Source organism: Ochlerotatus camptorhynchus, unplaced genomic scaffold, assembly GCF_037179485.1.
Source record: "Ochlerotatus camptorhynchus isolate MF236.1 unplaced genomic scaffold, CSIRO-AGI_Acam_v1.1 ptg000824l, whole genome shotgun sequence".
In the NCBI taxonomy this organism is placed as follows: Eukaryota; Metazoa; Arthropoda; class Insecta; order Diptera; family Culicidae; genus Ochlerotatus; species Ochlerotatus camptorhynchus.
Window position 1 is genome coordinate 669 of NW_027041285.1, and position 144,179 is coordinate 144,847.

Here is a 144,179-nt window from a genome sequence, read left to right on the forward strand (position 1 = left end):
TGTTCCGTACTGTTTTGGCCGGATTTGGCATCTTGCCATTACGGTAAAAAGGCTATGGAGTGGTACGCCGCCAACAACGTGCAGGTGGTTCCCAAGGACAAGAACCCTCCCAACACGCCAGAGCTCCGCCCAATTGAGAAATACTGGGCTATTGTCAAGCGGAACCTAAAGAAGACCAAAAAAACTGCTAAGGGCGAGCAGCAGTTCAAGGCAAACTGGCTTTCTGCGGCGAAGAAGGTGGACAAGGTGGCTGTACAAAATCTGATGGCAGGGGTCAAGCGTAAGGCCCGGCAATTCGGATTTGGAAAAGCGGAAGCCTAACTGAATATTTTTCCTGAATTTTATACTAATTGAACTTGAAAAAGAAATTTAATTTGATTTTTTAAATAAACGATTTCACCGATTTAAAGGGTGATACGGTCAAAATTTGGTCAAGGGAAAACGCGTGTGAATCGGTGAAATCGTTTATTTAAAAAATCAAATTAAATTTCTTTTTCAAGTCCAATTAGTATAAAATTCAGGAAAAATATTCAGTTAGGCTTCCGCTTTTCCAAATCCGAATTGCCGGGCCTTACGCTTGACCCCTGCCATCAGATTTTGTACAGCCACCTTGTCCACCTTCTTCGCCGCAGAAAGCCAGTTTGCCTTGAACTGCTGCTCGCCCTTAGCAGTTTTTTTGGTCTTCTTTAGGTTCCGCTTGACAATAGCCCAGTATTTCTCAATTGGGTGGAGCTCTGGCGTGTTGGGAGGGTTCTTGTCCTTGGGAACCACCTGCACGTTGTTGGCGGCGTACCACTCCATGGCCTTTTTACCGTAATGGCAAGATGCCAAATCCGGCCAAAACAGTACGGAACAGCCGTGTTTCTTCAGGAAAGGCAGCAGACGTTTATTCAAACACTCTTTCACGTAAATTTCTTGGTTGACAGTCCCGGAAGCTATGAAAATGCTGCTTTTCAAGCCACAGGTACAGATGGCTTGCCAAACCAGATATTTCTTTGCGAACTTTGACAGTTTCATGTGCTTGAAAACATCTGCTACCTTTCCCCTTCCTTTTGCCGTATAAAACTCCTTTCCCGGAAGCTGCTTGTAGTCGGCTTTGACGTAGGTTTCGTCGTCCATTACCACGCAGTCAAACTTCGTCAGCATCGTCGTGTACAGCCTCCGGGATCGCGCTTTGGCCGTCGTATTTTGTTTATCATCGCGATTTGAAGTCACTACCTTCTTGTAAGTCGATAGTCCGGCTCGTTTTTTGGCTCGATGCACGGTTGTAGACGATACACCCAGCTTATTTGCGGCATCTCGGAGAGAGAGGTTAGGGTTTCGCTTGAAACTACCGGCAACTCTCTTTGTCGTCTCAGCGGCTTCTGGTTTTCGATTTCCCCCCGATCCAGACTTCCTGGCTGTCGACAAACGTTCCCCAAACACTTTAATTACATTTGTAACGGTTGATTTGGCAACTTTTAGCGATTTTGCCAACTTTGCGTGCGAGTAGCTCGGATTTTCGCGATGCGCGAGCAAAATTTTGATACGCTGCTCTTCTTGCTTGGACGGCATTTTGACAATTGAAGAGTGAATTCCAAAATCAAAATAGGAGCAACATTCCACACACACACACCTTCAAAATGAGGGGTGTTCAGGATTTTTAAATGCAAAATTGAAAGAAATACGTCAAGTTGATATTGACCAAATTTTGATCGTATCACCCTTTACACGCGTTTTCCCTTGACCAAATTTTGACCGTATCACCCTTTAGGCTGTCTTGCAATGAGCACTCATACATAGGATTTCCAGTGAAAACTAGATGTATGAGTGCTCATTGCAAGACAGCGTATATCACGTGATATACGCTGTAATGTGAACGGGGTATTATTCTCAATAATTGAAAAAAATGAGGCATGTTATTTTTTGAACTCGTATAAAATCAGTTTGAATTTATTCATTTGTTTTTTACTATAATTGGGGATATCTACCGTATGCGTGATAATGTTTGCACCATCGAACAAATAAGGTCCCCGTTCCACTTGTGCATGCCTTGGTTTTCTTTGCATGCACGTAATCTATAGCTCATACCGTAGTAGGCCGTGTATAAAGGAAAATGATTTACTTAGTTTGACAGTTGCACCATGACGAAGTGGCAGCGTATTCGTGACAAAAAGACTGACTTTACGGCACGGAAGACCGTAAAGGAAGATTGCGGGGCAAAGTCGAGGGCAGTTCTCTTCCGGTAAAAGACGTGGCCGACGAGCACAAGAACGTGTATCTGACCAAGCATCCTGCTAGCGTTATGGTGTTTGGATTGGTGGCTTCCGATGGCAAAAAAATGGACCCGGTGTTCATTCCAGAAGGCGACAAGGTCAACACGGAGATCTACATCGGGATTTTAAGTAAGTATGTTCTTCCGTGGATCAAAGAACAGTACGGTCCAAAGCCAAATGTTGTATTTCAACAAGATTAGACTCCGTGCCACACCTCGAACCGCACTCAGAAGTGGTTGCAGGAACATCTTCCGTTCTGGGCGAAGCATATGTGTCATGAAGGTCAAGGTCTGTTCTAAACGCCACCCGAGTACAGCAAGCCTCAGACAAACATTGACCCGTACCTGGAGAGAAATGGATCCAGACTATGTACATTATTAGAACCTGCCGTGCATTCCGGAAGCGTGTGGAGGCGGTAATTGCAGCAAGTGGAAACTCGATAGATGATTAACATAGTTTAATACTCTGAGAAACTAAAAAAAAATGCACCATTGAGCAATGTCACAATAAAAAAACTCTCAAAAATTTCGTTTTCTAGTTTTCTTATTTATTCAAAGGGGGGATCCCTTTGAATAAATAAAAAAAACTCGAAAACGAAATTTCTGAGAATTTTTTAAATTTTGACATTGTTCAATGGTGCACACATTATCACGCATACGGTATATTATTAGAACAGATACATACAACAATTGTTCATTTAAACATTCGGCTTAAAGAGCGTTAAAAGTCTTTCTTATGTGACTTCCATGAGAACTTTAAAATATCTAAACTAGCAACACTGCCAGCTAGAAGGTGTAGCTTATTGTGCGCGAAAAACAAGCCTGGAAGTGGTTTACATTCATCCGCGATAATCCCGAAACTAGTTCCAACGCCTTCCGGAGTGACCGCTGTTCAGATAAGTCGAAGTAAATGTTCTGACGGCAACCTTGGTACTGTACACATCATCCGCCATTGTAAACCGACGTTAAGATATCTGGTGCTTACTCTCTCTGTCACGCACATACACAATGTCGACCAAGCGCACTCCACCTGTCAGTATCAAAGCAAACAACGTTACAAAGCGTCCGAGAACAACCGATGAAGATGCAAATGCTAATGGAGATCCGATAACACTGGACACCGCAGTAAGAATGCTGATGAAACAGTTCACCGAGACAAAGACGTTGATTGTTGAAATGCGCAACGAGATAAACATCAAGATCGATGCTGTACACTGGGGATCCCGTATCTCAAAAGTGAGGATCTCCTAGCGCATTTTAATGCTGTGTGTAAGCAGCTTGGAATGGACGAGCGAAAGCGGCCTTCGGTCGACATCAGGCGTCTCAAAACCGGAGCGTTGAACGATGGTGACAATAGTTTGGCGTTGGTGCAGTTTGCACTGACTCTGGAAACATTAATTTTTATTTTTTTTCTTTATTATAGAGATTTTTAGCCATATGGCTAGTTCATCTCTTGACTCCGGAAACATGATCTTCAGCTGAGTCATCTTGGAATCGAGCGAAAATACGGACTGAACAGCTCGACATTCGAGCAAAGAATGATCTATATTTTCAACGCTCTCATTGAGTCTTCTACCTTTCCTGCGTGGTGGAAGCAAGCGAAAGTACTGCCATTCCAAATCTCAAGCCTATCAGCATCTTGTGTGCGATGTCGAAGGTTTTTGAAAAACTTTTGAAGCAACAAATGTTGGTGTGCATTTCTGAGAACCATCTATTATCGGATTGTCAAGCTGGGTTTCGCAGAGGACATAGCATCAAAACTGCGACGTTACGTGTTAACGATGATTTGGCGACCACAATCGACAAGAAAGGATCCGCCATATTGCTCCTGTTGGATTTTTCCAAGGCGTTCGATACAATCCCGCATCGGAAACGAAGTTCAATTCTCGACGATTCTTACTTATTTGGAAGAACTCAAACTGTCTTTTGTGGCAATCAATGTTCTGAGATTGGCGAGGTAACATCTGGCGTACCACAAGAGTCGGTGATCGGCCTTTTGTTGTTTTGCTGCTACATTAACGATCTCCCAACGGTGCTAAGATTGTACTCAATTCAAATCTATGCTGACCAGGACCTCACAAAGTCACTTTCAATCGAAAATCGCCAAGTGACGATGAAGCTGTCAACCATCACTTTCAATTGAAAGTCATTCTGTCTTCTCTTCGAGCAGGTACCCGTCAACATCAACATAACCACTTTCGATCAATTTGCATGCTGTTTGTTTTGGCTTGACTCGTGTTCAGTGTTTTTTTTTGAATCGGGGTGACGTCTAGAGATCGAAAATTGATATGCGACGCCATTTTGAAATCCAAGATGGTGGCGTCCAGTTTAAGAAAAAGTGGGAAATGCTGTCAAATACCTATCAATAAAGGTATTTTTGGAATCGGTATGATGTCTAAAAGATGAAAATCGATATCCGACGCCATTTTGAAATCGCAGATGGCGGCTTCCGATTTACGAAAAAGTGGAAATACACATCAATATTGGTATTTTTGTAATCGGTATGAAGGCTACAGATCGAAAATTGATATGCGACGTCATTTTGAAATCCAACATGGCGGCTTCCGATTTCAGAACAAGTGGGAAATATTGTCAAATACCCATCAATTTAGGTATTTTTGGAATCGGGGTGGCCTCTAGAGGCCGGAAATTGATATCCGACGCCATTTTGACATTCAATATGGCGGTTTCCTATTTCAGAAAAAAATGGGAAATGCTGTTGCCGTCCCATCAATATGGGTGACGTCTGGAGATTGGAAATCAATATTAGACGCCATTTTGAAATCCATGATGGTGGCTTCAGGTTTGAGAAAAAGTTGTAAATTCTATCAAATACCCATACAAACGGTTTTTTTTTAGAATCAGGGTAACGTGTAGAAGCCAGAAATCTATATCCGACGCCATTTTGTAATCCAAGATGGTGGCATCCGATTTGCGGAAAAGTGTCAAATACCCAGAAAATATGGTTATTTTCAGAATGGGGATGAGACGTAGATGCCGAAAATTGATGTCACGCCGTCTTTAAATCCAATATGGCGGCTTTGGTTCAGAAAAACTGTGAAATACTGTCAAATACCGATCAATGTGGGTTTTATGGATTCGGGCTGGCATCTAGAAGCCAGAAATCGATGTCCGACACCATCTTGAAATTCAAGATGGTGGCTTCCGATTTCAGAAGAGGTGTCAAAAAGCCTACAAATGGCATCGGATATCGATTTTTGGCATCTACACGTTGTCTACAGTCCGAAAATTCCCATATAGTAGGGTATTTTAAACTTTCTGAACCCTGATGGCCGCCATTTTGGATTTCAAAATGGCATCGAATATCGAAAGGCTCGGAATACTTCTGAAAAGTTCAAAGGCTACTTCAGTCAACTTCTATAAAGTTCAAAGAAGTTCCAAGGCAAGTTTCGAGGGTGCTTCATAGATGAATCGATAACAGTTTAGGCAAGTTTTAAGGCATGTTCAAACCATCCCTGTAGTTCCCTCAGTACTTCAATTAAGTTGCTTCGATACTTCAGATATTCCCTTGGCAGTTTTTTGGGAACCTCCCGGTGGAATGGTCGAACGTATGTTTTCTATTGCTGCTTTTGAAGTTTCTGTTGCAATTTTTCAAATAACAGTTGCTTTTTTTTGGGTTTTTTTCCTGTGATAAAAATGTATTCTATTGCAACTTATTATTTTTCAATTGCTTCTTTCAACTAGCGTATTGCTCACATTTAATATTTTATTGCTCCTGAGCAAGCAGGTTTATTGGTAATCACGCATTAAACTATCGGAGTTGTCCTTTATTTTAGTGAGCGTTTGAAGTTTTTTAGATAAGGCTTCCTTAGAGATTTAGCTCATAGGAGTTTGGAATACAAATTGGACAAAATACAATTTTTAAGATCTTCTTTAAAATTAAAAAAGCAGCATGGAACTCGTTTCCATCTTGAGTAAACCATAAAGATCGAGAGTAAGAGTAATTAAAAATGAAAGCACTGAGTTCAAAAAGCAATATTATAATATAAACAGCACGGCAACCAAAACATGCCACATCATGACGCGTGACCTTACGTGAAATTGGAACGTTGCAGCTGTTTGTTGGAATGCTTGCTTCATAACATCAATTTAAAACGGCAGCAGCATGCATCTTTATGCTTTTCCCTTTCCATAATACATGTAGATCAAGACCCTCCGGAGGAAATGTAGACAGCAGATATTGGAAGAGACAACCCATCAGTCCGAGCAGCAGCATCCAAGCCTTCGGAACGACAGCTGTTCGGTTCAATGCAGGCGTGCAATTTTCCTATCTATGTACTTATATTGATACAAATTGTATGCAATTATTGGAAGGGCTGTCGGAAGAATGTTGAAACAAAGTAGCGATGATTTTTTAGTGAAATCTGTCGCTTTTGAAATATGGAACTTGTTACCTTCGGAAAATGACAAATTTTCATAAAAAATGAGACGATGCTTGATGATCCGAGAGGAGAATGCATGGCATAACCTTTCAAATCGTAGCAATGTTGTCTGCCTTGATAGGATAAGAAAATTCCCCAATTCAAAGGCAATCCCAACCGAAATTGCTTGAACTTTGAGTGAAACTTAAAGTGTTGCCAGACTGGAATAAAGCGAAATTCTATCGCCTGAAAAGAAAATCACAACCACGGCTGTCAAGCAACAACAGAATCATAAACGAAAGCAATCGGCGCCGGCTGTGGTGGTGGTGGTGCTTGAACCAGTCGCACATCTGTCTCTAAAGCATACAATTTCACTACCCCATCCAGGCTGCAATCACACCGCAACTCTCAGCTCAGCCCAGCTGCTGCTCTTGTTCTCGGCCTACCCTACTTTTATAGTTGTATGGGCTGGTTTGCTTTTTCGCCTTACTGGCTTTTTTCCCCCTGTAAGTACGAGGGCTGAACCCCTGATTTCCATTTGCCGTACAACCGTTTGTAAGTCTCGCGCGCACACATCCTTTTAATGAAAAAAAAAGGTTGAAATGTGTGCTAGTCATAAATCGTGGCACCTCCCTTCTTTTGGTTTTGATTTTGCTATTGTTGTGCGTTCAGATTCGAGTTGATTCGGAAGCGTAATATATGTGAGAGATTTTTCGAATGTATTAGAATCGGTAAATTTAAGTCTCCAGCAGGGACGCATTTACGGTTGAAAGTTGCCCTACTAACCAAATCATTTTCGTTTGCTCCACAGGTTCTCTGGATGTTGGATCTGATGCTGGCGGAATAAACTCAACAAATCTCTATTTTCAAAGGTAAGATAATCCAACGAACCTGGCTCCAGCTCTGCAGGCAACTTCTTTTCAACGAGACGGCAGTTGATTCTGACTTTTTACTGCACCACACAACAGTTGTACATTAAATATTGTTGTCGGTACTGATTCTATCTTTAGACATGATGGCACCGTTCGCCCTCGTATAGGAAGCAGACGACGATGGTGGTTGTTAGAATTCTTAAATCAACTCGCATATCCACTTTCACGCGCTCGGTGTATCCTTATGCGTTCTCCGTATCGTTTGTCGTTGGCATCAGAAGCTTATCGGATTATTTCATTCTTAGCGTAGTCTTTGCAGTATGTGCTCTTTCGTACTGCGTCTGTACCGTGGCTATGTGCAGATTGTAAATTTTCCGATAAACTTTTAGAAAGCAATCACACAATGCTTCTTTTAAGGTAAACCTGCAATGTCATAATCATGCCCCGCATTTTCACCGCTTTTCCGACCCCTGGATTCTGAAAACACGTGTTACGAAGCTAACAATGTGCTGAGAGCACTGCTATACTAGGGCATGAGGGTGGTTCAAACTTCCCATTTCACTCCACACACAGAGTGCAATCGAATCCCAAAACAGGTCCTAGTCATCCTTCTTCAATTAAAGCCAATTTGATTCACACAGCGGACAGCTTGGACCACCCTATCGGACGCGGTATTTTCGGTCGTTTTTACTACGTTGAACAACATTGCGAATACTGCCAAACAGTTGTTGTTGTTATTGTTATGGGGGCTATGTTTCAGCCGGTACGAGACGTAAATTTGTTTGATGTAGGGAGTTTCGGGTGTAAGTTACACTCGTGTGCGTTGTGTACCCAATGCAACAATTTCCATGCTTGGATGTTTGTCACTGATTGTTTAGGAGATTTTTGAAGTTTGTTTTTCTGGCATAGCTATGTTTTGGCACTGTTGGCTGAGAAAGTTTTCCGAGTCGTAAAGTATGAGGTTTCACTCTTGTTTACATTTTGGGTTAACTCCAATGTTGTAAAGCAATGTAATTGGGAGGAAACAAGTTGCATTCCCAAAGGATAAAGTTTTGCCCCACTTATGAAAACTTGGATACGGATTTTATATTTTTCATCCTGCCTTTGATGAGCTTTTGCCTGCTCTGAACTTAGTGTACTGTGAAGCATTTTCATCGTTATTAATTGTGAACTTTATGTGACAATAATGAGACTATCTGAGCTCCATAATCATCCATCATTGCCATATCAGGGTTTAATTGCCCTTTGATAAAATGAATTTAATCGTATAGGAAGGAAGTCTCAGCTTTCTAACCACGCACAGTGAGGGAAAAAGGAACCCAACATCCAACGTAATCAAAGATTGCTGCATTGGAGCCCTGAAAAAGAGCTTTTCTTAAGTAAACAAAATGTGGAGATTCGAATTGTGATGGTTTCATATTGTGCAGACCTGGTGTACAATGCTAGGCATAAATACGATAGGCATAATGGATGGTTGGCATAATGCACGTTACCCGGTTCCAGGAGATTTGCAAAAGCAGAGCAAAATAATATCTAATGTTACCATCAATATAAGTTGTGTGCTATATCCTGTTAACAGCTTTTTGTGCAATTAGAGCATAATTTGCAATTGGGATGATGTTTTGAAAACTAAATTAAATTTTAAAAATAACACAAAAATAACAGATTGTGTTATTATAACAAAATGAGATGGTACAATTTTTTTCTTGATTTGTTTTCTGTACTGAGTATTTTCTACCTATCGACACATCAAATCATAGACCGGAGACCAACGGCTTTACTTCCCATCCGAAGGAAAGCATGATCAGAGATTAAATGCCTAAGAAAATTCCAACGGCTCCGACTGGGATTAAACCCAGGCCTTTTTGAGTGAGATGCAGTCACGCATACCACTGAGTTATTACTATGTTATTACTTTATGTCAACTCAACCAAATATGCCCACCCAAGCAACACCATTTGTTTCTCAGCGAGTAACAACAACCTTAGTGTGACTAATAGACGGTCTAAATTATGGACAACGCACCACATATAAAACTTCATTGTACCTTAAAAAGCGCAGAAGGTGGAGTCTCTTTGCAACTTATGTTTGTGGCATAAGGTGTTGCAAGTAAGGTGCATGTAACATGATATTTGAATGACACAAGTTGTAAATGAGGTTTTAACTGACTTAACTGCAATGTTTCACTGAAATATTTAAAACAATACTGTGATGTTTTCGAATACATGTAAATGACATTCAAGTTAACCACATAAATGTATTGGATATTTTTGTGAGGTGATGCGGAAAAAGCATTCTGATGATTTTATTTAGACTGCAAAATCAGAGATGACAATCGTGGAAAAAGTCATTTGAATAAAAGTATGAAATTAATTACTTTAAAATATTGATAACTAGTCCGTTTTTTCAAACGCATCTAGTTTTATGGTGAAATTACACATTTTGCTTCGATTAAATATATACGCCTTCAAAAACTTATAAATTGATCCCACAAATGTGCAGCTTAAAAATATGTCGAAATAAAAAATGATCTCTAAAATAAAATATTTATATTCAAACTATTGGAAAACATTACAGCTGTAATAAGTATTTCATGTATTTATGTTAATAGGGTGTGAAAAATTAATAAATTGAAAAATAAGTTTATTATGTTTATTTCTGGTGGATTACATATGGCTGCCAGTCTTACCAACAGCATTCTGATTGTGTACATTGCGGGTCAACATGTTCAGTACAACCATATTTATTTTTATGTGCGGTTGTGTTTGCAAATTTGATTAATTTTTGGTTTCATTCCAACCGAATTAAACTAGCATGATGATGAGTTCTTAAAACTCAAAATTATGTTTAAAAAAAAAAGTAATAATCAATGGGATGGTCAGTGGTCACTCTAAATAATGTACCCAGGCACTTTTCGGCTCTCTGGGCAGCGCTCTGTTGTGAGCCGATCACCGACAAGATATTCTGACAAGCTGGTAGATGCCACACTCCGTCACATCAGTGGGCAACTAAAACACACCTACCAGACTCCTATTTCGTGAAGTGTCCGACCCGTAGCCGCAAACCTAAATTCTAATCAGCATAGTTAATTTAAAATAAATACTTTACAAGTAACAATCAATCAAGGCCTAATAAGTGATCAGCTTTTTTTTTAACCAAATATGCGTTTTTAATGCAGTACCGATAGGCCCTATTAATTTAAATTTTTTACCTGACAGAAAGTTTATTGAACTAATTTGAAGAAGTATTTTATGCATATATATAAATCTAAACATATTTTTTTTAATTAAATAAATGGTTTAAATTTTTATCAATTTCAAAAATCAATCAATCAATAAGTAAATAAATAAGTGAAATAAAAACAAATTAAAATAGCCTGTAAACCAATTGGAATTAATTACTTTAACTTGCAAACCCCCACTGTCTATTACTGAAAAATGCTAAAACTTTCATAATTTCGTCATTTTTTAACAGAATATTTTTATCTATACATTGCAATAGAACCGCAAACTTCTCAAGTTTTGATGAGCATTGCAGAATTTAAAAAAAATCTTTTGACTCTGAAAATATTATGAACTGAAATAGTGTAAATTTTTGACATTAGGGGTTTAAAAATCAAACGAACTGGAACGGTTCGATTTTTTTTTCGGTGCGTTTTGATTTTTCTAATAGAAAGCCATCCACAAATTATGTAAGGGTTTTTGAATGATCATTAAATCCCCCTCCCGTCCTTTTCAGACTCTTAAAAATTTCTTGCCCCGAACGTCGTTCTCAGATTTTATAATTTTCAGAAGATCGTTAGATATCGATTTGGGTAAATTTGTACATGCATTTGCGCATTTAATGTATTTGGCGGAGTGTTGGCATTAAATCGCTTTAGATAAAATTATGTTTTGCACCTACTAAATTTTATGAATGAAAATGCCCCCCCCCCTCGTTCCGTTACTTAATTTGTGGATGCTCCCAAATGTTGTAAAAGATATAAATAATCCAAGAAAATCATTTTTTCCAAAGCTTTCATAGAAAATTATCATGTAGCAATATATGTTTTCAATCTCATCGAAGAAAGTTGGACTCCCAATAAAACTGAAAGGTTGATTTTCTGCGGCTTTTGAGTCCATCTTTGTGCAATGATGCCTGAAAAAAAAAAAAATGTATTTAGCCGTCAATATTCTCTAAAAAAAATGAGAAAACTTGAGCGGCTACGGATTCCGAAGACGGTCGTTGGAGATCAGTTGTGGGACTCGTATGACTCCCGGAAACAAGAAACAATAATTCCACTCAAAATAAATAGGGTTACCCAAGTTACAATTTTGGTTTTATGAGGGTTCTGTAGACCATGATTTAGACTTGTAGCATGCTTTAAAACCACTATAAAACTTGCAATGTTACTTGAGTTAACTACCCCATTTCCGGCCTATTAAGCACAACCCGCAATTAGTCTTTCTTAATCTAGCGCAGTTTAGCACCAAACGGAATGTTATTATTACTGATGGCTTTCAAATTTATTTACCTTTCCGTATGTACTTTAAGATTTGATAAAGAGAAACCAATCGTTGAGATATTGTCAATAGTCTAACACTGCTCCTTAACGCCAAACTCGGCCTACGGATTCTAAACTCAGCCTAACGCATTGAAACTCCATTGAAACACCAATGAATTCACTTCGGCCTATCGGATGAAGATAAAACATGATTCGGTCGGTGCGCCTCTTTTGTTTTTGGGAATAATGGGTGCAAACCTTCATATCACGCGTTCTCATTGACTTCGTTCGGTAGCTTATTAACTAAAGTATACACACTTAGAAATACCTAATTTTACACGTGACGGAATCTATCTTTCACATGAAGGATGAGACATAAACAAGCATGTCATGTAAAATTAAATGCTCCGAAACTGAAAAGTTCGTTACTCAACGAAAAGTACGTTTGATTGAGCTGAATGTTGCGTCTATTATGACTCAATTTTATGTCAAAATTGACGCTCGTATATGTCAGTCTCAGAGCACCTAAATTTACATGAATTTTTCTAAGTGTGTAGTACCAAATGCATAATTGACTTATTAACTCTGAAATCATGGATTTATTTGAAGTTTCCTGCTCGATAGGCCCAAAATGGGCGATTAGGCCGAAGTAGTTCTCTACCCTTTATCAGCTAGCTGCTGCGTATCATCAATTTCTCGTCAATACATAAATCCTTACTTTTTGACCCCTTGGTCGATCACAATATTACTATCCAATTATTAGTGAATGGGATCGATATTTCAACGCTTAGAGTTCATACTTCAAAACCTAAGGATTCAAACTCCCGTTTATTGGGTGAGAATTAAAGCGATTTCACTACGTCGATTACGCAAACCGTTAGACTTCTTTTCATAATCATCTAGTCATCTTTCACTGATCTTTTAAAAAAATTGCTTATAATTATAAAGCAAAGATTTCTATCGAAATTTTGACAAAATACAAATCAAAGCCTTCACCTGAGCAACATTACACCATAAGAAAATAGAGTCAACCAAAATGGAGAACTTAATATAGTCCTTTAATGTCCTGCACCGATAACACATCAAAACGCCCTCTCATAGCCATTAACAAGTGTAACATTCTGAATTGATTTAATTTTTTAATGTTTGGAATATTTGTGAACATTCTCCATTATAGCAACATAATTTCGGCCGGTAGTGTACGTTTCATCCAGATATAATCCAGCTCACTGCACTGTTGCAAACATGTCAAATAGTACGTTACAATAATGTAGCTATTTTTCAAGACATCATGAAAAGTTTACAACGAGTATTTTTTACGTTGCAGATGAGTGGATATTAAAATTAATGATTCATATTGAACTGCAACAACACCGCAACGATTTGTCAACATAACTGCACCATTACGTATTTTGGATGGTATGCATGTTGCAGTTATGTTGAAAATAAGTAGCAAATGCGTAGTTTTGAACAATCATAGAATTTGTTAAGTATGTGCGTGCTTTAAACGTCACTTGTCAGTAGCAATGTGACATCGAGTGGTAGCGACATCGGTGCAGCTCCTCCGCCAGCAGTCATCAGGTTTCGGCATTATAAGCCACTAGTTCTGGCATTCCACCCGCTATTTGGTGCCGTTTGCAGTTCGCCAGCAGTTCCGGCAAATACGAGCTCCGTCTCTAACGGATCCTCAACGGCCACATCGCCGTTCGGCGGTATTAACATATTTGCTACCCCCAGCTCATGCAACAACCAATCCATCGTCACCTCGGGCTTCTCACCGTTCTATTTAGCCCTTTGGAACACCCGGTTGGTTGAGAGACTACGGCCACGCCAGCCGCTGTTGGCATCGTCTTTAGTCACCATCGTCCCCCGCCATCGTGGTCTTTCATTTCATATTCAGATGTAAGCACATGCATTACGATTTCTCCGCTTTTGCCAATGTTGTCCAAAAATATTTTACAACATCAAAGTGACAAGACATATTTGAGCCATGGTAGATACTAGATGGTTACAACAAACCTTTACAGTGACAACTTGATTCAGTTGGTTGCAAAACGAAGTTTGAAAACTTATAGATTCATACGCTTAATTGGAACAAGATTGCAAATAGGTTCTTCAACACATCTTGGTTCGTCAACTTTTTAGTAACATTTCGAAACAGTTGCTCAATAGGTACAAAAAAACATATATTTCACACTCTGTTGCACCAAAGTTTCAAGACACATAATGTTTTATGGAACTTTCATTCAACAAACACAACACAAGTTAGATTTATTGCTCAAGTGTTTCATACAATATCACGTAGCATATAACTTCATACACATTTGTGTGTAACATGTTTGCTCCTCCCATTTGAGGCATGATTTGACAAGTCATCCAAGCAGTACATTGAAACAGTTGAGTTTCATTATTGTGACCTAAAGTAAATGAAGCAACAAAGTTGAAACTTTGTCGTATCAAGATGTATTTCCTGTACCATTAAAGGGATTTCTAGGCAACTTAAAAAAAAAAAACAAATAAAATAATTGAGATGTTTTCTGTGTTGCTTGGGATGACAATCCACCCAAGATACATTGCAAGCTTTATAGAGGTTTTATAGTATTCTAAAAATCTAAATCATAGTCTACATAACCCCCATAAAACCAAAATTGTTACATGGGCGTACCATAATTGAATAGGTTATCTGTTGTCCATCATCTGTTCACATTCAAAGGTATAATTCTAGCGTTCAGAATAACTCTGACCTAAGTGCGATGATCGATCTTCTCATTTGTTAATAACTCGGCTAGCTAATACAACCTTTCACTACACTGTATTTTGATAATTTTGGAAAATTGTATCACTGAACTTTGATTATGCGAGGAGAAAATGAAGAAAATTGATGATGAAGAATGAAATGAAGAAAATCGATCAACGCAGTTAGGCCCTTATGATGCTGAACGCTAGAATTGTTGTGTGATAAAATTAATTTTAACTCATACACGCAAACCAAAATCTATTACAATGAATGTTAGTTCCGTTTCCTATCATCTTCTGTTCATGAACATCGGAACGAATGTTAGAAGTTGATCATGCAGGCGATGTAATGGTTTAGACTAGTTTTTCTCTATTGACTTAAGGTGTCTCTAAAAAAAAACTATTTTTATGCTTAAAATTTCTCTGCAAAGATGTCTTGAGATAACTTTTTGAACTTTTGAAGGTGTAATTTTTGCTGCGCAGAACTTTTCAATACCTTTTGTCGATCAATAGTTATTGAATTTTCACGCTGAGTACCCTCCGTTTTTGTAAACTTCTCTTTCTTCTGAGTAGTTAGTTTTTTTTTTATTATTAAAACTACAAAGGACGTAGGACTACTAATAAATCTTATTTGTGCAGAAGCTTGTGTAGGAATAGGAATTTGAGCGGGGTTCTCTCCAGTGCTGATATTTGTCATTGTCATTGACAAACTTTCGCGCGACATTGTCAAAAATTGATCGTTACATGGTCCCTGACAGACTACACACTAAGATTTTGTTTCCGTGTTCGGTTAATTTTACCGAAATCAGAACAGCTGAACGTTCGGTAAAATTTTGGCCTCCATTTTAAAGGCTATTGAATTTGAAAATAATATCAAAACATGTTTGGAGTTTTAGTTTCAAAGTTGCTGAAAAGCAATTGCATTGAATTGCATACATTTTTCCGAAAAGTTCAGCTGTTCAGATTTCGGTAAAAATTACCGAAGCTGGCGATAATTTCTAAGTGTGTAAATCCTCAAAAAAAAAAAAAGCCTTCGTGTTAAAATTTATTGATTTCTCCTTGAATATTTTCCCTGAAAGCTAATAAAAATATCAAGTAGAATGGTATATAGCCGAATTTTTCATTGTATTACTGTAAGAGTATAAAATAAAAGAAACCGGATAAATAGAATCCGAAATACCGTCAAGTAGTCAGTCGCATGGGTGCTTATACTATATACTACATATATACCGGACATGAACAGAAGAGTATAAATTAAGTATTTCTCACTATTTCGCAAAAGTTATAGAACTTACTTAAAAAAAGCTACAAGGGACAGCCCTATGGGGTTGTTTGTAATGATACTTCGTGGACTACGTGGTCTTATAAAATAAATCTTATTTGTTAACTGCCCACCCATTTAGGGTATTTTATCATACACTTCATCTGTTGTGCCTTTTTACACTAAATTATGCTTTGTATAGAAACAGCCGGTAGAATATCAGTGTCCACTCAGCTAAAGCTCCTCCCCTTTTTAGTTTTTCTCGTTAAACTCCTTCTCTAAACAAGTTGGTAAATTTTAGCCCTTAGCAGAAAGACAATTCACACTATTTTCGCCGAATGTATGATCCTGTTTCACGTCATGGTTCTTCTCTATACCTGTTAAGATAAATTAGTACTGTTATTTATTTTCTCTACTGCTCTAAATCAAACGACTAGAAATAAGAAGGGATGTTGGTTACGCGCTCGAATATTTGAAAATTTCATAAATATTTAAACGAATAGCTGGAAAAATCTTTACGATTAATCGTTAATCAAATAATTGGACTTTTACGCATCACTAGAAAATCGTGTAATTTCATGTTTTTTGTGGTCATTAGAAAATGCCGAACAGCAGAATTGCAACCCAAGAACCAAAAGCGGTGCGATGCTAGTTTTCACTGCTATGACGACGACTTATAACTTAACGGGCTTATAAGCAAAGGGATGAAAGTCAATTCTCTTCATCGATTTCCTTTTGACGTAGGACTACGTCTGTCATTTCTATATCGGGGTACACTTTGTGAAAACCAAAATTAGAACATGTAACAAAATTATGAAAGATTTTGAACGTTAATAACTCAGCTTTCCCTGAACTAATTTCAATAATTTTATCACCAATCGATCAGAAATATTTCATCGCATATGTTAAATTTAAAACTTTATCATTTTTTTAGAAGACACTTTTGAAAATTCTATGAATGTGTAATTGTTTCTATGATAATTAAAATTATCACCTATTGCCTGCGAAAAGCGATTTCCCTAACACAGATTTCAAAGATGAATTCCATCCGGCTTACCAAACGGTGTTTATTCAATCACCGCGTGGTGAGTGGTGGTGTTCTTCAATGTACAACGAAAATCTGCCTGCAAGCACCGATCTGCAGTCCAAATGAGCATCCATAGAAGGAGGAAGAAGCCGCACCGCTATTGATCGGCATTCGTGAGTAACTGTGGGCCATCTATGTCATATTAAAGAGTATAAACAGAGATAATCCCGCTCAAATTTCTATTTTAACACAACACACAAGCTCCTGCTACAGTTAATAAATAAGATTTATTATATAAGACCACGTAGACCTACGTCACCATTGCGTACAACCCCATAGAGTTGTCCCTTGTAGTTTTTTGATGACCATCTTCACTAACCTATTTCGTACTATTTCTGCTATGCTCTTCTATCATCCAGAACAACAAACGTATCAATGAATGTGTTTGCCGTCGAGTTATTAACGAAACAGAAAGTCACTTGCACCCCTGCTTCCAAGTTTGGTTACGAGATTACAACTCTGGACAGCATTTTGTGTGGTCGTTGGGAGTGTGTGGTTCTGAATATGTCGATGAGTTTGCAAAATGTTACGCAATTGCATCCTTCCTATTCGCACACGCTCGAAGATAGGAGGCGAATGTCACTTCGACTCGTTTCGTCTACTAACGACTCTCTGATGACATCGTTGAGGAAGCAGCAATGCTACATCGACATGTTTCGCCTAGAAACGATTCTCTGGTGACTGTGTTGGGGAAGCAGCATATGCATGAACGTATTTGGTGGATTTGTTATTGCTTCGGTTTTGGACAAAGCTTGACATTTACCACTTTTTCAATAGTTTCTCGTTGAAAATCAACAGTTGAGAATACTGTTGGGAAATGCGTAGAAGTTTTTCTGATCGATTGGTGATAAAATTATTTAAATTAGTCCAGGGGCAGCTGAGTTATCAACGTTCAAAATCTTTCATAATTTCGTTACATGTTCCATTAAAGTGTACCCCCATATAGAAATCACAGACGTAGTCCTACGTCAAAAATATGATGCTCCACAGGGATTGACTGCTTGACGATATATCACTTTAAAAAAAATGCCGAGTTTATTATCAGTGTGGAGCTCAAAGTGTTAGTGCTTGATTGGCTTGGCCATAATTTCTGCTTCTCAAACTTTTAGGATGAGACAAAGGAAAAGACTACTACTGAGTGGGGTTAAGAATATTGCCCTTCTCTCACTTCTTCTTGACTGCTACAGTATGTGAGTAAGTGCACCAGAAGTTGCCCAGTAACGCTTGGTAGATTACCTTTTCGTGGTGCGTTACTGGCATTAAGATCTACCACCGAAGCCTGGTTCGAACTACTTCAAACTAGGGGAACAGAATTGTTTTGTAGTCGAAGGAACACATCTTAGTCCACATCTTGTTGATAGTGAAAAGACTCGTCTTTGTCCACCGAGGATGATCTTGAAACAAGGAAAAAAATAGTTATGTAGTTATTGTTCATCTACGTGATTTCTAATCTTTTATTCGCTGTTCTCTAGTTTGAAGTGGTTAAGAATAAGATTCTGATGCATGGTCATTATCGGTGTTATTGCTTGATTTTGTTGCTAAGGAATCCGTTTTTGACTGCAAAAGGGGCACGCCTTTGGAGGGTGTTCCAACACTTCAAAGGGTATAAAGAGCGGGACCTTACAATTAAAGTCGGATCCTGGTAATAAAGGCAAGAATGACAACTGTGTGTGTGCGTATTTCCTCTAAACCCCACTGGCCGGCAGTGTTATTATGGAAGAACTCTCTCTACAATTTCGCATTTACGGTCATTGTAGACCGCTTTAGTCCGGGAGTTAGAAAGTGATAGCTCTATTGCAGATCCAGCAATCCATTTCAGAATGTCTGGAGAGTCACGCCCATTCTGAGGTTACTTTCACTTACAATAAGCCCCGCATGTATGTATCACTGTTATCAAATGGATATTGGTATTACATATACACTTCCAGGTTCGAAAATATTCTTCCCAAACCTGGCACGTAGGGTGGGTGAGCCAATAAATATACGATGAACACCCAATTTTTATACGTCAATCTATACCTTTCAAACTCTATTTTGATAGAAAAATATTACATTGTAATAAAATTGCATAAAATTTTAGAAAGATCGTCCTCCATTAATAGGAACACTGTTCCAGTAGTTGTGGTAGTTGCTAACTTTGGTTCCTATAATAGTGGAATGCGTTGGTTTCTTATGGGTTCCACTATTATAGAAATACTACCGCAACTATAGGTGCAAAGGAGTGACAATCTTAAGGAAAATTAATTATTTTCCGTCACTTTTGGGCATATTTTAAGTTTGAAATATGCAAATATGCTTTATTTTAGGAGAGCTACCGATGAAAAATAATCTTATCCGGATCCTAGTCACTATTCCGGCACAACCTCCATACTGCAACTATAGGTACACCACTATTACTGGAACACCTACCCTATTTAGTTCATGTATTTTTTTTTCAAATTGTCTAATGTATTTGGACTGGTCTCACCATGTTAATTCGATCCTACAATCCATGGGTTCCGTAATTTTGATTTTATGTCAGCTTTGCATCACATTTCGTGATGCACCTTTGTCGTAATGTAATACTTCCTTCAACGAACACAATTTTCTTGCATTACTATGGTCATCTGGGAGGAGGTTCGCGTCTAGTGCTTTCCCCAGGAACAGTTCGCGGCCACCAACTATCTTCTATCCCTTGGGCGTATCCAGCGAGGAATCTTTCATATTGCTCACAATCTCCGACACCGGCGAGAGACCAGCAGCCAGACACATTTGCAAGCGGAAAACTTGCTGATTCACGGCAATGTCGGCCACCGAATCACCACCAAAACTCACGGATACATTATCAACACGATACCGAACAATGGAACTGAAGCTGCGTCTTATATTTTGGAGGTTAGATTCAAGGTCAACCCAAGGCAAGAATTACAACTGTATCAAAACTGATTACTTCTTCATTTCTCAATAGTGATGGAGTAATACGATATGCACTAAACAAAGGACACTGGGTATACCAATTTTGGTCATACCTCAGAAAAAACATTTGAATCACAATCTTCGTGTGTTTTGTGGGTGATTTGTATGTGTACCCCGATCAATATGATTTGAATCAACAGTCTTAACAGATCTTAAGACCTCAAAATTCCGTGGAATTCTGCCACCAAAATTAAGTTTCGCTTCCATGCTATATGTTTTCGGAAATTTCGTTTTGTGAATTTCACGGAATAGGGGAAATGGATGTAATGTCGGCCTAAATGCCTCTAATTTGAGCCCAAACATAAATTCAGCAATCGACTAAATTTTCAAAAGATAGATGATAGATGATAGTGGTTTACCACCCATTGTAGCACCGAAACTAAGTCCGACAGCAGTGGGCTCTCTTCTCTGTTTGTATTGATCAAGCTTAATAACCTCTGATTGTCCTCAACATGTCGCTGTATGAAGGGCCAAAAACGGATTGGGTGGATCGATAGGCAAAGTCACCTATACGCATCTACGGAACAATAAAGAATCTCCTTCCAGCAACTTGATCAACAAATTAGTGAAAAAGACAAGCCCCCAAACAGGAAGATGCCGCAATGAGTGGGGAGAAGAGCCCACCCTTTATCCACGAAATGTTATCAGTAAATGTGGGAATGCTCCCTACTCTCCCCGTCCAAATCGCTTCAACCGGGTGCCCTGTTGGACCGTCCCTTCCCTTTTATATATGTACTTCAATGTATATACAAGTTGATTGTTATGATTATTGTCAATAATACTTACATTTCGATGAAGATCGTGATACTTATCATTACAGAAACCAATCTTGAATCGTAGACCAGGTCCATCAACAATACACTCGTTCCGAGAAGGGGTTCATTGTCATCTTCTTCTTCTTCAGGTTCGCTCATCACCCGGAATGAAGGCTCGGTGTAGTTTGTAATATCAAACAGTGTTACATGCAAACGAAAAGGAGATACAATCAGGATTAGTTTTTTAAAGTAATAGTAATCTGAATACCCAACTAACCATATCTCAGTGACATTTTCTCACTCTGAACCTATATTAAAAGCTATTTTGTGATTATATGGCTACTTTGGTACTCACATGAAATGTTGTGCAAGTACCACATGTTCAACAACGCCCAACTATAGAAAGCTCAATGTTAATACCATTTCCTTTTTGAATCAGCGTACACCAACATGATAATCTTCTAAGAAACACCTAAGAATGTATAGAGATAAATACAGTTATAACTGATGGTACTATGAGCCAAAGGAATTAAGTGATGAACAAAAGGAAATCTTTGAAAAAGTAAGAATGATCCTAAAAAAGAGCATACGAAAGATACAAAGTATTATAATTTGAGATTCACTGTAAAACCTATCGGAAATAGTAGTGAAGAAAAACTATTTCATTTCCCAAAAAAGCAAGCATTTTGAATCGGAAAGCTGGTTGACACGTACTCACTTTCCTGCCCAAATTATTGATAAACTAGGTTCCAATTGAGGGGGTTCGAAGGAAAGGGGTGTAAGTGACTTTGATCGATTCTCTTCAAAGCCACAGATGTATAAACAGATTTTGCGCTATTGCTGCTTCATAGTTCGATAAAGGAGGTTCTCATCTAGCATCCAGAAGATAGGATGAAGAGAATCGATCAAAATCACTTAAACCCCTTTCCTTATAACCCCCTCAGTTGTTATGAACTGGAGTATCCGCTAATCAGCAACATCCGGAATGAATAGGACTCCATCACCACTTTTTATCCATTAGGAATTCCAGCTTCACCGTTAATTGTTTTGCTTCTGATGGGTGCTCACTAGCAAGTACACTTCTGGCAAAAGTACCACCATCAGTAAACAAAATTTCAATTGATGATGCGTCGTGAAAAAAAAATTGACGTTTGCAATCGTCTTAATTTTCAATAGCGACCAAAAATATCCATTAGTACCGTCCCAATGACGCGTTCATCTAGATAAAATTGATAAATAGCAGATTTTTAGCGATGGGCCCAATCTTTGATCCATAGGCCAACATTCCGTTCCGTTTCGTAACGACCATGATAAATCTCATATCGCATACCCTAAATGCCAGCAAAAGTTTCGTCTTGAGCAAACTTTTATAAAACATTTCAATATCGAAAATCGTCAGTCATTAAAGTAAATGACGTCCCATCAGTATAATTTAGGGACAACCCCTTCATCAGATGCGCCTTCTTTCAAATGAAAACTTCTCTGAAAACGCCAAATTTATGAAACATCATCTCCATGCACTCTTTATTTTTACCCTGAAATTATCCCATTTCACTGCGCAGTGTAATCAAACATTTGCACAACAAGGGCATCCCTACATTTTCGAAGATATTCACATTCCATACACCACATTCAACCGAACAGGGAATGGAATTTAGAGGTAGAATTTGATCTCAAGCGTGAGAGATATAGGAGTGGTGCTGATTTCAATTTCAATCTGGCATCCGTGAACTACGAACACGTACGACTGATAAACCAGCACCTCGGACACAACTTACATGCACACACTTACGCTGAACGACTCACAAGGTGAGAACCACTCTCGCTAAACAGTTGCATTCCAATTCGCAAACCATCACCTTTTTAAAGCACACGTCCTGCAGATATGCAAGAGAGATAGTGCGATACCATCTGGATGCGAACGACCGTCTGCCAGGGTCTGTAGAAGGATCTGCCAACTGTCAACCGCTTCACCAATGCAATGCATACGACCATGACCGTAACCATTCTCGCGCGACTATGGCACACGGTTTGCTGCTATCACCTCAGCCCTGAAGCAGCGAGTCCCGCTGCCAGGATGGACGGGTCTGATGTACGATTATGATGGCATCATTGCGGAGCTAGCGATGTTTTCATTGCCTTCCCCCTCCTGTATTTTTTTTCTGATGGGCGCAATACTGCGAGCGTCGCAAGCTGCTCGCGCCGCAACCGGGGAGAACCACGACGAGCAAGGGAAAGCAAATCAATGAATTTGAGTCCCTTCAGCATGGTTTGTTTTGGCCGGCTGCATTTGTGGGTAACTGCAGCGAGCGATGCGAAGAAGGATATGGCACCAGGGACGAAGTAGGGGTAGAAGGCAACAGAAGGACCCAGCGAGGGACGAGGACGAGGCACGAGGGTGATGAACATCTGCTCGTGGCGCTTTACTCGAACAGCTCACACCATGAGCAGAGGCTTAAAACTGCGTCCAACTGCAGGCGACCGGGTTGATTTGTGCGATACCGGTGGCAGTACATTTTGGGTAAATATCGGAGACGGTTCAACGGATCGGTTACTGCTGCGCTGATAACAGACGGATGTTTTGTGTGTAGTTGAACGAGACCGGGATTTATCGTTGATTGAGCTCGGTGAAGGTGTTCAGCCGCCAGGCAATTCAACCGTTGGCTCTGCCGCTTGTGTTTGTCTTGCTTCGAGTGGGTGGGTGGATTCGGCGGAATCGGAAAGGATTACAAACCGGTGAACAAGCGAATGAGCAGCCGCACACCTGGATTTACGTCGATATGGTTGGAGAATAGGATTAACAGCCTGATTATGATGTTGTTGGAAGTGATGTGCTGGTGGGAATAGTTTATTGTTATGTGGAATACATCGTCGCATGTGAAGAAGTGATAGTGAAATGTTGCAACAATCATAATATTATTCAAATGAAGATTACCAAGTGCCATTAGTAGCAGTAGTGCGTTTTAACCAAGTGGAATACGAACAACAGTGTTGTTAAAGGGATGAATTCAGTAAGTTTTCTGTTTTAAGGTATCGCATTAAACTTTAGTGTTGGGAATTTTCAAATGCTGCATATCAAAGTTTTCAATATGAGCAAAAATAAACTGAGAAAAAGTATCCTGTACCCTTGTCTGCCGTTTGCACGTTAGGATGAATAAATTAGCAAGGATAATCTCTGGAGCAATAGAAAATGCATGAACAAATCCAACATGTCCAATCTCAGGTAGAGGAGACTTATTCTCAGCAGCAATTTAAAATCCTACTGAGGTGTGACGCATGGAGTTGTTTTCTGTTGCTGTGTTTGCCTTCGGAAAATAAGAAAGTATACACAGGTACAAATTGTTTAAAGTGTGTAACGGCAGTCTCGTAATATTTGAAAAATCATAGCTCAACCATGTATTGACGGATTTTGAATTTATTGGTGCTATTTGATACTACAGTCTTTAAAGTTTTGTTCGGTATCAATAGATTTAAAATCTATTGATTCATTGCTGAGCAATTATTTTTCAAACATTGCCAATTTGCCGTTACACATTTTATCGAAGGCATCGTGTTCGGAGTTTTAAATAATAAATTACACGTTTAGCGTTCTGAAATTCAATTAATTAAAGCTGACATTTAAACGTTGATTTATGTGCGTTGAAAATTAAACTAATAACATTCGAACTTTTGACTTGCAAGTAAATACACATATGCATGTACAATTCAATGAAAATTAATATACAATCTTGTACCATTAATGTTGCAATGTAAGTTTTAACTACGGCCAGCAAATACAATGCAATTTTAAAAGGCTTTAACTGTGTATATTAGGTAGATTGTTTTTGACCCGTAGCATAGGTAGATCACGTTTTCGTGGTACGTTACGGGATGTAAGATCTACCACCGATTCCTAGTCATGACTGCTTCAGACTAGGGGAACAGGATTTTTCTGTAATCAAAGGAACACATCTTAGTCCTTGTAACGTTTTATGTCTTGTTGATAGTGATAAGTCCTCGGGTTGCCCGGACCAAAGATGATGATCTAGAAACAAGGCAAAAATGAGTTAGTTAGTCTTAAACTTTGTGATTCCTAATCTTCTAATCGTTGTTTTATAGTTTAAAGTGGCTAAGACTAGGGTTCTGATGCATGGCCATTATCGGTGTCATTGTTTAATTTTGTTGTTAAAGAATCTAATTTAGACTGGCTTTGGAGGGTGCCTCACTCTTCGAAGGGTATAAATAGCGGGACCTTTTAATTAGAATCGATTCTTGCGATGAAGGCAAGAATGACAACTGTATCAAAACCGAATACTTCATCACTTCTCAGTAGTGATGGAGTAATACCACACTACACACTACACACTTAGAAATAACTTATTTTACATGTGACTGGTCGCAGTAGTTTTATGTCCCGAACAGAGAAAAGAAGAAGAAGATTATTTTCCCTCGATTCTCTTTGCTTGGCAGATGATATATGATATCTTTTAAGCTTAAGCTGATTGAAGCGCATGCACTGTTTATTGGTGAATGGATTAGCATTTTTTGTCAGTTATAGGCTTTAAATAACACACAGAACGTTCTATCCTCTATCTGGTAAGTAATTGGGATGTATGTGGAAGGTTTTAGTGTCGATTTCTGTTCATGTATCTGCCTTTGAGGTAAATTTAAATAAACAAATAAAATATCAATTTTGTGATCCATTATGCAAATGGGAATACATTTGTTTAAAGAAATTCCAAGGCTAATTAAAAATTCCAAAATCATCCAGAAATGCCATAAGAAGACAATTAGAACAATTGGAATTGCTTTGAGCATTATTCCATGAGCTTTTTTTTATTAAAATCATGACTTGTTAAGTTGCGTCGATAAGTTTCTGAAAGTCACCATTGAGAAAATTATTTTTCTGGCCTAAGCCTTTAAATAAGAAATAGGCAGCTATATATTTAATGATTTAAAATCCATTACTGAATTTCAAAGTCATGACTAAGTAATTATCAAATTTATCTTCAGTTTGAATGGTATCAAATATGGAGTTAGTTTTAAGCATATCAGTAGTCATGTCGATTAATGATTTCTGCAAAAAAATCCATTTTAGGAGCAGTAATGTCAAAATCATCAAAATTTCCGAAAGAAGTATGTTGGCAAGAATTTTGATTTAGATTTCTACCAGCTTCAATAGCAGCATAGATAGCTCCATTTACTTGCTGAACATTGTTAGTAGTAGGCACACGGTGTGTTTTGTAGAACAACTTCAACATAAAAAAAATCGGCAAGTCTGATATTTGCATACATGTAAGAATAGGTTTTTACCTATTATTTGCAACCTCGATTGAAATAATCGGTCGGGGGGTCTAGAGCAACTTTTTTTTTCGAAGTTTGTCTTTAGCATTTAAACTATGGTTTTACAATGGTAGCATTTTAATATCCAAAACATTGGTTTGGACATTTTTTGGACATCTTTTGATTAAAAAAGGCACAGCAGAGCGGTGGAAAACATGTAAGGGTAGAAAAACCGAGATAAGTAGAGAAGTCGGAGGATAAGTAGATTTTTCAATTAAATATAATTAAAAGATTGTATTCAAGTAACAATTTTACGCTTATGTTTATTTGCGTTTAAAGGTGTATTTAAAAAACAAATATAGGTAGATGAATGATCTGTTGTTTTTTTTCCCTTGGTTTGTTTTCCGTCGATCTTGTTTTCCGTCTGAGCACCAATGCTACCGACGCCAGGGAGGCAGCTCCCACACCTGTACCCTACCTATCGACCCATCAACTCATGAACCGGGGACCAACGGCTTTACTTCCCCTCCGAAGGAGTCAACCAAAACGAAGCCAAACAGCTGATATCACCCAAGCTGACATTCGCATGGATCCCGTCACATTCTCCGTGAAAGAAGTGCACAAGAAAGCAAACGGGGAAGTTACGGTGAGATGTGAAACACACGAAAAAGCAGCACAGCTATTATCCTCTGCAAACCAGTCAATGTCGGACAGGTACTCGATTGAAGTTCTCAAGCATCTCAGACCAAGGATGAAAATCATTGGCTTTTCGGATACGGTTGATGAGCAGCAACTAATCGACAAGCTCAGAAAGCAGAATGATCTCGCAGATACGGTTTCGCTCGAGGTCATTCGACTGATGAAAAATGTGAACAGACCATCACATCCAATGAGTGCGCTGATCGAAACTGATTCTGGGATGTTTGACACTCTGATGAAATGGCAGAAAGTTAACGTTGGATGGGATCGCTGTAAGGTTGTAGAGGCAGTTGATGTTCTCCGGTGTTTCAAGTGTTCCGAATACGGACACAAAGCTTCTTCATGTCCAAATCCGTCCTGCTACTCAAGATGTGCGGAATGTCACCAAGCCAATGAATGCATCTCGGATTAACGGGTGGCAACTAAAATTTTGGAATTTTTTCGAGGCCTCTATGCTCAACAACAAACGAGCTTAGAGAGAAATAAGAGTGTGTATGTGTTAGCTCTCTAACTCTTCTTTCTGCTAGTATTTTCTGTTTTGTTTATGCTTGCTCAGTTTTGCTCAAAATGCCGTCGAAACAAGAAGTATTTCGCGAGCGCGTTGTACAGTTCTACGAACTGCACAGAAATCTCGGCAAAAAGTATACGGTACATCATTTTAAAAGCGAAAATGTTGCGGCTTCGACTGTTCACCATATCCTAAGATCCCCAACAACTGCTCGCAAGCAAGGTAATGGAAGACCAGCCAAAATTATGGACGCAAAAGGACCGAGAAAGGCATTTCTAAGCCATGGTTCAAGCTCTCTGGTTTGGCAATCCATCAATATGTGTACCAGAACGAATGTTTGAAGAAAATTTTGATCCCGTTTCTACAAAAACATCATGCTGATGGACAATACGTGTTTTGGCCGGATAAAGCGTCATCGCATTACGCCAAAAAAACACAATCGTTCCTGAATACCCATTCGATCCCATTTATGCCCAAAAACCACAACCCGACAAATCTGCCTCAGTGTCGCCCAATCGAAGATTTCTTCGGGGTTTTCAGCTCCTTGGTGTACAAAAATAACTGGAGAGCCACGAATTGTAAACAGTTGATTGGTAGAATCAAGAGATGCATTCGCAAAGTTGACATGAAGGCCGCTTTTTTCAACAATGGAAATGTACCTTTAATTTCAATAAATCAGATCTTCTTCAAGCATGTTTGTCTTTTTTTGACAGCTTGAGAAAGAAATTCCAAAATTTTAGTTGCCACCCGTTACGAAAAATGTGTTAACTGCGATAAACTTAATAAGCGTCAACGACTGCCAGCTGATGATGCGTTGGAAATCTCTCACGCGTCTTGGAGTTCAGACTGCCCCATCTACCAGAAAAGGTTGAAGAATGCGAAGCAGCGAATTGATTACTCCAGCTAGCAATCATCAGCGAATGGTGCATACATTACCCCACCTGAGCTTCCTGTTTCTCCAGGTGAGCTTACGAATGGTACACCAAACCGGGGGATGTAAGATTCCCTTACAATTATGTGGGATTCATCATCAGAGGATGTTAGTGGAGACCGCATGAACCGAGGATGCGATATACCTAGCTGCGGTCCGATGTAAGAAAATTGGAGACCGAAAAATGTGGAGTGTATTAGTGAGTGAAATTAAATATGCCGAAAAAAAAAATAGAAAAAAGGTTGCCGACTGGACTTGAACCACGGACGTTGCGACTTTCAGACCTGTGTTCTGTGGTGCTAGTAACAGATCCAAAAAGTATAATCGCTTTTTGTATGCTAGACATGTTCGTCGGCTTCAATCAGATCTCAAAGAAAACCCGAAAAGATTCTGGACGATTGTTAACAACAAAAGAAAGGAAAATGGCCTTCCAACGAACATGTTCCTGGGAGACGAATCCTCTGACTCTATTGACGGTATATGTAACCTGTTCGCTGAAAACTTTGCAAGCGTATTTGACGAACTTATGGTGGACGAAGATCAAATAAAAATTGCTCTTTCGGATGTTCCAGCGAATGCTCTCAACTTCCGCGTAGGTGATATCGCAGATACGGATGTGCTCACAGCTCTGAGGAAAATGAAGCCTTCGCTGTCAGCTGGACCAGATGGAATTCCTGCTACCGTTCTGAAAAAATGTGCTGAGAATGTCTGTGGGCCCTTGAGATTTATCTGCAATAAATCACTTTCAGACTCTGTATTTCCCGATAAATGGAAGGATTCGATAATGTTCCCGATGTTCAAAAAAAGGAGACAAAAGAGGTATCGCAAATTACCGTGGAGTAACATCATTGTGTGCTGGGTCGAAGCTGTTGGAGATACTGGTGTACAACATGCTAATTCGTGCTGCTAAGATGTACATATCCCCGGATCAACATGGTTTTTTTTTCCAGGGAGATCCACTGCCACTAACTTGATTCAGTTCACATCTAGCTGCCTTCTAAGTATGCACGATGGTCATCAAATGGATTCCATTTATACGGACTTAAAAGCCGCATTCGATCGTGTCAATCACCGAATCCTGCTCGCAAAACTCGAACGCTTAGGAGTTGAAACTCGGTTTGTCAAATGGATGGAATCTTACCTTGTGAACCGTCGTCTTTGTATGAAACTTGGCACTTTTGAGTCGCACACTTTCAGCAACAGCTCAGGAGTTCCACAACGAAGCAATCTTGGACTACTGTTATTTTCCCTGTTTTTCAACGATGTCTGCTCTCTCCTACCAGACGGGTGTAAAATCTTGTATGCAGATGATCTAAAATTGTACTTGATAATACGATCTCTATAGAAGACTGCCAGAAGCTTCAACAGTATATTGATCTCTTCGAAGGCTGTTGTGACAGGAATCATCTCGTTATAAGTGTGAAAAATTGTGCCGTATCTTTCACCCGCAAAAAATCTCCAATCTGCTGGCCATACACGATTCGTGGAGAAGCATTGGAAAGAGTCACAAGCATCAGGGATCTTGGAGTGGAGCTTGATTGCAAAATGACGTTTCGGGATCATTACTCCAACATCATCGCTAGGGCTAACAGAAATCTGGGATTCATCTTCTTCATTTCGAAAGAGTTTCGCGACCCGTACTGCTTACGATCACTGTACTACTCCCTTGTACGTTCCGGGCTAGAATTTGCTTCTGTCGTGTGGAGTCCTCACCACGAGGTCTGGATAAAAAGGATAGAAGCAGTTCAATCACGATTCGTAAGATACGCGCTCCGGTTCCTGCCTTGGAATAATCCAAACGATTTACCACCGTACGAGAGTCGCTGTCGCCTGCTAGGAATGACAACTCTGGAAAGCAGGCGAAGCCAACAGAAAGCAGTATTTGTTGCGAAGCTGCTGTTAGGAGAAATTCACGCTCCCTACATACTCTCTCGAATAAACCTTGGCATTACATCCAGACAACTCCGTCAACGGCAGATCTTGAGGCTTAACTTTCAGAGGACCGATTATGCTCAGAATGAACCTATTAGGGCAATGTGTGTTGAATTCAACCAAGTTTTTTATCTATTTGATTTCAATGTTAGTATTAATGTTTTCATTCAACGACTTCGATCAATGCTATAGTGTTAAGGGTGCCTAGTGTAAGTTAATTCATGTAGACCGTGGTTTGTCCGATGAATAATAATAATAATAATAATAATAATAATAATAATAATAATAATAATAATAATAATCACGCTTACCACTACACCACCGGCGCCGCTAGTAATTTGTTGTTCGCATATGCTATAGTTTTTACAAATGAGCACTGTTGTATAAAATCACGGAACGGAGCTAATGATCGTCGTAATGTTCTGACATCTCTGGAACTTTCATCTTCTGCCTTGTTAGTTCAAAATCAAAATGGACAGTTTCGCACGCCTATTCGCCATATAGCCCCAACCCTGAGCATGAGCATGAGCATGATTAACCGCCCACGGTTGCTACTCTGTTATTCTCAGGTCAGCTGTTATTACACATAGAATCAATAGACGATGCTTGGGGCTAGCATTCATCCTCAATGTGTAAAAACTGGTGATCTCAAACCAGGAAATGGAAGCCGATAACACCTCTGCACTTCCACGAGGAATCACTGGGATGTTCGATAAGAGGGTTGGGTTTGCAGGAGGGTTCGTTTTGGTAAACGATAAGCAGAATTGATGTCCTAACGATCATATAACACGAAGGAGCTTTTGATAGAACCCTGCTCAGTAAGCAAAAACGTTTGACACTAGGCAAACGAGCTCGATTTTAATCATCGAGTTGCTGTTATTTCTATATAGTCATATTAACAAATAAAATTATTGTCAAATTTCTAACGTGCGTCGTATATCATGTAAACATATGTTTATCCTTAACGTTCAGCCCGAATTATATCAGTAATGATTTTTTTACAATAGAGGCCTGATATAGATTAGTGCTAACCCGTAATCTTCTGCTCAGTAAGCAAAACGGTTACTCTAAAGCCACCGTGCCATTTACATCACAACAAGCTAATACCGACGATATCTTCGTGTGTCGTCCATCTGTGACCTTGGCGTTACCATCGATTCGAGGTTCAGATTCAACGAACACGTTACCACTGCCAAAGCTTTTTCTGTGCTGGGATTCATCCGTCGCCACGCTTCCGAGTTCACCGAGATCCACTGTTTAAAAACTCTATATTGCTCGTTGGTTCGTAGCATTGTGGAGTACGCTGCTCCGATTTGGTCCCCTTATTATGTAGCTCATGTTCTCACGATTGAACGGGTGCAGAAAAGGTTCTTACGGTTTGCACTGAGACAACTTCCTTGGAACGATCCGACCAATCTTCCTCCTTATTCTGACCGATGCAAGCTCATAGGATTGAAACCACTATCTGTCAGACGAGTAACGATGCAGCGGCTATTTATTTTCGATGTCATTGGAGAATCTATAGATTGCCCTGAACTTCTCGCACAGATCCCGCTCAACATTCCTCCTCGACGGCTTCGGAGCTCGGCTTCAATAGCAGTCCCATACCACAGAACAAACTACGGCTACAACAACCCTTTTGATTCGTGTCTTCGCTTGTTCAATGTTATCTGTGACGAATTTGATTTTAACTTGACTAAAAACGTTTTTAGAAATAGGATTAGTAGTAATTTCTAGTTTATAAGTAAAATAGTTCAGTCTGTACGACTAGTCGAAGACGGTGATAAATAAATATTAACCCGTGTAAAAATCAATTCAAATAAAATGATGCCCCCGAAAGCAGTTAACAATGTTTTTCAAACCGGATCAAGCAATTTTAATACAGTACTTGTTCGCGAACTGGACAAAAAACGCAGCCCAGTTAGCGTCAAACGTCAAAAAACACTGAGGGGAGCTTCAATGGATTGTTTGATCGACGTTAATAAAAATTCATGTGCATTGAATTGATACAATGCAAAGTTTGTTATTATTATTTTCACAGCATTTAATCTAGCTTGTTTAGAAAGGCTTAATTCTTTTGCTCATAACGCTTTTAAGTTTTGATTTTTAGTGTGAAATAAAATAAGTTCAAATTTATTTAAATAATCACTTAATATTCCATTCAAATTCCCTTCACCAATTATGGGGTGCACTTTACAAACAGAACAAACGCGCTGGGAAGCAAACGAAAATCATGATACAAACCTCAACTGGAACACTCATCAAATCAATACATGTATGTATCCCGACCACATACTGTCCAGAAGTGTATTCCAAAAGCTTCCATGCATATTTTCCTCCAACCAGATTCACAGCTGCACAGCAGCCTGGCAGAGCAAGCCTTTTTTTTCATATGGCTCCATTTACTCTCGGCACGCACACCTTTTCAAGTACACACCACACCACCGATCTGTTCGCCATATAGCTCCAACTCTGATCCTACGAAGTTGCAGAACTCTGGAACATGGAAGCGTAAGATATGGAACTTGGAGCTATTTGGTAGTCCTGCCTGATTCCAGCTCTCTGCAAATTCTTCAATTCTCTGAAGATATCCAAAAATTAAATTTTCTTGATGGCAAGCTTTGAACACCTCAGCAAAACGGTCAAGTACCAACAAATAGTCGCTTAATTAAGTGAATAATAATAAGAGAAGAGTTAAATTTCTGAAAATACTGCGTGGTCCATCAGATTTGCACAAAGTTCTCTTCTCCAGTAATTTGTAGCAGTTTCTACATGCAGAGCCATACTTGCTATGACGTTGACATGAACTTAGCTTCACCCACTGTTCAGCAGTTGTTGGATCAACAGCTTTAAATGTAAATGACGTTTATGATCCTAAGTACGATAAGGAGCACGGGTGGTGGACAAAGCAGAACAGTTCTTTGATTAGGAGCTCCCACTCTTCCACTTTACGTAGCTTGTGTTTATTAAGTCCAACGTCCCTGGAACCTGATATGCAGAGTAAGCTCAATGACCTAGCCGAACGCTCCTCAGCGGCGGGTCTCACCATCAACGTCAACAAGACCAAATCGTTGGATATCAACACGGGCAACCCTTCCAACTTTACGGTAACGGGGCAAGCAGTGGAGAAGGTCGAAAGTTTCCAATATCTTGGCAGCCAAATAGCGTCGGATGGCCGGACCAAGAGCGACATAGGTGCACGAATCAAGAAGGCTAGGGCTGCCTTTGCGAGTTTACGAAACGTATGGAGATCCAACCAGATAAGTCAACGCACCAAAATCCAAATTTTCAACTCGCACGCGAAATCTGTGTTGTTATACGCCAGCGAGACGTGGTGTGTATCAGCGGAGAACACTCAAAAGCTGCAGGTCTTCATCAACCGATGCCTGCGGTATATAATTCGAATGCCGAGCTCCATCGTCGATATCATCAGAAGCCGATAGCAACAGAAATTCGAGAGCGAAAGTGGAGGTGGGTCGGCCACACACTTCGACGGGGTGGAAACGAAATCTGCAAGCAAGCGCTGGATTGGAATCCGGCAAGACTTCGCAGCAGAGGCAGACCCAGGGGCTCATGGCGGCGGAGCCTCAATAAGGAAATTAAGCAAGTCGATAGGAATCTGACCTGGGCCCAGGTCAAGGCAAAAGCGAGCAGCCGCCCAGGATGGAAGTCTTTCACGTTGGCCCTTTGCACTGCTGGTGGTGCACAGGACCCTTAAGTAAGTAAGTCCCTGGAACCTTGTTCTCTTGAGAAAGCATGGACTTACTTGTGCAGCAATATGTACAAGCATAAGTTGAACTGTGACCCATGATACTAGCAAAAGATTGATGATTTTTAGGTAACCTGCGACAACCGCTTCCAATTTGTCCAACGCGAGAAGTGTCGACCAAATTTGTACAATATTGGTGTACTTTTCCGGAATGCTCGGTATTATTGCAAAAAGAAACAACTTCTTCACTCCTGTATCTTTAGGTCCGTTCCCCTTGTTTTGCTCCTTTTCAACGATAGATAACGTAATCTGAAATGAGCCTCCTACCCCATCTGCTCCTATCTTATAGAATACATCGGTATTAGATAGAAATCTTTCATGCTCAATATACTCGATTAAAGCCTTCACGTCGTTACAATATATGACTGGTTTCATCAAGACTCTTGGAGAAGACCCCTTACTGGTTTGCTCAAATTCGAACGGAAGATGTGTAACAGAAAAGAACTCCTTGACTTCGATGTCCATTCCTCGGAGGACACTGCTTAATTGCAATGTTTTCCTTGTGCTTAAATTGCATTTGGGTTGTATTAGGAACAAGTCATCAATAAATAGAATTTTATTACTATGACCCAACGGGAAGGACGTCCGCTAATGTTAGCAAGAGTTACGGAGCCATCTTCATCAGAACGGTTTTCCCTCAGATACGATGCAACAATTGAATCGCCGGTTCGTGGTTGTTCACCTTGCACAAGCTGCAGAAGGTTATTGTGTTGTTCAAGGAGGGCACATGAATGCCGTTTGCCTTTGGAAATTTCCGAAAAACATGCCGTACATAATTTTGAAGTGCGCATCTTTTTGGAGACCTCCTTCGCTGAAGGCCTCCCACGCTTCTTTGACTTATTTTGTAAGTCGCATAGATTTGGCAATGTTACACGAGCAGCTATACATACGTCACATTGGCAATTAATGGTTGGCGAGTCGATCAGTTGTGCTACCGCTGATCGCAAACAAAAATCTGTTCTCCTTGCTACTGCGGTCATCATCGTAATCGACGACAACGGGGTGGAACACATCGCTCGGGCACTCCTGGATTCAGGCAGCGAGTGCTGTTTCATCTCAGAACGCTTTTCGTAGAGCATCAAGGCACAACGGAAGAAGATCTATCTGATAATCACCGGAATTGGTCATGTCACCTTTCGTTCTCGCGTTGGCGAGTACTCCACCTACGTAAAGTAATTAAAGTGAATACGTATTAGTCATGGATACCAAAATTACTTAAGTGGAATTAAATGGAAGGCAACCTTTTTTGCTGTTTTATTTTAGTTCCGCTAACAACCCAATTAAAATACTTTATCAAATTGTTCATCACTGATTTTATGTAGGGGTTTTGATCTAATTTCCGTCCTACTAAGCACAACCCGCGCTTTACCTCTCTTTTCTGAACGAGTTTAAACAAAAAATGGAATATTTCTGTCAAAGATGACTTGCAAATTTATTCACCTTTCCATACGTACCGTTGGATTTGATAAAGAGTCACAAATTGTTGAGATATTGTCTAAAATCTAACACTGCTTCTTGATTCTAAATTCGTTCTACGAGTTTCAATTCCGTCCTAACGCATTGAAACGCCATTAGATTTTCTTCGTCCTACGGATAAACGTAGAAAAAGGGGATTCGCTAGGAGCGCTTCTTTTGTTTTGAGAACAATGAGCATAAATATTCATACTAGATGCGCTCTAACAGGATTTATGTTGTAGCTAATGAGCTAGCGCATCGTAACAAACCTATTATTGATTTGTGCACGTTGAAATCATTGATATTATTGATCTTTTCTGATCGATAGAACGGAAATGGGCGATTACGACGAAGTAGCGCTCTACCCTAGCGCAATACCCTAGAACATCATGCTCAAAGCAATCTTTAAGTTTCGAGTTTTGAAGAATTTAACATCTCCAAAATAAAAGCAAAAACATTTATTTTGAGTCATTGCTCGAATTCCAGATTATTTTCTGTTCACATGCTCGAATTACATTCAACCTTGTCTCACTGACTCGTCAAAATGCTTCCGTATATGGATGAAACAGACGATAATTCCTCGCCTTACGAAAAGCAAACAACTACTTCCCGGTACGTGCCTGACTGGTACCTAAATCATCTGAGCACCGTCTTTGCCACCGATATTGATGAATCGATCCAATTCACAACACTTCAAACGTAAACAAAAGACGGCAACAAGCTTCTGTTTTTCCTCTCGCGTGAATCATCATTCATGCGACATACCGACTTCTACTTAGTCATTCATACACGGTAGCCACCCGTCTAAACGACAAACAGCTGCTTCATTCAGCGTCCCGTATGTAAACATCAACAGGAACTTTTAACTGGAAACATGGAAAGCAACAGCATCTAATAGATGATGTTACTTACGTGCTGAGTAATAGACGATTGGTACACCCTCCTTACATATGTATATGGATGCAAGATAGTGGCCCAGCTTGGTGGCATTTCCGTAGTGTTTCAAGACAAAAGAAATTTGCAACAGAAACGGCGAACGCAAAACACGTGTCCACTCGCTTCCTTTCGCTTTTGCCTTCGCTTTGAACTTTGATGCTGTCGACGAATGCAATTGTATCTATCCGGAATGCTCCATCGTATCTATCGTTGTTGCTGTGTTCTTTGTCCGTGAATAGGAATTTTTCTTGCTTCGGTTGGTTCGTTGGTGACAAATAGCTCAACTGCCAACCAACTTAGCACTTTCTAGCTGAATTCTTATACAATTACTTGCAACACATTAGCGAACCTTCCCCCATAGAATAGTCCTTTCTAGCAATTTGTCACTCCCCAAAAAGGTTAATCGATGAATACATTTGCGAGTTATCCCCGAAAAGGTCAACCCCAACCAAACATAAATGGACTACCCTTCAGGAATGCCTCAGAGGGGAAACCCCCTAACCGGAAACTGACCGTAAAACGAAAAGTCACGTCAAACTATTTCCCTTTCCGGTCAGTAGGACTTCCTCCCACATCGACCTAGTCAACCCATTTCAAACAACAAAACCGATAAATTTAAAACTTTGACCGTCTCAAACGGGCGACACGTGGTGCCTGTTGAGAGCGGACAAAGCTCCGGGTGGACTTCATCATCGGGATGTTGTAAATATGACCGCTGCCAGTGCCATCAACCCAACCGACACGGACGGGATGGATGTCAAGCAAGGTAAACTTTCCAAACAAGAGCGCAGGAAGGCCTTTCCGGATCTGGACGCTCGCCACCAAGACGCCAGCTTCAACAACCGACCGACCGACCGACCGACCATCCAACCGGTGTGCAAATATTTGCCGCATCAAGTTCGCATATGACGGGAGGGAAACAATTTTTCCTGTTGCGTTTGTTTGCCGAGTCCAAGCAACAGTAAAGTCAAATAGCGGCAAAGGGATTCACTAGACTCGGAACGGCGAGTGGGTGGAGATGGTTATTTTTCACTACTGCCGTAGGTGGAGCGAGCTTAGGAAGCTGGAGTGGTGGATAATTTTTGACCGAGGTCGTTTGCAAAATTACAACCTGTAAGTAGAAAAATATGGGTGGTAAATATTTGTTGAGGTGAGATCGCCGTTTGTAGTTAGATCTCAAATGCTTTATCCTAATATGCAGTTAAAGGTTGAACACGAAAAAGTTCGGACACGGAAATGCGTTTCATTTTTCATAGTTCAATGTAACAGCTATACATTAGTAAGTATTATCCTCATTGTAAGACCATTGTTTCAATCTTCCTTCTTACTATAGGCAATTGTTCGAACTTTTCTTGGTACACGGCCCATAATATTTTGCACGAGCCCTATTCCCTCTTGTTTAACTGCCAAATTCCATTTCCGCCCGTAATCCTTCAGATTAATTGCAGCTCCATCCTTTTTCTTCAGTATGTGCATCACAATTGACACAATTGGCCTTAGCTCCGGAGTATTGACCGGATTCATCTCCTTGGGAACCACTGTGACGCCATTTTCGATGTACCACTGTTTGGTGGAATTTGAGCAGTGGCAGCTTGCCAAGTCCGGCCAAAATAAGCAATCCACCTCATGCTGCTCCAGAAATGGCAGTAGTATCTTCCGTAGGCACTCCTCCTGATAAATTGGCTGGTTCATGGTCCCAGAAGTAACGAAAGTTTCGCTTTTCAACCCGCAACTGCAGATCGCTAGCTAGGAATTTCGATTTCTTTTGACGTAGGACTACGTCTGTGATTTCCATATGGGGGTACACTTTGTGAAAACCGAAAATGGAACATGTAACGAAACTATGAAAGATTTTGAACGTTAATAACTCAGCTGCCCCTGGACCAATTTCAATAATTTTATCACCATTCGATCAGAAATATTTCTACGCATCAATAACAGAGCTTTCTCGACCGTTTATTTTCAATAACAAAAAAACTATTGAAAAAGTTGTAAATGTCAAGCATTGTCCAAAAGCGTCAAAATAACTAACAAATCCACCAATTACCTACATGCCTATGTTGCTTCCCCAACACAGTCATCAAAGAATCGTTTCTAGACGAAACATGTCGATGTAGTATTGCTGCTTCCCCGACACTGCCATCAGAGAGTCGATAGTAGACGAAACAAGTCGAAGTGGCATTCACCTCCGATCTTCGGGCGTGTGCAAATAGGGAGGATGCAATTGCGTAAAATTTTGCACACTGGAAGCAGGGGTGCAAGTGATTTTGATCGATCCTCTTCATCGACTTTCTGTTTCGTTAATAACTTGACGGTTAATCGATGAAGAGAATTGACTTTTACCCCTCTGTTTCTAAGCCCCTTAATTCAGTCATCGTCATAGCAATGAAAACTAGCATCGCACCACTTTTGGTTCTTGGGTTACACTTGCTAGTTGCAATTCTGCTGTTAGACATTTTTGAAGGACCGACAAAAAACATGAAATTACATTGAAGTAATGAAATTGGGTTGTTAGAGGAGTGCAAAGATTATCATCCATTTAGTTCCACTTAATTAATTGTGGTATCCATGATAGATACGTATTGCGACCACAATTTGCAGTCTTCATCAGTGTCATTCACAGTAAAGAACCTATCAAAATCTAACCCCCTTAAGTACTCATCCCCTAGGTAAAAATGTCAAGATCACAGGTATAAAAATGAAATTACACTATTTTCTAGGGATGTCTTAAAGTCCAATTATTCAATTAACGGATAATCGAAAAGATTTTTCCAGCTATTCGATTAAATATTTATCGAATTTTCAATTATTCGAGCGCGTAACCGACATACCTTCTTATTTATATTCGTTCGATTTAGCGCAGAGCACAGTAGGGAAAATAAATAAAAGTACTAATTTATCTGAACAGGCATAGAGAAGAACCATGACGTGAAACAGGATCATAAATTCACCGGAAAAAGTGGTAAACGTCCTTCTGCTAAAGGCTAAGATTTACCAACTTGTTGAGAGAAGAAGTTTAACGAGAAAAACTAAAAAGGGGAGGAGCTTTAGCTGGATGGCCACTTATATTCTGCGGCCGTTCAACCTCTGTCCAGCAGCAGACGGACCGAGACTCTTGCGAGTGCCGAATTATTGAACCGAAGAATATGAGATTGTCCGGCCGATTTGCTGATCCAGCTGTCCAAAAGAGTTAAATTTCTGAATATTTTCCAACTAAAATTCATATCAGGGCAATCATAGTCATACTAAAGAGTATAAACAGAGAGAACCCCGCTCAAATTCCTATTCCTACACAAAACCCAAGCTCCTACTGCAGTTAACAAATAACATATATTATTAGTATAAGACCACTTAGTCCTACGTCATCATTGCGTACAACCCCATAGGGCTGTCCCTTGTAGTTTTTGATTTAACATTCTTCAAGGGCACTCTTCCGGTTATTCCGGCTGGACCCGGATTTTTGTTTTGAGCGTGCAGGATCGAATCACGGCGTACTTACTCTCCGGCGAAGCAATGATGTAAACAAATTAACACAACCGTAGATTTGACGTAGGATTACGTGCTCGGTATCAATATTCGGCGACTATGTTAGGGAAACCACTTTTTGCAGGCAATCGGTGTTAATTTTGATCACTATTGCAACAGTTAGGCATTTCTAGATAAACATTCCAAAAGGTCCTATCTGCATGCATCGATTCTCTTCATCACTCAATTTCAAAAGCATTCCTTGCTGTGTTCAAAGTTCTAAGCGCAAGACAATAACTTCTGCTATCAAACTGTGTGGCAAAAAGAGCACGAAATATGTTTGCGTAGGCGTGGTTATCAAAAGAGAAAGTCGATGAAGACAGTCGATAAAATCAGATAGGACTTTTTGAAATGTTCATCGAGATTTGTGTAATTTCCAATGGCGGCCTATTGAAAACTGATTAAGTTTTCATTTTAGCATATTCGTAGAAAAATTCTCAATCGATTGGCTTGTTTAGAATTAAAGTCCATTAGCTATTGACAGAGTTGAAAGTGGTCAAATCCTAACCACTTTTCGTAACGCTGTCGATTTTGATTTTTTTTAAATTGCACCCCCAAATTTGTTGTCGAAAGACATAATCCTATCACTGACAAGCCTACATGCCACTGGAGCATTTCGTTTGCCCACAATTCGATTTATCAAATGTGTGATTTGATCTGTCCAACGGGCGATCATATCTGTCAAACGAGGTGAGACGCAAACCAAGGCAATATAAATTCTACGTGTGTTCGTGTCCTTGCTCATGATATGACGCGATCGGATGAGTAGATGGCGGTAGCGTTTAACGTATTTTAAATATGGCGTCTTGAGCAAAATTTTGCAAGTAGCTTCTATGAGCTGTCACGTCGGTTCGTCGGTGATCTTACGTCAAAATGCTAAAAAAAAAATGACACAATGTTAGCATTTTTAATGTGCCTGGATTTTTTCGTGTTCAACCTTTAATGGTAGCGAAGAAGCATACCTCAAATAAGGCCTGTACTCGAAAAAAAAAATGCACCAGACAAAAGTGTTCGCCAAAAATTTATTATAAGTCGGATTTTCTTGAAACTTTCAGGGAATGAACTAATGCATATGGATTATGCTTCGTCATTATTACTTTATTCAATTTCCTTTCCATCGCTGAAAGCCCGCACCTTTCCCTTAAGACCCCTAATTACATTTTGTTCAATGGTGGAGCCGACCTTTTTGGTCACTTTCATCCATTCTTTCTTCAACTCCAGCTCGTTCTTAAACACCTTGGACGATTTTCGAACTTTAGCCTTCATTATGGCCCAAAATCTTTCCACCGGTACAACAACAACGTTATTGTCTCTGTACTAATCCAACGTCGATCGCGCGTAATGGCATGATGCCAGGTCCGGCCAAAATAATGTCTAGCCTCTGTAGAGCAAGTATTTTTTGGCGAATTTGTCCACTTTCTTCTTCCTTATGTCTTCCGGAACATCAAACCGTGATTTGGCAACGTAGAACTCCAGCCCCGGTATCTGCTTTGCGTCTGCCTTGATGTAGGTTTCGTCGTCACATCGGTTTCATTAACCACTCTCGATACACCTTCCTTGCGCGGGATTTGGCCGCCGTGTTTTGTTGATCACGCCGGTTCGGTGCCTTCAGGACCTTGAATACACGAAACCCACCTCGTTTCATGGTTTGCTGAATGAACCAGGCGGAACACTTTGCCTTCAGAGCTGCGTCGCGAATCGAAAGGTTCGGACTACGCTTGAAATAATCCAACACCTTCCGGGCCTTCACAGGGTCAGCTGTCTTCGATTTTCTTCCACTTCCAGCCCGCCGCTCGGTCTTCTGGGACTCCTTTAACCAATTTACCACCGAGACACAGTTGTATGGGTGATTCCCAGTTGTCTTCCGATCCATCTCATGATCGCAGTCAGATTTTCCATGACGGCGCGCAAAATTCTCCGGCGATTTTCTTCTTATTTCGATGACATCTCAATAACCACTGAACCGATTGTTATGAAATTTTGCACATGTAAACAATCCACTCCAAACTAGTTATACCCAGATTTTCATCAATTTTTACCCACGGATAAAAAAGTTACACACGGATAAAAATGGTGCATTTTTTTTTCGAGTACAAGCCTTAGTCATTTCAGACCTGGAAGACGTCGCACAATGGGTCAAATCGAGCCAAAATACGGATCTGATTTTTACCACTGTGTTAGGTCCTTGAAAACTAGTATTCTTATGTAAAAAACAAATCGATCGGTGATAATTTCATCGTGCGAAGATGACAGGAAGTGGTCTAAGGTGCCCTATTTTTCCAACATTTACCATGGATCAGAGGAAATCGCCGTACAATCTAGGGGGTAAGGGGCAAAATAGGCTACTTCCCATCATCTGCCTTCGAAGAAATTATCACCAATCGGTTGGTTGTGATTTTTGACATTAGAATAACCAGTTTTTAAGGAACTCCAACAGTGCACAGTGAGCAAAACTGAGCCAAAATATTGAACTTCTTTTTACTGCTGTTTGAGGTCCAAAGTTTAAAAATCACAACCAGTGCTGAGATTTGTCATTGTCATTGACAGACTTTCACGTCTTGACAAAAAAAAATTCACATAGTCACTGACAGACTTGATCCTCAAGCAAACCTTCGTCAAAATCTCATTCATTTTTTCGTCAATGACAAAGATTCACCTTGTAGCAAAAAGTGTATTTTCATGCATTCTGTGTCACATTATTGTTATCTAAGCAGTTCAGGACGTAGATGCTTGTTCACTTTAACGGCTACATGTAATTGTGTTACTTAAGTCATTTAATTTTGTTGCAAAAATTTAGATAATAGAAAAATGTACGAATGTTCGTCGCTGACAGCATTGTCATTGACAATTGACATGGTTTGCCTTGACAATGACTGTTAGCTGTTAGAGAGTTAGAATTCCGGAGAACTTTGAGATTTTGGCGTAATTTCTTTAGTAAACAAACACGTGAATCGCTGATTTCTTGCTCAATCTTGCAAACAAACTATACCAAATGATGGAGGAATCATTCCTCTACCTGTTTGTGGTGTTTGTTTTTTAGATTGAGCTTTAATTCGCGAGAAATCAGTGATTGATCGGTTTGTTTACAAAAGCAATTACGCCCTAATCTTGAAGTTCTCCGGAATTGTCAATATCACCATGTAGTGTCGAGACTTTGCAGCACTGATCACAAAAAATTTAATGGTCATCTAGACACCTTTGTTTTTCTATCTTGCATTCTTATTTCCATCTCAAAAGATTTCCTTGATCGGATCGGGAATCGAACCCGCTGCCTCTATCTTGGTAGTGCTGTACCTTTACTGACTAGGCTATCTGCTCTGACGCACAGTGGGCAAAATTATGCCAAAAATCGGAACTTATTTTGTTGAAAAGGCCTCAACTCCATTTTGTAAACAAACCTTGTAAGGCCATTTTGTCGCGAACCGAGGACCGCCAACGCAAACCAACCAAATGAACAGGTAGGGGAAATGCTCCTCTACCCGATTGTGTTTTAGATTTGTGAATGTAGGTTTCGGTTCACGAGAAAATGGCCTAACTAAGGTTTGTTTACAAAATGGAGTTGAGGCGTTTTCAATTGTTGGTCTGGAATTTGCAGATTGAGTTAATTAGGTGTTAGGACAGTAGGCCGAATGCTGCTAGGTCTAATGCCAGTAGGCCGAATACCAGTAGGCTGAATGCCAGTAGACCGAATGACATTTAGCCACATGCCATTAATCCGAATGCTAGTAGGCCGAATGAATTATTGGGCCGAATGCCATAAAGCCGAATGAGTCACTAGACCAAAAACAAAAATAGTGATAGATTGATCTCTGACTGTTATTTGAAACTATCTAGGACTGTTAGAGTTCTTTCAGATCTCTAGTTCAGGCGGTTAAATCATATCCATATTATTTTTGGCCACTCATCATATTTATTTGAAAAATTTGTTTATATTTTGTTGAGTTGTAAATAATTGTAACCTGAAACTATTTACATAGGGGAAATGGATGTAATGTCGGCCTAAATGCCCCTAATGTGGGCCCATACATAAATCGACTAATTTTACTAAATATCCATTAGTACCGTCCCAATGACGCGTTCATCTAGATAAAATTGATAGGCTGACATTAGAGCCATTTCCCCTATATGTTTGTTATGTTATGGTATGTTATGTTGTATTAAGGTCTGAGGTCACGTGTCCACCATTTTTGTTAGTTCGTTGAAAAACTAGTGTTTAAACCCAATTATCTCGAAGATGGTAAAGATGATCAAAACATCCAACTGACAATCTTTTCTTACTGACCTTACCAATCAGGCTAAGGCATTGTTGTCCACTGATTGGGACCATACCTTTCCGATCAATAAATGTCACTATTGGCCATTTTTCTACTGTCTCTATTTGGCAACTATTTTAATTATTTTAGTCACTAAAGTCACTACTATTACATCACATACCCACTACCTTCTTCTTCTTATTCTTCTTCGCATTTCAAGCTTATTGCATATTGCATATTAGCTTATTGCGTGCTCTCAACTTAGTGTTCTAGATGCACTTCCACAGTTATTAATTGAGAACTTTTGATGCCTGTACCATTTTTGCATTGGTATAATTGTGGGGCAAGTCCAATCATACTTCTATGCCCAGGGAAGTCGAGAAATTTTCAAACCCGAAATATTCCTAGACCGAACCGGGAATCGAACCCAGTCACCTCCAGCATGGTCTTGCTTTGTAGCTGCGCCTTTACCGACTGAGCTAAGAGAGGCCCCATATACCCACGACCAGCCATGCCATATGAATCCATAAAACATGTGTTTGCCCCACCTAACTCCACCAGTGATCCTTTTTAACTAATCTACATACTACCATCTTGCATGGTCACGAACCTGCCAACATCAATAAGCTGGAACGCATCCACCCCCTCCCCCCCAGCAGCATCCAATCCAGCGTTGATTGTAATCCTGGCTCCGATTGAATGGTGATTAATTTTATTGATTTTGTATCATGTGTTGTTGTTTCACTTTACATATACCTACCCACATATTCCTTCCTTCGTTCCTTCAGACGACAAATCGATACGGATGTATGTCATTAGCAAGTGCGGTGGAAATTCGATACCCTTAACCAGATTTGCGCCTTCCTGCAACGGTTGGTGGTGGTCTTCTGGATTGCCTCGGCTTACCGGATTACCTTCTCCAGGCTCCCCTCCTCCCCCCCCCTCTGCTTGGTAGCCTGGTTTCAAGTGTTCCATGATTGATTATACCGCAGGGCACTTGTTTGCTGACCGTGAAATGGATGCCCATACGTCTGTTGATCGAATTTTTCTTCTCCTTTCAGATGTCACGTTCGAACTTTCAACGCTCCCAGAGTCGAGTTTGGTATGGCAACGGTAACAGTGTGCCAGATAATCCCTTCTACGGGGATGCCCTCGCCATGGGTAGTGGATATTATTTTCACTACAATCAACTGCAGGGGCGGCAGCCTTCGTCACTGAGGCCTTCGCAGCCGAGCAGTTTTCAGGATTTGGAGGAGGAAGAGGAACTGCTGGTGCAGACGACGCCCGAAAAGCAAATCAATGGCAATGTGAACACCAGTGCCGGTAGCACCAACAGTAGCGGATCTGCCAGGAGTGGCAGCACAGTTTGGAATGAGGCCAACCGTCAGGGCAGCCCGGCTAGTCACAAAAGTCAGGTGAGTTTTTGTTACGCATCCCACGCTTTAGCATCGATTCTTAAATGGTTATTATTCGACCACAGGACTCTGGATTTTCGGACACAGAACTCTCACCAAACATGCCATCGATAAATAGCAATACCAGCTCAAATAGTAAGAATTTCAATGAATCCTCACCGGACAAATTGACACCAAAGAGAACCATCAACGAGCAGCTCTTCCAGCGATCGCCTTCCATCTCCAGTGAAGTGTCCACCCCACCGACCGTAATTCGACGACCTGCGCCGGAGATAGCTCGCGATGAAATTACCGCACGACGAATATCGTACAGTGAACCCCACTCGCCAACGCTTTCTCCCGCAGATCCATGCGAGGACCTGGTGTCCAAAATAGATAGCCTCAACTTTGATAATACATCGCCCCTCGACGGTAGTCAACTGAGCGGGAAGTTCAATACCACCGAAGAAGATGGTTGCCCATCGTCGACGGGACCTTCATCGCTGTCGTCATCTTGCCACTGTCCCACTCGAAGCAGTGGAAGTTCCCTCAAGCGTGGTCGAGTAATAACCAAATGCAGTCGAGTCAAGCGAAACCTCAACCACCAGTTGCGAGACTCCGAAGAGGAGATGATCTCGCTGGATAGCAGTGAGCTAACGAGCATCCTTAACCAAACTCTAGCGCAGGACGTCAGTCTGTCGGCGTTGAAAACTCCAAAAAGCATCCTCAAATCACCCCCATCCTACAACAACGAAACCGTATTCCTTGGGTACGTTTCACCCGACCGCAACAACAATCTCCGCTCGAAATGCGGCGAAAATATTCCCACCCGGGACAAAGAACTCCCCTCCTACGCTGAACTCTACCCGAACGGGACCTCAACTCCCATCATGTACCCGCCAAAGTTCTACCGCTCACTCCCCCCAACTCCGACTCGAACGCAACGCAGTCCCACCAAGCTACGTCCCACCAAGCTGATCGACAACTTCTACGAAGAACCTGACCCAGACCCCAACCATCGTCTCTCCTCCAAAGCCGAACAGACCTTCACCGAGTACGACAACCCTCTGCTCAATGGGCACACCCCCGCCGTCCAATCGTGGCTCGACGGACTCAGGTTTTCCTACCAAAGTGAAGTCATGTCCATCCTGCAGACTAAATCGATCAGCGTGGAAGCCACTCGGAACATCAAGATGACTTCGGCAACCGCGGTGAAACTGATCCGCCATCTTCAGTCCAAGGTCATTTCCCTGCAGGGAGAATTCGAGAAGGTCGAAAAAGTGTTCGCCTCAATCAAACGCTACCAACAGCAACAGGAGGAAGAAGACGAAGACGACGAGAAGGAGATCTACCAAAAAGCGGCACCGTTGGTGCAGAGCCTGGCTGCCAACATTTATGAATTCATTCAGAAGCAGAAATCAAACGACTACTTCGGGAAGGATTCGACGGAGCGGGCGGATCTGAAAAAGTTCCAGGAGAACAGTCAATCGCTGGTCGATATGACGACGGATCTGAGGATTGCGGCAGCCAATGGGGAGGATTTCGACTACCGATCGGTGGAAGAGGAAGTCCAGATCATCAAGCGGTACTTCCTGATTACTATTCGGTTGATTTTCAAAAATTTGGTCAAGGTGATCGTCGACACGATCGAGGACTCCAAGTGTGATTTGATTCTGCGGTCGAATCTGAGCTACGTTTCGATGCTGTCCAATTTGGACTTCCAAGGGTTGGCTTCGCTGAACGATGCCTTCATCTCGAATGGGACGGTCCGGGCACTGTTGATCGTGTGCATTGAGTGCAAGTTTTCGTCGATCAGGGCGTTGACTTTGAGAGCTCTGGCAACGGTGTGTTCGACGACGGAAACGATAAGGCAGCTGGAGAAGGCGGACGGGGTGGAGATTCTGCGGGATATTCTGGCCGATCAGAAGTCCCACGAGCGGAGTGAGCCTGAATTCCGGGAGGCAGTGTCGGTTCTGACGCAGATTACGGCTCCCTGGCACGGGGAGGACCACCGGATAGACGGGCTGAGGCAGCATGTGCACGCGATCGTGGAAGCCGTCACAGGTGAGTACCGTTTAAATGTCTTAGATCGTCTTTTTTGGCCATTGCGTCCCTGCTGGAGTTTTACGCTTGCCTTTATCGTAAAGTTCTCGGAGCATTTGCAGAGCTTGTCAATTTGGTGTAAGTGCCATTAAGCCAAATGAGTCACTAGACTAAACATAAAATAAAAAGTGTTAGATTGATTTCTGAATGTTCTTTGAAACAATCTGGGGCTGATAGAATTTTTTCAGATCTCTAGTTCGGACAGTTAAATCATACCCATATTATACATAGTTGAACTTTAAATCATATCCAAGGTTCTGAGTTCTCATCATTCAAAGTATTAAAAAAAACTTTCAGATCTGATTTCAAGAAAAAAAAAGTGGATCGCGTACTTGATCCTAATTGTACAACCATTCCATAGCAAAACAATATTGGGGTGCTCAGAATTTCATAAAAATTGATACTTTTGTTATCGCAAAATATTAGACCCGCATTTTTTATTTAGTCATTAGGGTGACCATTTCACGCTGATCAATGTTAGGTTGGTTCAAAACATCGATCTTTTCAAAAATGAGTTTTTTATATTGGGATTTTGTATTGAAAAACATTGATTGTATATGTTTTTTTTATGGTTTTCATGGTTTGTAGACATAGGGCGCAATTTGTTTTTATATTTTTCCTTGAAAATTAAGGCTTTTTTTTCACAACAGATGCAAAAATCAGCGATGTGTTTTTTTGTTAGTTTTTGAGATATTTTGACGTAGGACTACGACTATGATTTCTATATGGGGGTACACTTTGTGAAAACCGAAAATGGAACATGTAACAAATTAAGAAAGATTTTCAACGTTAATAACTCAGCTGCCCCTGGTCCAATTTCAATAATTTTATCACCAATCGATCAGAAATATGGTTACGCATCGATAACAATGCTTTCGAATGTTGATTTTCAACAAGAAACTATTGAAAAACTGGCAAATATCCAGCATTTTCCAAAAGCGTCGAATTAACTAACAAATCCATCAATTACCCACATGCATATGCTGCTTCCCCAGTACAGTCGTCAGAGAGTAGTAAGTAGACGAAACAAGTCAAAGTGGCATTCGCCTCCGAGCCTCCAAAGAAGCAACAATCTAGCATCTAATTCGACGAAGACGGCAGGAAACATTAGTGAAGCCGAGTTATTTTCGAAAGAGAGTGTCAATGAAGAGAATCGATCAATGTAGATAGGACCTATTGAAAAGTGACGCGAGATTTGTTTTCCGTACTGAGCTTCAATGCTACCGACGCCAGGGAGGCAGCTCTCACACCTGGACCCTAACAATCGACCCATCAACTCAACCGGGGACCAACGGCTTTACTTCCCGAAGAAAGGCGTGATCAGAGATGTTATGCCTTAGAACATGCCGGTGGCACCGACTGAGATTGGTCCCAGACCTGCTGGGGTGAGAGGTAATCACGCTAACCACCGGCGCCGATATTTTTCAAGGTGATATCACGGCGAATGAGAACGACCCAAATTTGAGTTTAGTTATCTCAGAAATAAGAAATAAAGTGCAGGAACCTCAGTGATGAGTAAATTTGCCTCATGTTTTCCCAGGTTTTTCCATGATTTTCCAGGGAAAAATTCCCCAATTTCAGAGAGATTGGATTCACTCAGTCTATTGGTACTACTCCGAGACTGAATAAAATTTTCGTCTATTTCCTCATTTTCTGGCAGATTTTTTAGGTTTTCCACAGGAAACCATAAGACAAATTTACTCATCGCTGAGTTCCTGCACCTTTGGCGATTATGAGTGAACTAAACTCAAATTTGGGTCGTTATCATTCGCCGTGTACACAAAAGGAAGAGAGCCAGTGTCGCTTCTTTATAGCAAACTACTCATAATGGGAGGAGTCTTTGTAGCTTTTATACCACTTGGTTGCACATCATTCCGCTTTAACCTGAAAAGATATAAAAGAGCGCTGCTGTATGGCATTAGCTCATTTTTGCTTCGGACGGCGTGGTGAACAGCAATAGTAGCAGTAGGAAGGTGGTGGCTAGTCCACTCATTCACACATAACAAGCAACAATTGACTTGTCGTGGCAAAGGAGGAAAAGTTCTGATAAAGGAGGCGCCAAGCGTCATTGCAAAGTTCTTCGAGATAACCGCCATCGGTCGTCTGGCTCGCCGTGGTGGTGTCAAACGTATCTCCGGTCTGATCTACGAGGTGTGCTGAAGGTGTTCCTGGAAAATGAGGTCCGTGATGCTGTCACCTACACTAAACACGCCAAGCGTAAGTGGCCATGGATGTCCTCTTCAATAAAACGGGCCTTTTCAGGGCCATCAAGCTTACATCAGTAAAGAGTTGGAATAGAATTTATCTGTGCTTGCTTGTCCATATTCAGAACCACAAGCCCCCAACGACCACACAAAATGCTCTCCAGAGTTGTAATCTTGTAACCAAACTTGGAAGCAGGGGTGCAAGTGATTTTGATTGATTCTCTTAATCAACTTTCTATTTGAAAAAGATTACTACAAATTTGGTACGCTTACAATTCAAAACGGAAAGAGTTGAGACAATAGATAATTGATCAATTAAAAGAACTAAATGCTCTTCACATTTATTCCGTCCACTAGCGTTCCTACGTCAAGCTTCCGTTCGTGCCCCTAGGCACAGCCCCTTCTACTTTTTTTTAATTTATCAAGTTTTGGGTTTTCACTCAATACTTCCATGCGACTAGACTACCATGCGTCGTGACCATGTTACAGTCGCTATAAATCAATGAAGACGCATGGTAGTCTAGCCGCATAGGAGTATTGAGTGAAAACCCAAGTCTTGATAACTTCAAAAATCCAAAATTTTCAAGGAAAATATAAAAAAACCCGAATTTATCCACCTATGGTGTGATCAGACCCTTCTTACTTATTCAAGTTTATTTATTTTATTGTCATTATCAGTGACCAAGCCCCCCACCCCCGTGTCATCCAGTGACGCTACGCCACTGCCTGGGGGTACCCGAAATATATCCGGGTGTAGTCTATTTGGAGAGGCTACCAATCACCTTAGCATCGTATTTTAATGTGATTTAATGGGTTTTAATTCAATTCATATTCAAGCAACTTCCCCGGGGTACCCGGAACATGTCCAAGTGTGTCCAATGTGGTCTGGAACACTTAACACGACTTGCATTGATCTTATGTTTGAATTCTGTAGTAATTTGATGTGTCGCATGATGGTTTTGATACGTTTTCCGTTAAATCCAGCGTGAATGCCCACATTCACCGGATCGTATTCCGGCCATATCTCCGGAACCGGTTCACCGATTCCAAAACCGTTCAATAGCGTTTAATGGGACCCCAAGACCTATCATTTGGCGCCGAGTTTGTCCAAATCGCTTGAGCGGTTGCTGAGAAACGTGAGCGCATTCATTTCGTTACATACACACACACATACACACATACACACATACACACATACACACATACACACATACACACATACACACACACACACACACACACACACACACACACACACACACACACACACACACACACACACACACACACACACACACACACACACAAACATGTTCCGATCTCGTCGAGCTGAGTCGAATGGTATTTGACACTCGGCCCTCCGGGCCTCGGATCGATAGTCGGTTTTTCAAGTGATATCTATACCCTTCTTTGTAAGAAGGGTAAAAAACATGTTGCGCCCTCTGTTTACAAACCATGAAAACCATAAAAAAAAAATGGATTTTGAAATTACCTTTCATTTGATATTTTGATCTTTGAAATCGTCTCAGTGGTTCAAAGGTTAGAAATTTTTGGAAAAAGTTATTTTTGAAAAAAATTGGTTTTTCTGGACCACCCTAACATGGAAATGGTCACCATAATAACAACATTAAAAAATACGACTTTAATATTCTGTGATAAGGAACACAACTACAAATTCTTCTGAAATTCTGAGAACCACTATATCGTTTTGCTATGGAATGGCTGACATAGAAAACTATGAAAGTTTCTGATTTAACAATGAAAAAAAATCGAGACCATGCATATTAGACTGATGCAAAATTTGAAATTTTTGCTCCACAGTGCTCGACCGGTTCCAAATTGGGCCCTGGTTAGCCTCGCAAAACTTGAACTCATTTATAGCGAATTCGTTTATTATCGGGGTTGGAATCAGTTCCAACCCAGTGCGAAACCGAACTTTTTGTCAGTGCGAACCTCAACCTGAGCTAGGTTTTAAAAACAAACGAGCAAACTGACGTTTGTCAGAAAACAAGCAAACCCAATCCTGATACCCGATCCAGGTTGGAACTGAATAATGAACGAATTCGCTACTAGTGAGAAACTGACTTGGCACAAACTATTTGAGGTTTACATGGAAATTACTATGGGAAAACAAAACTTTTTGTTCTTTGTCTTCTAGCTATTTACATATTGTACTGTTAACAAATTCTATTGCTATTCTTATGGTAATTTTTAACAGCTACAACTTTGCAGAACATCGTTTTTCAGCCAAAAGTCAAATTAAATAGTTATTAATTGTTTAAGAGATTGATAATCTTATGGCAAGATTAAGCAACTGTTTTGTGGGCAACACTGTATTCTGCAATGTGACATAGTAGCCATGATTTTTGTCCTCTATTCTACGCGCCATAAACACCAATGTTGCCTGCTGAACAGTTGATTGAGCATAATCATAAGACATCAGGGACTTGAATCATTAATAATTTTTGTTCCTTACGTTTGATCGAAAAGTGGTTTTCAACAAGTTCAGCTATCATTTTCTAAAGTAGAGTGAACTGGTGAATTTTGAGATAGATATAAACTGAAATTATGGTTTCTCCATAGTAATTCCCATATAAACTTCAAATGGTTTGTGCCAAGTCAGTTTCTCACTAAATGAGTTCAAATTTTGGAAGGCTAATCAGGGCCCAATTTGGAACCGTTTGAGCACTGTGGAGCAAAAATTTCAAATTTTGCATCAGTCTAATGCATATACAATCAATTTCACCTGAGGAATTTTTAGCCTACGTTCTTTCATTGCTAATTTATTTTTCGTTTAAACATGCGCAGTTCTTTCGGAGTTAAATGTTTTTATCTAGCTGAAAGTGGAACGTAGATTTCTAGCTGAAAGTTATGGAAACTTCCAGGAAGTGCAGTTCCTTTAACATCAATAAAACTGCAGGATCTTTTAAGTCTGAGAACTTCAGAGATAAATATCCAGTGAACTTCAGGGAAATCAAAAGCACCTCAGAGAAGGGAGACCTTGAGGAATATTTTTGAAACTTTGAGGAAGTTCCAGCTAACTTAGAGAATCTAGGTCTTGAGATCATTAGGAATTTACAGAGATTCTAAGGGCACGGATGTTCCAGGAACATCAGGAAAGTTCAGGCTTTTTGGTAAGCTTAATGATCTGTAAGGGTAAGTTCTGATAAATTCAAGACAGTTTCATTAACTTCGGCAATATTTTGAAAGGAGTTCTGGAAATTTTAGGATAGTCCAGACAACTCCAAATTGCTAAAGATAATAACATTAATTTTACGCAAACTTCACAGTAGTCCAGAGAGCTACAGTGATGTTTAAATGATTTCAGAACAGTTTTATTTATTCCAGGACGGTACCATGAACTTCAGGGGCCTCAGATCTAGTCAGTGAAGACACGGTATTACCAAGCCGAAGGCGGTGGGTTCGATTCGCGGTCTGCTCAAGGACATCTTTCGGGTTGGACATTTTCTCGACTTCTTGCCACACAATATACGAATTCATGCATTCGCTGGCATAAAAAGCCCTCAATTAATTGCAGTGGAAGTGCCTCTAGAACACTAAGTTGAGAGCTGGAAAAACGCTCGCGACAGAAGCGTAAAATCTTTGAAGAAGAATAATAATAAGAAGAAGAATAGGAAGAAGAAGAATCAATATCTTCAGGAAATTGGAGAAAATTTCAAGAAAGCTCCAAGAAAATCAGGACAGATCGAAGAACATTAGGGCAGGAAGGAAAATGTGAGATCATTTTAGGGGAAATTCTGTGTGGCAGATTCGAGAAATAAAAAAAAAATTTGGGGACAACAGCTTAGATCAGAAAACATCAGAGACAGTTCCATTAATTTCAAGGAAAATGAAATAGATTTTTAAAAGTTCTGAAATCTCCGAAAGAAGGTTCAGAGAACTTCTAAGGATATCATAGATTTTTATGAAGTTTCATTAAATTCTGGAGAGTTCCTAGTTTTTCGAGGACGATCAGAGAACTTCGGAGCAGTCTCATAAACTTTAGGGAAATTGCAGAAACTTTCAAGGAGTTCTGAATAATTATGGAATATTCCTAAAATTTAAGGAATGTTCCGAAAACTTCTGGGACATTGCGGGACCTATAGGGAAGTGGTTTAAAAAACAATATATTTGCTGGATCATTAGAAAATTTAGGGAACTTCAGGGATGCACTGAAAACTTCGTTCCAGTGTTTGGAAATATGTCAACATGCCATTGAACTACCGTATGTCAGGTTCGTAACTGTTCATGAATAGATATTCACAAATGAGTGAAGTGTCAGACACCTTTGCCCAATAAGAGTATTCAGTTGTGTAGCACCAAATGATTGAACGAAACGAAGAACGATGGTTGAATACAAAAAAAAAGAAAACGATCACAACAGTTCTCCGAATGACGCGTTCAACGATTGTATACAACTTTGAACTGCACATATCTTATCTTTGTATCTAGGGTTAACTACCCCATTTCCGGCCTATTAAGCACAACCCGCACTTTGTCTTTCTTAATCTAGCGCAGTTTAGCACCAAACGAAGTGTTATTATTACTGATGGCTTCCAAATTTATTTACCTTTCCGTACGTACTGTAAGATTTGATAAAGAGAAACCGATCGTTGAGATATTGTCAAAAGTCTAACACTGCTTCTTGACGCCAAACTCGGCCTACGGATTCTAAACTCGGCCTAACGCATTGAAACACCAATGAATTCACTTCGGCCTATCGGATGAAGATAAAACATGATTCGGTCGGAGCGCTTCTTTTGTTTTTGGGAATAATGGGTGCAAACCTTCATCCACGCATTCTCATTGACTTCGTTCGGTAGCTTATTAACTAAAGTATAGTACCAAACGCATAATTGACTTGTTAACTCTGAAATCATGGATTTATTTGGAGTTTTCCGCTCGATAGGCCCAAAATGGGCGATTAGGCCGAAGTAGTTCTCTACCCTACCTCACAGATAAATACAAAGCAGTGTATGATACATAAGGAATCGCAAACGTCATCTTTCTACAGCACCAACTCTGGAAGTAGCAAAGCGCAGCTAGGTACATAAGAAACATTCCTTCGTCCTGCGGTACCTTACGAGCGAATAAGGGAAGAAATAATCGAAGCAATGGAACGCGGATAAGTTAGTTAGTTTAGATTTATTATGAACACGAATCAATGGAACTATAGTACACTTCATGGTTGGTTTAAAATGAATGGAACTAAATTTATATACAGTCAATAAAACTCTGATAAACTTTGATTTTAAAGTTATATGTAGAGATAACTTTCTGGTGTCTTCGGGGAAATTGTTAATTATTATTCTTCTTTTGGTACAACTTGTCCTCCAGTGGGACACAGAATGGTCCTCTGTACGATCCGGAACATCCGTAAAAGTGGTAAATTCATGAAATTGGAGTTAGAGCTGCGCAGTTTTTAGCGGATGCACTCATTGATGAGTTTTAAGAAAAAAAAATGGGGTTTTGGCCCAAATATGTACCCTGGAGGGCTAATGCTGGTCCATTGAAAGATCCGGAACATGCGTAAAAGTGGTCAATTCATTAAACTGGTTCTAGAGCTCCACGGTTTTTTGCTAACAGACTTGTTGATGTGTTTTTAGAAATAATTTCACACTGTGGCCTGAATATGGACCCTGGAGATCACAGACTGGTCCTCCGAAAGATCCGAAAAATCCGTAAAAGAGGTAAATTAATTAAACCAGTCCTATAGCTGAATGTTTTTTTATGCATTCATTTGTGGCCAAAATGTGCAACATATTGATCTTTTATGAGATTCCGAACATCTGTAAAAGTGGTCAATTCATGAAGCTGGTCCCCCAAGTAACAATTTTGGTTTTATGAAGGTTCTGTAGACCATGATTTAGACTTGTAGAATGCTATAAAACCTCTATAAAGCTTGCAATGTTACTTGGGCCTAGAGCTCCATATTTTTTTATGTGTTTTATGACTGAATTTGGCATTATGGCCAAATTATGCACCCTGGACGCCACAAACAGGTTGTCCGGATTATCTCTAAAAGTGGTCAATCACGCTTGCGACAACGTATGAAAATTCCGTAAAACTTTTCATATATTTTTTGGACAACTTTACAGTGAATAGTTATTTCCCAGAATGCCAAAGTCTTAAAATATGATACATGCACAAGATCTTACATACACTAGCGCCGTGTAGTGAGTAGGTTCCACACTTATTGTCCATCATTTTAAATGACTTGGTTAGCTTACCAACTATGCAGAAGACTGTATTTTCCTAGTAAGTCGGGATCTTGTGATACATCACATAGTAAATATCACATACACACTAATCGAGTCAGTACGGTTTTACCGAGTTTTTGAATTGCGGAACTGTTCGGTAAAAGTTTAAAAACCTGTGGAAAATTTATTAATGGGAAAATTTGTTCTGAACTTGCACATACTTAGTTCTGTTAACCCCATTTAATGATAGAAAATAAAATTGGTCGATTTCATTGATTCCTTACGGATAACGGTCATTTGAATTTTTACCGACTTTTTCAGCAATTCAAAAACCCAGTAAAAAAATACTGACTCCTGTAAAAAAATCTTAGTGTGTATGCAATAGCACCGCGTAACGGGAGCATTCGCAACTAACCTGTTCTTCATGTGAATGGGCTTGTCTACTGGAAAAAAAAAACATTGTTGAGGACTGTATTTTCCATGAAAGTGAGATATAAATAGTACATAGTAAATGTCATATATGCACTTACGCCGCCTAGTGAATGAACTCTGGACTTAAATGTGCACCATCCAAAAGACCTTAGTCATATGAAAATGTTTACCTAAGACAGTAACTTTCTATATCGCCGGGATCACGGGGTATTCCATTTTGGAACCAATTAAATCAAATCCCACATGCTACGTGTATTCCATTTACGCGATTCACTCGTGTAATCGGAATAACTCTAGAACAACGTACTGCGGACACGCCCACTGTTGTGGCGACGGTGTGGCATCATACAACATGTCAAAAAATCATGTGGATGTAATGTAGCGTAAGGCGAACCTCGACAAGCTTTTTTACCCATCATGTTGACGTTCGCCACATGCAATGTTTCAGCATGATGTTTTGACATGCCACATCGCCGGCACAGTAGCGGGACAGTGAGTGTCTGACATTAATCGAGGTGCCCACTGATGTGCATGTTTTGTGGCGTGAGACGAATGTTGTCATGATGTTTTGACATGCTAGCACATGCCACACCACCACAACAGTGGACGACGCCTTAACATTCCGATTAAGAAAATACAGTCAAGAACAAAGTTTTCAGGAATATAGTATTTTAATGGTTAAACTTCTTAGGGCCCATGCATTAATTATGTCACGCTAAATCGAGGAGAAATTTACCCCCCCCCCCCTATCGTGACGTTTTTTCTATACCTAATGCTTTGCTTGTCAAAAAATCTTAGACCCCCTCCTCCCCCCACCCCCAAAGCGCGACATAATATATGACCAACCCTTAAGAATGTATACGCAAAATGTAATAACCTGACAATACAAATCTCCCCCAATAGCCCACGTAATGCGATGTGAAAAGTTAATGTTCACTTTATGCAACAGCTTTTGACCATCCATATTTAGTGTCATTACATGTTGCTGAATATGAACCATTCGCCTGTGTTATACTGCGATACGCAGATGTATCATGAACAGAAACTAGAATATGAAGACAAAAATGTTTGCGCTAAAATCGTTGATTTGCGGAAAGTTTCTTCATATTTTTTGGCCAATTTTTTTATGTTAGTGAGATTAGGGTGGTCCATAAAATTGGTGAATTGAATATGTGAACTTTTTTATTATGTGAGATAGATCAGTGCAATGTTCTATAAAGTTGCAGAACAATCAATTTGCGGCACCTTTGCTGAAGCCACCAAACTTCCATCTCTTATGGTTCATGAGTTATGATTTTTTTAAACAAGAAAGTTAGGGTGGCCCCTGAAAATTGGTTTTCTATGAATATCTTTTCATACGTTCATTTCTCGGAAAACAAATGTTCAAGACACTTTTAGAACTTTCAATGGCAAATATTTTTGCTGAAGCAAACAAGTTGCTATCTTTTTTTTGTTGGAAAGTTAAAGGCGATTGTTTTCAAAAAAACTGGCATTTTTCTATTGCCAATATCTCTAAAAGGAGCAAACTGATTTTCGAGTTTTTAATTCCATTTGAAAGATCATTATTTTGTTCATTTACGGTGGAAAAACTGCGACAGCGATTTTTGTTTAAAACATTAAATTTAATTTAAAAAGAATTCATATTTTTATGCAAAAAACTGCCATAACTCTCCATACAAAGGAAATAGCATCCTAATTGCTTTGGCAAAACTGTGCGTCATCAAAAGTTCTAAAAGTGTTTAGAACAAAGTTTTTGCGAGAAAACAATGTGTGAATTTTTAAAATTAAATTAAATGTTTCCATCAAAAATCGCTTTCGCAGTTTTCCCACCGAAATCGATCAAAATAATGATCTTTCAAATGGAATTGAAAACTTTAAAGTCGGTTTGCTCTTTTTAGAGATATTGACAATTGAAAAATGCCAGTTTTTTGAAGAAAATCGCCTTTAACTTTCCAATAAAAAAGATACCAACTTGGTTGCTTCAGTAAAAATTTTTGCCATTGAAAGTTCTAAAAGTGTCTAGAACATTTGTTTTCCGAGAAATGAACGTATGAAAAGATATTCATAACTCATGAATAATAAGAGATGGAAGTTTGGTGGCTTGAGCAAAGGTGCCGCAAATTGATTGTTCTGCAACTTTATAGAACATTGCACTGGTCTATCTCACATAATAAAAAAATCACATTTTCAATTCACCAATTTTATGGACCACCCTAATTTCACCAACTTAAAAAAATTGGCCAAAAATATGAAGAAACTTTCCGCCAGACACCATATGCCTAAAATCAACGGTTTTAGCGCAAACATTTTTGTCTTCCTAAATACGGCTTTGGGACCATTGTGCAATCCATGCGGAATGGTACACACGAATACAAAGATTCTTTCGATGATTCCGTCAGTAGTAAATCGTTTGTGTGAACGTATTTGATCATCGATGAAGCAAGATTTATTTTTCTCTTATTCTTTATGTGCCATGATTCGTCGTCTCGCCGATACAAGGAAATCAGTTTAGTTTGGGGTCTAATGGTTACGAAAATACACGTGAATTATTCAGTGAACAGTAAAAACTTCAAAAACTGACTTCGTTCGATCGAAAAGCCGTTACAAATTGGGGGAAGATTTGAGGAAAGTTTCTAGAGATTCAATAAAGTTTAAAAAACTTTAAGAAAATTAAGGGAATTTCATGACAGTTTATTTAATTTCAGAAAAATTGTGGGAAGTTTTATGAAATACTTCAAAATTTCTGGAAGTCTAGAAAACTTTTAAGAAGTTCAGAGATCTTTGGGGCAGTTCGAATAACATCAGGAAAACACGTAATACATCAAGGATAGTCTAGACTTTTGGGGAAGTTCTAAGATATTGAAGAATTAGATCCGATAATTTAAGGGAAGTTCCATGAATTTCAGGAATATTTATCTGACTGTATACCTCCCCCCTCCCTCTCAAGCGAAAATTTTCACCACTCAAAAAATGAAGAAACATGCTGGACGACATCAAAATTCTACAAAAATGGCCAGGTCCAACTTTTTTTTATTCCGTCTCACTGTGCACCATCTCCTCTTATTAGAGGTGGGCAAAACAGCTCATCTGGCTGAGTGGATAAAACCCATCCAGCTCACTAAACGGAGTCGATTCTTTTGAACAGCTCATCAGCTCACATTGAAATTATAGAAATTATGACACAAATTCAAAATCGGAAAATTAATTTGTGGGTTTAGTGCTTAAAATTGCATAAAATCGTAAAAGTAGTCTAAACCAATATATCCCTACCTTACAACATGGCTTTACTTTTCAATGGAAAACGCTACTAACGCAACAAGTTTTTTTTTTTAATTCTTTATTAAAGAAATTTTTAGCCTTAGGCTAGTTCATCTCTAAGAAACGCAACAAGTGATCAAAATTGCGTAAACCAAAATGTGCGATAAATGTGCCAACAACATAGCAGTAAAACAAAAAAATGCATGCGAGAGAGCTACACCTATGTCACACGCGATGATATGATTGACAACGTGGCACACGATATTACGCCTTTTCTCAAGCTATGAAATCCAGTCTAAATTCAAATTTTATTTCTGATGTTAATTCTTCAGCAGAATTTCTTCCGAACGAGCAGATTTTCCCAACACCCACTCTATGTCATTTTAAGGTTGTTTCCTCAAAAGGGTTATGTAAATAAACAAACCTCTGTTGTATCGTTCTGTTTTTCGGGATCGTCTTTGTGATATATTTATTTATTTTTGTCAAAAAATAGGGGTACTCTACGCATCTCTCGATTGTTTTCATTTTCATCGATGCCGAAGTAGGATAACATGTTTTTTTGCGGTCAGTCGGTGTGTTTGTGAATGGATGCTGAGTTGGTACATTTTTCGCTACGGAGATCTATCGTATGGCATGATACTTACACGGCCACTGAGAATAACTCAGAAAGTGTGTAACTTCTACTAAGTTGTATGGGACATTTCTTAAAACTGCAGGTGAGTTCCTGCAGTATTTAGAAATTTTGCCATAGCTCTGAGTAGAAGTGACTCTCTTCTTCTACTTCTCTTTGAGTTATTCACAGTGGCCGTGTACGGTAGCTTATTGCCTTTCCAAGTAAGTTGTTGGAAATGTTACATCCTCAGCAAAAGATAAACGAATTTGTCTCCCATTGGGAAGTGATTTCCATTTTCAGGTGTCAAATCAAAGTGGTCCAGCGGAGCGTTTCTTTTCTGGATTAAATCGATTTTATTTTAAATTAGCTATTTTAGGGCTTTACTTTACTCGGGAAAACTGTACTTGCTGTTGACTAGCAGGTAAGGTTCCTGCATTGTAAGGCAAAAATGTCTTTAAGACTCCACCACCACACGGAATCAACGGTCAAACATCACCGTTCAGAGATAATCATATGATTTCTTCATTGGTGTATATAAGGGTAGGGCTGCCCCTCAGACCTATGGCTTCCCAACTTCCAAGAGAATGTAGGAAGTAAATACCGGAGCAATCTCTTTTTGCATTTCACTTAGCTGCGATTTTAAATGTTATGGCTCTTTATCGCGTTATTTCAAAATTCGTCGTTAAATCCAAAAAACGTTTCATTAAGAAAATCTTCGAAAATCCATGTTAAAAAAGACTTGAGTGTACAAAGATATTGAAGAAGACATCCGAAGGCTTTTTGAATTTTAAACGCTGTACAGACTGGAGAGTTATAACATGTTATAACGGTTGTCAAATAATTGCAACACAGAAACCACCATCAAGATAGCGCTATAACATGTTATAACTCTGTAGTCTGAACGTACTATTAAGCAGACGTGTGAAGATTTTTACTATAGATCATGACTTCATATTTCAAACTCTGTCTTGAACATGTTTTTTTCCTTGATTTTTTTCCGTCGATCTTGTTTTCCTTGCTGAGCACCAATGCTACCGACGCCAGGGAGGCAGCTCCCACACCTGGACCCTACCTATCGACCCATCAACTCATGAACCGGGGACCAACGGCTTTACTTCTCTTCCGAAGGAAGGCGTGATCAGACATGTTATGCCTCAGAACATCCCGGCGGCACCGACTGGGATTGAACCCAGGCCTGCTGGGGTGAGAGGTAATCACGACGCTGTTGTTGAACAAGTTGATTATTATTGTTTTGAAACAATACTTTGTAGACCTAAATATCTGCAGGACTTTATTGCAATCTTTAATTAGCTTTATTGAATATTTTTTAATTACCGTACCATTCTGAAAGAATACATAAGTGACGATATTTTAACCTTTTAACAGTTGAAGGTTTTTACAGGAAGAACTGATCAGTCTGAAACCTTTAAAAATATCCAAAGCAATTAATTAAAATCATCTATCTGCTAGAGATACTTCTTGGTCTAACTGCCATCGTAGGAGAATATCAGCGTATGTAATCTGAACTATTGAAAGGTTTAGAACTAAGCACTAGATCTATATGGTGTTTCAGAAAGTATAAGCACAGTTTATTATTGGAATAAAACAGCGTTATATTAATGAACTCAGATTTGTATTGCATATATATGTTCTCGATAGTATTCTCTTTCAAATAGATAATCCGCAGTTCCTTTAATCGTATGCCAAGGAGCGAACTTTTGATCTTCGGAGGATTCATCTCTTTTGGCACGTAATGCACATTGTTTGCTTTGTACCAGCTACCGTGTTTTCGAGTAGTCCATTGACACCAAATCGAACCAAAATAGTAGTTTGCCATCATGTTGACGGATCATGGACTGCCGATTCAAACACTCCCGATCGTAAATGTCAGTGTTCATCGTCTGCTTCGTCACAAATGGCTTTGATAACATGCAACACTCACATATCGCTTGGCAAACCATGGCCTTCTTACTGAATTTTTCGGTAAAAATTGACTCATTGGCATCGTCACGGCAGCATATTGGTCTCCGCGAAGCGTCTTGTAGTCAAATTTTACGTATGTTTCATCGTCCATGATAACACACACCAATTTTCCACACAGCAGGCTATCATATAGCTTCCGAGCCCATGGTTTGATGGATGCTGCTTGTTCTGCTTCTTGAACGTTTTCAGTCTGTTTCTTGCCTTGGCGCGTTTGACGTTACTCGTCGATGTTCTCAGTTTTTTGGTCAAATCTCGAACAGAGACATTTTTTTATTGACGAAAGCTTGGGTGATCTTCTAATCCAGTTTTCGGTCCACCGGTCCAGGTTTACGGCCAGATTTAGATGTGTCCTTCTTCACCAAACTTCCGAATAGCAGTTTGGATTGCTCCAATACTTACTTCCTCCATTTTCGCAAACTTCGTTACTGATAGGTTGGGGTAAAGTACATAATTGATACATTTGAAGTATAAGTATATGATACATAAGGAATCGCAAACGTCATCTTTCTACAGCACCAACTCTGGAAGTAGCAAAGCGCAGCTAGGTACATAAGAAACATTCCTTCGTCCTGCGGTACCTTACGAGCGAATAAGGGAAGAAATAATCGAAGCAATGGAACGCGGATAAGTTAGTTAGTTTAGATTTATTATGAACACGAATCAATGGAACTATAGTACACTTCATGGTTGGTTTAAAATGAATGGAACTAAATTTATATACAGTCAATAAAACTCTGATAAACTTTGATTTTAAAGTTATATGTAGAGATAACTTTCTGGTGTCTTCGGGGAAATTGTTAATTATTATTCTTCTTTTGGTACAACTTGTCCTCCAGTGGGACACAGAATGGTCCTCTGTACGATCCGGAACATCCGTAAAAGTGGTAAATTCATGAAATTGGAGTTAGAGCTGCGCAGTTTTTAGCGGATGCACTCATTGATGAGTTTTAAGAAAAAAAAATGGGGTTTTGGCCCAAATATGTACCCTGGAGGGCTAATGCTGGTCCATTGAAAGATCCGGAACATGCGTAAAAGTGGTCAATTCATTAAACTGGTTCTAGAGCTCCACGGTTTTTTGCTAACAGACTTGTTGATGTGTTTTTAGAAATAATTTCACACTGTGGCCTGAATATGGACCCTGGAGATCACAGACTGGTCCTCCGAAAGATCCGAAAAATCCGTAAAAGAGGTAAATTAATTAAACCAGTCCTATAGCTGAATGTTTTTTTATGCATTCATTTGTGGCCAAAATGTGCAACATATTGATCTTTTATGAGATTCCGAACATCTGTAAAAGTGGTCAATTCATGAAGCTGGTCCCCCAAGTAACAATTTTGGTTTTATGAAGGTTCTGTAGACCATGATTTAGACTTGTAGAATGCTATAAAACCTCTATAAAGCTTGCAATGTTACTTGGGCCTAGAGCTCCATATTTTTTTATGTGTTTTATGACTGAATTTGGCATTATGGCCAAATTATGCACCCTGGACGCCACAAACAGGTTGTCCGGATTATCTCTAAAAGTGGTCAATCACGCTTGCGACAACGTATGAAAATTCCGTAAAACTTTTCATATATTTTTTGGACAACTTTACAGTGAATAGTTATTTCCCAGAATGCCAAAGTCTTAAAATATGATACATGCACAAGATCTTACATACACTAGCGCCGTGTAGTGAGTAGGTTCCACACTTATTGTCCATCATTTTAAATGACTTGGTTAGCTTACCAACTATGCAGAAGACTGTATTTTCCTAGTAAGTCGGGATCTTGTGATACATCACATAGTAAATATCACATACACACTAATCGAGTCAGTACGGTTTTACCGAGTTTTTGAATTGCGGAACTGTTCGGTAAAAGTTTAAAAACCTGTGGAAAATTTATTAATGGGAAAATTTGTTCTGAACTTGCACATACTTAGTTCTGTTAACCCCATTTAATGATAGAAAATAAAATTGGTCGATTTCATTGATTCCTTACGGATAACGGTCATTTGAATTTTTACCGACTTTTTCAGCAATTCAAAAACCCAGTAAAAAAATACTGACTCCTGTAAAAAAATCTTAGTGTGTATGCAATAGCACCGCGTAACGGGAGCATTCGCAACTAACCTGTTCTTCATGTGAATGGGCTTGTCTACTGGAAAAAAAAAACATTGTTGAGGACTGTATTTTCCATGAAAGTGAGATATAAATAGTACATAGTAAATGTCATATATGCACTTACGCCGCCTAGTGAATGAACTCTGGACTTAAATGTGCACCATCCAAAAGACCTTAGTCATATGAAAATGTTTACCTAAGACAGTAACTTTCTATATCGCCGGGATCACGGGGTATTCCATTTTGGAACCAATTAAATCAAATCCCACATGCTACGTGTATTCCATTTACGCGATTCACTCGTGTAATCGGAATAACTCTAGAACAACGTACTGCGGACACGCCCACTGTTGTGGCGACGGTGTGGCATCATACAACATGTCAAAAAATCATGTGGATGTAATGTAGCGTAAGGCGAACCTCGACAAGCTTTTTTACCCATCATGTTGACGTTCGCCACATGCAATGTTTCAGCATGATGTTTTGACATGCCACATCGCCGGCACAGTAGCGGGACAGTGAGTGTCTGACATTAATCGAGGTGCCCACTGATGTGCATGTTTTGTGGCGTGAGACGAATGTTGTCATGATGTTTTGACATGCTAGCACATGCCACACCACCACAACAGTGGACGACGCCTTAACATTCCGATTAAGAAAATACAGTCAAGAACAAAGTTTTCAGGAATATAGTATTTTAATGGTTAAACTTCTTAGGGCCCATGCATTAATTATGTCACGCTAAATCGAGGAGAAATTTACCCCCCCCCCCCTATCGTGACGTTTTTTCTATACCTAATGCTTTGCTTGTCAAAAAATCTTAGACCCCCTCCTCCCCCCACCCCCAAAGCGCGACATAATATATGACCAACCCTTAAGAATGTATACGCAAAATGTAATAACCTGACAATACAAATCTCCCCCAATAGCCCACGTAATGCGATGTGAAAAGTTAATGTTCACTTTATGCAACAGCTTTTGACCATCCATATTTAGTGTCATTACATGTTGCTGAATATGAACCATTCGCCTGTGTTATACTGCGATACGCAGATGTATCATGAACAGAAACTAGAATATGAAGACAAAAATGTTTGCGCTAAAATCGTTGATTTGCGGAAAGTTTCTTCATATTTTTTGGCCAATTTTTTTATGTTAGTGAGATTAGGGTGGTCCATAAAATTGGTGAATTGAATATGTGAACTTTTTTATTATGTGAGATAGATCAGTGCAATGTTCTATAAAGTTGCAGAACAATCAATTTGCGGCACCTTTGCTGAAGCCACCAAACTTCCATCTCTTATGGTTCATGAGTTATGATTTTTTTAAACAAGAAAGTTAGGGTGGCCCCTGAAAATTGGTTTTCTATGAATATCTTTTCATACGTTCATTTCTCGGAAAACAAATGTTCAAGACACTTTTAGAACTTTCAATGGCAAATATTTTTGCTGAAGCAAACAAGTTGCTATCTTTTTTTTGTTGGAAAGTTAAAGGCGATTGTTTTCAAAAAAACTGGCATTTTTCTATTGCCAATATCTCTAAAAGGAGCAAACTGATTTTCGAGTTTTTAATTCCATTTGAAAGATCATTATTTTGTTCATTTACGGTGGAAAAACTGCGACAGCGATTTTTGTTTAAAACATTAAATTTAATTTAAAAAGAATTCATATTTTTATGCAAAAAACTGCCATAACTCTCCATACAAAGGAAATAGCATCCTAATTGCTTTGGCAAAACTGTGCGTCATCAAAAGTTCTAAAAGTGTTTAGAACAAAGTTTTTGCGAGAAAACAATGTGTGAATTTTTAAAATTAAATTAAATGTTTCCATCAAAAATCGCTTTCGCAGTTTTCCCACCGAAATCGATCAAAATAATGATCTTTCAAATGGAATTGAAAACTTTAAAGTCGGTTTGCTCTTTTTAGAGATATTGACAATTGAAAAATGCCAGTTTTTTGAAGAAAATCGCCTTTAACTTTCCAATAAAAAAGATACCAACTTGGTTGCTTCAGTAAAAATTTTTGCCATTGAAAGTTCTAAAAGTGTCTAGAACATTTGTTTTCCGAGAAATGAACGTATGAAAAGATATTCATAACTCATGAATAATAAGAGATGGAAGTTTGGTGGCTTGAGCAAAGGTGCCGCAAATTGATTGTTCTGCAACTTTATAGAACATTGCACTGGTCTATCTCACATAATAAAAAAATCACATTTTCAATTCACCAATTTTATGGACCACCCTAATTTCACCAACTTAAAAAAATTGGCCAAAAATATGAAGAAACTTTCCGCCAGACACCATATGCCTAAAATCAACGGTTTTAGCGCAAACATTTTTGTCTTCCTAAATACGGCTTTGGGACCATTGTGCAATCCATGCGGAATGGTACACACGAATACAAAGATTCTTTCGATGATTCCGTCAGTAGTAAATCGTTTGTGTGAACGTATTTGATCATCGATGAAGCAAGATTTATTTTTCTCTTATTCTTTATGTGCCATGATTCGTCGTCTCGCCGATACAAGGAAATCAGTTTAGTTTGGGGTCTAATGGTTACGAAAATACACGTGAATTATTCAGTGAACAGTAAAAACTTCAAAAACTGACTTCGTTCGATCGAAAAGCCGTTACAAATTGGGGGAAGATTTGAGGAAAGTTTCTAGAGATTCAATAAAGTTTAAAAAACTTTAAGAAAATTAAGGGAATTTCATGACAGTTTATTTAATTTCAGAAAAATTGTGGGAAGTTTTATGAAATACTTCAAAATTTCTGGAAGTCTAGAAAACTTTTAAGAAGTTCAGAGATCTTTGGGGCAGTTCGAATAACATCAGGAAAACACGTAATACATCAAGGATAGTCTAGACTTTTGGGGAAGTTCTAAGATATTGAAGAATTAGATCCGATAATTTAAGGGAAGTTCCATGAATTTCAGGAATATTTATCTGACTGTATACCTCCCCCCTCCCTCTCAAGCGAAAATTTTCACCACTCAAAAAATGAAGAAACATGCTGGACGACATCAAAATTCTACAAAAATGGCCAGGTCCAACTTTTTTTTATTCCGTCTCACTGTGCACCATCTCCTCTTATTAGAGGTGGGCAAAACAGCTCATCTGGCTGAGTGGATAAAACCCATCCAGCTCACTAAACGGAGTCGATTCTTTTGAACAGCTCATCAGCTCACATTGAAATTATAGAAATTATGACACAAATTCAAAATCGGAAAATTAATTTGTGGGTTTAGTGCTTAAAATTGCATAAAATCGTAAAAGTAGTCTAAACCAATATATCCCTACCTTACAACATGGCTTTACTTTTCAATGGAAAACGCTACTAACGCAACAAGTTTTTTTTTTTAATTCTTTATTAAAGAAATTTTTAGCCTTAGGCTAGTTCATCTCTAAGAAACGCAACAAGTGATCAAAATTGCGTAAACCAAAATGTGCGATAAATGTGCCAACAACATAGCAGTAAAACAAAAAAATGCATGCGAGAGAGCTACACCTATGTCACACGCGATGATATGATTGACAACGTGGCACACGATATTACGCCTTTTCTCAAGCTATGAAATCCAGTCTAAATTCAAATTTTATTTCTGATGTTAATTCTTCAGCAGAATTTCTCTCACTATTCTCGGCATCAGCTCCAGATCATCAGCTCAGATACGAATCCGGATCTGAATCGTGAAGAATTTAGAGAGAAAAAAAAATCCGAAGAGCTGGACGGGTCCGAGAGTTGTCATCCTAAACAGCTCCCAGTGAATCATTCGAGTCGATGATTCGGAACCGGAGCTGAGCTGATAAGCTGTGCATTTCGCTTTTCGGTAATTTGCTTTTGTGCGGATCTTCCGCTCCCCCAGAGAATGATGGGAGGAGAGATGAGAGCACATATGCTCGAGGAATAACATCAGCAATAAGAGCCGGGTACATGAATAAATTCGATACCAGTAGAAAATTAAGATCGTGTAGCACATGTACATATTTCTCTCCCTCCCAAACAGCCGCTTGGAAGTTTGCTTTTACCGTTGGTGCTGTCGATCAGTAGCCACATGTTGTATTACGCGCGCGTCTTGGTTTACGCGGTAACTGTTCAATGCGTAAGTGGAGTAATGTGTCCTTTTTTAAAGTTCCGCTATGAGTGATGGAATGTATGGTTTAGACTTGTGGTGTGTGGTGAGCTGATGAGCTGCGGTTCCTAAAAAATGAACCACGGGTCATCAGCTCATTTTAAAGAATCGGGTCTATAGAGCAGCTCGGGAGCGAATCGCCCATCTCTACCTCTTATCAGGCCACGTCACTTTTCTAAATGCCGTCTATTTACCCTATTTGCAATGTAAGATTAATATAGGGCATCCAAGCTGTATATTAGTCGCATATCAGCCTTATATTGCAGAAAGGCATGTTAGTGTCTTGTTCATCATCATTTGTTGGCGCAAATATAGATTCCTACTGCATCTTATCTGCTCACTAACCTCGCAGGATCATGGCCGGCTGAAATTTGCTTCTCCGCTTAATGACTCCAGTCCAAAGCAATTACTCTTTCTGTGAATTGTTTCTCATCAAGCATCCATTTCATTGTCACTTTTAATCATCCACAATCAAACGACATTGTTCCTCGCTCCAACAGCGAAACCCATTATCTGGAAAACTTCATCCGAAGACATTTTCCGAAGAAATTTCTCTGAATCAGTCATCCTTCGGGCTGGAATTCAACCCCCCCGTCGTCGTCATCACCATCAGGAGCTGCAGCTGTAAAACCAGACGCCACGCTATTCTTTCAAAGACACATTATAATTGAAGACGACTCTTTTCCCGATGTCCAAGTGCCACTTTGACTATCGCCGCGTGTTTGTTTGCTGCAGTTCTGGCTCTTTGTCACTTTTTTTGTCACCATAATCGTCATCATCACCGTCATCATTATCGTCCACTTAAAATGCATCACCCAACTTAACTGTAATTACTACTGGCGCGAATCTTTATCGCTGCAGTTTTCACTGCGGTTATTCTAATTGCTTTTGCCACTTGAAGTTTGCTGATCCCTTTTAATGTCCTTAGTAATGAAACAAGTCCTGCCTGTCTGTCTTTCTTCCACAGAGATTGTCGATAAAACAACCTGCTGTCAGACGTTGCTATTGTGTTCCGCGTGCCTCAACAATCTAACCCGCATCGAGGCCACTGCCGTCTACTCGCTGATGTCCCACGAAGCTGCCGGGAAGCTGAAGGCGGCCGCCGACCGACGAGGACCCGGTGCATCGATATTTCTCTTTGTAAGTATCCAGCTGTACAACTACTCCACGGGTTCCAATTATCGATGGGACAAATTAAAAGAATGCCATCATCCCCCGTTCATCCTTATTGAAAATTCATACCACACAGACATGCTTCGATCGGTTTTTGGGAGGGTGGTAGCCGGTGCATCTCGTGCAATAATTCACTGTAACTATCTCGGAAGCGTGCCGCTGTCACCGCGACAGGACTGCGCCTTCCGTTGAAGAATGGAGCAATTATCGAACCGGAATGGATTTCCCGGCTAGGATGCATTTTTCAATCACCATCATCGTCTCGTTGCCCATCAAATGGAGATAGAGACAGTCACAATTCATCAGATGCCTTTGTTCGGCGATGGACTCCATCCTTCACCATAATCGAACGACCTCTTTGTTTGTACGTTCCTAAGATGAGACGAGTGGGCCGCTAGATTGAAAAATTTCCAACTGGATGCAGTTGCGTCAACGTCACAGTTTGCAACCCTCGAAAGGACACTTTTTGCCACTGGCAAGGCCCATCTCTACCGGGAGACGATTAATCGACGCCATAAAACTGTCACTGTTTTGACGGACTAGCCTGAAACGTTTGGACGCAAAACACCGGGACGTGCCGCATCACAGGATTTGGCGTTCCATGCTGGACGCACGATTCTCTGGTTTGTTTTTTCCGTCGATCTTGTTTTCCGTGCTGTGCACCAATGCTACCGACGTACCAGGAAGGCAGCTCCCACACCTGGGCCCTACCTATCGACCCATCAACTCATGAACCGGGGACCAACGGCTTTACTTCCCATCCGAAGGAAGCCGTGATCAGAGATGGTATGCCCCAGAACATCCCGGCGGCGCCGACTGGGATTGAACCCAGGCCTGCTGGGGTGAGAGGTAATCACGCTTACCACTACACCACCGGCGCCGTTGGACGCACGATTCGATTGGAGGAATTTCATTTATACACTCTATTTTTTTCGATAGTTGTCATTGAAGCTTGCCGGTTGATGCGTGAAGAAGGTTTAATTGAATCATGCATCATTCTATGTCGTTTGACTGCGATATCGATGGATACAGTTAGGGAGACGAATTTTGAATTTAAGGAAACAGGCTGACATTTTGAAGGTTGGTGGAAAATTTGATGGATCACCAGTAGCGTTTATTGCTTTTCCAAAAAATGTTGATTTTGAATTTATATTATCAAGACCGATAGATGCCAATGCTTCACTACTTCGTTAACACCCTTGATCATTCCCTTTCAACTCGTTAAACTGACTGGTAAACAGACAAATGGACTTCGGTTCAACAAACAGAGTCCAGATCCACTTTGTGTATCAATCATTCAGGTCGCATGACTCGACTGCGACACTTCGTTCAAATAAAGTTACCCTTCCGCAAAATACCGGCTGCCATCCAAGTTGATGACAGAGTCTCGATATTTCTTACTACCCCCTGCTAGAGTGTGGCAGTTCCCATCTCTAAAGACATCACCATCGTCATCCTCGTTGTCGCTTTCATGCAGTTCGTTTTAAGCTCCACTTACTTTGCTATGATGTCACATACCCGAACGAGATAGGGTTAAGATCTAATTTTCGTCATGCTACGCACAATTCGCACTTAACCTCACTTGTTCGAACGGGTTTGAACAATAAATGGAATGTTTCTATCAAAGATGACTTCTAAATTAATCAATCTTCATTCATTAGATTATCAATCATTAGATTTGATAAAGAGTCACAAATTGTTGAGATATGGTTAAAAATCTAACACTACTTCTTGATCGGAATTCCGTCATTCGAGTTTCAATTCCATCCAAATACATTGGCATACGGATGAAGGCAGAAAATGTTGATCCGCTTGGAGCGCAGTTTTTGTTTTGTAGCTCTTGAACTAATCTATCGTACCAAAAGTCATTCCAGTCGAAATCATTGATACATTTGAAGTAACTGCTCTATATGACGGGAATGGGTGCTTATGCCGAAGTAGTGCTCTACCCTGCATGCACTGTTCAATAGGAAGCTCGGTCCGAACGAGCAGATTTTCCCAACACCCACTCTATGTCATTTTAAGGTTGTTTCCTCAAAAGGGTTATGTAAATAAACAAACCTCTGTTGTATCGTTCTGTTTTTCGGGATCGTCTTTGTGATATATTTATTTATTTTTGTCAAAAAATAGGGGTACTCTACGCATCTCTCGATTGTTTTCATTTTCATCGATGCCGAAGTAGGATAACATGTTTTTTTGCGGTCAGTCGGTGTGTTTGTGAATGGATGCTGAGTTGGTACATTTTTCGCTACGGAGATCTATCGTATGGCATGATACTTACACGGCCACTGAGAATAACTCAGAAAGTGTGTAACTTCTACTAAGTTGTATGGGACATTTCTTAAAACTGCAGGTGAGTTCCTGCAGTATTTAGAAATTTTGCCATAGCTCTGAGTAGAAGTGACTCTCTTCTTCTACTTCTCTTTGAGTTATTCACAGTGGCCGTGTACGGTAGCTTATTGCCTTTCCAAGTAAGTTGTTGGAAATGTTACATCCTCAGCAAAAGATAAACGAATTTGTCTCCCATTGGGAAGTGATTTCCATTTTCAGGTGTCAAATCAAAGTGGTCCAGCGGAGCGTTTCTTTTCTGGATTAAATCGATTTTATTTTAAATTAGCTATTTTAGGGCTTTACTTTACTCGGGAAAACTGTACTTGCTGTTGACTAGCAGGTAAGGTTCCTGCATTGTAAGGCAAAAATGTCTTTAAGACTCCACCACCACACGGAATCAACGGTCAAACATCACCGTTCAGAGATAATCATATGATTTCTTCATTGGTGTATATAAGGGTAGGGCTGCCCCTCAGACCTATGGCTTCCCAACTTCCAAGAGAATGTAGGAAGTAAATACCGGAGCAATCTCTTTTTGCATTTCACTTAGCTGCGATTTTAAATGTTATGGCTCTTTATCGCGTTATTTCAAAATTCGTCGTTAAATCCAAAAAACGTTTCATTAAGAAAATCTTCGAAAATCCATGTTAAAAAAGACTTGAGTGTACAAAGATATTGAAGAAGACATCCGAAGGCTTTTTGAATTTTAAACGCTGTACAGACTGGAGAGTTATAACATGTTATAACGGTTGTCAAATAATTGCAACACAGAAACCACCATCAAGATAGCGCTATAACATGTTATAACTCTGTAGTCTGAACGTACTATTAAGCAGACGTGTGAAGATTTTTACTATAGATCATGACTTCATATTTCAAACTCTGTCTTGAACATGTTTTTTTCCTTGATTTTTTTCCGTCGATCTTGTTTTCCTTGCTGAGCACCAATGCTACCGACGCCAGGGAGGCAGCTCCCACACCTGGACCCTACCTATCGACCCATCAACTCATGAACCGGGGACCAACGGCTTTACTTCTCTTCCGAAGGAAGGCGTGATCAGACATGTTATGCCTCAGAACATCCCGGCGGCACCGACTGGGATTGAACCCAGGCCTGCTGGGGTGAGAGGTAATCACGACGCTGTTGTTGAACAAGTTGATTATTATTGTTTTGAAACAATACTTTGTAGACCTAAATATCTGCAGGACTTTATTGCAATCTTTAATTAGCTTTATTGAATATTTTTTAATTACCGTACCATTCTGAAAGAATACATAAGTGACGATATTTTAACCTTTTAACAGTTGAAGGTTTTTACAGGAAGAACTGATCAGTCTGAAACCTTTAAAAATATCCAAAGCAATTAATTAAAATCATCTATCTGCTAGAGATACTTCTTGGTCTAACTGCCATCGTAGGAGAATATCAGCGTATGTAATCTGAACTATTGAAAGGTTTAGAACTAAGCACTAGATCTATATGGTGTTTCAGAAAGTATAAGCACAGTTTATTATTGGAATAAAACAGCGTTATATTAATGAACTCAGATTTGTATTGCATATATATGTTCTCGATAGTATTCTCTTTCAAATAGATAATCCGCAGTTCCTTTAATCGTATGCCAAGGAGCGAACTTTTGATCTTCGGAGGATTCATCTCTTTTGGCACGTAATGCACATTGTTTGCTTTGTACCAGCTACCGTGTTTTCGAGTAGTCCATTGACACCAAATCGAACCAAAATAGTAGTTTGCCATCATGTTGACGGATCATGGACTGCCGATTCAAACACTCCCGATCGTAAATGTCAGTGTTCATCGTCTGCTTCGTCACAAATGGCTTTGATAACATGCAACACTCACATATCGCTTGGCAAACCATGGCCTTCTTACTGAATTTTTCGGTAAAAATTGACTCATTGGCATCGTCACGGCAGCATATTGGTCTCCGCGAAGCGTCTTGTAGTCAAATTTTACGTATGTTTCATCGTCCATGATAACACACACCAATTTTCCACACAGCAGGCTATCATATAGCTTCCGAGCCCATGGTTTGATGGATGCTGCTTGTTCTGCTTCTTGAACGTTTTCAGTCTGTTTCTTGCCTTGGCGCGTTTGACGTTACTCGTCGATGTTCTCAGTTTTTTGGTCAAATCTCGAACAGAGACATTTTTTTATTGACGAAAGCTTGGGTGATCTTCTAATCCAGTTTTCGGTCCACCGGTCCAGGTTTACGGCCAGATTTAGATGTGTCCTTCTTCACCAAACTTCCGAATAGCAGTTTGGATTGCTCCAATACTTACTTCCTCCATTTTCGCAAACTTCGTTACTGATAGGTTGGGATTAGTGCACCATTTAAGCACGATCCGTTTGCGATTTTCCGAGGAAATGCCTAGCTGATTTTGTAAAAAAATAGCAACAAGTGAAGAACAACACAGTCTTCTCCAGATCTTGCGTATAAATGACGATCGGAATAACTTGCATCAGTACCGACAGCAAACCACTGAAACTGTCAATTAGCTGAGATTGGCTGGTTTTCGATCCATAGCAGCAATTTTACTCGGTGAAAGGGTTCATTCTGTTGAACCGCCTTGTTCCCACAGGGCATATAGTGCGATGTCACAGAGTTGGTAACCCTATTCTATCTCTTTGTTTTTGCTATCGATCAGTTACAAATAAAACGCAATTCGGTTAAGTACAATAAAATCGCGAGTCATATTTTATTACCCCGAATTCCACACTTGAATCACGCGGATTCCACTGCCCAAACCTCCGACAGGTTATGGGCTCAGTTTTTTCGTGCGGACAATCGGGAAGTTCCGAGTTTTACGCGTTTTAAGTTTTCGGTCAGTCGCGCGCACGAGGATTTTTTTTTCTCGAGGTGGAGGAAGATGGCGGACGCTGCGAAGTTTTCGTTCCCGAGACTTTCCAACACGAATTGGAACGTTTGGAAGTTCCGGATGGAGATGCTGCTTACTCGTGAGGAGTTGTGGCTTGTCATTGACGAGGCCAAGCCCGAGCCCGTCACTGCGCAGTGGACGAAGGAGGATAAAAAGGCCAAAGCTACAATTGGTCTCACCATCGAAGACAATCAGCTAGGGTTGCTCAAAAATGCAACGAGTGCGCGTGCGATGTGGAATGCGTTGAAAACGCACCACAAAAAGGCTACTGTGACGTCACGGAATTCGTTGCTCAAAAAGTTATGCAACAAGAATTTGCCCGAAGGAGGCGATATGGAATCGCACCTGCTGGACGTCGAGGAGCTTTTTGATCGGTTGCAGGCGGCTGGTTTGGAGCTCGAGCAGGAGATGAAAGTGGCCATGGTTTTGAAAAGCCTTCCGGAAACGTACAATGGCCTGGTGACTGCGCTCGAGAGTCGCCCCGACGAGGATATTACGATGGAGCTGGTGAAGTCAAAACTTCGAGAAGAATACCAGAAGCGGATGGATCGTGGTCGCAGCTCCGATGACAGCAAGGCACTGAAGACGATGGCGAAATCGAAGTCTGCAGAAAAGGTTTGCTTCCATTGTAATAAGCCCAGCCATTATCGCAGGAACTGCCGGAAGTATCTGGCTTCACTGAAAGGCGAGCCGGACAACCAGAAGCAGCAAGCATCAGGAAGCAGCAGGAGTTCCAATGGACCAAAGGCGAAGCAAGCACAGGATTCCGGTGCACCCCTACTATTCTGGGCGAGTGCAGGTCGAACCACCGATGCCGAGGAGGTGAAGTGCTGTTTTGCAAACGGTTTGAAGAGCTACTGGTTCGTCGATAGCGGCGCGTCGCAGCATATGACAGGCGACAGGAGATTTTTCTCGGAGCTGGTGGAAGACGTGCATGTCGATGTTACTCTTGCGAACGGGAAGAAGACAGTTGCTGCAGGCGTCGGCAACGGGATGCTGCTGTGCGTGAACGACAACGGAAAGGATCAAGAGGTGAAGGTACAAGATGTCCTATTCGTTCCAGAGCTGGAAGGTAGCCTGTTGTCAGTAAGTGAGCTAGTAGCTAAGAATATTTCTGTTGTGTTCGATTCACATGGATGTCGAATCCGAAATACCAAGGGCCATACGGTAGCCGTCGCCGACGTGTGCGACGGGATGTATTTGTTGAGATGTTCAGCGAGGTCTATGTTTGCTGCTACTGCTCGGCATACCGATTTCTGCCAGCATACGTGGCATCATCGTTTTGGCCACAGGGACTACGACGTGGTGGACCTGATCAACAAAAAGGAGCTCGGCACCCAGATGAAGGTGTTTGATTGCGGGATAAAGCTGGTGTGCGAGTGTTGCCTTGAAGGCAAGCTGCACCGGCAGTCGTTCCCGAAGGTAGCGCAGAGGCGTGCAACGGAAATACTCGAGCTAGTGCATTCGGACGTGTGCGGTCCGTTCAAGCACGTCACCCCAGGAGAAAACAAATACTTCCTCACATTAATCGACGACTATAGTCGATATGCTACGGTCTATCTTCTGGCAAATAAGTCTGATGTGCCTGGGAAGATCAAGGAATTTGTGAATATGGTTAAGAACCAATTTGACCGGAAACCGAAGGTGATAAGGTCAGATAACGGTGGCGAGTTCGTAAGCAACGAGCTCCGAAGTTTTTTCGTTGAGGAAGGCATTAAAGCTGAGTATACTACCCCATACTCCCCTCAGCAGAATGGGGTAGCTAAACGAAGAAATCGTTACCTCCAAGAAATGGCATTGTGTATGCTTATCGATGCCAACCTTCTGAAGGAATTCTGGGGTGAGGCAGTGTCGACAGCGACGTTTCTCCAGAATCGGCTGCCATCCCGTTCCGTCGACCGGACGCCGTTCGAACGCTGGTTCGGACGTAAGCCAGTGATGCGGGATCTGAAAGTTTTCGGATGCGAGGCCTATGTCCACATCCCAAGCGAGAAGAGGGGAAAGCTGGAGAGCAAGGCCAAGAAGATGATTTTCATTGGCTACTGTAGCCAAGCCAAGGCGTATCGGTTCCTCGATTTGGAGACTCGACGGGTGACTATTAGCAGAGACGCTCACTTTCTGGAACTGGGAGCGGAGATCCGTTCAGAAGGAGATTGCGGCTCAAAGGATGTTGAAGTCGTGATCGGCCGAACCGAAGAGGATTTGATTCCGGAAGTGATCCCGGATGAGGATGAAGAAGATAACGAAGACGGCGATGAATCTTTCTATTCCGGATCAGATGAGCAAATCGATTCAGCGGGAGATACGGACGGTGACGCCACAGGAGGAGAAGCTAGTGGCCTGCGCCGATCGCAACGAAGCACGCGGGGTGTTCTTCCGCAGCGGCTGAACGACTATGCAGTAGGTGAGGTTAGCCTAGCTATCTATTGCAGTGAAGAACCGACGACGTACGAACAAGCGATGGCTTTCGTTGACAAGAAGAAATGGCTGACAGCGATGAAGGAGGAGATGCGTTCCCTGGAAGAAAATGATACCTGGGCGTTGGTGAAGCTTCCTGCGGGGCGCGAACCCGTTGGTAGTCGATGGGTGTTTAAGAAGAAGGAGGATTCGGATGGTCAAGTTGTGCGCTTCAAGGCCAGGGTTGTAGCGCAAGGCTATTCTCAGCTATTCGGGCGTGACTTCGAGGAAGTGTTCGCGCCGGTTGCGATGCAACAAACATTCCGGGTACTACTGGCTATGGCGAGCAGCAAGAAGATGGAGGTGAGGCATATTGACGTTAAGTGTGCTTACCTCTACGGCCAGTTGAAGGAGGAGATTTTCATGACTCAGCCACCCGGTTTCGAAGTTCCCGGAAAGAAGGACTGGGTCTGCAAGCTAAACCGGAGCATCTATGGCCTGAAGCAGGCCGCTCGGGTTTGGAACCATACTATAAAGGATTTCCTCATTAGCATTGGGTTCCAACAGTCTGCCTCGGATGCCTGCTTGTTCATCAAGGATCTGAGGAACGGAGAGCGAATGTACCTGCTCTTATACGTGGACGACATGATCGTCGTTTGTCGTCTGCAGGAGGAGATCCGCAAGGTTGAGGAGCAGTTACGGAAGAAGTTCAACATCACTTCCTTGGGAGTAATCCGTCATTTTCTTGGGATCAGTGTGAAACGAGGAGCGGATGGAGTTTACTCAATCAACCAAGCATCTTTCATCCGGAAGATTGCCAAGGTCTACGATTTGGAGGAGGCGAAACGGTCGACTATTCCGATGGATACTGGATACTACAAGAACAGATTGGAGTCGAAGAGCTTGGCGAACAACGTCGAGTATCATCGTTTGATCGGATCGCTGCTGTAAATTGCCACCAATACCAGGCCTGATATAGCAGCATCAGTGTCAATATTGAGCCGGAAGATCAACAACCCCTTGCAAGCGGATTGGAATGAACTCAAGCGGATTGTAAGGTACTTGTGCGGAACGGTGGACTTCAGATTGTACTTCGATGCTGGCAACCTGAAGCTGGAGGGTTTCTGCGACGCCGATTGGGCAAGTGACACTGCTGATCGGAAGTCGAACAGCGGATTCGTCTTTCTTCTTGGCGGTGCAGCTGTGAGCTGGGGAAGTCGCAAGCAATCGTGCGTGTCTACTTCAACGATGGAAGCCGAATATGTGGCGTTGACAGAGGTTGGACAAGAAGCTGTGTGGCTACGTAGGCTGTTGAAGGAGCTCAACGAGGAACAACATAGTCCAACCATCGTTTGGGAAGACAACAAAAGCTGTTTGGATTTCGCTACTCTGGAGAAGCAGAACCGTCGTTCCAAGTACATAGATACTAAGTATCACTTCACCAGAGAGCTTTCATCATCAGGGGAGATTATCATGAAGTATCGCAAAACGGACAACATGGTCGCGGACATAATGACAAAACCGTTGGGAGCTGTCAAGGTTCGGAAGTTTTCGGAAATGCTGGGCCTCCGGAGTGAAGCAGCCGGCCAACCCTGAACATCGAGGAGGAGTGTTGAACCGCCTTGTTCCCACAGGGCATATAGTGCGATGTCACAGAGTTGGTAGCCCTATTCTATCTCTTTGTTTTTGCTATCGATCAGTTACAAATAAAACGCAATTCAGTTAAGTACAATAAAATCGCGAGTCATATTTTATTACCCCGAATTTCACACTTGAATCACGCGGATTCCACTGCCCAAACCTCCGACACATTCAAGGGGTAGTTCACTCCGCACACCAATCTTGGGTCATCTTTTTTGTCAGTGTGCCGCCAGTGTGCCGATTGTGCCGGTCATAGAGCAAGCAGTAATTGTTTGTAAAATACCCATCCCGGCAACCCGGTATTTCCTTGAATGTTTTAGTTTCAAATCGCATGGATAAATCGGATTGAGGATGACGCGGAAAGTGACAGGTGTGCGAAATTTCGGTGTTTTGTGTTCATAGGGTAGTGAAATTCCTGTGTTTTAGTGTTTTATAATGGCCGACCAGAAACCTAGCTTTTCGTGATGTGAAATGCATCGGTCTATCAGCGACCGGAAAGAGTTGGAACCGGTGGGGATCATTGTTGGAGACCGACTATAGAGGATGATGAATAGACTGCTTTAGTTTGTTTTGTGTGATTTGTAGCATTATTTAAATTAAGGGTACTAACTGGATCTGCCTCTTTCTCTTGAGATCTATAAGTAAATTGCTGGTCTGCGTTTCTTTGGTATATTCAATTAGAGGATGTTCCTGAATACACAGTCAAACAGCACGTAATGTTGTGAACAACTTCAATAACAGTTGTCCATCAGTTTTCCCATTTTATTTTCAACAATCCAATGCCAACGAGATTGTGCCGAAAGTGTGCCGGTGGGTATGCCCAATCTGTGCCATATATAATTTCGGCACAATAAAGGGTGATACGGTCAAAATTTGGTCAATATCAACTTGACGTATTTCTTTCAATTTTGCATTTAAAAAACCTGAACACCCCTCATTTTGAAGGTGTGTGTGTGTAGAATGTTGCTCCTATTTTGATTTTGGAATTCACTCTTCAGTTGTCAAAATGCCGTCCAAGCAAGAAGAGCAGCGTATCAAAATTTTGCTCGGGCATCGCGAAAATCCGAGCTACTCGCACGCAAAGTTGGCAAAATCGCTAAAAGTTGCCAAATCAACCGTTACAAATGTAATTAAAGTGTTTGGGGAACGTTTGTCGACAGCCAGGAAGTCTGGATCTGGGGGGAATCGAAAACCGGAAGCCGCTGAGACGACAAAGAGAGTTGCCGGTAGTTTCAAGCGAAACCCTAACCTCTCTCTCCGAGATGCCGCAAATAAGCTGGGTGTATCGTCTACAACCGTGCATCGAGCCAAAAAACGAGCCGGACTATCGACTTACAAGAAGGTAGTGACTCCAAATCGCGATGATAAACAAAATACGACGGCCAAAGCGCGATCCCGGAGGCTGTACACGACGATGCTGACGAAGTTTGACTGCGTGGTAATGGACGACGAAACCTACGTCAAAGCCGACTACAAGCAGCTTCCGGGACAGGAGTTTTATACGGCAAAAGGAAGGGGAAAGGTAGCAGATGTTTTCAAGCACATGAAACTGTCAAAGTTCGCAAAGAAATATCTGGTTTGGCAAGCCATCTGTACCTGTGGCTTGAGAAGCAGCATTTTCATAGCTTCCGGGACTGTCAACCAAGAAATTTACGTGAAAGAGTGTTTGAATAAACGTCTGCTGCCTTTCCTGACGAAACACGGTTGTTCCGTACTGTTTTGGCCGGATTTGGCATTTGGCATTACGGAAAAAGGCCATGGAGTGATACGCCGCCAACAACGTGCAGGACCAAGGACAAGAACCCTCCCAACACGCCAGAGCTCCGCCCAATTGAGAAATACTGGGCTATTGTCAAGCGGAACCTAAAGAAGACCAAAAAAACTGCTAAGGGCGAGCAGCAGTTCAAGGCAAACTGGCTTTCTGCGGCGAAGAAGGTGGACAAGGTGGCTGTACAAAATCTGATGGCAGGGGTCAAGCGTAAGGCCCGGCAATTCGGATTTGGAAAAGCGGAAGCCTAACTGAATATTTTTCCTGAATTTTATACTAATTGAACTTGAAAAAGAAATTTAATTTGATTTTTTAAATAAACGATTTCACCGATTTACACGCGTTTTCCCTTGACCAAATTTTGACCGTATCACCCTTTATGCTGAGTGACTTACCCCTTGGGTTCACTCTTCGAAAAATTTCATTCAAGCGTACTTACATTCCTACATCGGGAATCATCCGGAAGAAGTGGATCTTTTGCGGGAACGATTTAGCTTCCAGCTATTTCATCTGTTATCACATAATCGCACACTTCCTGAGTAACTGCTTCCAAACAATCGAAAAAAAAACAACGCCTGGAAGAACGCTTCAGTAAATTCTCGTTGCAATGATCGCACAGCGCAACTATCGAAAGATAAACAAACTTTGACGTTTAACTTTTTAACTTTAACGTTTAAGTTAAAGGCAACTTTGCAAACGTAAATGTAGCCATTAATCTGAACGGGTTAGGATCAAGCAAAACGGCTTTAGATAAATACAATTCAGTCTGAAAGTTTTGTCCAAAAAAGCCATTTTAAAACCCTATAAACTTGTAAGGATTTCATGAAGCAAAACAACTTTTTCACTAATGGCACATGGAAATCAACTTCTATACAACCACCATATTGCAATTATTTTATTTGTATTACAATCTTTGTTTTTATAGGGGAAATGGGTGTAATGTCGGCCTATATGTCCCTAATTTGGGCCCATACATAAATTCAGCAATCGACTAAATTTTCAGCAGTGACCAAAATATCCATTAGTACCGTCCCAATGACGCGTTCATCTAAATAAAATTGATAAATAGCAGATTTTTTTGCGATTCGCCCAATATTAGATCCATAGGCCAACATTAGAGCCATTTCCCTATGTATATTACCTTGGATATAAATTTATTTTGGTCGATTTAGCAATTAGCATTAGCATCAAACAAGTTACACAATATCGTAGGCAGTGTTGGAAAAGTTCGCGATATTTCTCGAAGTTCTCCAAGGGAAAAGTTCGCGAGTCATAGTGATTTTTTGCGAACTTTTCCATCACTGATCGTAGGTCGTAGGAATTCAAAACTATTAAGAGCAAGGTGGATATCTATTACTGGACAGATAGTAAATAGGAAATAATTACTCTCTCCCAGATAAAGACACATCCTTCTCCAACAGATAAGGATTTGGAAACTTCCTTGCAATTGGTAGGGATAGGAAAGGTATGTTAGTCCAACATTTACTTAAGAGACATGCAGAGAACCCTACCGTCACAAATAATTTGAAAGACCCAGAATGTGGACGCGCACATCGGAATGAGAAGCATTACCAACGGCAACGATATCCTTCGAACGTTACACAGCTGAGTTTGACTACAATGATCACCTGCATAATGCTGCTGTCAGGAACGCCAACTATGTACGCTGTCTCTGGAGATACCCAAGTACACCAGTTTGTTTGCTTCGATCCAAAATGGCACTTTCATTTGATCACCACAAATTTTGTAGTACTGTGCTCACCACAAATGTTGAAGACTCTGAGTAGCTTCACCATCTTTCGGAAGTTCCACTGCAGTCGTACCCTTCAACTCCAACAACCCTTTCGACGGACACCAGGAAAAAAACAACAAACGTTTTGGATCTTAATGTTTTACAGACTCAACAAGGTGTTATATGATATTAGAACCCGTAGAGATTCGTGAAGCAGCAGGGTTCGTTTTGGTAAACGTACACTGAATGTAGCCGAAACCACCGAGCCGAGAACACCTCTGCACTGCAATTCTGGATGTATGGGGTAGGGTTTGCAGAAGGGTTCGGTTTTTGGTATCAGACTCCGTTATTACGGTATACTTTTTAGACTGGATTTAATGTTTGTGCATTTTAATGTAGATAATGATTTAAACATTTCAACTTTTGGTTCTTAAAACGCTTATGCAGGCAATGATGGTTTATTCTGTCGTTGTAGAGCTTGGAATTAATACCCATGATTTTCTGCTCAGTAAGTAAAAACGGTCCCGCCAGGGTCATCGAGCATGTCAAAACCACAACACTCCACTACACAATATGATTAAGTTTTCGCCTGGTATGTAATGAACAACAACCAAGTTACAATTTTGGTTTTATGCGGGTTCTGTAGACCATGATTTGGACTTAAATAATGCTATAAAACCTCTATAAAGCTTGCAATGTCACTTGGGCAGAGATACGCGATAATCTGCGGTTGATGGTTTATTCTAAATGTATGAATGGTACTGCCAAGGGCGACTACCATGACGACAACAGCGAACTTAGAACTTACCATTTGTCTAGGATATAACACCTCCACTGGATCTTCGTGTTCACCATCTGTCACTGTCCGCAACAATATCTAATAGCAGCCTGTGTTGTGATACTTTCTTCAACGAAAACAAATTTTCTTGCATTGCCATGGTCATCTGGGATGAGGCTAGTCCCCCGAGCACTCAGAATGAGCTCTTTCCAAGTCGAACAATCAAAACACTCACAAGAGAAAAAAAAAACTGAAAATTAACGCATAATTTAGATACAAATCACTTCACTCAGGTTCAAGTAGCCGGCTAACTAGCCGCACAATAATCACATAATCACTTGAATGATGTTCTGATTTAATATACAAACCCGTCGAGCTTCGTAAGACCTCATAAAGTAATGTGAGATTGTGTTTAATAATAACCTCGATTCTCTAAATCATCTGGAGTTCAGATATTGATGATCTGCAGACTTGAAGAGGTATAGTATATTGTATCGATACAATTTTTGAACCCGTAGTGCTTTTTTATGCTTTATTATATCATGTGGGATATACAAATTTGATGGCAAAGTATTTCAAGCTCTCCAAATTATTTTGCAGTTTGCATCATGAATTTCTATATGCCCAAGAATGCCTTGTACAGTAAACCAGCTGATACGCTTTGTTTTTTTTATCAGTTAATCAGTTATTGGTTATTCAGAATAATTCATAGTCAACGTAATATGTGTGTGTGTGTGTGTGTGTGTGTGTGTGTGTGTGTGTGTGTGTGTGTGTGTGTGTGTGTGTGTGTGTGTGTGTGTGTGTGTGTGTGTGTGTGTGTGTGTGTGTGTGTGTGTGTGTGTGTGTGTGTGTGTGTGTGTGTGTGTGTGTGTGTGTGTGTGTGTGTGTGTGTGTGTGTGTGTGTGTGTGTGTGTGTGTGTGTGTGTGTGTGTGTGTGTGTGTGTGTGTGTGTGTGTGTGTGTGTGTGTGTGTGTGTGTGTGTGTGTGTGTGTGTGTGTGTGTGTGTGTGTGTGTGTGTGTGTGTGTGTGTGTGTGTGTGTGTGTGTGTGTGTGTGTGTGTGTGTGTGTGTGTGTGCGTGTGTGTGTGTGTGTGTGTGTGTGTGTGTGTGTGTGTGTGTGTGTGTGTGTGTGCGTGTGTGTGTGTGTGTGTGTGTGTGTGCGTGTGTGTGCGTATGTGTGTATGTGTGTGTGCATGTAACGAAATGAATGCGCTCACGTTTCTCAGCAACCGCTCAACCGATTTGGACAAACTCGGCGCCAAATGATAGGTCTTGGGGTCCCATTGAACGCTCTTGAACGGTTTTAGAATCGGTGAACCGGTTCCGGAGATATGGCCGGAATAAGATCCGGTGAATATGGGCCTTCACGCTGGATTTAACGGAACCCGTATCAAAACCATCATGCCACACATCAAATTACTACAGAATTCAAAAATAAGATCAATGCAAGTCGTGTTAAGTGTTCCAGACCACATTGGACACACTTGGACATGTTCCGGGTACCCCGGGGAAGTTGCTTGAATATGAATTGAATTAAAACCCATTAATTCACATTAAAATACGATGATAAGGTGATTGGTAGCCTCACCAAATAGACTACACCCGGATATATTCCGGGTACCCCCAGGCAGTGGCGTAGCGTCACTGGATGACACGGGGGTGGGGGGCTTGGTCACTGCTAATGATAATAAAATAAATAAACTTGAATAAGTAAGAAGGGTCTGATCACACCATAGGTGGATAAATTCGGGTTTTTTTTTATTGTGTTTACATTCTCAATTTATCTGAGGGACCAAGGCAAGTATTCCGCCTCCCTTCAGTGCGTTTGCAATGCAGGAGGTGGAAGAAAAAGTTGAAGCCATCAAATCTGTACGGTGTTCAACCCGTCCACCAGATTCCGGCTCGATGTCCCTGCTGCTGATTCCTTGCAGATGCACAGAAACGAAGGCGTAACCCGATCGATGATGGATGAAATTGCCACCTGCTCAAAATTATATGGACATCCTTATAAAGTCCTGTGGATATCCCATCGTAGTCAATATCAATTGAGAGCAATGACTGCAAACGTGTATAAACTTACATTCATTATCTCCAGGTTTGGTTTCGATTTTCATGATCGCAGGATCCAACTAGTTTGCACCATAGGTAGCTTTTGATCAACCGTCGGTCGCTGGGGTAACCAGTTTCAGCCGTCTTGACAGCCGTATCGACAAGACCCTCTCGACCGGCCATGGTGTGGATGAACTAGATTGAAGTCAATCCCGAATAGAAGCTATTCTGGATGAAATCACGAACCACTGGGATTTTTGCTCTGAATCGGATGAGAAGGATTGAGTTTTGCTAGATTTAAAGAGATTCACGGTTCAGAGAATACTTACAGATTTTTTCGGAGCGATTCTCGAAACCGGTTTGTCGTTCGTATATTCTTGTTTGAATCGTTGGTTTACCAGTTCTATATATGACAGCAAATTCTCTCACTAGCTTCACTTTTGAGTAAACAAAGTATTCAACCGAGTAATCAACCTTAGCAGCGATTGGCAAAACGTCAACACTCAACAGTGATACCATTTTATATTAAATCGTTTGTGTCCTACTAGTCAAAGTGTGCCCTATCGTGTCGAACAGTGTTCCGTGTTGTGTTTTGGTACAGTGTGCAGAGTTGATTACCCCTTGTTTCCACCCCTTCGTAGTGTGTGGCTGACCAAACTTCCACTTGCGTTCTCGAATCGTTGATATCGGTTTTTGATGACATCGACGATGGAGCTCATCATTCGAGATCCAGTTATGAGGCCATCAGGCACGAATTTTATACCGCAGGCATCGGTTGCTGAAGACCTGTAACTTTTAAATGTTCTCCGCTGATACGCAGCACGCCTTTCTGGCGTATAACAACACAGATTACACGTTTGAATTGAAAATTCGAATTTCGGTACGTTAACTTATCTGGTTAGATTTCCATACATTTAGTAAACTCGAAAAAGCAACTCTAGCTTGCTTTATTCGTGCACCTATTAGAAACTTTCGTATTTCTCCACTGCAAAAAAAAAGTCTAAAGACATAAGAACTGCTGTCAAAAATATATTCGTTCCACAATCCGATGCTAATGTCACCATAACATTACCTTCCGTTTAGACTAATTTTTGTGGAAACTTACCTAAAAAAAGTCTGCTCAAAATTTCTGGAAACCAAATGTCCTCAGAGATCAAATCAAGCTGAACATTGCATAAGGTCTTAAGTAACATGTACAGATTCTCTTCGTCAACTTTCTCTTCGTATCCCCACGGCCATGTAAAGGCATTCCCAGGTATTTTCAGCACACAGATCGATAAAAGAAGGTAATGCAATGTTCAGCTTGAAATGTGTCCAGTCTCCCCTGTTGTTCTTTTACTAACCATATTCATAAATAAAAATTCCATATCATTGGGGATTTAGGCACCGCAGAATATTTTTTCCCCAATTTCGTCTACTGTTCTTTTAAACCAAGCAAACAATATCCCTCATCGCCCATTTCCCACCGCACCCGCTAAATTCCCTCCCACACTCTAATTATCAAACTCCAACTGATCAGCGAAAATTTCGTTCTCTTGCTTCTTTAATTTATCCCCCCAGGAGCAAATCACCTCGATGCTGTACAACATGTCCTCGAACAAGAAATCGCACCAGCACCTGACCGGCCGCCCGTTGGTGACCTTCCTCACCGGAACCTTCAATCAGAAGTTTTACGAACGAATGGACAGCCGCGTGGAAACCGAAGCCCAGCGCAAGACAATCAAAAACATCCTCCACGTTCTGTCGCGGCTCGTCTCGAGCGGTGCCATCGGATGCCACGACGAACTGCTCGAGTCAACAATAGTGCCGATTTTTTCTCGCTTCGAGCGTACCCTGGACGATCGGAACGAGCACTTTCGGGACATTTCCCAATTGAATCGACGACTAAATGAGAGCCTATCCGGTGCCGGTGCTCCGAGGGCGACTCCTCCGCCGCCGCCGCTTTCAGTTGGGACAACCGCAAATCCGTACATAACAAGATTAACCATCGAAAGGCAACCCAACGGGGGCATCATTATGCTGGACAACAACCGCCAGGAGAGTTACGTTTGATGAGCATCGAATTGCTGTGTGTGTGTGTATGTGTGCAAGATTCGATAAGCTCTTAATGCGATTGACTTGTGTGGTGCTGAAATAAATCAGTCTGCGGTGTAGTGGCAGCCTTATCAACGGAACTAGTTGATACACCGCTGAATTGTAACCGAGAGGCCTACCCGTTTCACAGAAGTCAATAAATTATTCATGATTTGGATAAACGCGAACTGTATACGACTATAGTGATGAACTACATCCAACTGATCAGTGGTGCCCTTGGGGCGGAAAATTGCAACAAACAAGCCAATTTGTGCCCGAGAGTTGACTGGGATGGATGCTGGGAGGGTGATTACGATATTTACATATGCCAGTGCCAAATAAATTGTGCGTCGTTAGAAGCGACGACAGCGGAATAACATTCATTGTAGGAATACTTTACCGTAGGTGCCATAGCCATGTACCCGTGTTGGAGCGTGTTGGATTATGTAAAGGACATAATTTAAGGCTAAGTGAAAGTAGTTTTAAGGATCAGATTCATTAATATATACGAGTATTTGGTAGACTTTATTGTGACATTACAGCGATGTGGCTCGAATCACATCAGGGTTCAACCGAATTGTAATTGACGTTGAAGAACGGTCATCCACCTTGTAAATAAATTTACTTGAAAAATAACCTGATGCTTTTTTTTTTTGCTATTCTGAGCATTCTTTGCCGAAAATCCATACATATTTTAAGTCCCTTAGGAAGATAAACGAAATGATCAACAAGTAAAATAATTGATGTACAGTCAAGAATCCTAATTGCCGGATTCCTTATTGCCGGTATCCATTATTGCCGGATCCTTATTGCCTGGTTATCCGCGAATAAGGATACCCACAGCTAGGGATTTTCACTAATATGGGCTGTGGTGGATTATATCATTTGTTTCAATCTATAGAGATATACTATCTTGGACAAAGTTGTCATTGGATTCAGGTTTCATTGGGAACCACGCCGCTAGAAGCGCTTCACTTTTATGTTACTTATGACGGGTGGATATATGATATATGATATATGGATCATAGGTCTAACATAGAATATTTTGTGATCCTGGCCATACAGAAAGTTACTGTCTTAAGCAAAGTTGTTCAAGTGACCATGTCCTTTCGGATGGTGGTCATATTATTTAAGAACTCTCTCACTACGCAACGCTAGTGTGCATATGAGCTTGCTATATAAGCTGTATCTCAAAATCCTGAAGGTTACTGTCTTGAGCATAGTTGTTCAAGTAATCATTTCCTTTTGCATGGTGTTGATATTAGTTCAGAACTAGACGAGGCTCGGTAGCTCAGTGGTTACCGTTTCTGCTTACTGAGCAGAAGGTCGGGAGTTCAATCCCAGGCCCGTCCCCTTCCTTGCAATTTTTCACTTTGCCTTATTCTATACCCACTAGATTTTAATGAAAACAAATTCTTCTTTAACACCGATCGCATCACTTACCACAGTGTGGGTCCTGATCTAAAAATAGAAATTGAGTGCGCGTGCGTGTGTGTGTGTGTGTGTGTGTGTTTGTGTATTATAATCGCTCTACCAAAAACGATCCCTGCGTGTGCGTGCAACCTTTCCCCACATCCAACATCCCTGTGATTGCTCGTGGAAGCGCAGAGGATTTCTCGGTTTCCTTCACAGCGAGTACCACGTCAACACATTCCTTCCCATTCCCCCTAGTTGACCTGCATTCGGACACGGCCGGCGCTGGTATTGCTAAATATTAGATCTCCAGTTCTTACACATTGAGGATGAATGTTAGTCACAAACATCATCTGTTTGGTTCTCTGTGTAATTGCAGCTGATCTGGTAATAACAGAGCAGCAACCGTGGGCGGTCAATCTGATTGTTTGTGATTGTTGATTGTTGTGTTGATATTAGTTCAGAACTCTCTCCCTACGCAGCGCTAGTGTGCATGTGATCTTCCTATATAAACTGTATCTCGAGAACCTGGCCATATACCGTATGCGTGATAATGTTAATTTAAAAAATTCTCAAAAATTTCGTTTTCGAGTTTTTTTTTTATTGATTCAAATGGAGGATATTTCTCAGAGTCTTAAACTATGTTAATCATCGATCGAGTTTCCACTTGCTGCTAATACGGCCTCCACACGCTTCCGGAATGCACGGCAGGTTCTAATAATGTAGTCTGGATCCATTTCTCTCCAGGTACGGGTCAATGTTTGCCTGAGGCTTGCTGTACTTGGGTGGCGTTTAGAACAGACTTTGGCCTTCATGACGCGCCATATTGAGTAATCCAGCGGCTTAAGATCGGGGCTGGATGGCAGCCACATATTCTTCGCCCAGAACGGAAGATGTTCCTGCAACCACTTCTGAGTGCGGTTCGAGGTATGGCACGGAGTCCCATCTTGTTGAAATACAACATTTGGCTTCGGACCGTACTGTTCTTTGATCCACGGAAGAACATACTTACTTAAAATCCCGATGTAGACCTTCGTGTTGCCTTGGCGCCTTCTGGAATGAACACCGACTCCATTTTTTTGCCATCGAAAGCCACCAATCCAAACACTATAACGCTAGCAGCATGCTTCCCAAGTAGCAATTCAGTAACCATTTAGCATCCACTCTGATTTATGATGGTTTTATAACGGTAATGAACAATGCATTTAGTTTAAATATAGCATTTTAAAGTGTAAAACATTCCTGCTTAGTAATTCAGCTTTTTGCTGTTTTAAAAACCTTTTATAGTCTGGCAAGAAAGTCAAAAACTGTCTTGTTTTAAAAATAAATTTAAAACAGTTATCAATCCTTCCTTAAAACTGTTCTATAATTCAAGCATAAACGTCATTAGCAATTGTTTATCAATGTCATTATAAAATACTTTATAAACGTGTTCTATCATTATAAAAGCAACCATAAAACTATTAGGTTTTGCATTAGAGAAAAAAGCATTTATTGTTGCTTTTTAGCATTTTTAAAAAGCATCTTTAACTCCCCAATTACTTTGTTTACAATTTTGAGCTTAAAAGATGGTTCCTCATAGTTACTAAATGCCAAATCTATGACAAGGAAATCTCGAAGGATAGATGAAGTAGGATGAAAAAATTAAGTCAATTTCAGATAAATTTACTTCTTTAGAAGAACCAGTACACTGACCATCTGTCGGAAAAAAAAGTAGAGTGAGCGAGGCCCTCGAACTCATAAAACATTGTCTAAAGTTGAAAAACACACCAGCCTTCTCCAGATCTTGCGATGACAATCGAAATAACAACCGACAGCAAACCACTGAAACTGTTAGTTAGCGGAGATTAGCTGGTTTCCGATCCAAAGCAGCGATTTTATTCGGCGAAAGACTCTTCGAAAATTTCATGCAACCGTACATCTCTGCATCATTGGATGGTGCACTTCTGTAACCATCCGGAAGAAGGGGATCTTTTTCGGGAACGATTGCGCTTCCAGCTGTTAGAAATGCGAAATGTTTTAAAACAGTATCGTAAACTATCTGAGTAACTGCTCCCAATCCATCGGGAGAAAACCGACTGGAAGAATCCTGGATCTCACAGTGCAACTATCGAAAGATAAACAAACTTTGACGTTTAACTTTCTGCAGGCAACTTTGCCTCCATAAATGCTGCCATAAATCTGACCGGGTTAGGATCAAGCAAAATGGCTTTAGATAAATACAATTCAGCCTGCAAGTTTTCTTCATAAAAGCCATTTTAAAACCTTATTAATTTGTTAAGGAATTCTTGAAAGCAAAACAACTTTTTCACAAATGACCCATGAAAATCAACTTTTATGCCACCGCCATGTTACAATTAGTTTGCTTATTTTTTTACAATCTTCGATTTTCAATCTATGTTGCCTTGGATATAACTATATTTTGGTAAATTTAGCAATGAGCAAACATTTTAATGCGAAAATCGTTTAAAAAAATCTCGGCCAAGCTCGATCTGAAGAATATATTTTTTTTTTTTTCAATGTGAAATAATTGGTCAAATCGACGTTTTACGAGGTTGGACTTAATTTTTTCGATGTTTTCACGTACATTTCACATAAAATTTAATATGGCACTAAAAACTAGGCCACTTAATGAGAACTATTGTAAAAGTTTTGATATTCAATTTTATACCATCAGTTTCTATTTTAATTATTTGATAAGATCGGATTCATAGATCCTTTTCTATCTTGATTGATGCTTTCCTAGTGAATTCAGCATGCGGCTAGGGGAAATGGCTCGAAAAGGGTTTTTATTGTTGCTAAATAGCATTTATTGTAGCTTTCAAATGGTTCTCAATGCGTTCGTCATAAAACCTTTTGCAGTAAATCAATCTTGAAGAGCTTCGAGAATACACCCTTCAGAACCTTCTCCAGGGTGGGCCAACTAGACACATTCTAGTCTTAATGAGGTTTTGGTTGATGCATTAATGACAAAGTAGCCTTGACCAGGGTTTTATGAATGTTGTTTTATAGTTGCTTTGTAGTATTTCATAAAACTTAAAATGTTACTTGAGTTGGTCAGATACACGTTCTTGTGCTCGTCGGCCACGTCTTTTACCGGAAGAGAACTAATATACCGGTCGGTTCTGGAATTTGATACGGGATCGACGGTAAACACGCTCTCGTTGGTAAACAGGATTACCAGATTTTTTCGCTTAAGAAAGTTCAAGTTCATTGCACATTGAAACACATCAAAAAAGCCGTAATGTGTAATTTAGAAATGATGCCTCGATAATTGAAAGTTTATTTTAATTGTTTACCTAGCATACAAAATCCTACGTGAACACGTGTTTTAACTGTTTCCTTTTTACTATACATGTCAACTAGCTTATGTGTTTTGTCTTTGTACTTTTCTGTTCTTGCATGCGAATTTGTGTTTTTTTAATAATCAAACCAGCGCGACTTACGGTTTTGGTGGTGGTGATGATGGTGACTTACGGTGGTGGTACCGACTATCGGTGATGGTGGCTTATGGTGATGATGGCTTCCAGTGATGGTGACTTTCGGTGACTTTTGGCGTGATGATGGCAATTGTCTTGCAGCCTGATGGATGTCGTCTTTGAATGGCGACTAATAAGGGCCTCAACAATGGTTTCCCTGATCATGCGTCTATCTAAAGAAAATGGACTTTTATCTATTGAATCGCCATATTGATGGTGAACGTGAATCCACAACTTGGACGTCGAGAATTTTCCTCTTCTGCCGTTGTCTTCAAGGGAGTACACGCAGAGTTGATTTCTGGCTCCGGGAATTGTATAACGTTCACGTGTGTCCAAGTTGGGACTAAAACTGGAAATAAATATCCGATTTATGCAAAATGGACGGAAAAAAGGCCTAGTCAGGCCTGTTAAAACAGACATTAGTCACAACCAGTGATGGAAAAAATCGCATCGCATAACGTTCAATTTGAAATCATTTACAAACATGTTCTTGGAAATATTTCAATCTCAGTTACCATCTCTATGGAGAGTAACGCATTCCCGTGAATGAAGGAGAGAAAGCAAAAGAAAGATAAACATACGACAGCGATCATTGATGTTTTTGTTCATGCGTTGGTTCATTCCTACAATGCATTCATCGTTCTATGAATGACAGACAGAAGAATCGTTTATGAATGCATTCTCGCGTCACTTTTCAAATAGACCAATGTAACAAATGTAAACAAATCGAGTTAAGCGATTCAAGCTATTGCTCTTCTATCATTGTATGTGATACAAAAACACCCATCCAAATTTACTTTCATTTATTTAAGAAAATCATCGATCAAAAATTGTCCAATGTACAGTTTGAAATGATGGGTAAATGATTGTTACTTCGGTCATTCGGACTGCCTAACATGATTGGTGCTAATTTTCCAAAGGCGGGGCCAATCTAAAGTTAGGTACTATACTCTGAAATCTGTGAAAGGGAATCTAGTATCATGTAGACAAAACGTCCAATGTAACACTCATTGATTATGTCATTGAGAAAAATCGTCCAATGTAACATGTCCGATGTACAACTCGACTTGTCAAAACGTCCTATGTGGTTTTTTCTATGTTGTAGCATGAAATTCAAAGTAGAATTGTGATTTTACCGTTTCTTCTGAATTTTCAACGTTATTATACACTGACTACATTAAAAATAGTATTGCAAAATGTATTGTTTTTAAACAGTTAAAATAATAATCTGTCGAACTTCAACTTCGATTTTCGCAAAATGGTGGATATGTTACATTGGTCTATTTGAAAAGTGACGCGAGCATTCATTGATTCACAAAGATTGTTTACAAAACATTCATCTGGATCGTTCATAATTTGGTTTTGTTTTTCTCGGCTTTGTTCACTGCTATTTCGATTAATTTTGCGATTTCAAGGTGCTATTTGATACCAGTGTGATATCACAGGTAAGTACTATTCAGGATGAAACTGAGCTAAACTGATACTTTTTTGCATTTTTAGAATGAAACGACGATGCACACAGAAATACACCATGCTGCAGGTCATTCAGCAGGAGGGTGGCAAGTTTTGCTGCAAGGCTGAGGAATCATGCGGATACAAGCAGGACACACTGATGCCCGGTAATTTCAAACGGCACTTATTCAAACAACATGCTACAGTATATGCTGCGCTGAATTTGCCGATGCCGTCAGCCGAAAGTGGATCAGAGCCGGTCAAGAAAAAAACAAAGAAGCTTCAAGTGGACTCCTCAAAGGATGTTATTCTTCTCGGCACATTACAACTTGCCACCGTAAACCACCTGCCATACTCGTTCCCGGAAATGAGTGGTTTCAAAACGCTTCTGGATCCGTTGTATAAAGCTGCAGGTATTACGATGAATCGTAGAATTGTGGCAGGAATGGTGGATGATTCCGCTATTAAAGCTCGGCAGCTCATTGCAAAGGAATTGCAGCAACAACCACTGCTAACGATTGAAGTCGATGGAGCTTCCAGAGGGAGTCGTCACTTTCTTGGCATCAATGCTCGAATCATTGTTGATGGTGAAGTTATCGTCCGCAATCTGGGTAAAGTATTAGCTCACATATGGGATATTACATAAATAATACATAAATGCTCGATGAACGCCGTAGTTCCGTATAATCACCGCTATTTCTCGATTGATTTTCAACCGATTAAGCTGATTTTTTGCATTTGAGTAAGGTTAACCGTCAACTTGTAACCTCCAGAAAATCAGCTTAGTGAGAAAAAGTGGTGAGTTGATGGAACCTCCTGATTATCAGAAGGAACGGGGTGTAAGTCGAACAGAAATTTCAACTATTGTAGTATAATATGAGCTGTAAATACTTATCAGCATACCCCTCCCCCTCTAGAAATGTCTACGCAATATATGGGCAGCCCTTAACGTAAATGGAGTATGTATATAAAATTATGATCAAAGTATCGATAACTGCATTTAACTCATGTCATGTGGACTGATACTTACACCACTTTCCTTCTAACCCCCTCATATAGCCTCAATTGTATGTAGGCAACTTGGTTAATGGCTCATAACTTGTTTACCAAGTAACCATTGCACATTCCGACTTGATTAAGGGAGGTCCTGAAAAAATATAGTTTTTTTTTTTGCTCTTAATTTGAATTTTTATCATTTCTATGAACTTTTTAAGCTTAAAACGATTGTTATTTTTGCCGTTTTTAAATTTTGTTTTAGAAAATAAAGACGCATGCTCTCCGAAAAAGTTGTAGCTGAGATAATTTGAAGCTATTGTTGTTGAATTTTTTTACCTTTAATTAACCATGTTTTTATTACTTCATGCGTGAAGTTAACGATTCACATAGTTGGAAATGTTGAGTAGCTAAGATAATTTCAAGCTACTTTGTTAGTACGGCTTAACGTTATCGTTTTTATTTTTTCCTTGATTTGTTTTCCGTCGATCTTATTTTCCGTGCTGAGCACCAATGCTACCGACGCCAGGGAGGCAACTCCCACACCTGGACCCTACCTATCGACCCATCAACTCATGAAGCGGGGACCAACGGCTTTACTTCCCTCAGAGATGTTATGCCTCTGAACATCCCGGCGACGCCGACTGGGATTGAACCTAGGCCTGCCGGGGCTTAACGTTCTCATTTTAGAACAATTTTACTAGAGCATGCGCCTTTATTTTGAAAATGTAGTTTTTCTATGTTAATAATCTGAGGACCACCCTAGTTAAAAAAACTACAAAAAAGGAGCTTATCATGCTTAAAAAGTTCACAGAAGACACTTAACCTTTCAACATTAACATAAAGGCACTTGTTCTTTTGTCTTGCTAAATTGCCATCCCAAACCATTGTGCATTGGTGTTATTTTTGTTATATTTTTATTATTTTTTTTAGCATTCATGTTTTATTTTGACAATGTAGTATTTAATACTCGATTTTTTTATTTTAGCAATTAAAGAAACACAAGAACGGCAAACAAAAGAACATCTCAAAAAGTTGATTGAGGACGTTCTGAGCGACTTCGGCGTTAAACTTCAACAAGTCTACTCGGTCACTCATGACAATGGAGCTAACATGGTAGCCTCAGTCGGGGAAATCAAAAAGATGTTCGAGTCTGCTCACATCAAAGTCTATGATACGTATCTCGATAACGCCTCGCAAATAGACGATGACACTTCTGACTCGGAGGACCAGCGCATGGATGAAAGCATAGATGAAGATGATAACTCCGACGATGAGAACGACGATTTCGTAAATGGGAAAGATGGTGACAACGTTATTTCTGAGGCAATTCCCGTGGCAGATGACTCTTTCGACGTTAATATGTCTGATATCTTAGGCAGTGTACGTTGCGCTGCTCATACTGCTCAACTAGCTGTTTGGGATGTGGTAAAACCATACGAAAAACGCATTTCGAAGATTCAAAAACTCGTTGTAAAGATGCGGCAACGAGAATATTATAAATTTACGAAACTTCACGATGCTTATTTACCACCGTTAAGCAACAAGACACGTTGGAACAGCACTTTTGTCATGTTGAATTCTCTGTTGACACAGAAGTCATTTTTCACCATGGTTAAGAAATCGTATCCACAAGTTGGTAAGTACCTAGATACGCTACTTGTTTTTAATAAGTATATAGAGAAACCATGAAGAATTACTCAACTACAACCTACAACAGGCAGCCATTACCCTATACAGGGTGATTCGGAATAACTGTCCCTTTTTAAAATGGTCATAACGATTGAACGCTTGCATGAATTTTTGATATCATTATATTCCAGATATTCTACATATATTATCTTTAACTAAGCATAGTTTATTTCAAATCTCTCTCCCTTTACCTTAATTATCAGCCACATTTGTCATGAAAATTAACCACAGCTGGCACGCACGCTTTAGTCCCAGCACTTTTTGAGTCCTGGTGATGCGTTTAAGCTCTGATATTGAACGGATTTTCCAAGCATACTTCCTTTGTACCTCTATAATGATGCAAAAATAAATGTTACATTCTTGCGAAGAGATTTCAGTTTCTAAAAGATAACACACGATTTTTTTAAAGATTTTTGCCATTCTCCATTTTAACGGCAATGGCTGCTTGAAATCACAAACGAATGAAATTTCAAATCCTACTATCAATACAAGCTGATATTTGTACACACTTAAAACAAAAATACTTGAACATATACCCATTTTACCCATTGAGAATTGCATATTTGTGAAATCGGTGACAGTTATTCTGAATCACCCTGCATTAAAAAAAAACACTTGTTTTTTAATCTATTGAAATACACAATCTACGTTTTACATTTTATTGCAGATTTTACTTCACACTGGAAGTTTATCGAGAAGTTTTGTGAAGCATTTGAAGCACCATTTGTCCTTACTTTGCAGTTGCAAAAACAACATGTCGATCTGAGTGAGTTTTACGCATGCTGGTTGATATGCCAGGCTAAGCTAACGAGATTGGCAAATAACTCTTTGGCCCAAAAACTTTTGAAAGCATTTCAAAAGCGTTTGCAAAAACTCACTGAGAGCATGCAGTTCAAGGCATGTATCTTCCTTGATCCCCGCTTCAATTTCCTGGGATCCAAGAGAATTTCTTCGAATGATAAAGAACAGATCCAAGTATGTATAAAAACCATATATTGTTTCTAGATGAAGTTTTAGGCATAATTCTTTGTTCATTCCTTGGTAGCCGATTTTTGGTAATAAATATACCATTTGTGGTCAGTATTCTTAATATCAAAAACCAGGAAGCAAAGAATTCGTAAAAAGGGATACCGGCTAAAACTTCATCCACAAACAACGTTACCACTCTATTAAAAAGGCAAACAAAACGAGAATTCTTGCAAGAGCACGGTGGGTGGTTCAGTTCTCCCATAGGTATTTCTTGGCTATGTTCCATCCAATTAAACTGATTTTTTCCTACGTGATGAGTATCAATCTAATATATGCTCATCACTCATTCATTCACCGTGCTATTCGATGGCTTTCTGTAATAAATCTATAGAAAAGCACCTACTGCATTACAAATTGAAAAAAAAATATTACTCAATATTCTCAAAATCCCTTTAATTCGATAGTTCATAGATAGAAAGAAATTGCGGTGGGTGGACGGCACAACATACTGTGTAAATTGGGGGTTCCTGCATATATATTTTTTGCTCGATTTTTTGTGCCATTTAATATATTCAATATGTTGACTTCATGTTGAGCATTTAATTGTTGCTATCAGACCATAACAATTCTTATGGTGTAATATAATGTTGCAGGAATTTCTCATCAAACTCCATGGCTGTGTAAATGGAAAAGCCGACGATTCCAGCGATGTTTCAAACAACGACATAAACGAAGATGATCTGGAGATAATCTTGGCAGGATTTTTTAATGAAGATGCACAAGGAAACTCATCGATGACCAGCAAATGTTCCATCGCACAGAAAATTAAGCAGCTCGAAATGAGGGAGAAGGTACCTATTATTGAAACTTCACGTCCAGGATCATCTAAGAGCAATGAACCACCAGCTCATTTTGATCTGGTTAAATACTGGGAAGCTCAAAAATTCATCAATCCCGAGCTTTACAGAGTTGCGATGATCGTTCTGTCAAGTTCAGCTACACAGGTTTCAGTTGAACGTGGATTTAGTGCACTGAAGCTTATGCTATCTGATCGCAGGATGAACCTAACAGCAGGATCCGTCGAGAATTCTCTCTTGCTAAAACTCAATCCAGACCTTCTCCCTAAGATTTCTCTGTTGATGAGTGAGGAAGACGACTGAAACTGATGTGATTTAGGCTGCTTTGATTATGGTTCTGTTGAATATAAATAAATCTTTCGAACTGGCTGGAATTATAATTATTTTTTGAAAAGTTGCTCCCCTAGCAAAGTTAGAAGTTTTATCAAGGTTTGAAAGCATTCTACAAGTCCAAATCATGGTCTACAAAACCCTCATAAAGGTAGGGAAATATTTGTTGGTGATTGTGAGCTCTTATTCGCGAGAAATAAGCAATTGAAAACATTGTTTACAAAAGCATTTTCGCTCCATTTAGGGTAGGTGTTCTAGTCACCCAAGTAAAAATTCAGTAACTATTGGGCATCCACTCTGATTTATTATGGTTTTAAACGGTAATGAACAATCCATTTAGTTTAAATTCAGCATTTCAAAGTGAAAAACATTCCTGTAATTCAGCTTTGTTGCTGTTTTAAAAACCTTTTATAGTCTAGCAAAGAAGTCATAAACAGTATTGTTTTAAAAATAAATTTAAAACAGTTCTTAATCCCTCCTTTAAACTTACATTCTTAGTTTTTCAATCTATATATCCTTGGATATAACTAAATTTTGGTAAATTTAGCAATGAGCAAACTTTTAAATGCGAAAATCCTAAAAAAAAAATCTCGGCCAAGCTCGATCTGAAGAATAATTGTTATTTTCAATGTAAATTAATTAGTCAAATCGACGTTTTACGAGGGCGGATTTATTTTTTTCGATGTTTTCACGTACATCTCACATAATATCTAATAAGGCACTTAACTACAATGAGAACTATTGTAATAAATTTGGATATTCCACAAGATGTTTATACCATCAGTTTCTATTTTAATTATTTTGATAAGCTCAGATTCATAAATCCTCTTCTATCTTGATTGATGCTTTCCTAGTGGAGCGGCTAGGGGAAATGGCTCGGAAAGGGTTTTTATTGTATATTATAGTTTTCAAATGGTTTTCAATGCGTTCGAGAGCTTCGAGAATACATTCTTCAGAACTTTCTCCAGGGTGGGCCAACTAGACATATTCTAGTTTTAATGAGGTTTTGGTGGATTCATTAATGATAAAATAGCCTTGACCAGGGTTTTATGAATGTTGTTTTATAGTTGCTTTGTAGTATTTCATAAAACTTAAAATGTTACTTGGGCATAGTGGTGTACCTATAGTTGCGGTTTCGGGGTTGTGCCGGAATGGTGAGTAATACACGGATAAGATTATTTTTTATCGGTAGCTCTCCTAAAATAAAACATATTTGCATATTTCAAACTTAAAATTAGCCCAAAAAATTTTTGAAATTTATTAATTTTCCGTAAGATTTTCACTACTTTGCACTAATAGTTGTGGTAGTGTTTTTATAATAGTTGAATCCATAAGAACCTAACGCATTCCACTATTATATGAACCAAAGATAGGAACTATCATTAGTACTGGAACAGTGTTCCTATTAATGGAAGACGAGTTTTCAAAAAAGCATGAACTTTTATTATAATGTGATATTTTTATAGCAAAATAAAGCATTAGATTGACGTATAAAAGCTTGTGTGTACATTACGTAACATTATTCCTGAAGAAATCAATTCAGGAGAAGACGAATGAATAACAAATATAATTGGAAAAGTGAGCCAGTTTTTGACCCTACCGGTTCTCTAATTGGCCGTATCTTAATTACCAATATTTTCATTATTTTCTAAATTTATATCGATACAAGTTTGGAACAAATATGTTACCATTATCTATGAAATTGAATCCATGAAAATTTATTTCCAATTTGATTTAACCCTATGGCCGAACACTGAAACTTTAGTACCATAACTAGCACACTTACCCTGTTTTGTTATCAAAACAGTTTCTCAAGCATCCCTCATGTCTTGATATCGCGAAATTAACGATTTCTGTATTTTACGTCTCGCAGGGGTTTCAGATAACCTCGTCAGTAAAGGCACGATATTAGCAAGCCGGAGGCAGCGGGTTCGGTCGAAGGAATCTTTCGAGTTGTTGGTTTGCATAGAAAGCTCTCAATTAATAACAGTATGTTGAGAATTCGCAGATGCGTAAAAATTCTAGAAGACGGATACGAAGTGCATCTAGAAAACTTTGTTACGGACCGAAAAACAAAACTTGCTAAATAAGCGCAAACAGCTACAAGCCTAGAAGAATAGCATTTGCGACTTTACTTCTTTTCCATTCTACACACAAATTCATGAATGCAATCTTGCATTCATATGGATTCAGAAATTTGATTCACGAATGATTTTTTAGAAAGCAATCCTATGACTCAAATGATTCCTAATGAATGTGGATAAAGCGTATGTTGTTTTGTTAGAGTCATTCAGGCGCTTCATTTGCTGATTCATGATATCATCGGTATAAACAATCTACAGAGTTCATTGGGAGAGTTTTTATGCGGCTGGGAATGATCGAAAAAGAAACGTCAAGCAAAGCATACAGTCAGCAAGAAGAATTCAAGTGAATGAAATTTTCCATCCTTGGTCACAACCACTCATACACACCATAATTTCCGCGTAGAATTGGAAATCGTCACCATATTCTACGAAACTTTACCTTTTTCCGATCTCGAATGTGTAAGACCCGCTTAACGGAAGGGGACCACAGTGCCTTTTTGTTACACAGAACCCTAAATAAGGTTACACTGACAATTAATTTATACACTACTAGCCAACAACTAACTCTTTAACTTATTAACTGTAACTAACACTACTTCTACATGAATCACTAACTCCCTTACTACACAATACTAATTTTCCTAAAATAAAAGAATTAAATGTTACTAAAAAAAATCACACTTTTCATTCCGGACAACTAACTCGATTTTAAGAACGCGCTGCGCACTACTAACTATCTCGAAGTCTTGAGCCAGAAAGAAAGAATTGGTTTAACGGTGGTATCTAGAAGGTTCTTGGGGTTTCCTTTTTTTGACAAGCCCAATATCATTCAATCGTGAATCATGTTTCGTTATTATGCTGCATTTACAGTGTAAGAATAATAAAAGTCGACCTAATTAATTTCTACTAAATGAACCCCGTCTATCAAAGTTCTCCGGATATAGCAAGGTCATATGCACACTAGCGTTGCGTAGTGAGAGAGTTCTAAACTAATATGGCCACCATCCGAAAAGACTTGGTCAATTGAACAACTTTGCCGAAGACAGTATGGCCAGGATCACGAAATATTCTATGTTAAATAGACCTATGATCCATATATTATAGCGCCCGTCATAAGTAACATAAAAGTGAAGCACCTCTAGCGGCGTAGTTCCCAATGAAACCTGAATCCAATGACAACTTTGTCCAAGACAGTATAGCTCTATAGATTGAAACAAATGATATAATCCACCACAGCCCCTATTAGTGAAAATCCCATAAGCTGTGGGTATTCTTATGCGCGGTTCCTTATTCACGTCCCTGTTACCCCGAAAATAAGGATTCCTGACTGTATTGGAAAATTTGCGATTGCCGCTATGCCGCTATCATTGTGTTCAGCCCTTTGCACACTAGCGCTGCGTAGTGAGAGAGTCCTGAATTTTGAAAGCCAATATGGTGGCTTTACTAGCGTGCACAGGAATCTTGTTAAGGAGGGGCAATTTTTTTTTCTATGGTGCATTTAATCTGGGGATGGGGAGTACTCCAAAGTGCGTAGTGGATGGTGCTGTCCACCCACCACTGTTTCCCTACAGTTCTATTTAGCGAATTTTATTTATTTTTTGCTCCGGTGGTGGTTCATCTTCTTCAATGCAAACTGCTTTCAGACAGCAAATGGAAATTGGCAATTGAATCCCATCGACGATGTCAATGATGATCGGTTCATCAAATGGTTGCGATAGTAAGGCTTTAACCAAAATGATACATTTGCTGCAATGTTGTTGCCTTGGTGGTTGGATTCTGCTGAAATCACGTCAGATGGTGGTGATAGCACTGCGTCGACATGTACAAGGTTCAAACAGTGCGCATAGCAGTGAATAAACAGTAGTTGAGTACTTGGCAGTGATGAAGTCTGCAATTAGTAGACGAAATACGCGTATCTGTCGAAAGATAAGCAATTATAACGGAATTAAAAGGAAATAAACCAACACACTCAAAGCTCTTCATAAAAGTATATTGCTGTTTTTGTCCTTACACTTGGCATACTAAAATATACTGCCATCAGCTGCTCCCAAGAAATCTGCATAGCTGTCAGGACCTCAGCAATAGTATTGAAGATGGTCGTCGCGTCTGTTTTCAACACCCGTCTCACACCCACGAATGTTTCCGTCGGCCGATCATTATCAATACAATTGATGACAATCGCGATATTCCGCAACATTACATTGTGCAACGACGTAATTATGTCATTTTGAATACTGTTACTTGTGTACTGGCAATTTTTAGCACCTTCCGTCAAGTGTTTTTCCAGCACAGGATCGTAATTAGCCACCAACTGGGTGGCACACTTTCCGCTCCTTCCAAATGTCCACGAAGTGGTCCAGTTCTTCTTCGATACCCTTCCACTCTTCCATACTACCAACATGGGTATCACTGCGATAAGGCATTTTACGAGACGTTTCGAGTCAGCTGTTTTTTTTCTGTTTACCTATTTTGACGTTTACCAACGGGTCGATTTGTTGACATACCACGACCAAAATCAAAACAAAAACATCAGACGTAAACAATAACAATGCCTCGAGCGCGATCGAGTGGCCCGCTAGGAACTGTCATCAAGACGTCACGTAAAATAGCCTATTGTGTTTGTCCAGCTTGCCGGTCGCTTTCTTCCAATCTCTGAACACTGTAGGAATCGGACAACTTGAATCGTCTGAAAAGACCGACAACAAAATGTTTGATTGTGTAGAATTGACTCTGAAAATCCGAAATAACATTGTAAATAGTTTTTTTTTTCAGTTACTATAATTTCTTGCAATTTAAAGTTACAGTCCGAATAATATTTTGATAGAAAATTGTTGTTATAATGTTTTGCGTCAAGATTTTCTTTACAGGTTAAAAATATAACCAAAGAAAATATATTCTTCAAGGTTCTGATATCATCTTTTATTCAGTTACCTTTCTGAAAAATGTTTAGTAAAGTTTTGTATATTTTGAAGGCATCTATCTATCTGGAACTATCTGCAGGATGCACTAGAAATTTTCCACAGAATTTTCTTTAAATTCTCCCCAGATATATTTTGGAACTGCTTTCAGAATTCAATACCCTTGAGGTTCTTCTCGGAAGTCAAGTTTAAGTTGTCCGTCCATTTACCAAAACGTTGTAGTTTTTCTATCAGAAATGTACAATAAAGCTTTCCCCTTCCATTCACCAGAACAGTGCAATTTTTACATCAGGAATTTTCAATTCAGCTTGTCCCTCCATGCAGCAAATTGTTGCAAATCTTACACCAGAAATTTTCAATACAAACTTGCCCAAAGAAAATTTCAATTGACCAGAACGATGCAAATTTTCCACCGTTAATGTTCAATAAAAATTGCTTCTCCAATCTTCTGATTAGTGCAGATTTCTTTTTTCCATTTTCCTCCATACATTTTCAATATAGCTTACTCCTCCTATCATCAGAATGTTGCAAGTTTTCCACCAAATAGATTTTTCATCATAAGTGTTCAGTAAAGCAGCTTCCCTCAAATCATCAGAATGGTGCAAATTTTACACCAGAAATTATTATTAAAGTTTGTCTCTCTATTCAGCAGAAAGATGGAAATTTAAGACCTAAAATTTTTCGAAAAGCTTGCTCATCCGTTCACCAAAACGGTGCAGATTTTCCACCAGAAATTTCAATATAGCTTAGTTTTAAATAAAGCTTGTGCCTTCATATACCAGTGCAAGTTTTCCACCAGAAATTTTCTGTTAATTTCATTTATCAGAGCGATGCAAATTTTACACCAGAAATTTTCAATAAAGCATGCTCCTCCGTTCACCAGAACGGTGCACCAAAAAATATCAGTGAATTTTGTTTCACCATGCACCTTTGTGGTGCAATTTTTAGGCTTTGCGTTTACATGCACCATAATGGTGCAAATTTACCACCATAAATTTTCAATGAAGCTTGCATTCATCAGAACGATGCAAATTATGCACCAGAAAAATTAATAAACCTTGCTTCTACATTCACCACAGTGTTGCAAACTTTCCACCAGAAATTTTCCAGAAATGCCCCACCCTGTGCACACCAGTGGGTGGCTTCCAATTTTCTAAAAGCCAAGATGGCAACTCAATGTTGACAAAGGAGGAACAAAAGAGACAAAAAATTACCTGGGCCTCACCTGTTTACATCTCAATGAACGCGATCCATGCAGTGACATAGAGAGCCTAGTAGTCATCGAAATCAAAACAGAGAGGAGATCGATATTACATCGTGGCAGACACCCTTCACTCTTTGGAAGTTATAAAGACAGATAACAGTGTGTATTGTCCGTATTGACACTTCGCTATAATATCATTTACACACACTAACGTATACCAAATCACCGTATAAGCAAAGACAACAAATCAAGAATACTAACGGCACCGGTGGTGTAGTGGTAAGCGTGATTACCTCTCATCCCAGCAAGCCTGGGTTCAATCCCAGTCGGCGCCGCCAGGATGTTCTGAGGCATAACATCTCTGATCACGCCTTCTTGGGATGGTCCATTAATTATGTCACGCAAATTTGGCTCATTTTCAAACCCCCCCCCCCTCCCCCCTTTGTCACATTTTTTGTATGAACCTTAATTTTTTTTTTTATGGCTCGTCACAGTTTTCAAAACCCCCTCTCCCCCCTAAATGTGTGAAATAATTAATGGACGACCCCCTTTCGGAAGGGAAGTAAAGCCGTTGGTCCCCGGTTCATGAGTTGATGGGTCGATATGTAGGGTCCAGGTGTGGGAGCTGCCTTCCTGGCGTGTCGGTAGCATTGGTGCTCAGCACGGAAAACAAAATCGACGAAAAACAAACCAAAAGAAAAAAAAAATCAAGAATACTGGCAACTCTTCCATTTTCTCATACGAACGCTATGAGACAGGTACAGTTGCGTCATCTGCCGCTCAAAGGTAAATGATTCGAACGAATTTGATAGCAAAGATTACATCCTCAGAAGAAGGGTATGTGTATTTGCTTGTCTTCGGTATAAGCATAGACATCATATCAAGAAGACTGGCAACTCTGCCAGAATCCAAGCGACAGATACAATAGCGCTGCGCTTGAGTGAAGGTGGAAGCAACGCATAGAAAAATGAGCAAATACACAAACCTTTCTTCTGTGGATGTAATCTTTGCTATCAAATGCGTTCGAAGCATTTACCTTTGAGCGGCAGATGACGCGATTGTACCTGTCTCATAGCGTTTGTATGAGAAAATGGAAGAGTTGCCAGTCTTCTTGATTTGTTGTCTTCGGTATAAGCCAATTTTTTGCTGAATAAGCTAAAATAGTTAGTTGCCTTGTGGGCTCTACTGCTGTATGAGATAGACTTGGTACAAAGATAGATCAGGATCATCTCAGGTGTTCCACAAGGTCCGGCCCATGTATGTTGAATGGGTGCGATATCCTGCGCAGGTGTGGAAGCTGCCTTTCTGCACATTCGATTGCCGTCAATGGATGTCAATCGATGTCCGTCGGTGATTGGCACTAGATTGCGGAACAAAAACCGACGTTAAATAAAGGAAAGAGGAAAACAAGAAGAAGAAGAAAAGGAAACTTCAACAGCCACGTTGACTATGCCTGTGAGAAGGCGGTGAAGGCATCATGGTGGTAGCTAGAACCATGACGAACAACTCTGCACCAAGCAGTGCAGCAGAGATTCTGCGACAGTTTCACTACAGTCGATCTCTATTAATTTATTTTTCTGAAATAAATTTTAGTGGAGAAGAGAAGCCATCTTTCAATTGACCATGAACGTTCTCTTAATTCAACACTGAATATTTTGCGAAACAGTTGCTAGCAAGTATTCACGGAATCAACAAGTTTTAACTTAACCATCATAGAAAAAGAATGCATCATCCAAATTCCAAGCACACTCCACAGGAACCAGACGACCATCGTTTCCCAGAAGGACTGACATTGCGCTTGATTAGATTTTTCCAGTCCGTTGTAGGAATGCTGTAATGAAGCCGAACTTTATTCTGCCCACATTTTGATGAAATTTTGCAAACTCGTTAAGTAAATACATAGCAACTACAAGTCCTGGAAGGATTAACGACCGTTCTAGAGCCATAGTCTACCGTCGTCTCATCATGCGACAATTCCAGCCTACACTAATCTCGCGCCCGAACAAATACCACTTTTCGAAGCAGTTTCCATTTTCGGAGAAGGTTCCTTACTCGGTAACAAATCCGTTTTATTTTTTTTTTGTTAATAAAAGCCTTAATCATCATTTACCGGTTCGTGGAGTTTCCAGGGATATTTAAACACTCTTTCTTGTTATCAGCCCATTTCAAGGATTCTCTTCGGACGTTGGTTTTTTCAATAAATAATCAAACTGGTTAGGTTGTGCTCCCTTCGGGGAGGACGTGATAAAGTTACCTAATTTGTACAAATCAACTGCTCAGAACCATCGTCAGAGTGTTGCTGCTGATTGATTGTTGTATCATTTGCTAGGTGAGTGGACTGAATTTTGATTCAATGCGGTGGAAATGTTGAATCCTCGAAAATAATGTGTGAAACAAACATCGGATCGTAGCAGAATTCAGTCGAGTTGTTCAAGCACGTAACATTCTGGTTTTGTAGGGAGTGCAATTTCCGTGCCGTAATTACGAACTCTGTTTAAAATAGACCCGAAGATAAAGTGAGGGTTGCGCTGCTCCTTGTCAGGGAACGAAACACCAAATAAATTGGCTTAAATCAATTACTGAGCTAAGTAAATTTTCGCTCATTGTACTCAGGGAAAAAAAAACACCTTGAAAAAGGAAAACCGTCACACCACATCCTTAACTCCTGTAGCCAACTAAGGAGAAAAGTAGAATCGTTTTCCTGGAAAAACGCCTTGCTCTGTAATATTTCGGTGCTAACAAACTCAGGAGAGAGTTCCTCCCGTTGCCAATTACTTTGCCATCCAACTGGTGGAAAGTGCTATCTTGGCTTGTTGGGTTTTTTTTTTGGTAAGGCTGTGCATTTTGCCGGAATTTATATTTATTTACATTTTCTTTCGTTGAACACCCTCGCACAGTGAGGTAGGTGAAGCACCACAATCGTAAACTTTAACAAAACTTTCTTTGACCGTCACTTTGAAAAAGTTTCCCGTTAAATGTAAGGTCATTTTTGACTGTTAGAAATGAGAATCCCTCAAAACTCATGGCTGCATTGTGTGTATCCAATCCATTTCCCAGTGCTTTAATGGAAGAAAATTGTTGGCAGCTACTCTTAATACATAGATGCAAACATTTTTAGTCCTGGCGATCGAAGGTGATAGCTTTATTGTACTCTGTACATTCAACGACCCATTTCAAGAATGCCTGTTCATACACGTACATTCTGGGTTTGCCTTCGTATACTATAAGCCCCACATGAACACGTCGATATATCAATTTAAACTTTACCGTGACTGGGGATTTAAAAAAAAATATTTCAAACTATCGATTTCGAAGGCTAAAACCACAGACAAACAGACATAACACTGGCAATTTGTTCATCGAACACGCATTAAACAGTCAATTTAAATGTTTTAAGCTGGTAGTACCGCCACATGTGTCACCAAACTTCACACCCGGGTCGCACTATGGACTGCATTTTGGAAGCCCCTGGTTCCTCTAGTCCAGTTCCGCTGATTCCTGCCAGTGCTCATGACAGTCCTCCCGGTCCTGTGACTAGATGTGGTTCAGGGGTCTTCCAGCTTGCTTCAACAGGCAAGTACAAATGTGATCAAGACAATTCTTCGCCTGATATGCCTTCAAGTTACAGTACGTCTTGCATTTCCAATGTTGCTTATTTCAATCCTGAACATCACGGTCTGCAGTCCACCGATGACGGCTTCCTTTATAACACCGATTCTGAACATACTGCACCGAATCGTAGCTGCCACGTTTCTGAAACTGTCAGCCCAGAACGCATTGCCTACCGCCCCATGGAAGCCCCTAAGCCTCTCAACGCAGTCGTGTGTACTGATTCCTGCCATCGTAGTCGTTCTGGCCCTGTGGTTGAGAACGGTGAAGGGGTCTTCCAACCTTCGATTTCAGGCAAGTATGCGTTTATTGAAACCAATTCCTCGCCTGATCAGCCTCCACGTTTCAACGCAACGTCTTCTTCACCACCGACTGAACCTTGCCTTTCCGATTGCCAACCTATGTTACCCGATGGACTTGTGGTGTATTATCAAAATGTTCGTGGCTTGCTAACTAAAATTGACGACTTATTCTTGACTGCTGTTGAGTCCAACTACGATGCAATAGTTCTTACCGAGACCTGGCTAGATGATCGAATTCACTCAGCACAATTATTTGGCAGTAGGTTCTCAGTTTTTCGTAATGACCGTAACCGGATGAACAGTGCCAAATCACGCGGTGGTGGCGTTTTGATTGCGGTTTCCAAACGACTGAACTGTTGCCTCGATCATGCTCCGGTTAGTACTTCTCTTGAGCAGTTATGGGTGAAGATTACGACGCCACACAACATGATAAGCATCGGCGTTATGTACCTTCCTCCTGACCGTAAATCTAATTTGAGCTGCGTTGAGAACCATATCAGTTCCATTGGTGCTGCATTGTCTCGATTACATCACAACGATCTAGCTCTGCTATTTGGCGACTATAACCAGTCTGGGCTTGTTTGGAATATTTCCGCGAATGATCATCCAACCATTGACATTCTTCGGTCGTACATGCCTGCTTCCTGCTGTGCTCTTTTGGATGGTTTTAGCCTGCATGTTTAATGCAAATCAATTCTGTATCAAACAGAAACTCTCGGCTGCTTGATCTTGTGTTGGTGAACGAAGCCACCGCACTACCCAAGTAGCAATTCAGTAACCATTTAGCATCCACTCTGATTTATGATGGTTTTATAACGGCAATGAACAATTCACTTAGTTTAAATATAGCATTTTAAAGTGTAAAACATTCCTGATTAGTAATTCAGCTTTTTGCTGTTTTAAAAACCTTTTATAGTCTGGCAAGAAAGTCAAAAACTGTCTTGTTTTTAAAATAAATTTAAAACAGTTATCAATCCCTCCTTACAACTGTTCTATAATTCAAGCATAAACGTCATTAGCAATTGTTTATTAATGTCATTATAAAATACTTTATAAACGTGTTCTATCATTATAAAAGCAACCATAAAACTATTAGGTGTTGCATTAGAGAAAAAAGCATTTATTGTTGCTTTTTAGCCTTTTTAAAAAGCATCATTAACTCCTCAATTACTTTGTTTACAAATTGAGCTTAAAAGATGGTTCCTCATAGTTACTAAATGCCAAATCTATGACAAGGAAATCTCGAAGGATAGACGAAGTAGGATGAAAAAATCAAGTCAATTTCAGATAAATTGACTTCTTTAGAAGAACCAGCACACCACCAACGACAGACCATCTGTCGGAGAAGAGTAAAGTGAGCGGGGCCCTCGAACTCATAAAACATTGTCTACAGTTGAAAAACATACCAGCCTTCTCCAGATCTTGCGATGACAATCGAAATAACAACCGACAGCAAACCACTGAAACTGTTAGTTAGCGGAGATCAGCTGGTTTCCGATCCAAAGCAGCGATTTTATTCGGCGAAAGAATCAACTCTTCGAAAATTTCATTCAAGCGTACATCCCTGCATCGTTGGATGGTGCACTTCTGTAACCATCCGGAAGAAGGGGATCTTTTTCGGGAACGATTGCGCTTCCAGCTGTTCGAAATGCGAAATGTTGTAAAACAGCATCGCAAACTATCTGAGTAACTGCTAACAATCCATCGGTAGAAAATGGCCTGGAAGAATCCTGGATCTCACAGCGCAACTATCGAAAGATAAACAAACTTTGACGTTTAACTTTCTGCAGGCAAATTTGCCTCCATAAATGCTGCCATAAATCTGAATGGTTTAGGATCAAGCAAAATGGCTTGAGATAAATACAATTCAGCCTGCAAGTTTTCTTCATAAAAGCCATTTTAAAACCTTATTAATTTGTTAAGGAATTCTTGAAAGCAAAACAACTTTTTCACAAATGACCCATGAAAATCAACTTTTATGCCACCGCCATGTTACAATTAGTTTGCTTATTTTTTACAATCTTCCATTTTCAATCCATGTTGCCTTGGATATAACTATATTTTGGTAAATTTAGCAATGAGCAAACATTTAAATGCGAAAATCATTTAAAAAAATGTCGGCCAAGCTCGATCTGAAGAATATATTTTTTTTTTTCAATGTTAAATAATTGGTCAAATCGACGTTTTACGAGGGTGGACTTAATTTTTTCGATGTTTTCACGTACAATGTTGCAAATGTACAAATTGCAATTTCACATAAAATTGAATATGGCACTTAAAACTAGTTCACTTAATGAGAACTATTGTAATAAATTTGGATATTCAACAATATTTTTATACCATCAGTTTCTATTTTAATTATTTTGATAAGATCGGATTCATAAATCCTTTTCTATCTTGATTGATGCTTTCCTAGTGGATTCAGCATGCGGCTAGGGGAAATGGCTCAAAAAGGGTTTTTATTGTTGCTAAATGGCTTTTATTGTAGCTTTCAAATGGTTCTTAATGCGTTCGTCATACAACTATTTGCAGTAAATCAATCTTGACGAGTTTCGAGAATACACCCTTCAGAACCTTCTCCAGGGTGGGCCAACTAGACATATTCTAGTCTTAATGAGGTTTTGGTGGATGCATTAATGACAAAATAGCCTTGACCAGGGTTTTATGAATGTTGTTTTATAGTTGTTTTGTAGTATTTTATAAAACTTAAAATGTTACTTGGGTAGATTGCAGTGTCGCTGAGGCATCCGAGCCTCTGATACATGTAGACGCCGATCATCCAGCGTTGGAAGCATTCATCAATCGATCAGTTCCTGTTCTCTATGAAAACATCGTTGATGTACAAAGGCTGGACTTTCGTAGAACTGACTACGTCGCATTGAATCACTCACTGGCGTAGGTAGATTGGCAGTCGCTTGACTTGTGTTCGTCCATTGATGAAGCCGTTAACTATTTCGACGAAGTTGTTAGCCGATTAATAATGGATTGTGTGCCTCTGAGGAGACCTGCTCCAAAACCTGCATGGTCCAATGCTCGATTACAACACTTGAAGCGTGTGAGATCGAAGGTTCTTCGAAAATACAGCCGGTCCCGTAATCCATTCACCAAGCGATTATTTTCGTTAGCAAGTAATTGCTACCGAATGTACAACCGTTTTCTATACAAGAAGTACTCAAGACGTATGCAGACCAATTTTCGGCGTAATCCTAAGCTATTCTGGACGTGTGTGAAGACAAAAAGGAAAGAGGATGGGCTACCGGTTGAGATTCATCTAAGCGATAAAAGAGCCAACACTTCTTTAGAGAAATGTAACCTCCTAGCTGAGCATTTCAAGAGTGTTTTCAACGATTCAACGGCATCGTTAAGCCAAGTTGCTGAAGGAATCAGAGATACTCCCAGTGACGCGTTCAGCTTTGATATTTTCACGGTCACATTGAACCTCGTCGACTCTGCCATCCAGAAGCTGAAATTCTCGAACGCTGTTGGGCCTGACGGCATTCCATCGTCCATACTCAAAAAATGCTCAACAGAGCTTTCCTCTTCGCTTTCAAAGCTGTTCAATATTTCGTTACAACAAGGTGTATTTCCTTCTCGTTGGAAATCTTCGTTCATGTTCCCAAATTTCCAAGAAAGGAGACAAACAAAATGTGGAGAATTACCAAGGAATTACTTCACTTTGTGCCTGCTCGAAAGTATTCGAGATAATCATCAACGACGCTTTATTTGCCAGATGTAGAAACTACATTTCTCCTGACCAACATGGTTTCCACCCCCAAACGTTCGGTCTCAACAAACCTCGCTCCTTTCATTTCCCTATGCCTACGGAATATGGAGGCAGGGGCACAGGTGGACGTCGTATACACGGATCTCAAGGCTGCTTTCGACCGGGTTGATCATGCCATTCTAATTGCCAAACTCGAGAAGCTTGGTGTTTCTCATGGACTCACTCGTTGGTTTGAATCGTATCTTACCAATCGAGAGCTTTGTGTGAAAATCGGGTCTGATCAATCGGAATATTTTTCAAACAACTCAGGCGTTCCTCAAGGCAGCAATTTGGGACCGCTGCTATTCTCCATATTCATTAACGAAATCGGTTTGATACTTCCAACTGGCTGCCGGTCATTCTATGCAGACGATGTCAAGATGTACGACTTTGCCTTCAGAGCCGCGTCGCGAATCGAAAGGTTCCGATTACGCTTGAAATAATTTAACACCTTGCGGGCCTTCACAGGGTCAGCTGTCTTCGATTTTCTTCCACTTCCAGCCCGCCACTCGGTCGTCTGGGACTCCTTAAAGGATTTTACCACCCGAGACACAGTTGTATGGGTGATTCCCAGTTGTCTTCCGATCCATCTCATGGTCGCAGTCGGAATTTCCATGACGGCGCGCAAAATTCTTCGGCGATTTTCTTCTTGTTTCGATGACATCTCAATAACCACTAAACCAATTGTTATGAAATTTTGCACATGTGAACAATTCACTCCAAACTAGTTATACCCACATTTTCATCAATTTTTACCCACGGATAAAAAAGTTACACACGGATAAAAATGGTGCATTTTTACGAGTACAAGCCTTATCTCACAAACTTGCGTTGAACGGATTCAATTCTAGTGATCCAGCTAGCATGGAAAGGGCACCTAATAACTAAACTAAGGATCGCACAAGTGAGCAGTAGAGTGACCTTAGGCATAGCAGATTACAGAACTCGTCGGCAAACAGTGCGGAAATTTTGAATTTTGATAGGAAGATTAAAAGCACTAAACTAAAGGGTGTCCCACATCAAATTGCTTAACGAAAAAAAAAAAACGCTCTTGAAAATTACCTAATCGACCGATCCTCCTCAAACTTTCAGGCAATAATATAACCAATTAGAAAGCTTTTGCCATATTTATTTCATTCAACTTCAATACCAGAACCGTACGCTCACACCTTATGCTTAACTCCATTCATTAGGTTCTGTACAACATCTGGCTGTACGGAAACCCACATTTTCTTCATGTCTTCCTCAGATCCTTGACCTCCTTGGGATGCTTCCGTAGTGCCTGCTTCATAATAGCCCAGTATTTTCGATGGGCCTTAGTTCCGGTACGTTGGGTGGTGGGGGGGGGGCTCATGTCTTTGGGTGGGGTCACTTTCGTACCACTCCAGGACAACATTTGAATAGTGGCACGAAGCTAGATCCGACCAGAAGATCGTAGGGCCCTCGTGTCGTTTCAACAGAGGAAGCAAACGCTTCTGTAGACACTCCTTGAGGTAGATCTTCCCATTTACAGTCCCGGTAGTCACGAACGGCGCACTCCGGGTCACGAACGGCGCACTTGTGCTGGGCGGTGAAGAACAGTAGCCCCGGAAGCTGCCGGAAGTTCGCCTTGACGTAAGTCTTCGTCAGCATCTGGGTGTACAGTTTCCGCGCCAGTTTCCGCGCCCGCGACTTGGACAGATTCAACTTTTTGGCCACATCCCTGGCCGAAGCATTGGGATTACGCTTAAACGCTTTCACGACACGCTTGTGATCCTGATCACTAATACAACATCTATTCTGACTGCATTTCTCCTTCCGTTCGATGCTCAGAGTTTCATAGTAACGTTTATTCACACGACTCACCGAGTTGTTTTCCGATGTCCCGATGAAAGAGTTGAGGATTTTCCAGGTGCTTACACAAAATCAATTCGCGACGTTGCTTTTCGGGTGACGCCATTTTTTTCAACTTTCGAAAAACTGACAGCGATAAAAATACAGTGTAAACAATACACTCTACACTACTTCTACCCAAATTTTCAATATAAAATACCCAATAAGTAATTTCCTACAGCGTTTTTTTCCGTGATGCAATTTGATGTGGGACACCCTTTATCGATTTCAATATGGGTTATCTGAAAATTCAATTGGATTTAAAGGAAGTAGTGAAAAAGTCCAAAAAGAGCGATCCTTCTCTTGTGCAGAACTTTGGGTAAGTTCAAAGGTCTTCTTGCACTAATACTTATAATTTACCCAAAGCTCTGCACTTATACATGTGCATTTCACAAACGTCAGAGAAGTCTATTATACCTCTAGATGTCACGGACGCTCTCAGAACTACAATGTTGTCGGGTCTGCAAACGTTGCATTATCTGTAGGAACATGACTGATGATTTTCTGACTGTTGTGGGAACGAATGAAGGATGTTGTGGAATGATGCTAGTGTGGGATGTAATGTTGCATTTCAGGTCTACCGGTTCCAACGAGGGCCCCAAGACAAGGGCGTCAACTGGATACATGTGATGGATTCACACTTCCACAATATTTTTTTTAACAGCAAAAAAAGGTGCGGTCTTCATCAGTGTCATTCCCACTAAAGACTTATCAAAACCTAACCCCCTTAAGTACTCATCCCCTAGGTAAAAAATGTCAACATCACTGGTATAAAAATGGAACTACAATGTGTAGAATCGGAACCTCCCTAACTTATAATAACCAAAGATTTAAGTAAAGTAAAGGAGAAAAATCTATTAAAATCTCTAATGAGGAAACTTGTTTTAAATTCTGGCGTGACCCTGTAGAATAAGTTCGAATACCACTTTTCATCGTTGTGTAGGTGCGCACCATGTGCAGTCTGTATATTGGTATCGGTGTCAGCTTTAGCCTCATATATAGGCTAACCTACGCGCACGGTGAAATCCCACGGGGTGAAGCGGAATTTCATCCATACCACCATCCATCGGTACCAGGAGACGGACTCGGCGAAGGACCGTGCGAGATCCGGGCGGCCGCGTTCGGCGAGGACGCCATCAGCCATCAAGGTGGTGAGGGAGCGGGTGCGTCGAAAAAAGAAACGGTAGATATGGAAGACCGCTGGAAGCAAGGTCAGCTTCTTGGTTTCGTTGGAAAACTGTAACCAGCTCGACCAGGTCATCGTCCTAATTAGTTTGGCGAACCACTCACTATTCATCTCCGGAATCTACATTCACCCTTTATCAGGACCGGAGCTCTAAAAGTCACATGCCATAGCTATACGGAATATTTCAGAGTCGTTGTTGAGCGATATCATCGTGGTGTTGGGTGATTATAATCTCCCTCATTTACTCTGGCATTTCGACGACGACATGGACGGGTATCTTCCTTCAAATTCATCAACGGAGCTGGAAGTGGCTATTATAAGAAATGCTTGCTAATGGTCTAATTCAGGTCAACTCATTTGTAAACACAAATGGAAAGCTGCTTGATTTGGCATTCACTACCAATCCAGACGTTTTTGATCTCCTTGAACCATCGGTTTAATGTTGACATTCTCCATAGGTAATTAATTCTGAACCAGCGTTGTTCGAGTATCGAAGGGGGTTACGGCAAGGTGATGGACTTTCATGTCTGCTATTCAACATCGCGTTAGAAGGTGTGATCAGAAGAGCTGGGATAGACACGAGTGGCATGATCTTGAGGAAGTCCATCCAGCTTCTTGGCTTCGCCGATGACATTGACATCATGGCACGGAACATAGAGACGATTGTGGAAACGTACATCATACTGAAGGCTGAAGCTATGCAGATTGGACTTGCCATCAACGCATCAAAGACAAAATACATGAAAGGAAGAGGTTCTAGGGAAGACAATGTTAGCCTCCCACCTCAAGTTCAGATTGACGGTGACGAAATCGAGGTGGTCGATGAGTTCGTGTATTTGGGCTCACTGGTGACCGCCGAAAATGATACCAGCAGAGAAATTCAAATGCACATTATGGCAGGGAATCGTGCCTAGGCGCTTTGAATAAATAATGTAAATTAAGGTGCTCTGAGACTGACGTATACGAGCGTCAATATTGACATAAGATTGAGTGATAATAGACGCGAAATTCAGTTCAATCAAACTTACTTTTTGTCAAATACCGAACTTTTCAGTCTCGGAGCACTTAATTTTACAGGACGTGTTTGTTTACGTCTCATCATCATCAAAGATGGGTTCCGTCACGTGTAAGATTAGGTATTTCTTAGTGTGTACTTTGGACTCCGAAGGACGCTCAGGTCGAATAAAATTCGCCGCTGCACGAAGTTGACTATCTACAAGACGCTGATTAGACCTCTACGGCCGCGAGACCTGGACTATGCTCGTGGAGGACGAACGGAAGGTGTTTTCCGTACCATCTACGGTGGAGTGCAGATGGATGACGGAACGTGGAGGAGGCGAATGAACCACGAATTGCACCAGCTGCTAGGAGAACCATCCATCGTCCATGTTGCAAAAAATGGGCGACTACCGTGGGCTGTGCACGTCATAAAAATTCCCCACGACGACCCAGTGAAAATGGTTCTCGAAAGCGACGCAACAGGAAGAAGAGGCGCGCAGCGGGCAAGGTGGATCGACCAAGTAGAAAGCGACCTGCGGACCCTTCGCAGACTAAGAGGCTGACGAATTGTGGTCATGGATCGAGTAGAGTGGAGACGACTTCTTCGGACAGCAGAGGACAACAAGGCCTTAGCCTGATTGGTAAGGTAAGTCAATCGAAACTCAATACAACGAACTACTGGCCGCTACCTACGAAGAACATGTTGAACGAACACAGTAAACTCTGAGACAAAACTAATCGAATTTCTGGATATTCGTCAAATCGCAAAGGATGTGCAATCACCTACACAGCACAGTTGTTCTAGACGGTGTAACCGAAACATCGCCGAAACTTGGCTTTATCTTCAAAGTTGCCAAGGACTTCACGGATTCACACTGTCTGAAAGCACTATATTGTTCCATCGTGCGACCGATTCTAGAAAACGCTTTACTCGTATGGACTCCAAACGACGTTACATGGAACCTAAGAATCCAGCGAGTCAAAAAAATGTTCATACGGCTTGCTCTCAGGAATCTACCATGGCGTGATCCATCTAACCTTCCAGCGTATCCCGCTAGATGCCGTTTGCTTGGTCTTGAAACGCTTGATCGAAGATTATAACAAGCTACGTTTGTCGTTAAATTACTCAACGGTGACGTCGATTGCTCCTATCTCCTAGAGCTCCTTGACTTCCGTGCTGCAGGAAGGATGTTACGCCAGCGGTCCCTGTTGCAGCCAGGATTTCATCGTACTCTGTATGGTTATACAGCAATTCCATAGAAAAAAGTTATAGTGGGTCTCAGAATTTCATGAAAATTTGTATAGTTCTTCCTTTTAAAAAAATATTAGACTCGTATTTTTTTATTGCGCCATTAGGGTGACTATTTCCGTGTTAGGGTGGTCCAAAAAATCATTTTTTTTCAAAAATGTCTTTTTTCAAAAAATTTATAACTTCTGAACCTCTTGACCTCTTGACCTCCTCTCTCTTTTTACGATTGACCCTTCAAATGAAAGATGTTTTAATGTAGTTTTAAGAAAAATTATGAAACACTCAGAGATATTTGATTTTGTAGGAAAAAAATATGTTACAAATGCTTTTTCTTGATTTTCACTGCGAGGGTTTTCAACAACTTCTTATTTTAGTATTTTTAATTGAAAGATCATTTAATTTTACATAACATATCAAAAAATTAGCAATGTCGGAGAAGCAGTTTTGGAGATACATTTTTTTTTTAAATAAAAAATTATTGTTCCGCAATATATGCACCACACGTGCATGGAAACGATGAAGACGCAAGGTAGTTCACAATGCGTCTCCATCGAGTCACAGCAGCTGTGACTAATGAAATCTATGAGTAACTTACAAGCTGGGTGCAACATTCAGTTCAACCTGCGGACCGTCCATAAACCACGTAGACCAAGTTTTAAACATTGCAGATCCTACCTTTCCCTTCGTATACTCAAATTTTAAAGCGTTTCGTTTCAATACTCCTCCCATAGGGCCTTTTCCATGACAAGTTGCGAAAAAATGCCACACGGCAGCAATGCCAAATTTTTTTTGCATGTTGCATCAGTACCTAAGAGTCCAAGCTGTACCTCATAGGTATATCACTCGTTCGTAGGCAATGACTTTTACATAAACTCCAGCCCAATAGGCTTCGCGGTGTTAGTGACATTTGGAAATGTTTGGTGGTGTTTGTATTTATTCGCAATATTCATCTATTTACCTGAAACAGCTGTTTGAAGTGACGTCATTGCTTACGAACAGGTGATATACCTATGAGTTACAGCTTAGACTCGTAGGTATATCACTCACTCGTAGGTACGATATAATGCTTCACATAAAACAACGAATGTTATGAAAGAAATGATCAGTTAGAAATCAAAGTTTCCTACTAGAACAGTTGAATTGAAGAATATCTAAAAATGAAACGTAAGTGTTCAATGTGTGATGTTTGGATGTTGAGTTCATGTGCCAGAAAAATCACCAATAAATTGTACGATTATGCAGTGGAAAAAAAGATTAAAATAGATGAGAGTAGCTCCTTCATTTGTCAACGATGCTACCACAAACTATATGAACCCAATGATGCCGTGACCGAAGAAGCCGTTGCAGGACCATCCAGAATCGCTGCTGCAGGTACGTTATTTGAAAATTCATGTGATTCTTCTTTAAATTTCAATTCTTTTCTTCTAACTACTAACTCTTCTTTTTTGCAATCATTTTTCAGAGTCCATCGAAGCAACCAGCATTGAATCAATTTCCGTTGCGGGACTGTCCAGAATGGTTCCTTTTCCCTGCCAAGGTAAATAATAAAAAATAAATCATTTGTATGTTTTTTTTTCTAATAATCAATCATTTTTTATATTTATTTTCAGAATCAGTGGAAACAACCAGTTCTGAATCGATCGTTACCACCTACAACGCACCTTTGTCGGACGAAAATGAATTCCTTATACAACTTAAGGATAAATATAAAGAAACAAGAGACAGCAATGAGCGATACAGGATTTTAACCACACTTCCCAAAAGATGGTCTACATATAGAATTATGAAGGAGTTCAATGTTTCCCAACATATGGCCAACCAAGCAAAAGAACTGCAGCAAGAGAAAGGAATAATGTCGGTGCCTGTAAAGAGGTTAAGCAGAGCTTCATTAGGAGAACCAACGATAATGCTTGTTTGTGATTTTTACAATAGTGACGATATAAGTCGTGTTTGTCCGGGGAAAAGAGATTATTTAATATCTAAAAATGATGAAGGCGAAATCTACGTACAAAGAAGATTAGTTTTGTGTAACTTGCAGGAGGCGTACTCCATCTTTAAAAATACATATCCTGATATTAAAATAGGATTTTCCATGTTCGCCAGTAACCGTCCGAAACACTGCATTTTGGCAGAGACAAGTGGCACGCATACCGTATGCGTTTGTATATATCATCAGAACGTTAAACTTATTTTTAAAACACTACAAAGCAGACAATCACTCCCAGATGGTGTTGATTCCTATCACGATTTGTTTAAAAAAATAATTTGTCAAAATCCAAGTGAACAATGCTGGCTGCAGTGTTGCAAAAATTGTTGAGGAACGCAAATTTTGGCCACAGAACTAATGACTATTCTTAGTAACGGACATGTTGAATCAATACAATTCAAACAATGGCGTCAAGTAGAGAGATGCATTATGGACTTAGTTGAAATTGACACACAGGAATTTATTGATACTTTTTTAGAAAAATAATTCAATTTATTGCCGCATAACTTTATAGCTGAGCAACAGGCAAATTACATGAAACACGTCAAAAGCAATTTGAAAGCTACAGAATGCATCATAATCTGTGATTTTTCGGAGAATTATTCTTTCGTTGTGCAGGATGCAGTTCAAGGCTTTGTACTATTCACCCTTGTGCTATTTATTTTAAAGACGAAGAATCTAACGATTTGAAATTTACTAGTTTTATTGCAATTGCTGATTTCACTAAACATAATCATGTCGCAGTTCGTTTATTTCTTACGCATTGTCTAGCGTTCATAAAATGTAAATTGCCAAGCTTACAACAGATTTACTTTTTCTCAGATGGATCAGGAAGCCAATATAAAAATAAGATGACCGCTTTTAATTTATGCAACATGCAAAAAGATTTTGGCATTGCTGCCGAGTGGAATTTTTTCGCAACTTGTCATGGAAAGGGCCCTTGTGATGCTTTGGGAGGAGTATTAAAACGAAACGCTGCGAAAGCGAATTTGCAAGGCCACCATATAACAACGGCCCAAGAACTTTACTCATGGGCTATTTCTAAGCCAGATTCAAAAATACACTATCAGTTTTTTTTCGGAATCCGATTACAATAAAATGGAAAGAAAATTGAAAAACCGTTATATACATGTGAACCAAATTTCGGGGACACAGTCATTCCATAGTTTTAAGCCTCAAAACGAAAAGTATATTATTGTCAAACGGTATTCATTTTCAACGGAAGAAAAATGTGTGAAATTGTAATTAAAGAAAATAAATGCTTCATGTTTTACTTATTTTTCTTCGACCTCGTCATTATTTGTAGCATTTAAGTACTTCTCCCAGAATTTTGATACCAAAATTAATAATGTCAAACTGGGGCCTTTTTTAAAGCCACGAAGACTTCAATGGGGGAGGGGAGTCCAGCCACAGTATACGCTCGGTAAAAATATTTTAAAATTTTAGTAAAGTATACGAGGGGGGAGGTAGGATCTGCAATGTTTAAAAATTGGTCTACGTGGTTTATGGACAGCCTCCAGGCTGAACTGAATGTTGCACCCAGCTTGTAAGTTACTCATAGATTTCATTAGTCACAGCTGCTGTGACTCGATGGAGACGCATTGTGAACTACCTTGCGTCTTCATCGTTTCCATGCACGTGTGGTGCATATATTGCGGAACAATATTTTTTTTATTTAAAAAAAAATGTATCTCCAAAACTGCTTCTCCGACATCGCTAACTTTTTGATATATTATGTAAAATTCAATGATCTTTCAATTAAAAATACTAAAATAAGAAGTGAAAATCAAGAAAAAGCATTTGTAACATATTTTTTTCCTACAAAATCAAATATCTCTGAGTGTTTCATAATTTTTCTTAAAACTACATTAAAACATCTTTCATTTGAAGGGTCAATCGTAAAAAGAGAGAGGAGGTCAAGAGGTCAAGAGGTTCAGAAGTTATAAATTTTTGAAAAAAGACATTTTTGAAAAAAAAATGATTTTTTGGACCACCCTAACACGGAAATGGTCACCCTAATGGCGCAATAAAAAAATACGAGTCTAATATTTTTTGATAAACTATACCAATTTTCATGAAATTCTGAGACCCACTATAACTTTTTTCTATGGAATTGCTGTATAACCAGCCTATATCTGCAATGGTTCGTTTGTTTGAATCGGTTGAATCCGCGTTCAATTTTGGTATGTCAACACTTAAATTTGTAAATAGAGTAAGAAGATTGAACATAATTTAGGTAATCATTAAGACTGTTCGTGAAATGATTTACTAAACAATAAATAAATAAATAAAAGAGATCGCAAATTTGTCCGCTACGTTTTTTCAAGGTGTTTATAGTGCAAGGCAAGCTTGCCTTCCCGCTTCCAGTGTCAACGATCGACATGAATATGACTTGAATTTCCCTTTACTGCGCTTCACGGCAGATGACGTCCATACAGTTTTGACCAATCTGAACTACTGCGCTCGCTCGCTAGCTTTCCCGATTTGCTAAATATTGAACCAGTCGCTGTCCGAGAGGACGTTCCCCAGCATATGGAAAACTGCTGCCAACGTACCAATAAACAAATCCGGTAGCCGTAACTGATAGATGAAGCAACCTGAAGTAGCAAGCCATGCCAATTAGTTTATAATTGATCATTTTGACAAGCTTCTGCATTCATGTTCCATCAGATGTCACAGCTGTTGTTTGCGGTGACATCTATCGGAAACTAGACACAATCTGTTTTCCTATAATTGTTCACAGAGGACACTGCAGTGCAAAACATGTCTGGTTCCTCTATATATGCATTTAGATTATTATTCGCAGTCCCTCCTTTTTTACACATTCTGCACACAAAATAGCTCACCCCTCACAGAATTTCCCGCCGAATTTTATGTATGGGGCGGGGCATAAAGTATCTTTTGCGCAGAATATGTAAAAAGGGAGGGACTTCAAATGTTAAAGCAAATGCATATATAGAGGTACCAGATATGTTTTGTAGTGTCAGGTACTCTATTTAGGGAAATCACAAATCGAGTGTCAACAAAATACATGGCATGTTGAGAGATTGAGCTCGTGAGAGAGAATTTCTCTCTTAAATTTGAATTTTTTTGGCTCTCTGGAGACTGGCAGTAAAGCAGGTAAAATTGTATGTGGAAAAATAATTTTTAAATAATTGTAGCTTGTTTAACAATAATTTCCGGGAAAAAACTGAACGACAAAGTCCCTGATTAATTTCTTTAGGTTGTCGTTCACTTTTTTTCACCTGAATATGCACCGAAAGCAAATTATTCCAACTTCTCTCAATTTCTATATGGGCCTTTTTATCACTTCCTACCAGCGGAACAGCGCCATCTCTGTGGAAAATGGTCGAACAAAATGATTAATTAATAAACCATTCTTGAGCATTCACTACGACCAAGAAGACGTATTTCCCAGACTCTATCAGGATATGGGCCCAGGCATTATCAAATCTGCATTGGAAGTTCGCAAGAGTAAAACAAAATTGACGGAAGAGGAAGAATCTAAAAACTAAAAATGGAGAAAAGTTTGGTCTACAAAATCACTCAGGATGGAAAGTTTCCCGACTTTCCTGGGTATAGAGTATCATTGCGCTTGGCATAGAAAGCTCCCAATTAATTCCTGTGGAACTGCTTCAAAGAACACTAAGTTGAGAGCAGGTGATAGCTCGTTTAAGAGCGTTACAGCTTGCTAGAAGAGGAAGATGAAGCGTAACAGAAAGCAACACCTGACACTTTTACAAAGTCCCCAACGAACCAGAGGTCAAAAAGATTGCGAAGAAGTCAGAAGTGTGGCGAAGGAGCGCAAACTTTCCTGCTTGTATCATTGGTAAATGGATTTTTGATTGCGGTAAAAACAACACCACAAATTCCGCGAAGCAATGGCCAAGTCAAGGGGAGCAAAGTTTCTTCGGCTCCATGATCCCAGTGGGAGGTCGTCTGCTTGGAAAAGTATTTTTTATCCTGCCAGGGTGAGGAAAAATTATGAATCCGTGGTTTACCAGCGCACAGTGCGTGCTTCTTGGTTTTGGGTTGCACTCCGGGGTGGATGTTTTTCTATTTGTATTACGTTTTAAGTGAAAGCGGCGTTCCACAGAATGGGGCTTAAATAAGGAAAGCTGATTTATCATACACCTTGCGGTTACACGTGGCATCAAGGCTATCTATTGTATTCAAGTATCAAAACAGATGATGGTCAATCTAGAACCAATCCCGGGATGTTTTTTTTTTTCGTTTTGGGTATTTTCATCACTGCGACCATTTCTTTGATCTTTTGTGATATATTCACTGTTTTTATATTGCTATATCAGTATGCCGTATCACTATTTTGTGGAGCAAACCGGCATAGACTGACCAAAAGTATTTTCCCAGCCAGGTATTATATTTCGAATGAAATGTACTACTTGAGTGGGATGTGCATTCCAAATACCAAAGGGTTCTGCCAGTCCCTTATCAAGAAAAATACGTCTTTATTGAAGATTGCAGTACAAGAGCATAACAGGTGTTAAGAATCTTCCTTTTCTATGCCACAGAATCGATACATATCATATTAACTTGAAGGTATACTTACATGGACAGTGTACTGTAGTCAAACCAGAATAGACACAGAGATCTCCCAAGCAACCAAAAGTTCCGCATTCAATGATAAAACTCACTTTAAAGTTTCTAAAAAAGTCCGTCAAAGTCCACATGACGCACAAGTTTTTATTGGTAACAAAATTACATGTACGTAAATATGAAATGGAGTGGCTCAAATAAATCATAATTCTTATATTTATGCAGTACGTCCATATTCAAGCATTAAAAATAAATTAAAGAGCAATTTCCTGGATTCGAGCCTGTGTATTCAGCATGTTATCTACGAACGCTAACCACTGCATCACAAGTATTTTTGAATACCAATTTAAAATTAATCAACCTGTTGTGTTTCGTATTCAAATCAGTCAGCTGGCACTGAAAACTCCAACAGTAGATAGGACAAAAGCTCACTTTAATATATCTCAGATGGCTTAGCGGTTCGTGCTAGAGCTCTCACGTAGTAGGACTGGGCTTAATTCTTCAAACAGCTCTAAGACTAGAATTATGCGATCGGGGCCGTGATAGGCTTTTTAAAAAAGGATGATTTTAATTTCTTTGCATTTAATCACTGACTATCAAAATACAAAATGAACTTAACTGTAACAAAAATGATTAAAAACTGAGCCACGTTCCCTATCCGCTGGCCTTCTTATCGATTCCATATGCTGACTCCGCATTCTGGATCGGTCGTTGGCCATTCTCGCTGACTCGACTGTAGGTCGTCCGGTCAGCCTGTTGCTACGCCGTACTCTGGTGTGTTGCACTCGTACTCTGCTGTGTAACTCCTCCGGGGGGTGAAGAATGGACGTCCTCGGCCATAATAGCTGTATGTTGTGATTCCTGTGGTTTTTGTTGAACTCTCTTTTGGTTGGGTAAACGAATTTTAAGTATTAATTTCCTCTTCCTGACACAAATGTATATCATTATTCCGATTATGGTTATTGTTACTGTCGAAAGTCCATTGAATATGCTCATAATCCAAACGTGTTGTTTGCTCTGTTTGAAACTGATGATATCCATTTTATCCCTGTTCCAGATGGCTATTTCATGAATTTTTGATATGTTTTTGTGCTCCAAAATCTTTAGAGTGATTTTTAAATTTGCGAAAGCTCCTTCAATCTCTTGGTTGTAGTTGTTGATGATTTCTTTGCTGGTGAATTTTTGACCGCCTGTATGTATAGTGCAATTGTTGAAGGTAATTAGGTAATTTCCCGTTAGTGTTCTATTGTGTGGCCCACAATCCGAGCGAACCATGTGGTCTTTTGCGTTATTGATTAGTAGTTTGTTGTCCGCTATCATCATGACTTGTGAATCGGTCCTTTGGGTAGCGTTACATTTGCTTTCTGTACCCTTCATGATAGGTAGTAGGCACTGATCGTTTAATGGTATTAGATCAGTTAGCTTCTGTATGAATTTCGATGGATGGTTTGTTTGAAAGAAATTGTTGCCCACTTTTATTATGTGGTGTACTGATTGTAGTATAACTGTTGAGTTGATGATGAGGGGAAGTACTTGGATTACCTCTGCTTTTGATGATTGTAACCGTGGTGTCTGAAGAATATAGTAAAGCATATCCTGTTTTGTTGCGATTTTGGGTGTCACAAAATTTAGTGCCTGTTCCGGAAAATCCAATTTGATGCCTTGCTCTCGTAATAGTGATTCAATGAGTAGTATTTCTTTAAGTGAAAGAATTTTGTTGTTTGGAAGGGAGATTTTGGTTCGTAAAATTGTATCCTGAATTTCGTCTAAGACGTTGTTTATCGTGTCCATATATAGTAGTAGAGTTATTGTGTCGTATTCCTTTAGCAGAATTTTGTTTTCCATGTTTTGCTGATCGATTAAAATATTGACTGCTTGTGTTATATCGTTGATCCTTTCGTTTACCATTTTGTTGATGATAAATTGTTGGTTGTTTTGTTGGATTAGTTCGTTGATTGTTGTGTTAAGGAGTCGAAGATCGTCCGCATCCGGTGTCCCTGCGAGCCACTTCCACGCCGTTCCGATGGTGTCCCAGCGCCGCATCCTTCTAGGGTTGATCGGTTTGATTTGTCGTAAGTTGTTAATAAGCTTTTTTGATTTTTCTATTGCTAATTGAGCCATGGGTAATGTACTATCCAATTGTCTAGTTATTTTAGTTATCAACAAAACATTACTTTCGATTGATGACATATTGATCGGGTGAATGATTTTATCAAAGCCATTTTGTATCTTACAATCGGTTAATCTGAGCATTAGTATTGGGTCGTTGTGTAGGTATTTAATGGACATGTTCTGAGTGTTTCCATTCCTTGTCAGCATCAGTAACAATACAAAAATCTAAAATTGAATTATGGATAAATATAAAAATGATCTAAATAGTTTACTCATAGTATAAAGTTATGATAACAAAAAATTCAGTGTCCTTTTAGCCTCTTTATCTTGCCTTTATGTCTCTTGGTTCCTAATCTATTTTTGAATGTTTTTTCTTTGATATCATTGATTCTTGTTTTAATTGCTCTTGCTTGAGTTTTACATCTCGTGTCCTGTCTAACAAAAACTTCCTGTCCTTCTTCTAATTGTGGTGGGTCTTCTCGGGTTTTGTTTTGTTTAATTTGTTTTGCTTGTGATTTTTCGAGATTCATTTTTGTGTCCAGAAATATCTTTTGAGCATGCGTTATTAATTCGGTAGGATTGTTAATGTTATTTTGATTGAATATAATTTCATTTGGTTTGAATTTTGTAGTTGAGTGTACGCTATCATTGTATAGTAATACAGCAACTTTTATAATGGATTTTGTCTGCATTTCTCTAAATTTGTATTTATTGCAATTAAATATTTCTATTATTGTTGAATGCGTTCGCTAGTTTTGAACCGAGTTGTTCTAAGAATGTTCTTAATTGGATCGATCTAAAAGTTGGTTCGTGGTCTGTTATGATAATTCTGGGGGTTCCAAATGTTGTAATGTATTTGCTTAGGGCTTTTTGGATTTGGGTATCATTTTTTGATTTGATATAACACATTTGTAAGTGTTTAGAAAATGAGTCAATAAGTGATAGAAAACTGACATTGTTGATAGTGAATATGTCCATATGGACGCGATCAAAAGGCTTATCCATTATCGGTCTTGGTGAAAGTTTAATATTGTACGGTTTTCGCTCGTACTTGTGTGTATTACACTGATCGCATGCATTAACGTAATTACTTATAAATTTATTCATGCTAGGGAAAAAATAGCTTCGTTGAGTTGTGCTTCTACTTCTGCTATCCCCCTATGTGCTCTATCATGTTCCCTTGAAATTAACAAATTTTGTCTATCAGCATTTGTGACATCTTCAACTATGTTTTGGGTGAAAATGAAGTGCCCTTTCTGAGAAAAGTTAGCTTTAAATGACTCTTGTATTAATTGCATCAAGTTTTCGGGAGCCATGATGGCAGTTTGTTTTCCGTGGTGGTAATTCTTCAAACAATTTGTAATGTCTTCTAAATTATATTGTGGTTGAACTATCGTAGTTCTTTTATAATGAGAAAATGGGTTCTCTTGGAGTACGCTAGTGAATCTAGCTATTTTAAAAATTAGTTGATTTTTGAAATTATTAATCGGTCTTTCCGTGAAATGAATAAAGTGATCTGCTGACTCGTCAGCTGAATGGATTGTTTCAAGATCGTTACCTTCTTCCATTTGTGGAGTTCCGATATCTTCATTCGTTGGATTGGGATGCTCGGTACCTACCTGTTCGTTTGGTTGTGCTTCGTTACTGTCCATTTCATTTGCATTCCTGTCTTGTTCATTCTCTTCAGAATCTAAAAGAGGAGAGCTATTAATATCAATTTCATTAAAATTTGTTTCTTGTGGTTCCCTGCTGAGTGCGTCAGCTAACACATTCGTTTTTCCTTCCCTGTATTTGACTTCATAGTCAAAATTTTCTAATTCAAGCCTCCATCTCAAAATCTTTGAATTTTTGAATGAGGATTTGATGAAAGTCAAGGGTTTATGGTCTGTAATAAGTAAGAACTTATTTCCATATAAGTAGGGCTTATATTTGTCAATTGCCCACATTATCGCAAGTGCTGCTTTTTCTGTCGTTGAATAATTTGTTTCAGTTTTATTCAACGTTCGACTTCCAAATGCAATCGGTCTCTCGATGCTATTTTGTATTTTGGATAATACAGCTCCGAGTGCGAAATTGCTTGCATCAGTCGTAAGTATAAATGGTAGGCTGAAATCTGGATAGGCCAATATTTGATCTGAAGCAATGATTTCTTTAAGCTCATGAAAAGCTTTTTGATAATCGTTGTTAGATATGTCCACTACTGTGTCTTTCTTCAAATATTTAGTTAGTGGTTTTGTTATCTTCGAGTAATCCTTGATGAATTTTCGGAAGTAACCTGTCAAGCCCAAAAATTGTTTAATTTCTTTTGTTGTTTTCGGTAGGTTCCATTCGAGGATTTTTTTGACTTTATCGGGGTTCGGTTTTACACCTTCAGGCGTAATTATGTGCCCCAAGAATTCCGTCTCTCTCTTTAAAAAGTCACATTTATCGAGTTGAATTTTTAAATTGAAATCGGAGAGTCGTTTAAGTACTTTACTCACATTTTCCAAATGATTTTCTAGATTGAACCCAATAATGATTATATCATCTAGGTAAACGTAACGAATTTTACCTATTATACCAGTATACCAATATACCAAATTATACCAATATCACCTAGGATATTATTCATTGCTCTCTGAAAAGTTGCAGGAGCGTTTTTTAAGCCAAAGGGAATTCTGGTGAATTCAAAATGACCCAAAGCTGTTGAAAAAGCTGTTTTCTTTCTGTGTTTTGGATCCATTTCGATCTGATGAAAACCAGATTTTAGATCCAAAGTTGTAAAATTTGTCGATTTACCCAGGCTGTCAAGAATTTCTTCGATTTGAGGGATTGGGAATTTAAGTTAAGTTAAAGTTAAGTTTCCGATAATCAATCACCACCCTTACCTTTCGAGTTCCTGAAGCATCCATTTTTTTAGGTACGACCCAAATAGGAGATGAATAAGGGCTTTCTGAATGTGTTATTATCCCATTATCAAGCATCTCTTGAATTTGTTCTTCAATATCCTTTTTAAAGTGATGAGGATACCTATAGCTTTTTGTATATGTCGGTTCCTCATCTTTTGTAAGGATTTTGTGTTTAATGGCCGTGGTTGCTGATAGCTTTTCTTATGTTTTTAATAATGTATCTTGATGCTTAAGAATAACATCAGTCAACAAAGATTTTTCGAAATCTGACAAGTGGTGAGTTCGTATGAGCTTACTTATATCAGATTTAGTCAAAGTTTTGTGCTTCTTAATGGAATTGGGGATATTGTTTCAAAGTTATTTACTTTGACGGTAAATTTAGGGATATTTATTGGGGGTAATTTTTTATTACTTTGGACAAGGACTGTAGCTTTGTTATGTTTCGAATTGTACAGTCCCGGTGAAAAAGTTAATTCTTTTGTGAGTCTTGAAAATTGTGGTACGTACCAATCACCATTGTTTTCTGTTGGAATGGTTACAATGTGATTGTATACTTTTTTTTTAGTCAGAAAGTATTTTTCGAATGGTAAAACTACCTCGTTAATTTTGACTGTGTCGTCCTCGTAATTGATTATGGCATTTGTTTTTGCCAGGAATTCGGAACCTATGATTCCGTCGAAGAATGTGTGGAAAGCAATTTCGTAATATTTTTGAACGGGGATATTATGTCCCAGAAAATTGAATGTTCCTTTACGGTTTATGGTGTGTGTGCCGGTTATATTTTTTATAGTAACCGGCTTAGTAATTTTCGTGTTTTTTAGAATACCAGGTCGAATAAGGTTCTTATTCGCACCGGTATCAAGAAGCAGTTTTATTCCAGTTTTTGACGTAATATAGGGTAGAAAATTTATGTTTCCTGAGTGCTTTGTATGGCTTGGCAAAAATTTATCTCGTTTTCGTCATCGGATTCTGTTGAGCTAGAATCATTGATTAATTCATTGTTGTTAATATTTTTTCTCAGTGTTAACCTGCTTCGAATGGAAGGGTCCACCTCCATTCTTTCAGTGGGAGGATATTGGTCTCTCCCTTATAACATTATTACCATTGGAATTTTTGATAGTTTCCATGGTTTTGTTGTCAGTTTTTTGTAAATTATGTTTATTGGCCTTTGAAAAAAATTTATTCTCAGGTTTTTCTGTCCTGTTAGCAGTTACCTGTTGTGACTTAAATTTGCACAGGAATGCGTACGCATCCTCTATGTCTTTGGGCCGTGCTGCTTGCACGTGTCCGAAGTATGGGTCTCGCAACCCAGCTATAAAAGCTGCTAGTGGGAATTCGTCTATGAAGGTACTAATTGCATCCCAGCTTTGTTTATAAGTGGTGTTTTGTTTCGAAAGAATCTTCATATTTTGCACATATTCTTTTGTTCTCTGGTATTACTTGTGAATGCTGATACTATCATTCATTTTATGTTGCCAAATTTGGCTCATGTAGGTGGATAGTTCTTGTCTATCACCAATGGCGTTTGGACACATCTTGAAAATTTTGAGGATTTCCTGCTAGGCATAATATGTCTTTTGCCTTTCCTTCGATTTTATTTAGAACGGCCCTAACATACATCCTATATTGTGTTTTCATCACAAAGGGTTCTAAAGTATCTAAAGTTTCTTTAGCTGTGGCCAACCATGCCGACAGCTGCTTCCTGTTCCCATCATATGTTGGAAGGGATTTAATAGGATCTGGAATCCTAAACAAATTCTCAATTAAGCCACTTGCTGTTGGTGCTGGTGGTTGTGGTCCAACACGCGCGCTATCACTCGCAGCGGCGGAGTCGATTTTATTTGCCAACTCACCTAGTCGTTGGTCTTGCTGTGTTTGTCGGCTTGCAATGGCTTTCACTGCTTCCACGATTTCGTTTAGTTGGGCGTTAATCCCGTCCATGTTGACGTTTTCTGGATTCAAAATAATTGAATCAAGTAAAGGAATTTTAATTTTGAGTGGTACGTGGGAGTATTCCTCTGACGCGTCTGAGTCGAAACTTTCGTCGGACTCTGAAATGCTATTTCTTAAAAAGAGGCTTCGTGCCTTTTTCAAAGCAATATTGCTTTTTTCTTTTGGAACTTTCGGCATTCACTTTCTTGTGATAGGCCGATACAGGCGTTCCTTGATTTTTTTTTCAGAAACTTTGTTTATTTTGATCAGAATGTCTATGCAATCTGACTACCCAAAGAGTCTATCTAGTAGTGCTCTCTGAGGACGTAGTCAACGTTTAAAATTTGTTGCTGCGTTTTTCAACCCGTAGAACCTATCTTGTAGTATTCTGCGAGGACGTAAGCAAAAAAAAAATAACTATTCACCGTACACAGAAACAACCGGCGCGTCTATCTTGTAGTGCGCTGCCGTAATGAAATGTGGTAAAAGCGAAATAAGTGAAATAAATTACTCGCGGTTTGTTTTCCTGGGCACGCTTAGCAAACGACTTATGTTGCCCTGGTGGTTTATAGGTTCGAACGTCCAGCTGCGATGGAGTGCGGCGGTGATCGCAAATCTTCCTTCCTTTGACTTGTCGGGAGGAGATGGGTCCTGTCCTATCTTGTAGTAACGGGAGAGCCGGGTCACGCTGTGTGATATCTAACGGATTTCACTTAGCACTGTTTTTCACTTCACTTTAAACTGAACGCCGACGGCTGCGCCAATTATGCAATCGGGCAGTGATAGGCTTTTTAAAAAAGGATGATTTTAATTTCTTTGCATTTAATCACTGACTATCAAAATACAAAATGAACTTAACTGTAACAAAAATGATTAACAACTGAGCCACGTTCCCTATCCGCTGGCCTTCTTATCGATTCCAACTGTAGGTCGTCCGGTCAGCCTGTTGCTACGCCGTACTCTCATGTGTTGCCTTCGTACTCTGCTGTGTAACTCTAGTAATAATGTTGATAAATCAATACACGCTCATACCTGGCTTTAGGAATAACTTTCATCAATACCTGATTTTAGAATTACCTTTCTTAAAAGTGCGAATTAAATATAAAATTGGTGTAGAGCACAACAATCATTTTTAACTTATTTTCTAAAAGTGCCGTTCAAGTTCCACCAGACGCTGCTTAGAATGCTCTTCAATTATGGTACCGGAACTTTCTAGTTCTTTAAACGACTTAAAAATGAGGCTGCTTAGAATTCTATAGGCCATCTTCAACCAAGCTGCTTAAGCCTCAGACAGCCTTTTATCAGCACTTTTGGTTACTTGGGACCAGTGTCAAATACAGACATCCCCTCGCCCAAGTAGCCTGAGATTTTCCTTTGAGCAACGTCAGCAGCTTCCGGTGGGAAGACTAAAAGTCTTTAAGATCAGTTATCAGGTCACTGTTATGCCGCGGATACACTTGAATGACCAACTATGAGCATGAGCATTATTTGTTTAATAAATTATGTGCACATCCATGGTTACACATGTATAGTTGTTGTATAGTCACACAAGTGTATCCGCGGCATTGGTGTAAAATGGCAGCTAAATGTTTTCAATTTAATTAGCTCATAGTTAGTCACTTGATGGTGCCTTCTTGCTTTAAATGTGCTTATTCTTTGCCAGATGCTGACGTGGAAAGAAACGCCAATAATTACTTCGCTAATTAAACCGATACCAACGACGAGTTTCCTGTTCCCGGCGGGCAAAAGGTAAATTTGGTTCCAAAATTGATACCAATGACAACATGGAGAGCTTTCAATTTATTAATGTTGGCCTGTTAAAGATCATAAAGTTTCATTTTCTCGGGACAAATTGTCAACGTAAAGGTAAACAGACCGGTTACAGAAAATGATGAGCACCTCCTGAATGTGTCTGGTAAATAGCATTTATTAGTAGTTTAAATTTGTTGTGCTATACCATCGAAAATTGATGCCGTGGGCGTTGATGTTGATGGCATGCCCAAAAGTTAATGGAGGTCGAATAACAAAATAAAAACATTAAAGCTTTAAACCGAGTTGGGGGGGGGGGGGGAGGAAAGGAATATTACAAAAATCTCTATTCCGGGAAAACTTCCACCCGCTACTGATATAGCCTGGAAGCGGTGATGCTTTTAATGAGCGCATATTTTCGGTGGAAAATCATAGGAATATTAACGATTCACCGGCGATGAACCAGCCTCTGGCTGAAAATCTCCCTAATAAAGAAAATCAACGAACCGAATAGATTATTTATTCATTCGCGGTCTGAAACAATCATTTTCCAGGTAGACTATTTTAAATTTCGTTTTGATAGGTGTGTATAACAGTATGCCTCAGAATATAATTAGCACCGTCTGTCGACGATAAGGGGCCTCATAGCCTAGTCAGTAAAGGCACCGTATTACCAAGCCGGAGACGGCGGGTTCGATTCCCGGTCCGGTCGAGGGAATCTTTCGGGTTGGAAATTTTCTCGACTTCCCTGGCCATAGAGTATCATCGTGCCTGCCACACAATATACAAATTCATACATTGGTATTGGCATCGAAAGCTCTCAATTAATAACTGTGGAAGTGCATTATTTAGAACACTAAGTTGAGAGCACGCAATAAGCTAAGATGCGCTAAGCAATAAGCTTGAAATGCGAATAAGAAGAAGAAGAAGAATAAGTCTGTCGGTGAAGGGCCGACGTGAAGGAGAAGAGCAAGATGGATTTCCGAGCTGGTAATGTTTATTCGATGGCGAGCATTAAAAACCTTCCTGTAATTAGTAGACAAGGTAAGTTACAATAGGTTACCATAACTGATTTAGAGTTTGATGGACGAACGTTTAATATTCTTACACCTCTTTATCCTTCCTTCTTCCTGTTTTCCTCTTCCTTATGATGTCGTCAATGCACTTTCTGCAATCAATAGGGGAAATGGCTCTAATGTTGGCCTATGGATCTAAGATTGGGCCCATCGCTAAAAATCTGCTATTTATCAATGGTATCTAGATGAACGCGTCATTGGGACGGTACTAATGGATATTTTTAATAGCTATTGAAAATTTAGACGATTGCTGAATTTATGTATAAGCCCAAATTAAGGACATTTAGGCCGACATTACATTCAGTTCCCCTATATGTTGTTTGTGCCGGCGCCGGTGGTGTAGTGGTAAGCGTGACTGCTTTCCAACACCCCAATGGGTCTGGGTTCAATCCCAGCCGAGGTCGGTGGGATTTTTCTGAGGCATAAAAATCTCTGGTCACGTCTTCCTTCGGAAGGGAAGTAAAGCCGTTGGTCCCGGCCCATGTGTGTTGTGTGAATGGGTGCGATATCCTACGCAGGTGTGGTAGCTGCCTTCCTGCACATTCGGTTGCCGTCAATGGATGGCAATCGATGTCCGTCGGTGATTGGCACTAGATTGCGGAACAGAGACCGATGTTAAATAAATAAAAAAAAAGTAGAAGGGTCTGTGCCTAGGGGCACGAACGGAAGCTTGACGTAGGACCGCTAGTGGACGGAATAAATGTGAAGAGCATTTAGTTCTTTCAATTGCTAAATTATCTATTATCTCAACTCTTTCCGTTTTTGAATTTTAGGCGTACAAAATTTGTAGTAATCTTTTTCAAAGAGAAAGTTGATTAAGAGAATCAATCAAAATCACTTGCACCCCTGCTTCCAAGTTTGTTTACAAGATTACAACTCTGGAGAGCATTTTGTGTGGTCGTTGGGGGCTTGTGCTTCTGAATATGGACAAACCAGCAAAGATAAATTCTATTCCAACTCTTTACTGATGTAAGCTTGATGGCCCTGAAAAGGGCCGTTTTATTGAAGAGGACATCCATGGTCACTTACGCTTGGCGTGTTTAGTGTAGGTGACAGCGCCACGGACCTCATTTTCCAGGAACACCTTCAGCACACCTCGTAGATCAGACCGGAGATACGTTTGACACCACCACGGTGAGCCAGACGACCGATGGCGGTTATCTCGAAGAACTTTGCGATGACGATTGGCGCCTCCTTTACCAGACCTTTTCCTCATTTGCCACGACCAGTCAATTGTTGCTTGTTAGGTGTGAAGGAGTGGACTAGCCACCACCTTCCTACTGCTGCTATTGCTGTTCACCACGCCGTCCGAAGCGAAAATGAGCTAATGCCTTTTGACTTTTGACTTTAAATGATCTATATTTCTTGAATTTGTGTGGTTTACATGTATAACTTATCAAGTGACACAGATGCGTCTTTTCAACTTTGGTTCCTGTGAAATTTCAATAATTATTAATTACAGTTCCTAGTCCTATCAGGCCTGTTTTCGAGAATGACCACCTTGGTGGGATTGGTTTGTTTTAAAATTTGAAAAAGGAGACTACTTATAACTACTATTTACAACTATAACTAACCTATAACTACTATATACACCTAATCTACTATATACAAATTGCTTATCAAAGCATGTTCTGATAAATTGCATTTTTGTGCAAATTTAGTCTTAATTTCGTTAATTCGGGAATCTATTTTGGCAATGCCTGCCTCTTCATGTAAATTTGTTATTCTAGTGTCGAAAGGACGGTCAAGAACCATCCTCAGCACTCTATTCTTAGTGACCTGGATTTTGTTCCTGTGAGTCTGTGCACATGATTCCCACACCGGAGCTGCGTAGAGGATCGCAGGTGCTACGATTTGTTTGTAGACGGCCAGTTTGTTCACCCTTGAGAGGCGGGATCTGCGGCAAATCAGCGGATACAGACACCTAACCAAGGTAGAACACTTGACTACAGTTTTCTCTACATGCGAACGGAAGAGGAGCTTTTCTTCGATCAACATCCCGAGATAGGTTACTTCGGCAGACCACTCAACCCTTGTGCCATCTATGATTACAGTACAAGATGGAGCCGGTTTCAGTTTCGGCGATTGCCGATGGAGGAACATGATCGCTTGTGTTTTGGAGGCATTGAATTTGATTTTCCACGTGGTGGCATAATCAGCAAAGGCGTTAAGGCATCGTTGAAGTTTGTTCGTTATTTCGCGAGGCATCCTTCCTTTGACGGCTATTGCGGTATCATCTGCGAACAGGAAAAACACGCATCCCTCACCGAGGGAGGAATGTCGGAAGTATAAATGCTGTAAAGCAAGGGGCCCAGCAGACTGCCTTGCGGGACTCCTGCTGGGATGGAAAACGTGTCGGAAAGACAACCATTCAACGATACCTTAAACGACCTTTGCTGGAGGTAGTTACGGGTAATTTTAACCAGATGTAAAGGAAAGTTGAAGTTACAAAGCTTGTACACAAGTCCATCATGCCAAACATTGTCAAACGCTTTCTCAACGTCTAACAAGGCCATGGCTGTGGACTTGGATACAGCCTTGTTACTTCGGATGTTATTCATCACCCGTACTAGCTGGTGATTGGTGGAGTGCACCTTTCTGAACCCAAACTGTTCCGGAAGGAGAATGTTATTTTCCTCGACAAACTTGAGCAAACGATTGAGAATGAGTTTCTCGAACAATTTGCTCAGCGCTGAAAGGAGGCTGATTGGTCTGTAGCTTGAAGGCAATGTTGGATCCTTACCGGGTTTGCGGATTGGTATGATTTTTGCTACTTTCCAGATGCTTGGAAAGTAGTGCAGTTCCAAACATCTGTTGAAGATAGCGGTTAGAAGAGACTGCAGTTTCATGCTGAGTCTCTTCAAGATCAAATTGAATATACCGTCAAACCCGGGAGCCTTCATGTTCTTGGTGCATTTCAGCGCTGAGCAAATTTGTTGTACTGTAATCATATCCGCCGGAGGCACGACACAAGGGGAGGCATCTAGGTTTTGAACGCATTGCGCAACCTGGTTTTCGAGCGGACTTTGGATAGTCGAGCCAAGCAAATGCGATGAAGCGACATGCTTACCGATCGCATTTGCTTTCTCCTGTGGGGTGATTAAAAGCCGATCGTCATCATTTTCGACTTTGAGAGGTGGAATGGGTTTGGGATGATTTTTCAGGACCTTGGCTACCTTCCAGAGTGGTCTGGAGCGGTCGTCCAGATTCTGGACAACACGCCCGAAACTTTCATTTCGGAGTGAGTCCATTCTGGAAGCAATCTGCCTGTTCAGATCGGCCATTTCACGTTTTTTGCCCAGATCTCCAGTCCTCTGAAACTGGCGTCTACGAACATTTATCAGGCGAATCAAAAGTTGGGTGTGGGAATCAATGGCAATAAACTTACCCCTCACAGGAACTCGTCGGACGCACGCCTCGTCAGCCACGGTTATGGCTTGGTGGAGTCCCTCCAACGCTCGGTCGATGTCCTCCACGGTGTCGAGCAGTGGATTTTCATCGATGTTGCTGTCCACCATTCGTCCGTACTGCACCCAGTTGACATGGTGGTAGTCTTTACGCAGGCAGCTTCTAGCAGGAACCACGTTGACACCGACTTCAGTCACCACCGGTTGGAGGTCGGAGCTGAGATCGTTGTGCGCCTCCGGCTTGGATAGTCCGATGTTTGACAGGAAAAAGTCCAGCGTGGAGGGATTTCCCGCCGGAGAGATGAAAGTTGGTTCATCCGGAAATTGCAGTCCATGTTGTGCGTGGTCGAACAATTGACATCCGTTCCGGTTCCTTTGGTAGTTCCTCCAAACTTCATGGCGGGCGTTCAGGTCGCCCCCAACGATGAATCGGGAGTTAGTACGGGTGATGGCGGTCAGATCCTTCTTGAATTGGATTCCTAAACCGTTGCTTGCGGTACACTGGCGTGGGCAGTAAACAGCGATGAACCGGACGTTTCCAGTTGGTGTTTCCAACTCCACACTAATAGCCTCGATGATAGAAGTGCGGATGTGGGGCAGAGTGCAAAACTTGATTCCCTTTCTGAAGATGACTGCTACACCCCCCCCCCCCCCCCCCCCCTGGAGCTGGTGCGATCAAGCCGGATAATGTTGTGGTCAGGCAACCAGAAGCTGTCACCGGACTTTAGGTGGGTCTCGGTTAGAAGAACCACGTCGATGCTATGCTTGCGGAGGAAGTCGGCAAGCTCAATCTGTTTTGCTCTTACAGAGCAAGCGTTCCAGGTAGCGATGGTTAGCGGTTTAGACACCATATTGGATTTTGAACTTACCGAGCACTTGGATCTGTTCGGGCTTATTGCGGCACTTACGTAGAGCACCGGTCATGTTGACGAAAATTTCCATCAGTGTATCCACTGAAAACAGATCGGGGTTGTTGTTTTGCGCTGGTGGTTGTCTCCAGAATCCAGGGGGATGGAGAGCTTTGGCCAGCAGAATCACCAGAAGTTGCTTGAGCGGAATGCACCCGCGAATTCGATTGCCTTTGCTGAGGAGTACGAAGAGGCGGGAAATCCTCCGTCCGAAATGCCGGGACTTTGTCCATCTTGCGTCCTGGGTGGTTGTAAGCTGCCGCCTGTTTTCGGATGCGTTTGAAGTCCTCGCGTTTGGAGCACTGTCTGTCGGAACCTTGGCAAGCACCACCACAGTTGGCGCATTTTAACGCCACAGCTCCATCCGCAGGGTAGTCGGAAGTGGCGTGGTCTTGAGCGCAATTGCCGCAGCGTGAGTTAATGTTGCAGTTGCGGGTGCCGTGTCCAAAGTTCAGACACCGTTGGCACTGAGTCACATCGCGATGGCCGCCACGGTATGGCTCCCAGCGGACGATGATGCAATTGATGGAGCGGATGGCTTTCAGCGCGTTGAGCGTCACCGTTCCCTTCTGGAAGTGTACCAGGAAAAGGCAATCCGGATACGCCTTCACATTCTCGTCTCTTCTTTTCATCCGATAGACGGCACTTGAGCCCAGCTTGTACCGGTCCCTGAGTTCAGCTTCGATAAACTCCGTGTCGAAGTTTGGTAGGCCCCTGATGACGACCTTGAATGATTTCTCACCGGGAATGTCGTGGGTGAAGAATTCCGCCTTGGAAGTCCTCAGGTGGGCGACGACCAAGTCATACTCCGCTTTGGTACGGAGCACCACCATGGTTCCGACTCTGCCGAACTTGTATTCGGCTTTAACGCCCAGCGTCGCAGATTTTTTAGGTTTTCCACAGGAAACCATGAGACAAATTTTACTCATCGCTGAGTTCATGCACTTTTGGCGATTATGAGTGAACTAAACTCAAATTTGGGTCGTTCTCATTCGCCGTGCTGCTTCTGCAAAAAATAGGCCAGTGACAAGGCCTATACCAACAGCAGCGTTTAACAGTCGGCAGCATGTCCCGGGCTCAAATCGTTTATTTTGCTGTGCTGGGCCCACTGTCACGGTATACCATATGGCCTACGCGCCTGCCACTGGGCTGGAAAAAAAGGCTATGGTGCCTAGTAGTCCGTTCATATTTAGGCAGACATGGCACATTTCAGTGCGGTACTGTCTTTAGTTTTGTTTTGACAGCTGATTGTTGTTGACGTGTTTGGCATCATGTTGAGTACAGGCTTGCTGAAACTCCTTAAACTCACTGGTGGTTTTAAAAAACTCTTGTCTTGCGAATTTGGTCAGCCCTCACCTCGAGCAAGTAGCGGCAGGAATATGGAAGAAGTAAACTCGAGAGAGAGAGGGAGAGTGAACTTCAGCGAGAGGATGATTTGCCGTGAGGTGCGCTTTTCGAGACTTCGGATGACTTTTTTGTTCGACGCAAGAAGCTCAGAGTTCACCCAGAGTGAGAGTAAGAGCGTGTGATAGAAAACATGAACATGAATGGCAGCAAACCTCTCTCGCCTGCCGCTGGGTGCCACGCAAACTTACTCCTGACCAGGGCTGGCAAATGTCAATTTCAATGAAAGATCTCACGCGATAGAGATACTTCTGTCACTATCATTGGATAAGAAAACGATGATAGAGATTTTCTTCAAAATCTCATCGAATTTTTTGTCATGGCAGAACGTGACAGTGTTGTGATCATCGTAATTACTGGCTCATTTAATGCTATTAAAGTTATTTGTACCGTGGAAATCTTAATAATATATTCACTCTACCGATAACATGCAGTTGTTCTCTTAAACTCATCTAAATCAATTAGAAATGTTGATGTCAAAACCGCATAAGAATTATTCTCATGAGAGATCATTGAAAAATTACAAGAAAGCTAATGATAGGTAGTTTCATCTCGTGATAGTGAGAGGACCTATTTTTTCATCGTCACATGGGTCGGAAAGGTTATGGCGTCGGTTTTCTGGGATTGTCATGGCATACTCTTCGTGGACTACCTCGAAAAAGGAAAAACCATCAACAGCGAGTATTACCAACTATAGTCGCTATATTCATAGTCTGGCGGATAGAATCTCGGGAACCAATTGAGCTGTCAAATAGCGGAACCAACCACGACCAACAACAGAAAAGAGCACATCAGCTATTTCGAACAAAACTTCGGAAACCGTTTTCTCGTGATTCAAGGCTCGCCTACGCAAACTAACACTATCTTTGGGTTGGGGAAAGATTCCCCTATCCGATGATGCCAGTAATTTGCGTTCGATTGTCGAGGAAAGAATAATCAACGTTTGGTTTATAAAAGTTGATAGGACCTTTTCAATTGTTGGTCTACAATATATTGTATTGGTTCCGCTTTTTTATAGATCGAAATTCTATCCGCCAGGCTATGAATATAGCGAATATATTACCAACCGGTGGAAACTAACGATTTTAAATTGGCTCACTACTTGACGGGCCTATTGGTCCCAAACAAATCGATTAACGTATCACATTCTAGTTGAGATTCTAGAACTACACTATGTTTGTTTTGATTCGCTATGAAAGTTTGACAGATAAAATGAGGGGTTGGTGGATTTTGAGCCAAAAAGTTGAGCACGTTTTTCGGGACCGGTCCGAATTCACAATAACGCTGAATGAAGGGCTAAAGGGACGGACCCGTAAGCATAGTCACTTACGTGAAACCCGCGGGAAAATGAGAGTCTCCTTCCAACAGTACGATCCAACAAAACGAATAACACAATTCGCAATACTTATTAAGCTTCCCACAGGATGGTTTGTTAAGAAAGGGGCGTAAATCTCCCTGCAACTGTTGCAGTAGAATTCACACCACCACAATCGAATCGGTAGGATAAGGAAAATGATAGTGTTTATTCCCTCCTAGACTCCGGTTGTCATACCACTCCATCGTCCAGTTTCAGGTCAAATGATACCCTGATGTTCACACTAGCGAATCAATCTTCGAACAATCTTCTTTCATTTATCGCATCTACTTGCACCGCTCATCAAGTTTTTGCAGGAAATCTTCAGAATCGTCATCAATCTTTTTTCTATCTACTCAGCGTGCGCGCAGGTAGCTACAGCAAAACACAATCTTTTTTGCAACGTACATAGAGTCGTCCCCCTCGGATGCTCCCTCCCAACCCAGTATTTATTTAAATAAAGTAAATATATGTAATGGAGAAATGAAATATTTCCGAACAATATAAAATAATGAAAATACATTTATGTGGATAAAATAGATGAAATTCTGCAATGAAAATAATAAATATTTTACATATAATAAGATGCAGATGTCTCCTCAGCTTACAGCATCAGCTGGATGTAACACTGCAATCTCAAGGTTATATTAATCAAATACAAAATCATCAAATCTGGTTTGATAAGAAGAATTTTAGAAAATTAAAGAACCAACCAAAGTCGAGTATTAGTACAAGGCAATGAAGAAGTCTGCAAATTGTAAACGAAATACGCGTATCTGTCAAGGATAAGCAAATAAGGTAGTGGAATTAAATGGATATTACTAATCCTTCTCACGCTCACATTCATCAGGAAAGAACCAGCATTAACATTGAATGAAGAATCACGGGTTTAAAAAGAACGTATTCAGATGAAGATATTCATAATCTCGGCCATTAACAGAAATCAAATTCTAGCGAAATGTGTGATTGGTACATCATTAAAGAAATTTTTAGCCGAAAGCAGGGTTGTCTCTTGCAACTGGGATTGATGTTATTGTAGTTTTAGCTTGTTAAAAATATACAAATCCCTTTGAAAATCAAGATTCTAGAATTTTGAGATCTTTTAATCGATAAATTAATTAAAAATCAAACTTCTGAAATTATACAGATTTTTTTTTACAGATTTCTGTCAGCCAGATACAGAGTTAAAAGATTTGTTATGATGAAAATACAAATTGAAATTAGAAAAAAAAAAATGTGGCAACTCTGATAGGAACACCGTGGGACAATTGGGCGGGAATCATCATAGTGACAAATGGTCGATGCTTGAATCCTCGACCAGGTCACGACACTCCTATAATCCAGTACCGCAATCGACGTACGAGATTAAAGAAGTTTAACGATACTACCTCAGAGATACTACCCTTATGTCTGGCATCGGTATTATAAGAAAATGATAGATGTATTTCTATCATTTCCAGGATTCTTTCAAGTACTGGCTGTGTATGTGTAGACTAGACTAGACTAGACTTATGTCTGGCATCGGTATTATAGCTGGCAACTTACCTTCAATTTAATGATCGCTGGCATAACGATGCAAGCGCCTTCGGGTAGGCAACCGCACGGGCACGTCGATTGAAGAGCGAAACTAGACGGATGCGCTTGAGAATGAGGGGTGCTTCGATGCAGAAAAAGATAACGGGAAACGGGTAGTCAATGGGATTTCGGATTCCCAATCAGTCAACGTTATTTAAATCAAAATAGGTTTTTATTCCGTTACAGTTCACAAATTCACAAAAATATATTTTATTTTTAAATAGGTACTTTCTTTTAAACAGATCCTGCCCAAGGTTTACTCGGTTAACTTCACTCAATGTTTGCTTTTCGTTACTTCCACTCTCTCATTTTTTGTTCTTTTTGGTACTCCGCTTGTGTCATTCGTCTTTGGCAACTTTTGATTGAAAAAATATTTCGATTTGTTTAACATTTTCCTCGCTAAGTACTAACAAAGCAACTTATCGACATAGATACATACAAGTTCACTTTTCTGTAAATAAATTCTCTTAAATGATAAACGGTTTCTTGTAGCCTGTTTTTTTTTATCCAGACAAATAAACTTCGATCAGTCAAATCAACTCCGATAATCGCTTACGTTTGCTAGGAAGTCTGGATTAGTTAATGCTTATTTCTGAAACTGTTAATCTGTTCAGTGACATGTAAATTGATCAATGCATGCTAGTCTATAATTAGTGTCGATTTTTAAAATACCGTCTCTTGCATTCCAAAGCGATTCTTAGTGTTCTTTCGAATTGTCTACACTTTCTATCTGAATAAACTTCTAGAACCGACTATAATGATCTACTCTGCATGATTCCGTTATTCGATTTGCTTATCACAGAACTGTTTAGTTTTTTTTTTTTTAAATTTGAACCGTTCCAGTAGAAGATATCTCCGTTAAAACAAAAATCTAGGACTGCGAATTTGAGTTTGATTGCTTAATGTAACAATCAAAATTTAGGACAATTGGAGGCTACTACCACAAACGAAGTGACAGACGACTAACTGGCGAAGAAATCCATTAAAATAATGTGGTTCACTGTAATAGAATTTTGTTAAAAGCTTGTGCCTTAATCCACTAGATGGGCTAGTATTTTTGGTGATCTTTTACAGTGTGCAAAGAGTGTATCATTTTGTCATTTTTTTATGCATTTCAGTTTAAGACATAGAACCAAAACATTCTAGTACATTTGGTGAAAATACTAGTACAATCCAGTAGTAGTGCTGCCATGTGGTACACTGAAAAATTGCAATAGCAGGTTCGTCACCAAAGTTTTCGAACCGCTCCGTCTGTCACTTCGTTTGTGTTAGCGGATGCATCGCCATGTAAAGATGTTTATTGCTTTCATCTGACTAAGCTAACAAAATTATGATATTAGATCTGTCCAAATGAGTTTGACAGTGATTTGTTTTGTAATTTCCTCAGATTTTCACTAACACGCTATCACAAATCACATCAAAATTATGAAATCATCATCAATTTCATAGTTCTTCTATTCACCACGGGAGCCAACTTTGATTTGCCAATTGATGGGCAAAGATTTCTCGGACAGTTGTTGTGCTATTTGCCTTCAGAGCTGTGT

At 40.1% G+C, this 144,179-nt stretch overlaps 3 protein-coding genes and 1 pseudogene across 4 annotated transcripts in view; 2 read left to right on the forward strand and 2 right to left on the reverse strand.

The window, feature by feature from the left end:
• Positions 1-7,442: 7,442 nt before the first annotated feature.
• On the forward strand, positions 7,443-87,809 carry LOC135715152 (uncharacterized). The gene is made up of 5 exons (XM_065238551.1): positions 7,443-7,508; positions 45,117-45,470; positions 45,536-47,513; positions 69,444-69,616; positions 86,803-87,809. The coding sequence occupies exons 2-5, from the start codon at positions 45,117-45,119 to the stop codon at positions 87,292-87,294; spliced, it is 2,997 nt and encodes a 998-aa protein (XP_065094623.1). The 5' UTR covers positions 7,443-7,508; the 3' UTR covers positions 87,295-87,809.
• A 5,899-nt stretch (positions 87,810-93,708) lies between these two features.
• On the forward strand, positions 93,709-98,493 carry LOC135715150 (uncharacterized). Its single transcript, XM_065238549.1, has 4 exons — positions 93,709-94,270; positions 95,641-96,291; positions 97,012-97,319; positions 97,967-98,493. The coding sequence occupies exons 1-4, from the start codon at positions 93,709-93,711 to the stop codon at positions 98,471-98,473; spliced, it is 2,028 nt and encodes a 675-aa protein (XP_065094621.1). The 3' UTR covers positions 98,474-98,493.
• A 31,607-nt stretch (positions 98,494-130,100) lies between these two features.
• On the reverse strand, positions 130,101-130,696 carry LOC135715151 (uncharacterized; annotated as a pseudogene).
• Positions 130,697-142,829: 12,133 nt separating this feature from the next.
• Positions 142,830-144,179, reverse strand: part of LOC135715153 (ras guanine nucleotide exchange factor Q-like) — a 17,074-nt gene continuing 15,724 nt past the window's right edge. For both annotated transcript variants that reach the window (XM_065238553.1, XM_065238552.1), the window contains exon 2: positions 142,830-144,179. This exon is cut by the window's right edge. The gene's annotated coding sequence lies outside the window, so the exon portion shown is untranslated.

What these genes read in the sequence shown, in the direction of transcription:
- LOC135715152 (XM_065238551.1), top strand. Translation starts at nt 45,117, where the DNA reads ATGTCACGTTCGAACTTTCAACGCTCCCAGAGTCGAGTTTGGTATGGC. An exon ending in GATCGTGGAAGCCGTCACAG is followed by an intron (nt 47,514 to 69,443) that starts GTGAGTACCGTT and finishes TTTCTTCCACAG; the next exon opens with AGATTGTCGATAAAACAACC. An exon ending in GTGCATCGATATTTCTCTTT is followed by an intron (nt 69,617 to 86,802) that starts GTAAGTATCCAG and finishes TTATCCCCCCAG; the next exon opens with GAGCAAATCACCTCGATGCT.
- LOC135715150 (XM_065238549.1), top strand. Translation starts at nt 93,709, where the DNA reads ATGAAACGACGATGCACACAGAAATACACCATGCTGCAGGTCATTCAG. An exon ending in AGTTATCGTCCGCAATCTGG is followed by an intron (nt 94,271 to 95,640) that starts GTAAAGTATTAG and finishes TTTTTATTTTAG; the next exon opens with CAATTAAAGAAACACAAGAA. An exon ending in ATGATAAAGAACAGATCCAA is followed by an intron (nt 97,320 to 97,966) that starts GTATGTATAAAA and finishes ATAATGTTGCAG; the next exon opens with GAATTTCTCATCAAACTCCA.